Source organism: Vulpes vulpes, chromosome 5 (assembly GCF_048418805.1).
Source record: "Vulpes vulpes isolate BD-2025 chromosome 5, VulVul3, whole genome shotgun sequence".
Classification (NCBI taxonomy): Eukaryota; Metazoa; Chordata; class Mammalia; order Carnivora; family Canidae; genus Vulpes; species Vulpes vulpes.
This window is the reverse complement of record NC_132784.1, coordinates 134,198,135-134,333,980: the sequence shown is the minus strand read 5'-3', so window position 1 is coordinate 134,333,980 and position 135,846 is coordinate 134,198,135. Positions and strand designations below refer to the sequence as shown.

At 43.6% G+C, this 135,846-nt stretch overlaps 1 protein-coding gene across 1 annotated transcript; it reads right to left on the bottom strand.

Annotated features, from left to right (window-relative positions):
• Positions 1-30,048: 30,048 nt before the first annotated feature.
• On the bottom strand, positions 30,049-126,539 carry VOPP1 (VOPP1 WW domain binding protein). Its single transcript, XM_072760086.1, has 5 exons — positions 126,288-126,539; positions 78,016-78,074; positions 57,332-57,409; positions 52,173-52,309; positions 30,049-32,654 (listed from the first exon to the last, which is right to left on the bottom strand). The coding sequence occupies exons 1-5, from the start codon at positions 126,339-126,341 to the stop codon at positions 32,464-32,466; spliced, it is 519 nt and encodes a 172-aa protein (XP_072616187.1). The 5' UTR covers positions 126,342-126,539; the 3' UTR covers positions 30,049-32,463.
• Positions 126,540-135,846: the final 9,307 nt, after the last annotated feature.

The window sequence follows — 135,846 nt, the reverse complement described above, 5'->3', positions numbered from 1 at the left end:
TCAAATAACTGAACTTATTTATTTATTCATTTAAAGGTATGGCCTTCCCCCAAGATCTTTGCAGTATTGCTGATACCCCAAAATTTAGTGGGTTAAAAAGAACAAAAAATGTATTATATTTATGTCCATAGAACAGAAATTCAAGATTAACTTAGCTGAGCAATTCTGGCTTAGGTCTCTCGTGAGGTTGCAGTTAGATGTTGCCTGAAGCTGGAGGAGCATTTCCAAGATGGCTCGCCCACTTGACTGGCAATTTGGTGCTGTGCTGGCAGGAGGCCTCAGTTACTTTCTGTATTCATTTCCCTGAGCGTCCACAATCTGGGTGGCTTAAAACAATAGATTTGTTCTCTCACAGTTCCGGAGGCTAGAAATCTGAAGTACCAGTGTCTTCAGGGCCATGCTCCCTCTGGAGGATCTATAGGATCTGGTCCCTGCCTTTCTCCTGGCTTCTGCTGTTGCCAGCCATCCTTGGCACTCTTGGCCTTGCAGATTCATCACTCCAATCTCTGCCTCTGTCTTTACCTTTGTTCTACACTGTGTGTGTCTGTGCCTTTTTTTTTTTTTACACCTAGAGAGAGATAACATGTGTGTGCGTGCAAGCTGGGAGGGGGGGAGGGCAGAGGGAGAAAGAATCTTTCTTAAAAAGTTCTAATTTAAATTCAATTTAATTAACCTACACTATATTATTAGTTTCAGAGGTAGAACTCAGTGATTCATCAGTTGCATATAATACTCAGTGCTCTCCTTAATGCCCATCACCCAATTACCCCATCACCCTACCCACCTCCCCTCCAACAACACTTAGTTTGTTTCCTATACTTAAGGGTCTCTTAGGGTTTGCCTCCCTCTCTGTTTTCATCATATTTTATTTTGAGGGAGAGGATCTTAAGCAGGCTCCACAGTCTCAGCACAGAGCCTAAAGTGGGGCTCAGATCATGACCTGAGCCAAAATCAAGAATCGGATGCTTACCCAACTGAGCTACCCAGGCATCCTAGTCTGTGCTCCTTTTTTAACTCATATAAGGACACTAGTCATATTGGATCATGGGCCGATCCTGCTCCAGTATGACATCATTTTAACTGATTATATGACCTTATTTCCAAATAAAGTCATATCTGGGTCTAGAAAGAACATAAATTTGGAGGGAACAGTATCTAACAGAGTGCACTCTCCATTTGGGCCTCCTCATAGAGCTGCTTGACAGTCTAAATTACATGGCAAATGCTCTCCCAGAGCAAGGATCTAAGAGAGCCAAGGCCATTCATTTATAGCCAGACATCAGATGTCACATACCATCACATCCACTGTGTTGTATTCAGTGTGGGGGGATTGGACCAGGGCACAAATATCAGGAAACTGGGATCACCGAGGGCCAGTTTGGAGGCTGGCTACATGATACACATTTCTCCACTTGAAAAATATATTCATCCCTTCCCCAGGCCTCCTAAATGCTCATCCCGCTACAACACTGGCTTCTGTTAGGTTTTTAAACACAATGACCTTCAGGTTCTTAGCTTTTTTGTTTATCTGAACAACTGTCTGAGGTTTGACCCTAGAAGTTTCTTTTAACACAATTCTTAACAAAATATTTTATAGCTACACTCTGCCTTCCTTACACCATAGTTTTCTGAGATAAAGCTCTGCTCGGAAGCCATTTCTTAATTTTAACATTATTTGCCATATAGAGGTCTGAGAATTTTCAAAACCAGGAAGTCATGACCCCTTTATATTTAATAGTCCTTTCTTTAGCTTCTTTCTTAGCTCATATATATTTTGTAGACATACCTTGGAGATATTGCTGATCCAGCTCCAGACCCCTTCAATAAAGCAAATACCATAATAAAGTGAGTCAAATGAATGTTTTGATATCCCAGTGCATATAAAAATTATAATTACACTATGCTGAAGTCTATTAATTGTGCAATAGCTTTATGTTTGAAAAAATAATGTACCTTATCTTAATTAAAATACTTTATTGTTAAAAAATATTAGCCATCATTTCAGCTTTTAGCAGGTCAATTCCTGATCAGAAGCCACCAAAGCAAATATAATAATAATTTAAAAGTTTGAAACATTCTGAGAATTACCAAAATATGACACAGAGATATACACTGAGCAAATGCTGCTGGGAAAATCAAGCCAATAGACTAACTTGACATGACCTTCAGTTTGTAAAAAATAAAAAAATAAAATAAAATAAAACAATTTGTAAAGAATGCAATATCTGCAGAGTGCAATAAGGCAAAGTATAATAAAATGAAGTATGCCTGTACTTTAAAGAGTAAGAGGAAGCCAGACAGCATCTTGAAGATTCTGCATGGAAATCTTGTAAGTCAGTCAGTTTAATAGGTACATTTTCTACTCTTTTAGAAGAGATATCATGCATGCCCGGACTATTAAAAAAGATTGTTGTGTTTGCTTTAGGTTTCTCTAGCTCTCTTTATGCATACATACTCATATATCTCCTGCATCATTTAAGGTGAGTTGTAGACCATACGACCCTTTACTCATCATGCATCTTCTAAAAATAATACCCTGACACATAATTACAATTCAATATTATATCTGAGAAAACTAGCAATGATTTTATAATACTATGTTGCATCTGTCTTTTAAGATTGTATTGTTGGGGTTTTTTTTAAATCAAGATCCAACCCAGGTGAATGCTGTATGTTTTGTTCATCTCTTCATCCCTACCTGTGTTGTTTTTTTTTTTAATTTGTTTTTATGACATCGACTTTCTGAAGACTCCAGTGTCTTAGAAAACTTCCCCCTGCGGATTAGTCTAATTCCCCATGGTGTCATTTAACATGTTTTGCCATCTCCCACTTCCTGTAACTTGGAAGCCTAGAGCTACATTTCCAAAATGGTAGCCACTAGCCACATATAAATATTTGACATTAAATTGCTTTAATGTCAAGATTAACTTTAATTTAGAAATCTAGTTCCTGGGGATCCCTGGGTGGCTCAGTAGTTTAGAGCCTGCCTTCAGCCCAGGGTGTGATCCTGGAGTCCTGGGATCGAGTCCCACATCAGGCTCCCTGCATGGAGCCTGCTTCTCCCTCTGCCTGTGTCTCTGCCTCTCTCTCTATGTCTCTCATAAATAAATAAAATCTTTAAAAAAAATCCAGTTCCTCCATCTCACTGGCCTCATTTCAAGTGCCCAATAGCCACACGTGGCTAGTACCTACTGTATTGGACAGTGCAAATACAGTACATTTCCATCATCGTAGAATATTCTATTGGATAACACTACACTTGAGAGTTATATACAGAATAAACATTTTTGGCATGACTACTTCTTTTTTTAAGTTTCTGTTTTAATTCCAGTTAGTATAAAGTGTAATATTAGGTTTGGATGTATAATATAGTAACTCAAAAATTCCATAAATCATCCTGTGCTCATCACAATAAGTGAACTCCTTAATTCTCATCACCTATTTAACCCATCCACCCTCCACTCCCCTTTGGTAGCCATCAGTTCTACCCAATTAAGAATCTGTTTCTTTATTTTTTTTAAAGATTTAATTTATTTATTCATGAGAGACATACACAGAGAGAGGCAGAGACACAGGAGGAGAAAGAAGCAGGCTCCATGCAGGGAACCCGATACAGGACTTGATCCCAGGACTCTGGGATCATGCCCTAAGCTGAAGGCAGATGCTCAACTGCTGAGCCACCCAGGCGTCCCAAGAGTCTATTTCTACATCTGAAACTAAGTATGTACTTTACGTTGGCTAATTGAATTTAAATAAAAAATATGCCAAAAAAAGTATTTTTCTTAATTTGTGTTTTTTTTCTTCCTTTGCTATTTTTGTTTGTTTCTTAAACTACATGTGAGTGAAATCATATGGTATTTGTCTTTCCCAGAGTGACTTATTTCACTAGCATTATATGCTATAGTAGATCCATGTCATTACAATTGGCAATATTTCATTCTGTTTTATGGCTGAATAATATTCCATTATATATAGATAGAGAGATCTCACATCTTCTTTACCCATCCATCAGTGTATGGACAAATGAGCTGCCTTCATATCTCAGCCATTGTAAATAATGCTGCTATAATCATAGGGGTGCATGTATTGCTTTGAATTCATGTTTTCATATTCTTTGGGTAAATGCCTAGTAGTGCAATTGCTGGATCATAGGGTAGATCTATTTCTAACTTTTTTTAAAAATTCAATTAACTTATAGTGTATTAGTTTCAGAGATAGAATTTAGTGATTCATCAACTGCATATAACATCCATGCTCATTACATCAAGTGCCATCCTTAATGATCATCACCCATTATGCCATCCCCCCACCCTTCACCCCTCCAGCAACCATCAGTTTATTCCCTATAGTTCAGAGTCTCCTATGGTTTGCCTCTCTCTCTGTTTTTATCTTTATTTTTCCTTCCCTTCCCTGATGTTCATCTGTTTTGTTTCTTAAATTCCACATGTGAGTGAAATCATATGGTATTTGTCTTTCTCTGACTTATTTTGCTTAACATAATACCCATTTGTGGTATTATGTATACCATAATACCTCAATGCATCATTCAAATGGCAAGATTTCATTCCTTTTGTTGAGTAATATTCCATTGAATAAATATACCACATCTTCTCTATCCATTCATTTGTTGATGGACATCTGGGCTCTTTCCATAGTTTGGTTACTGTGGACATTGCTGCTACAAACAAGAGGGTGCATGTACACCTTCACATCACTAGTTTTGTATCCTTTGGATAAATACCTGGTAGTGCAATTGCTGGGTCTTAGAGTAGTTCTATTTTTAAAATTTGAGGAACCTCCACACTGTTTTCCAGAGTGGCTGCACCAGTTTGCATTCCCACCAACAGTGTAAGAATGTTCCACTTTCTCTGCATCCTTGCCAACATCTGTTGTTACTTGAGCTGTTAATGCTAGTCATTCTGACTGGTGTGAGGTGGTATCTCATTGTGGTTTTGATTTGTATTTCCCTGATGTTGAGTGATGTTGAGCATTTTTTCCATGTGTCTGTTGGCCATTTGTATGTTTTCTTTGGAGAAATGTCTATTCATGTCTTCTGCCCATTTCTTGACTTGATTTTTTATATTTTTTGGGTATTGAGTTCAAGTTCTTAGACTTTGGATATGAGCCCTTTAACTGATATGTCAGATATCCTTTCCCATTCCATTTTGTAAGTTGTCTTTTAGTTTTGTTGATTGTTTCGCTCACTGTGCAAAAGCTATTTATCCTGATGACGTGCAATAGTTCATCTGCTTTTGTTTCTCTTGTCTCTGGAGATGTGTCTAGGACGAAGTTACTGTGGCTGAGGCCAAAGAGGTTGCTGCCTGTGTTCTCCTCTAGGATTTTGATGGATTCCTGTCTCATATTTAGGTGTTTCATCCATTTTGAGTTTATCTTTGTGTGTGGTGTAAGAAAGTGGCCCAGTTTCATTCTTCTGCATGTAACTGAATTTTCCCAACACCATTTCCTGAAGACACTGTCTTCTTTCCATTGGATCTTCTTTCCTGCTTTGTCAAAGATTAGTTGACCATACAGTTGAGGGTCCACTTCTGGGCTCTCTGTTCTGTTCCATTGATCCCTGTCTTTGTGCCAGTACCATACTCTCTTGATGACTATAACTTTGTAATACAACTTGAAGTCTGGTGTTGTGATGACTCCAGCTATGGTTTTCTTTTACAACACTACTTTGGCTATTCAGGATCTCTCTGGTTCCATACAAATTTTAGAACTGTTTCACCTCTGTGAAAAATGCTGGTGTGGGACACCTGAGTTGCTCAGCATTTGAGCATCTGCCTTTGGTTCAGGGCATGGTACTGGGTCCTGGGATCAAGTCCCACATCAGGCTCCCCTTAAGGAGCCTGCTTCTCCCTCTGCCTATGTCTCTGCCTCTCTCTGTGTCTCTCACGAATAGATAAAATCTTTTAAAAGAAATGCTGCTGTTAGTTTGATAGGGATTGCACTGAATGTGTAAATTGCTTTGGGTAGCACAGACATTTTAGCAACATTTTTTCTTCTAATCCATGAGCATGAAATGTTTTTCAATTTCTTTGTGTCTTCTTCAATTTCTTTCATAAGTGTTCTAGAGTTTTCAGAGGACAGATCTCTTACCTCTTTGGTTAGTTCATTCCTAGGTCTCTTTTGTTTTTTTGGTGCAATTGTAAATGGGACTGATTCCTTGATTTTGCTGCTTCATTGTTAGTGTACAGAAATGCAACAGACTTCTGTGTACTGATTTTAATATCTTGCCACTTTGCTGAATACCTGTATCAGTTCTAGCAATTTTTTGGTAGAGTCTTTCGGATTTTCTACAGAAAGTATCATGTCATCTGTGAAGAGTGAAAGTTTGACTTATTTGCTGATTTGGATGCCTTTTTGTTGTTGTTGTTGTTGTTGTCTGATTGCTGAGGCTTGGACTTCCAACCATGGTGAGAGTGGGCATCCATGTTGTGCTCCTGACATTAGGGGTAAAGCTCTTAGTCATTGTAAGTCTTTTGTGTATGCCTTTTATGATAATGAGGTATATTATCTCTGTCCTTACACAGTGGAGAATTTTTATCAATAAAGGATGCTATATTTTTTCAAATGCTTTTTCTGCATCTACTGAGAAGATCATATGGCTCTTGTCCTTTCTTTTATTAATGTGATGTATCATGTTGATTAATTTGCAAATATTGACCCATCCTTGCAGCTCAAGAATAAATCCTACTTGGTCATGGTGATAATCCTTTTAAAGTACTGTAGGATCATATTCCCTAGTATTTTGTTGAGAATTTTGGCAACCATGTTAATCATGGATATTGATCTGTAATTCTCCTTTCTGATGGGGTCTTTGTCTTGTTTGGGGGAATCAAGGTAATGCTCATAGAATGAGTTTGGAGGTTTCTATTTCTATTTTTTGAAACAATTTCAGAAGAAAAGTATTGGTTCTTCTTTAAATGTTTGGTAGAATTCCGAGGGGAAGCCATCCAGCCCTGGGCTCTTGTTTGTTGGAAGATTTTTGATTTTTGATTACTGATTACTGATTCAATTTCTTTGCTGGTTATACATATGTTCAGGTTTTCTATTTCTTCTTCTTTCAGTTATGTTAATGTATATGTTTCTAGAATTTCTTCCAGATTGACTAATTTGTTGGCATATAATTGCTCATAATATTCTCATAATTATTTGTATTTCTTCATTGTTGGTTATGACCTCTCCTCTTTCATTCATGATTTTATTTACTTGGGTGCTTTGGGGTTTCTTTTTGATAAGTCTGGCTGGGGGTTTATCGATCTTATTAATTCTTTCAGAGAACCAGCTCCTAGTTTTGTTGATCTGTTTTTCTTTTCTTTTGATTGATTTCTGCTCTAATTTAATTATTTCCCTTTTTCTGCTGGCTTTAGGCTTCATTTGCTCTTTCCCCAGCTCTTTTAAGTGTAAGTGTAGGTTGTGTGTTTGAGACTTTTCTTGTTTCTTAAGTAAGGCCTGTATTTCTATAGACCTCCCTCTTAGGACTATCTTTGCTGCATCTCAAAGATTTTGGACTGTTGTGTTCTCATTTTCATTTGCTTCCATGTATTTTTTCAACTCTTTAATTTCTAGGTTGACCCATTCATTCTTTAGTTGGATGGTCTTTAATATCCATGTATTTGTGGTCTTTCCAAATTTCTTCTTATGATTGAGTTCAAGTTTCAAAGAATTGTTGTCTGAAAATATGCAGGGAATAATTCCAATTTTTTGGTACTAGTGGAGACTTGATTTTTTTAAAAGGTTTTATTTATTTATTTATTTATTTATTATTTTTATTTGAGACACACAGAAAGAGGCAGAGACATAGGCAGAGAGAGAAGCAGGCTCCCTGCGGGGAGCCCAATGTGGGACTCAATCCCAGGACCCCAGGATCACGACCTGAGCCAAAGGCAGACATGCAACCACTGAGCCACCCAGGTGCCCGAGACCTGATTTGTGACCCAGTATGTGGTCTATTCTGGAGAATAGACTTGAGAAGAATGTGTATTCTGTTGCTTTAGGATGAAATGCTCTGAATATATCTGTTAAATCCATCTAGGCCTGTGTGTCATTCAAAGCCCTTGTTTTCTTGTTAATCTTCTGCTTAGATTATCTGTCCATTGCTGTGAGTGGGGTGTTAAAGTCCCCTGCTATTACTGTATTATTAACAATGAGCTCTTTTAATTTTATTTTTAATTGGTTTATGTATTTGGCCTCCTCAATGTTAGGGACATAAATATTTACAATTGTTAGATCTTCTTGTTGAATAGACCCCATTATTATGATATAGTATCCTTCTTCATCTCTTCTCTCCCCTTCTCCCCACTTTTAATTAGGAGGTGTCTTTGGGTCTAAAATGAATCTCCTGTAAGCAGCATGTTGATGGGTCCATTTTCATATCCTGTGTCTTTTGACTGGAGCATTTAGTCCATTTACATTCAGAGTAACTATTGAAAGATATGCATTTAGTGCCATTGTATTTCCTGTATAGTCACAGTTCCTGTAGATTGTCTCTGTTCCTTTCTTTTCTTTGTTACTTTTGGGTACTCTCTCTGCTCAAAGGATCCCCATTAATATTTCTTGGCTTGGTGTTCACAAATTCCTTAGTTTTTGTTTGTCCTGCGAACTCTTTATCTCTCCTTCTATTCTGAATGACAGCCTTGCTGGATAAAGTATTCTTGGCTGCATATTTTTCCCATTTAGCACATTGAATATACCATGCCAGTCCTTTCTGGCCTGCCAGGTCTCTTCAGACAGGTCTGCTGCCAGGCCTTTGTGTCTATCCTTGTAAGTTAAGGACCTCTTGTCCTGAGCTGCTTTCAGGGTTTTCTCTTTATTTTTGAAATTCACAATCTTCATTGTTATATGTTGAGTTGCTGACCTATCTTTATTGACTTTGAGAAGAGTTCTCTGACCTTCTGGACCTGAATGCCTGTTTCTTTCCCCATATTAGAGAAGTTCTCAGCTATAATTTGTTCAAATAAACCTTTTGCCCCTCTCCCCTACTCCTCATCTTCTGGGACCTTTATAATCTAGATTGTATTTTGCTCTATGGAATCAGTGAGTTCTGTAAGTCTCCCTTTGTGATCTAGCAGTTTTTTTTCTCTCGTCTTTTAGCTACCTATTTCCATCATTTTATCTTCTATATCACTGATTCTTTCTTCTGCTTCATTCATCCTCATTTTTATGGCCTCCATTTGGGGCTGCATCTTGATAATAGCATTTTTAATTTCTGCCTGACTAGATTTACTTCTTTTATCGCTACAGTAAGGGATTCTCTAGTGTCTTCTATGCTTTTATTCAAGCCCAGCTAGTATCTTTAAAGTTGTTGTTTTAAATTTTAGTTCAGATATCTTTCTTATATCCGTATTGATTAAATCCCTGGCTATGAGTACTATTATTGCCTGCTCTTTGTTTTGGGGGTGAATTTCTCCATCTTGTCATTTTTCCAGAAAAGAAATAAAAAAAGAAAAAACAATAAAAACAACAACAATGACAACAAACTTCAGGAAGTGTTGTAGTGTAAGCTGTGTACACCGTGCTGTTGCATTCTGGCTGCTCTTTCCCACTGGTCCATCTTCTACAGAGTTCCTCCTTGCTTGGAGTTGGGAAGTGTTTGGACCTTTAACTAGGTGTGCTTTGATTTGTTTGTAAAGATAGGCCTGTAAAAGAAAAAAGAAAAGAAGGGGGGGAAAGCCTGATCCAAGATGAGGGAAATGGAAAAGGAACAAAAGTGCAAACAAACAGACAAAAACTATAAGCCTGATTCCAAAGAACAAGAAAGAAAGAAGGAAAAAAGAGTAAGGAAAGAAGAAAAGAGAAAAAAAAAAAAAAGAAGCCTGATCCAAAAAAATAAAAGAAGGAAATAGAAAAAACAACAAATGAACAAAAATTTATAAGCCTGATACCAAGAAAAAAGATGAAAAGAAAAAAAAGAACAAATATATATATATGATATATCATATATATATGATAAAAATACATATAAAAGATAAAACATGGAAAATATATTGTTTTAAAGATTTTATTTATTAATTCATGATAGACAGAGAGAGAGAGGCAGAGACACAGGAGGAGGGAGAAGCAGGCTCCACGCCAGAAGCCCAACACAGGACTCGATCCCGGGACTCCAGGAGCATGCCCTGGGCCGAAGGCAGGTGCCAAACCGCTGAGCCACCCAGGGATCCCCAAACATGGAAAATACAAAATAGAAATATTTAAAATTTAGAAGAGGGGGAAAATACAAAAAGAAAACACCATCTTCCCCTATTCCCACAGGAAGCTAGTGTCTTGGAGCATTCTTTAACAGGAGACTTGGTAGATGTGGGGGCCTGTGTTGGTCTTTTTTTTTTTAATTTTATTTATTCTTTTTTAAATTTATTTTTAATTTATTTTTTTTAATTCATGATAGACATAGAGAGAGAGGCAGAGACACAGGCAGGGGGAGAAGCAGGCTCCCTGAGGGGAGCCCAATGTAGGACTCAATCCCAGGACCCCGGGATCATGCCCTGAGTCAAAGGCAGATGCTCAACTGCTGAGGCACCCAGCTGCCCCTGAGTTTCTTCTGAGGGAGAAGCCTGCTGAGCTGGCTTACAAGGTTATTGACTCTTTTAAAGATGCCCCTGCCAGGTGCAGGGGGGCAGGATTTAGCATAGGGAACTCCAGACTCCACTGGACATGCTGTGTTTCTCTCTGAAGTCTGACTGTTCTGGGGTAGGAGGACAGGGAGGAGGAAAAATGTGTCATCACTCTGCCTTTTTGTCCCTGGGGAGGGAAACTCCTGGCCACCAATGTTTCGGAGGCCCTCAGAAAAGCAATCTCCTGTGCCCTGGGCTGTCATCAGTTCTTTGCCCTTAACCTGTCTATTCCTGGGCCGTCAGCACTCCTGGAGCCACAGATCTTTTGTACTTTATCTCAGGCTAGTGGCAGAGATTCAAAACTCCAAGTATTTTTGTTTTTTGTTTTTTTTTTTAATTTAAAAAAATTTTTAAAGATTTTATTTGAGAGAGAGGGTGAGTGAGAGAGAGAACATGAGCAGAAGGGGCTGCCGAGGGAGAATCATACTCCCCACTAAGCAGGGAGCCCAACGCAGGCCTCAGTCTCGGGACTGTGGGTTCATGATGCTTAACTAACTGAGCCACCTGGCATTCTCAAAACTCCAGATTTGAATGGACCTGGCAAAGTGTGGACCCACTCCCTTGCTCTGGAGGGGAGAGCCCCGGGGCCTGCACCGTCCCATCCAGTCCCCGAAAAAGCAGTTGCATAGTGTTGAGGAGGAGGCTAGAGATTATTGTGATGCTCGGCGAAAGCTGGAGCTGCGTTATAGGCTGTCGGGCCCTCCTCAGGCCCCTACTCCATTCTGTCCCAGAAAAGCAGTCTCAGAGGCTTGAGTTTATTGTGGGAAACCTTGAAACGCAGCAGCCAGGTGGTCTGCAATCTGCCCTTGTGTCTGCCCTCTGCTCAGTTCTGCTGCAGAAAAGCAGCCGCTTGGGGCACACACAGAAATTTAGGCCTAGTGCGGCTCACTGTCAAAAGTTGAGAGGTTTTCTCCCTTCTATGTGCATCTCTGATCCTACTGTTGAACACCACTCAATGGTTCCCAGCTGGCCTCTTGTCCTTGGAAAAGCAGAAGATGCTTTTCCAAATGTACTCTGGGAAGGGGAGTGATCTCTCCCAGTGTGACCCAGGGGATCTCCTCAGCGTGGCCCATTATGTGATCCCTACCCCCTGTGCTCTCCCCCACTTTCTCCTTCTCCCTGACTTTGCTCTGCCAAAAGGGTTTCCTCCCCTTTGCAGCCGCATGGCTTTCCTCTCCCTCAATTCACATCTTTGAACATTGCATCTGCCACATTCTCCAACTGTGCAGACTTTCTTAATCCTCAATCCTTAAGCTTTAATTCGTAGTTGTTCAAGGTGGTTGGATGTTGATCTCCCCGTGTTGGAAGGACGAGGCAAGCCCATGGTCCTGCTACTACTCTGTTGTCTTACTTCCACCCCATCTCCTATTACAATCTTCAAGTCTATCTTGTCCCATATAAGTATTGCTATTCTTGATTTCTTTTTTTTTATAAATTTATTTTTTATTGGTGTTAGATTTGCCAACATATAGAATAACATCAAGTGCTATTGCCCACCTCAGTGCCCGATTTCTTTTGATATCCGCCTGCATGATAGCTGTTTCTCCATCTCCTCACTTTAAATTTTCCAATTTCTTCTGATCTAAAATGATCCTCTTGTAGGCAGCATAAATATGGGTCTTGCTTTTATTTTTTTAATCTAATCTGTCATCTTATGTCTTTCGATTGGAGTGTTTAGTCCATCTACATTCAAAGTAATTATTGACAGATATATATTTATTGTCATTTTTTTATTTGTTTTGTGGTTGTTTCTGAAGATTTCCTCTGACCCTTTTTTGTCTTTCTCTCTTTCTTGGTTTGCTCATTTCTTTAGTGATATGTTTGGATTTCTTTATCTTTATTCTTTGCATATGTATTAGTCTTTTTTGATTTGTGGTTACCATTAGGTTTGTATATAACCCCATCTGCATGTAACAATCCACATAAAGTTTATGGTCATTTAAGTTCGAACCCATTCTTTACACCTCTCCTCCTCATGTTTTAGGTATATGCTATTATATTTTATATCCTTTCATTTTGTTAGGTTCTTGACTGACTTTTCTTTTTTTTAAGATTTTATTTATTTATTTATGAGACACAGAGAGAGAGGCAGAGACATAGGCAGAGGAATAAGCAGGCTCCCTGCGGGGAGCCTGATGTGGGACTCAATCCCAGGACCCCGGGTTCATACCCTGATCCAAAGGTAGACACCCCTGAGCCCACCAGGCATCCCTTGACTGACTTTTAATAGATATATTCATCTTTACTCCTTTTGTATTTCCTATCTCTATGCTGTCACTTTTGGTCTTTTCCTTCCACTCAAAGTGTCCCTTTAAATATTTCTTGCAAGGCTGGTTTAATGGTCATGAACTCCTTCAGTTTTTTTGGAAATTCTTTATCTCTCCTTCTATTCTAGTTGATAGCCTTGCTACATAGAGTATTCTAGGCTGCAGATTTTTCCCATTTAACACTTTGAATATATCATGTATCTCCCTTCTAGGTTGCAGTCTCTGTTGAAAAATCCCCTACTTGTTTTATGCATTTTCCCTTGTAAGTTACTCGTGTGTGTGTGTGTGTGTGTGTGTCTCACTGCTTTTACAATTTTTCTTTATCACTATCTTTTGCCAATTTAATTACAATAAGTCTTGGTGTGGGTCTGCTTTTGTTGATTTTGATGGGAGATCTCTGTTCCTCCTGGATCTGGATGTCTGTTTCTTTTTCCAGATTCTGGAAGTTTTCAGTTATTGTTTCTTCAAATAAATGTTCTGCTCTCATTTCTTTCTCTTCTGCACAATATGAATGTTATTAAATTTTAAGTCACTGAGTTCCCTAAGTCTATTTTCATTTTGCATAATTCTTTTCTCTCTTTTGATCATCTTGATTACTTCCATACTCATCTAGATATTAATTCATTCCTGTTTGTTTCAGCCTGCTGCTCCTTTCATCAAGCATGTTTCTGATTTCATTTATTGTGTCCTTTATCTCTGCTATGTTATTCTTTATCTCTGTATTAAGGGTCTGACTCATGTTTTCCCCTCTCTTCTCAAGTCCAGTGAGTAATCTTATGATCATTACTTTAAATTCTTTATCAGACATGTTTCTTTCATCTGTTTCACTTAGTTCTCTGGCTGCGGTCTTGTTTTTTTCCCTCATCTGGTCTGTCTTTTCATGTTATTTAAGTCTCTGTGTTTTAGGAAAATCAGTTACTTCTGTTCTTGAGGCTAAGAATCTTATGAAGAAGAGGTCCTGTAGTAACTTGCCATGTAGTTCCCCTGTTCTCCAGTGCCTGGCATTTCCAGGAGTGTCTCCAATGTGTGCTGCGTGCACTCTGCTGTTGTGTCCTGGGCACTTTATCCTTAGGCCAGACATTTGCAGAGGCTCTCTGACTGTCATGGGCAATGTCTGGTACCTGGCCTGAATGGGTCATGCTTTAACTAGGTGTGCTCTGGTGTGTTTATGAAATGAATTTTGTTGCCACTGCCACCAGAACTGAGGTTCTGCAAAGCTTATGAGTGGGGAGACACAGTGTGAGCATTGGTTTGGTGGTCTTCTGGGGCAGAGGGTCCTCTGGCCTGGGACTGAGGCAGATGCGACTGGGAGATGCAGCTCCACAGGAGTAGGGGTGACTCGGCTTGGTGTATGCTAGTGAGGTAGTGAGTATCCATGTTGTGTTGGTTCTGACAGGTGGCTCTGTACTTATGCTGAGGGTCTAGGGAGGGAAATGTCACCTGCCAATTTCTTTGTTCTCAGAGGGATCTCTCTGGGAATGCTATCTCTCTGAGATATACTTTGAGATGAGCAAATAACCTCCCTAGTATGTCATAGGTACTCTTTAGACAACTATTTTCACATTGTACATTCCTAGACTGTTTGCCTACCTTTTCTCCAAGAGCAGCTCCAATGCTTCTGACTTCTTCCAGAGCTAAGCATGCTAACTTTTAAACTCCAGGAAGGTACACATAAATTGTGTACATGTAATTAGAAATATCAGACTCTCCCCCACTCTATGCATCCTTCTCTGGTCCCATCAGCCTGGATCCTATATCCTGTGATGGAAAAGGTTTCTAAGGAAAATAAAAGAGAATAAAAGAATTTTAGATCTGAAAGGAAATTTCAATATCATTTTCACAAACGTCTGAGGAAACTGAGGCCCACAGAGGCTCAAAACTTGTCCTCAGTCAACAGATGCTAGTTTGAGGCAAAGAAATGGTCTTCGAAAAATGTCTTCTTACTACCAGCCAGATTCATACATCAGAGTTGAGAATATCATGTGGAAACTGAGATCAGTTGGTATTGCTAACCCTATAACTAATAATCATAAAAACACCTTTTAGTGTTACACACTGTATTTAAAAACATAAAAATACAGTGTTAGGCACTGTATTTTAGTCTTTTTTTAAAAATTACTTTCCATAATTCTCACACCCACCCATGAGATGCAGTATGAACAGAAAGTCTGAATAACAGGAATTTATTTTTTCAGGTAATAAAAAAATGGTTTACTGGTTCAGCAATTCAGTGATGTGAAAGCTGGTACCTCTGTGATTATCTTGGTGATTCTTTCCATCTTGGTCCTAGGGTAGCTGATGCAGCTTTAAAAATCACATCAATGATGAAAGCAGAATGAACTAGCATGTGGTAGTGCTGGTGACTTCAGTCTCATTCATGAGAAAAGTCCAGTCTATCCCAGAAGCCCCAGAGTAGACATCTACAGTATCTTTCATTGGCTGAAACTGTATCACATGATCACTCATATGAATATGATGGGAAAATGACTATGATGGGCAGCTCTTCCAGCTTTGATAGAACAGATAGGCAAGGGAATGGTAGTAGGAGGTGTTCCTTGCCTCATGGGTCAGATAAGAAAGCTGATGCTCAGAGTGGCAAAACACTTCTCGCAAGATCACCCAGTGAATAAGGCAGAAATGTTTTGACTACAAAGCTCATGATGAGTAAGGCATGCTCACTGAAGAATGGTGATGAAAACTGATGTTGATCTGAACACTTTGGGAAGAGATAGAATCTCTGTATCCTCAAGAACAGAGGAGAGCAAGATGTTGCTACTTGAATAATGAATTGAAGAGGGCCATTCAGAAGAAGAGATGCCTGCTGGTATTCACAGGTGTTTGGTAAGCAGATACCTTAAAAGATCTCTATGTATTCCACCCTTAATATATATTTAATGCTGTATGTCATGTATCTATACATTTAATGCTATACACGTCCAATGCTATATTTCACATATATTTCATAAATATTTAATGCTATTTCATATTCTTCCTAGCCTTCTCTTTTCTATGAGAGCTTAATCTTGCCACTCTTGGTCTTGCCAATCACACACCCCTCAAGAAAGTGTTCCCCACAGTTGGCGAGGAATGCATATGATAAAATAATGCAAACTGGAACAAAAAAAAATTACCCCTTCAAAGTGGTAATTTTATATGGACTAATGATTATATACAGTGTTGGCAAAGGCTGGTGGAATAAATCAGTAGTCTTTCTAAAGTTAATATGTATCAAAAGCCCTAAAAATCTATATATACTGTGACTTAGCAATTTAAAAAAATAAATGTCAATGCATATAAAAATTAGTAATAAGCATGCTCAGCGAAGTATTATTCACAATAGAGAAAAATGAACAACTTATGCAAAAAAACAAGTTGGAGAACTATATTAATATCATAAATTTAAAAAGGAAAAAAAATAAAAAGGAAACAAAACACCCATATGGAAAGATTATAAAGAAAAGTAGGGGATTTTAACATAAAATGCAGGATAATGGTAAGGGATCCAATGGGGTCAAGGTTCACGGGGACCTTAGTTTTCTTGAGTGGGAAGCCATTGTGGTGTGTTCATGTTATTATTGTATTTAGTCTGCATCATTCAGTTATGCTAACAAATTGTGAGCCTTTATCACAATAAAGACTGATTTTCACTGGAGCCACTTTACTGGCAGTTTGTAGATCTCAGCTCCACAGTCATCCTGGGACCCAGATTCTGCCGTTGTCCACAGTGTGAGACTCTGAATCCAGGCTCCAGAAAGGGAAGGAGAGCCTTTAGGCTAGGTTACCTGCGTCCTCACTCCACAATCAGCTTGGCCCCACCTGGCTGCCAAGGCCTGGGAGACGTGGGTGCAGCTGAAGAGGAACTGGCTGGCATCTAGCCAGCATCTACCACAACATCTCATGCTAAGTTACACTCATTCTTCTGAATGTAAACAATATTTTGTTATTTAAAAATGAAAAACAGAGGAGGAATGAAGGTGGCAGAGAAGTAGGGGGACCTCAAGCTTGTCTCATTCATCGAACACAGCAGGTTATCAAACCATGCTAAACACCCAAGAAATCACTTGGAGTTCTGAGAGAACAAAAACTACAAGTCTACAGGTAGGAAAATGACCACATTTTGGAGGTAGGAGGTGTGGAGAGGTGACTTGGGGGAGATATAGCTGTGGATACGGTGGCAGGGAGAGAGTCTGCTTACAAAGGCCACCTCAAAGTAGTATAGGCACAGAACACAAAATCTTAACTTTTAAAAGTCTGTTCCAATGGGGGTCATGCTTGGCCTCAAGGTGCTCAGGTGGTGAAGGTGGGAGGAATTCCAAGAGTCACAGTGTGGCCTGAGGATCCCCTGGGTCCCGAAAAGAATGGATGGCACCAACCTGTTACACTGTTCCCAGACATAAGAGTGGGAAGTCAGCTGAGAATCGAAAGTCTTAGTGCCAATTTTCTGTTCTGTTTTGCCATAAACTGCAAAGTGCTGTGTGGTTGTGCAATTGCTTTTCTGGGACTAGCTGGCAAGCAGCAAAAGTGTGGCAAGACTCTCCCCCTGAGGAGTAGAACAGGTCTGACCCACAGGGAGTCCCTAAAATTTGGAGTTTTGAAACGCAAATATGCTCCTGAGATTAAAAAAAAAAAAAAAAACTCAGACACAGGCAGGTGAATGCAGGGTTCAGGTGGAAACCAGGAACACAAGAAGGGTGATTGGTTGCTCTTCTGTGAGGGCTCACTGAAGAGTGGGGGGGAAACTTTCAACTCCCCAGCTGGAGAGCAACATATTCATCCTGCCCAGCAGTACTGAAAGCCTTTAGGGAGCTAAATAGCACCACCTAGTGAAGGCCAGAGCTGCTTACACCGAGCTCCACCCCTGTGTGCCCTGGAGGCACATTTATTTCCACGGAAACAAGTCAGCCTGAGAATCATCATAGCAGGCTCCTACCCCAGGAGATGAGCACAAACAGCTCCTTGACACAAAGTCAAGGATCATAGAGTGCTGCAAAGCTTCAGTTCTAGGGGAAATAGGACCTGGCTTTCTTTTTACTTTTATTCTTTATTTTTTATAATTATTTTTTCATTTACTTTCCTATTTTTTAAATCTTCTTTTAAACATTTTATTATTAATTTTAAATATATATATACTTTTTAATATATTTTAATATTTTTATTTTCAGGTTTTTTCCCCCTTTTTTTCCTTTTTTCTCTTTTTCTTTGGGATCTAGATATTTTTAACAAGCAGATCAAAAACACACCTAGGTTCTAGGTTTTGTTGGGTTTTTTTTTTTTTTCCTTGCTTTTTTGGCTTTTTTTTTTTCTTTCTTCTTTTCTGGACAAAATGATGAGACAGAGAAATCCACCTCAAAAGGAGAGCTGGAAGTAGAACTCGTGGCCAGGGATTTAATCAATACAGATATAAGTAAGATGTCTGAACTAGAATTTAAAATAATGATTATAAGGATACTAGCTGGGCTTCAAAAAAGTATACAAGACATTAGAGAATCTCTACTGCAGAGATAAAAGAACTAAAATCTAGTCAAATCTAGGCCAAAATTTAAAATGCTATAACTGAAATGCAAATGCTGTAACCGAGATGCAATCCCAAATGGAGGTCATAAAAATGAGGATAGATTAATCAGAGCAGTAAATCAGTGATATAGAAGATAAAATTAAGAAAAATAATGACGTTCGGATGCTTGAGTGGTTCAGGGGTTGAGCGTCTACCTTCAGCTAAGAGCATGATCTCAGGATTCTGGGATCGAGTCCCACATTGGGTTCCCTGCAAGGAGCCTGCTTCTCCCTCTGCCTATCTCTCTGCCTCTCTCTCTCTCTCTCCCTCTCTCTGTATCTCTCATGAATAAATAAATTTAAAAAAAAGAAACAATAATAAAGTTGAAAAAAAGAGGGAAAGAAAGGTAAAGGATAAATTAATAATAAAATGTTTAGGGAACTCAGTGACTTATTAAAACATAATAACATTAATATCATTGTTGTCCTAGAAAATGAAGAGAGAGATACAGGGGCAGAAGGTTAATTCAAACAACTTATAGCTGAAAACCTCCCTTAATCTAGGGAAGGGCACAGACATTAAAATTCAAGCACAGAGAATTCCCATTAAATTCAACAAAAGCCAGCCATTGCCAAGGTATATCATAGTCAAATTCACAAAATATAGACAAGAATTCTGAAACAGCAAGGGGAAAAAAAGTCCTTAACCTACAAGGGAAGACAAATCAGGTTCACAGCAGATCTGTCCACAGAAACGTAGCGAGCCATTAGAAAGTGGAAGGAAATATTCAACCTGCCAAATGGGAAAAAATATGCAGCCAGGAATTTTTTATCCAGCAAGGTTGTCATTCAGAATAGAAGGAGAGTTAGTTTCCCAGACGGGGTGCCTGGGTGGCTCAGTCAGTTGAGCATCTGACTCTTGATTTCTGCTCAGGTCTCAGGTCATGGGATGGAGCCCTGTGTCAGGCTCCACACTCAGCAGGGAGTCTGCTTGAAGTTCTCTCTCTTCCTCTCCCTCTGTCCCTCCCCTCACTCTCTCTCTCTGTCTCTCTCTTCAAATAAACAAATCTTAAAAAAAAAAAAAAAAAAAAAAAGTTTCCCAGACAAAAACTAAAGGAGTTTGTGACCACTAAATCAGCACTGCAAGAAATTTTAAGGAGCACTCTTTGGAGAAAAAAAGCAACAAGGACTAGCAAGGACCAGAGAACATCACCAGAAACACCAACGCTACAGGTAACACAATGACACAAAATTCATATCTTTCAGTGATCACTCTGAATGTAAATACAGTAATTGTGTCAATCAAAAGACAGAGTATCAGAATGGATAGAAAAACAAGATCCATCTCTATGCTCCCTATTGGATACTCATTTTAGACTTAAAGACACCTGCAGATTGAAAGTGAGAAATGGAGAACCATCTATCATGCTAAATGGACATCAAAAGAAAGCTAGAGTAGGGATCCCTGGGTGGCGCAGCGGTTTGGCGCTTGCCTTTGACCCAGGGCGCGATCCTGGAGACACGGGATCAAATCCCACGTCCGGCTCCCAGTGCATGGAGCCTGCTTCTCCCCCTCTTGTGTCTCTCTCTCTCTCACTGTGTGCCTATCATAAATAAATTAAAAAATTAAAAAAAAAAGAAAGCTAGAGTAGCCATACTTATATCAGATAAACTAGATTTTAAAGCAAAGACTATAACAAGAGATGAAGAAGGACCTTATATCATAATGTAGGGGCCTATGCATCAAGAAGATCTAACAATTCTAAAGATTTATTCCCCCATCTTGGGAGCACCAAAATATATAAATCAATTAATACTAAACATAAAGAAACCCCTTGATAATAATACAACAATACTAGGAGACTTTTATACCCCACTTATAGCAATGGACAGATCATCTAAGCAGAAAATCAACAAGGACACAATGGCTTTGAATGACACCCTGGACGAGAAGGACTTAACATATATTTAGAACATTTCATCCTAATGTAGTAGAACACACATTGTTTTTCCATGCACATGGAACATTCTTGAGAATAGATCACATACTGAGTCACAAATCAAAAGTCAACAAGTATGAAAAAAACCAGGATCACACCATGCATATTTTCAGACCACAATGCTATGAAACTGAAAGTCAACCACAAGAAAAAAAATGGAAAGACCTCAAATATGTGAAGGTTAAAGAACACCCTACTAAAGAATGAGTGGGTTAACCAGGAAATTAGAGAAGAAATTTAAAAAATACATGGAAACAAAATGAAAATGAGAAAATGACAGACATCTTTGGGATGCAGAAAAGGTAGTTCTATGAGGGAAGTATATTGCAATACAGGCCAACCTCAAGAAATAAGAAAAGTCTCAAATACCAAAACTAACCTTAACACCCAAAGGAGCTAGAAAAGGAATAACAAATTAAGCCTAAATCCAGCAGAAGGGAAATAATAAAGATTACACAGAAATAAATGATATAGAAACAAGCAAACAGAAACCTCAGTAGAACAATTTAAGAAAACTAAGAGCTAGTTCTTTGAAAGAGTTAATAAAATTGATAAGCCCCTAGGAGACTTATCAAAAAGAAAAGAGAAAGGATGTAAATACATAAAATCATGAATGAAAGAAGAGAGATCATAATCAACACCACAGAAATAAAAACAATTGTAACACTATGAAAAATTATATGTCAACACACTGGGCAACCTGGAAGAAATGGACAAAGCCCTAGAAACCTACAAACTACCAAATCTGGAACAGGAAGAAATAGAAAATTTGAACAGATCAAAACCAGCAAAGAAATTAAATCAGTCATCAAAAGTCTCCCAACACACAAAAGTCCTTGGCCAGATGGATTCCCAGGGGGCTTCTACCAGACATTAAAGAAGAGTTAATACCCATTCTTGTGAAACTGTTCCCAAAATAGAAATAGAATGAAAGCTCCCAAACTCATTCTGAGAAGCCAGAACTACCTTGATCCCAAAACTAGACAAAGACTCCACTAAAAAGGAGAATTACAGACTAATATCCCCGATGAACATGGTTGCAAAAATTCTCAGTAAAATACTAGCAAATTGAATTAGTACACTTAAAGAATTGTTTACCATGATCAAGTGGGATTTATTCCTTGGCTTTAGGGGTAAGTCAATATTCACAAATCAATCAATGTGACACATCACATTAGTACAAGAAAGGATAAGAACTATATGATCCTCTCAGTAGATGCAGAAAAAGCATTTGACAAAATACAATATCCTTTCTTGACAAACAAAAAAAAAAAAACCTCAATAGAGATAGATGAAACATACCTCAACATCATAAAGGTCATGCATGAAAGACCCACCACTAATATCATCCTCAGTGGGGAAAAACTGAGAGCCTTTACTCTATGGTCAGGAATAAGACAGGGATGTCCACTCTCACCATTAGTACTTAACATAGTACCAGCAATCCTAGCCTCAGCAATCAGACAACAAACAGAAATAAGAGGAATCCAAATTGGCAAGGAAGACATCAAACTTTCCCTATTTGCAGATGGCATGATAGACTATTGTAGAAAACCCAAAAGACTCCACCCAAAAATTTCTAGAATGAATACATGAATTCACCAAGGTTGTGGGATATAAAATTAATGTGCAGAAATCTGTTGCATTTCTATACACCAATAACAAAGAAGCAGAAAAAGAAATCAAGAAATCGATCCCATGTGCAATTGCACCAAAAAATAAGATACGTAGGCATAAACCTAACTAAAGTGGTAAAAGATCTGTACTCTGAAAACTATAGATCATTTATGAAAGAAATTGAAGAGGACACAAAGAAATGGAAAAGCATTCCATGCTCATGGATTGGAAGAACAAATATTGCTAAGATATTTGTGCTACCCAAAGCAATCTACACATTTAATGCAATCCCTATTAAATAAAATATCACCAGCATTCTTCACAGAGCTAGAACAAACCATCCTAAAATTTGTATATGGAATCACAAAAGACTCCAAATAGCCAAAGCAGTTCTGAAAAAGAAAAACAAAACTGGAGGCATTATGATTCCAGATTTCAGGCTCTATTACAAAGCTGTAGTCATCAAGACAGTATAGTACTGGCACAAAACTAGACACATTGATCAATGGAACATACTAGAAAACCTAAAATGGACCCACAACTACATGGTCAGCTAATCTTTGACAAAGTAGGGAAAAATCTCCAATGGAAAAAAGACAATCTCTCCCACAAATGATGTTGGGAAAACTGGACAGTGACGTGCAGAAGAATGAAACTGGATCATTCTCTTCCACCATACCCAAAAATAAACTTAAAAAAGATGAATGACCTAAATATGAGATAGGAATCCATCAAAATCCTAGAGGAGAACACAGGCAGAAACCTCTTTGACCTCAGCCACAGCAACTTCTTACTGGACATGTCTCCAGAAGCCAGGAAAACAGCAGCAAAGGTGAACTATCAGGACTTCATGCAGTTAAAATTTGCACGGAGAAGGAAACAATGAACAAAACTAAAAGGCAGCCCACATAATGGGAGAAAATACTTGCAAATGAGTTATCTTATAAAGGGTTAGTTTCCAAAATATATAAAGAACTTATCAAACTCAACTCCCAAAAACAAATAATCCAATCAAGACATGGGCAGAAGACACAAATAGACACTTTTCCAAAGAAGACATCGAATGGCTAACAGACATATGGAAAGATGCTCAACATCACTCATCACCAGGGCATATAAATCAAAACCATGAGAAGGTACCACCTCGTTCCCATCAGAATGGCTAAAATGAACAATCCAAGAGATAACAGGTGTTGCTGAGGATGTGGAGAAAGAAGAACCCTCTTCCTCTTATCGTGGGACTGTCAACCGGTGCAGCCACTCTGGAGAACACGGTGGAGGTTCCTCAGAATGTTAAAAAATAGGACTTCCCTATGAACCAGCAATTGTGCTACAAGGTATGAACCCAAAGGATACAAAAATACAGATTCGAAGGGGTACACGCACCCTGATGTTTGTCAGCATTGTCAACAACAGCCAAACTATGGAGAGAGCCCACATGTCCATCTACTGAGGAATGGATAAAGAAAAGGTGATCTGTATATATATATATTGTTCAGCCATCAATAAAATGACATCTTGGCATTTGCAGCAATGTGGATGGAGCAGCTAGGGTGTATTATGCTTAGTGCAATAAGTCAGAGAAAAACAAATACCATATGATTTCAATCATTTAAGAAACAAAAACAGGTAAACATAAGGGAAGCGGGAAAAGGAAAAAAGGAGAGAGGAAAACAAACCATGAGAGACCTTTTTTTTTTTTTTAAGATTTTTTTATTTATTCATGAGAGACACAGAGGCAGAGACAAAGGCAGAGGGAGAAGCAGGCTCCATGCAGGGAGCCCCACGTGGGACTCGATCCTGGGACTCCAAGATCACGCCCCGGGGTGAAGGCAGACGCTCAACCTCTGAGCCACCCAGGCGTCCCCATGAGAGACTCTTAATGATCGAAAACGAATTGAGGGTTGATGGAGGGAGGTGGGTGGGGGGGTGGGCTAGATGAGTGATGGGCATGAAAGAGGGCACTTGTGATGATGAGCACTGGGTGTTATATCTACGTGATAAATCACTGAATTCCACTCCAGAAACCAATATCGTGCTCTATGTTCACTCACTAAAATTTAAATTAAAAAAAAACAATTAACAACAAAATGGAACAACCTGAAAGTTAGATCACAGAGGATGGAGCAGAAGTAAACTGTGGCAGCCATATGGTAGGCTACGATTTAATCTTTACAGGGAAGAAGTAGGGAAATGTTTTAATGCCATGAAAAAAAAATGTTGCAGGAAAACAGGGTACAAAAGATTCCTATTTTATTCCCGTGTGTGTCCTTAAAGTAAGAGCTAGAAAGCCTGGAGACACACCCAACTGTTATCTTGGGACCGTTGCCTGTGAGGTTCCTTTCCTTTAGTGCTTTCTGTTCAGTCTACACTACATTTTCTGTTGTGAGCACATATTACTTTTATAATTAGGGTAAGAAAGAAATCCATGGGTTTGGCTTCTTTTGAAGGAAGGGTATCAGCAGGGGTCAAGTTGCGTGAAGCAGGGTTCCCTGTGGGTGCCTCTTTGGGCCCTTCCCTGCCCCCATGTGCTTCCACCCTCACCCCTGCTATGGCCTGGGGAGTGCGGGCCCTGAGCTCCGCCTGGGGCTGGGGGCAGCCTGCTGCCTATCCCCTTGTGTCTCCCCCCCGCCCCGAGTGGGCCTGGCAGGACCCCAAGTGCTCTGTTTGGTTCCCATCCCACCCGTGTGTCTCTGGAGCTCTATTTTCCAGAGGGAGAAATGTAGCCATTTGGTGCTCCAGGACCCCAGCGGTGGGGTGACAATACTGGGGTCGCAGTACTCAGGGACTGGCCTTGCCCTCTGCCCTGCAGCCATATTGCAGTTTTGCTGGGGCCCCAATGTCTCGAGGACAGGGTACACGCCAAGAACCTCTGACCCACTGGGTCCTGTCTCCAAGAGTGCAAGCCAGTGCCCTTGCCCTTGCCCTTGCTCCTGCCCCTGCCAGAGGTGGACGAGGCTGGGCTTTCTGAGGAGGATAACAGGAGCAAGAGCAGAAGGCAGGGAGAGGGAGATGATCTCCAAGGTCGCATGGCCAGTGGGTCCTTCGCGGGTTCTGGGGCTCAGCCAGCAGGGAGTGGCCTGGAGAAGGGGACAGAGACAGCCAGAGAGCTGTAAGGTGGACATGCCTTCCCCCAAGACTTCCCAGAGCTGAGATACGCTTTCAGGGCACGAGACCAGCAGATTTAGTATCCCCGCTACACCTCCAAGTGTCTGTGAAGGATACGAGTCACCTAGAAGAAGGGTCCCTGGTTTTGCCTCTTCTCAGGGAAGCACAGAGAAGGGGGTGGAGACACCCCCTTAGGCACTTAGGCAATAGCGAGCACAGAGGGCTTTTCCCCACCGGGCCTGCCTGTCTTGGCAGGTGGTCCCCCAAAGCATAGGGGCCAGCCAGCCTGGCCCCGGGAGACTAGAGCCCTCAGCACCCATAAGACTCTGTTGATCCTGTTCCCCTCACCACCAGCCCCCTCCGTAGCTGTATTCTAGGGCTTAGTCATAGAAGTCAGGTACAAGAGGGGCTAGAGAACTGTTAGGTCAACCTTGTTATATTTGAGAGGAGAAACTTGTTCAAGGGCACTCAAGTGGCCAGCAAATTTTTAGGGATGAGCACTCTGATTAGAGGACACAATTTCTGCAATCTGTATCTTAGATTTCTTTGTGCATCCACACCGTCACACTGGAAAGTTCTTCCAGACAATGACAAGCATGAAGTGCTGGAACCATTGGCTTTTCTCCCTTCCGTTGCTGATAAAAACCTGCAAGAGACATCCAAATTTCCTTGGGGAGCTTGGTGAGGACTAAAGGAGGGGTGGACTTGTGTCTGGGTACACATTTGGGCCAGGAGACCTCAGGGCTGGTCCTGGCACCACCTACCAGCCCAGGACACGTGACATTAGAAGCACTCTGGGGGCCCCGCTACACCTGTCTCTTCTTTTGGGTGTTCCTTAGCAGCACCTGGCTGCTGTTTCAGAACTGCCCATGGAATGAAACAGTGAGCTACAATGGAGGCCAACAGCCCTCAGGGGCGGCCTTCAGAGCGCCAAGAAGCAATTCAACCTCTTACCTCCCAAGACTGACTTGCAACCGTCTCGTTACGGTGATCTGCAATATCAGATACCTAGAGAATGTGTTGGTTCACTACAAGTTGCAAACTGTCTCAGGAGGTTGAATTTTTCCTTCAACCTTTTTATAATTAGCCTAATTTTTAACCTTTACTGGAATGTTGTAAATAACCAGCAAGAACATAAGAGCTAAAAAAAAAAAAAAAAAAAAAAACAAGCAAAAAAGAACATATGAGCTGACCATTTTGTAATGCAAACTCTTGCTCCCCAATGTCCAGGAAGTCAGCCACCAGTGCTGTGGAGTTATTGCACCCTGGAGATGTGGCCGCTCCAAGTGGAGACTGTGCTAGTGAGCATAAAATTCATACTGGATTTTGATGACAGTGTGAAAAAACAGAGTGTTAGTATTTCTTTTAAGATTTCCTATCGTTACATGTTGAAATGATGAAAATAAATTTCAATTTTTTAATGAGAAGTTGCTGAAATTTTAATATGACATACTTGGCTCACGGTATGTTTCTGATGGATGGCCCTGGTCTAGAATATCTATCTATCTAAGAGCATTTCTTCTTATAAACTTTAAAGCAAAATGCAAATTCCTCTCTTCCATAAAACGTGAGAAATTGTGTGTAAAGGCTGGTGTCCAGGCACTTCTCAAAGGTACATGCTTGATGTCCATCTCCTGTTCTTGTGCAGCGAGGACCAGGTCCGTGGCAAGTGGTTTCAGGACCACCTCAGGACTGTCTGTGATTTCCAGAGTCCAGAGAGAAAGACAGAAGCAGCTCCTCCAGCATTCCTGTTACTGCTGACAGGAGAGCAATGCTCCTCCTCCCTCATCACACTCTTGGGACCTGCACGAGAACTCCCTCCCGTCACCTCTCCACGGGTGATGGCAGGGAGGGAGGCGGGTTGATAATCATCCCTGCCCCCACCACACCATTTTTAAGAGGACTTCGTGCCCAGGAATGGAGCAGGATCCTTCTTGGATAGTGCAAGGCAGCCAAGCCAAAACAGGAACGTGACGATAAAAAGCTGTATTGGGGGATGGGAGACAGCAAAAGAAATTCCCAAGTATGAACATACAAAATATTGCTTAGACTCATGGCTCATTCTGGGTTGCTCATCAACCTCAAATACACGGTGAGGGAAATACATTGTTGCCCAAGATTTCTCCTTCCTAGATCGGATTGGCTCAACGCCCACTGCTGAGCAGCACCCGTTTGTCGTCTACCTTTAGGAAGGTCTGAAAGATGGGAAATACACGGAGGGTTTCCTCCCCTACACCCTGGGTCTCATCTGCTGACAGACGGGCAGAGTACTAGGTGCGAGTTCATTTTCCCTCCCACTGTGCTTCAATTTCTCTTGCTCGAGGAAATGTGGAGTGATGGGGGAACGGAGCATTTTCCACAGTTGTTGACTATCCACAACGTGCCTGGTACAGGCCTGATGTAAGCAGCACATTCTCGTTTTATACTTGAGGAAACAGACATGAGATCTTGGAATGATTGAAACTTAAGTCATTTCACAGCGAACAAACCGTAGACTCAGGACTACGAGCAAGGCTGTCCATCTTCAGAACCCACAGCCTTGCCAGGAGACTCTCCACCGTGGGTGGTCATGCCAGTGTGGTTTGCCCTCACGTCTACTCTGTGCTGTCATCTTTGGCATTCAAAGAATACTGTTGAGGACTCAAACTACTGAGGATCATTTCAGCTGAGAGATGCTTGGCCAGTTGGGTGGAAAGGCTGGTGTAGCGCCACGTCAGGAGAAAGCTCAGCTGAGCTTCTTTCCTCTGATGCCAGAGAAAACCTCCACATCTGTGGTGCTGGTGACTGGGTCATGGGTTCTCACATCCTTGAGTTTCCATTTTGCACAAGATCTCTCTACGACCTTGGATCAAGACCCAGGGGCTGTGGAAAAGGGATGCAGCCCAGCCTAGAAATGTTTTAATTGATTTGACACATTAGAAAATGCTCAACTCACTTTTAAAAATTAAATGAGACCAATCGCCCACTTCCCAACACCTTACAAGGCAGAGAGTCCCCTTTGTGAGAAAGCAGGCTTCACCATCACTGGTGGCTGCAGTTGGCTGCTCCCCTTACCTGGGAGCCAGGGGCAGAGGCCATGGCACCCTGGCACAGCTGTTCTCCAGAACACCCTCAGGTCAACACCCTAGCATATGCCCCTTGCCCATACCTGCCCTCTGCACCTGCCGGCCTCACCGCAGAGTTTTTGTAAAGCTCTCACCCACCTCCCCAGCCACCTTCTCTAAACATTTCAGCTTCAGTCTTTTCTACTAATGAAACCTACCTGCCATCTTCTATTTCAGAATTGCTCAGAATTTCTGTTCTTGTACTTTATTTTTTCCTTGACAGCCATTATGGAGTTTTTGAAGTTTGGTGAACTTTGGGAGGTACAGATAAACGTGAGCCCTCAGTCACTCAGTTTGCCATCTCAAGTTATGACCTTTCAAGTTACTGGGGGAAGTTGATAACCTGGTGGGGTGTCCAGGTAAAGTGTGTAAATTGGCCCTGACTTCACCACAAGCGAGCTTCTTGACCTCCTCTGGCTTATTTCCTGTCCTGCTTTAAGAAAGAATGCTTCTTTATAAATACGATCTCGATTAGTGACTCATGTAAAATGCTGCCGGACTGTGGCAGCTTTATCCTTCATTAGATCTGTGAGAGAGAAAGTTTCTGACCTGACAGAGTGGCATCTTTATTCTTACTTTATTTTTATTAAGTAGGCTCATGACCCTGAAATTATGACCTGAGCCAAGAGCAAGAGTCAAACAGATGCTTAACCGACTGAGCCACCCAAGTGCCCCAAGAGCTGCATTTTTAAATTCAAGACTGACTAATAAATAAATAAATACTCACTCCTCTACCTACAGAAAGCAGATCCAGGACCCCTGGATAACTGGTGTTGCCTGTGGGTTTATCTAAATAATTCTCTGTGTTTGTACTTGCTTCAGGTCATTTTTTCCTTTGCTAGATTTTTTTTTTTATTTGAGTTCAATTTACCAACATATCACCCAGTGCTCATCCCATCAAGTGCCCCCCTCAGTGCCCGACACCCAGTCATCCCCACCCCCCGCCCATCTCCCTACCACCCCTTGTTTCCCAGAGTTAGGTGTCTCTCATGTTCTGTCTCCCTCTCTGATATTTCCCACTCATTTTCTCTCCTTTCCCCTTTATTCCCTTTCACTTTTTTATTCCCTAAATGAATGAGACCATATAATGTTTGTCCTTCTCCGATTGACTTATTTCACTCAGCATAATACCCTCCAGGTCCATCCACATTGAAGCAAATGGTGGGTATTTGTCGTTTCTAATGGCTGAGGAATATTCCATTGTATACATAAGACTACAGCTTCTTTATCCATCATCTTTCGATGGACACCGAGGCTTCCACAGTTTGGCTATTGTGGACGTTGCTGCTATAAACGTCAGGGTGTAGGTGTCCTGGCGTTTCACTGCATCTGTATCTTTGGGGTAAATCCCCAGCAGTGCAATTGCTGGGTCGTAGGGCAGGTCTATTTTTAACTCTTTGAGGAACCTCCACACAGTTTTCCAGAGTGGCTGCACCAGGTCACATTTCCACCAACAGTCCTTTGCTAGATTTTAAAAATGTGTTGGGGAACCAAACGTTCCTTATATTCTTTAACAGTATCTAATTTCTGGTGCTCCTGAGGCTAAGTGCAGCATGCAGCCCGCTCAACCCCACCCCCACCTGGCTGAACTCACGACCTTCCTCGTTAGAAACCTCACTCCTAACTCTGGGAAACAAAGGGCAGTGGAAGGGGAGGCGGGTGGGTGGACGGGATGACTGGGTGACGGGCACTGAGGGGGGCACTGGACGGGATGAGCACTGGGTGTTATGCTATATGCCGGCACATCAAACTCCAATAAAAAAATACACACACAAAAAAGAAAAGAAACCTCACCTCCACCCTCTTTCCCACTTTCCAGAAAAACAATGAGAGCATGTGCCCAAATTTATTTTTTATTTATACATACATAGGAAATGGAACTCTATCAAAAGAGAACAAAAAGAAATGAGCCAAATGTTGCAGAGAAAAAACATGCACAGATCTGCTCCTGGTTTACTCCTAACCAATGACTCTCTAAGACTTCAACACACCAGGAGCTGGACTCACTCCAGGAGGGGGACACGGTCCACTGTCAGCACAGACAAAATGAGAATGGCCAGGAAATGTCACGAGTGGAGTTTCTACATATAGTATCCGTGTTCACTGTAGCAGGGTTCTCGCCCAGGTTCAAGGGAAAATTTTTCTTCACAAACATGGAATACAAAATTGTTGAGCTCTACCTAAATCATTCAGTCTCAGATCATTTGCTATCAAAAAAGATAAATAAAATTTAGTCATGGATATTTGGGTGCCTATTCAGTGGCACCCCGATCCAATTCCAGGGGCAGCTTTTACTGTGCTTATTTAAAAAAAAAAAAAAAAAGCGAAGGGAGAAATTGAAGTAAAAAATGCAAAACAAATGACCCGGAGGAAGAGGAACCTTCTGGACCCACGTAGTTGTTGTCCTTGGTTGTAAACAGCAAACGTTGTGCTTTTGTTGTCTCATTTGAATCAAGGACTCGAGGATGGGGAGGTACCGCAGTCAGGGGCAGGAGGTGGGAGGTCACACGAGGGTGGCCGAAGACCCCAGCAGCAGCAGCATCTGTGTTTGTAGACGATGTCTCCCCGGGTTTTTGTTTGGCTCCAAGCGTTTCCTGTGGAATTCCCTGGGAGGCTGCAGATTCGCCATCTTTCGAGGACAGTAAGTCTGAGCAGTTGCTGCGGCGCTGCCCTGCCTTCTGACCCTTACCCTACAGCGATACCCCAGTGGATGGCCTGGTCTGGGGGCATGAGAACACTCACTGTCCACTCCAGCCAGATGTTCTGATGCTCAGGTTCAATGAGTAAGCATTTCTCAAGAGGCTCCAATTAGTTCATTACAAAATAAGCCCCTGCCCTGCCCGCCCTGCCCGCCCTGCCCCACACTACACACAGGGACCTACCCACTGTGGCTACGTTGCTTTGCCTTCCTACACACAAGTGCTCAGATCTCGATCTGGACTTAAATGTACTATCAGCATTACTATCCACTGCAGAGGAACGGAACTTCTCTGCTGACCTGGCGACTACTTGTTAGACCCCAGGGTGAGAGATGTTTCTTTGCTAGGGTTTCCAACCACATCTTCTTTCTAATTTTGATTAAGTTGTCAGTGATATCTATTCAGTACTTTTTGAAGAGATCTTCCTGTAGTTCCTGGGATTTTGCATTCCCGTCTTTTTTTTTTTTTTTCCCCAGCAAGCTTTTCCTCTTCAGAGCCCAACACGCACAGCAGCTGAGATCAAACAAACCGCTGCCCTGGCTTGCCGCTGCCCCAGCCTCAAAACCGCTGGCTGGCCCCTGCTGGGACACTGCTCTCCCAAGGGGCTGATGTGACTTCCCAGCCTGGTGTGCCTCTCTGCTGCAAAGGGGTCCATCACAGCTCATTGCCAGGGCTGGCTCAGGGAAGGGGGCAGAGGCCTCTGGTCAGGAACCAAGGCCAGACAGCTGCTGACGTTCAGGGAAGACCCTCTGAATCTGACCTCAGAGGACACTCTACATGAGCTTCTACAAACTCGCTAAAAAAGAGGGAAACATTTTATTTTTGTCACATCTGACCAAGAGTTCATAAAATGCAATGTCCCAGTTTGATGCAGGGAGCAACTTCCCATAAATGTAAATAACTTTCCTTAGTGATTTTCGGGTAACTGTAGACATCCAACTTGACCTGATTCTGGGTCCTCATCTCCTTGATGTACACAGCACTCTCCCAGCCCTGGCTGTGCCACTCTCATCTTTAAGATGAGATAGGAAGTGGCAAGAGGCTTCTTCTACACCGAAGTCTAACAGCGTCTCAGAGAGAAAGACTAACAGGATGAGGGGCTCAAAGAGGGGAACCGTGGGGCCTCAATTCTGTGAGCTGCCTGTGGTGCCTGGGAGGAAGCTGCCTATGCCCACACCAGTCTCCTCCCGCTGCTCACCTGAGCTCACCTGTGCTCACCTGCACAAGCACAGCCCTGCCTTGCCTCCTCCTCCTCGGTCTCTCTCCCGAGGATCTAAGGTGTCAACCCATGGGCTGTCCACACTCTGCCAGAGCCCAGATTACATCAGAAACAGAAGCAACAGAGGAGACACAGAGTAAATTCAAATATTGGTCCTCCACAGAAAACTTGAAAGGGAGCTGTGCTTGCTTTGAAGATATCAAAGAGGAATCTGCCATTTGTGGCTCAGAAGACAATTCCTGGAAGCGAACATTGATGGGGGCAGAGAGGTGGCATAAGAGTGCCCTCCCTGCCCCCGTGAGGTCGCACAGGCAGCTGCTGGGCAGTGCCCCTGCTACTTGGCCTTCACCACCTGTTCATATGGGGGTGGGGGCGTATTGCAGTAAGAAGGGGGCGGCGGGTAGGCTGTGCTTCCCTGGGGTGAGTTGGGTTGGACCTGGAAAGCCATCGCCATGGGATTCCCGGCAGGATTCATCCCCGGTCCTCCAGGGTCGGTGTAATATGGCAGCCCCGGCTGCTGGGCTCCTGAAAAGACAGATGAGCACATGTGAGCACAGCAGAGGAAACCGACTGCCATCACACCCAGAGCACCGCCAGGCTGGAGGGTGTGTGGAGACCAGCACCCCAATCATTCACTCAGCTGACATGCACTGAGCGCCCAAAGCCCCGACACAGCAGGGCGTCTGGGATATGGTAACAAGCAAGAGCCACACGGGAGTCCGGGGCCTCACGGAGCCTGTGCTCTGCTTGGGTGCAGATGCCTGAAAGGGCAACTAAGTGATAGGACAGGACAGTAACAGGATCGAGAATGGCAGGGGTTGGGGCTCCGATGTCACTACCCCAACACCTGAATGATATACCAAGGAGGCTCTGGAAAGAAGAAACTACCAACACTGAGGGCCATGTCCACTTTCAAGCAAAGACAACCAGGGCCGTGGTAAGGTAAGCCAATGCTCGGCCACCTTCTGGGACAGTGGTTAGAGGACCCGAGTTTCCTGCCTCTTGGCCAGAACTATCACTGGCAGCCCTGCAAGCTCTTTGAGAACACAGTTTGTAAAGTAGATTGCTGAAGGATGGTCTCCATTCCCACCTACTGGGCTAACATTCTACCAGGGTGGTGACCACCCGTCTTCCAGATGCGCCCAAGCTCACAGACAGGGAGACGATGGGAGCAAACATGAGACGGGCGGGTCGACACGTCTATGGAATCTCTTTTTGCCTTTGGCGCTGCCGGAGGAGAGTTTTTCCAAGGGTGAGGCTATAAGATGCGGGCTGGCTCCCCAGCTTCAGGCCAGGGTGCAGGACATGGTGGGGGGTGTCCAGGGAGCAAAGAAGCTGATGGGAACAAGCTGGCTCCCTTGTCTCAGATCTAACTGTACCTTATTTTAATGGGTAAAAATATTTGAGCTTCTGTTTTAGAGTCTATTTTTTAGATTAGTTTACTCTGATCATGTTGATAACACTGGAAAATGCTGAATATATAAAGAATCAAGAAAAAACTAAACAAGACGGTGAGCTTTGGGTGTGTTCTAGGCTAGGCTAATTTTGTGGGTAGGCTCGGTTTATTTGGGTTAGGCCTCATTTAACCCGAAAGATACTGGGAGTGTCGGAGAAGTCACCCCTGTATATATATATATTAGTTAGGGCTGTTTTTCTTTTTTCAAATCTGTCTTGCCATAGTTTAACTGAATAAAGGTTGGATTCCTGGAGAGATGCCCACCAATCTGTGTAAGATGTCTCAAACCTAGCAAATACCAGATTTTGGAAACGTACAAATTTGCTAAAGGAGAGAATGTGTAACAGGAACATAAGGCCAGAAATGCAGTCCAAGGTGTCAGTAGGAGAGCAATCAGCCACAAATGCCACCTTTATCCACCACTGCCTCATCTCACACCTGTATGGCCCAGCAGACAGCATCTGCTTCTATCTATGCATCTTCCCACTGCCTTGGGATGTGTTTGTTTATAAGCCCCTGATATGGATCCCTGTATATTTTATATAAATGAAAAGTTAAAGATTTTTTTTAAAAGAGGAAGCCTGAGTGGCTCTGGTTGAGCGTCTGCCTCAGCTCAGGGCATGATCTGGGGGTCCTGGGATTGAATCTCACATCGGGCTCCCCACAGGGAGCCTGCTTCTCCCTTTGCCTGTGTCTCTGCCTTTCTCCATGTGTCTCTCATGAATAAACAAAACCTTTAAAAAAAAAAAGATTAAAAAAAACAGGCAATTGTAATAGTTCAGAAAATATGTGATCAAAGTCCTTGACTATGAGAGAAAGAGAGAATGAGAAGTATTCAAGAGGAGTAACCAAAAGGCCCTGGGGACCAGCTCAATGTGAAATACTTGAGGATGGAGAAAAGGTCTGAATAGAAAAGATCCTGGTTTATGGTCTTGATAAAAGGGCCCAACATACTAGAGAGAAAGAAAGGGTAAAAGGGAAAGAGGGGGTGCAGGGGAAGAGGGGTGCAGGGGAGAGGGTGCAGGTAAGGGTAAGACCAATGAAAGCTCCATGCTGTGTCTGTTGGAGCTAAGGCCTCTTTTGTAAAAGTGGGAACAGAAACATGGGTGTGGTTAAGGCCATGCAGGAAGGATGCAGGGAGAGAGAAAAGATGGCTGAGGAGGGAACTGCAGGAAAGACCAACATTCAAGACAGGAAAAGAACACAATACATGGAAGGTGGCGGAGAAGAATGCAAGGAGACTGGGGAGAAATAATGAAAGACAGTGAAGGAGGGGTTGCATCATGGTGGCAAAGGGAAAGGAGAACCTTTAAGGAAGAAGTGATTGGTTCTCTACAATGTCAAACAGGACAAACTAAGAACAGCAAATTTTCAATGGATATGGTGTTTGGGATTTCTTATCAACAGCTCTAAGACAGTGGTAGGCAGCAACAGCAGCGGGCAAAAATCTGTTCAGGGGAAGGAAGGAGATCACCAGATGAGGAGATAGGTGGTAGCTAAAGGGATACAGGAAGAGGTAAATGCATTTTTAAGGATGGGAAATGCTTGAGATTGTTTATAGGGTATAGGGACACATATATAGGCAAGAGAAAGGATTTCTAGGGAAGAATATAAGCTCAATGAGGGTAGAAACCTCGTAAGCCTGGTTCAACATTTGCACTTAGCTAAGAGCCTGGTGCACAAGAGGACAGCTATGCATTCTGCTGCATGTGCGGAGAGAACAGAGGCAGCAGCTATGAAAGGAGCACAGGGAACCCAGAGTTGTGTGGGGATGGGGACCGGGGCACTCACAGCAGACAATCTCTATATGGACTGAATCCAGGTGGTAGGTTATTTGAGCAGATAGATTCCAAATGTTCAAGAAGAGATGGCCACAGACGGTAGCAAAATAGTGACAAGGAGTGTCAGAGCCCACTGGGATTCAAGACTTCATGAGCAAGGGTGGGAGCCAGGCACCAAGAGGATGCCGGCACCACCTCTTTACCCTATGAGGGTAGAACGTGGGAGAAAAGAGCTAGCCCTTGGGGACCGAAGGTTCATGGCTGACAGTCCAGTTAGAGAAAGAAAACATAGAGAGGATTCTATGAAGAAGCTAGAGTCACAGGAAGACTTTCTACGCTATACAAAGAGGAAAGGATCTGGAGAAGCGAGTAGAACAGTGACAGCCACACACGGCTGTGCCTCCTGCTTCCTCAAGCATGGAGTGGGCATCCGTAATGCCAGTCTGCTCCACATCTGGACTGCACAGGTACACACACACGAGGAAATCCACACATTGCATGGCTGTGGTGTGGGGACAGGAAGGAGACAGGAACGGTATCAGGATTGTACACATATTCTTTTCTTAAGATTTATTTGAGAAAGAGAGTGAGGATGAGTGGGAGGGGCAGAAGGAGAGGAAGAGAGACTCTGAAGCAGACTCCACACTGAGCATGGAGCCCAACAGAGGGCTCAATCTCACAATCCTGAGGTCACAGCCTGAGCTGAAACTGAGAGTCAGATGCTTAACCAAGTGTGCCATCCAGGCGCCCCCAGAACTGTATACATATTCTCGAAGACACTGAGGCTCAGGAAGATGAAGTAACTTGCCAAGAGCACACAGCTGATATTTGGAAGCACCGGGATTTGAACACAGAAGTACAGTGGAAAGCCTGGGCTTTTTCCACTGTGACAGGTGTCCCTCATGATAAGGTGATCAACGGGGGACATTCAGGCTAGACAGGGATGGGAAAACAAGAGAAGACTGGTGACACGATGGGCCTACATTCTGAGCTCTATTTAAAAAATGAAGGGCTTGACTTAGAACTGTCATGACACAGACTTCCCACCTGGGCTGCACGCTTGTTCCTAGCACATGATCTTGTCTTCAGAAAACTGAAGCCATTTCGATCTTTAATGCCATCATCTCTCTTTTCATTGAGAGTCTTAGCATGATTCGAGAAAGAACTCTAGATTCAGCAACGGTGAGTATGAGTGTCTTAAAGATGTCAGTTGATAGACGATCCTCCTAAATAGAACTACCCCACCTACGCTAAAGAATGGTCTGGCTGCCGGGATCCCTGGGTGGCGCAGCGGTTTGGCGCCTGCCTTTGGCCCAGGGCGCGATCCTGGAGACCCGGGATCGAATCCCACATCGGGCTCCCGGTGCATGGAGCCTGCTTCTCCCTCCGCCTGTGTCTCTGCCTCTCTCTCTCTCTCTGTGACTATCATAAATAAATAAATAAATAAATAAATAAATAAATAAATAATTAAAAAAAAAAAAAAAAAAAAAGAATGGTCTGGCTGCCAAGCTTTCTTAACAGCGACCCTGCCACCACCCAACTACGTTGACTGGCCAGTAACTTGTGACTGGATGAGCTGGGCCAATCTTTTCTTGAAATGCAGAAGAATCTGGTTGGTAACAGCGAATGGAGTGGAAATGCAGAAAGAGGTGGAGACAGCCTGAGGAAGATCGTGTGGCCCGCAAGATGGAAAGGTTACCAGCCCCAGGCTGTCCCAATTCCCAACAGTCTCTCTGCGTCTTTATCATTAGCCCCCATTTGGAGTTAGCTCTTGAGTTTCAGTGCTCTTTTCACTCTACCTATGGCCTAGTTCTCAGTTTAACCAGACCCCATATCCTGATTCCCCACATCCAACTCCTCTAGCCACGCTGCTCCTCAAAGTGTAGGCAGGTCTCTTAAACACACTGCAGCAGACTCACAGCTCATCCTTTCCACTCATGAGTCAGACTTCCTGTATTTATTCCCATTCTTGGTTGGGGCACCCTACTCACCTCATGGGACTATAAGCTAAGTTCCCTTATGAGGGATAACAGACTGTCAATAATCAGGTTCTTAGTTCAGTCTTATTTCTTATTGCCCTGCCTTATCCTCTCCTCCCAACAAGAACCTCGTGCTTGTATCCTGCTCACCTCACCCCCCACCCTCACTAGAGAACATTTTCTGGGTGTTCCACATGCAGGCCACCCCTCCATCTCACCACCCTCCTCCCTGCCTCTTGTCTAGCTAATTCCCCTTTACCTTTCAAGTTTCAGATCAGAATCACCAACTCCAGGAAGTTACATCTCACTGCCTACCACTCCCTTCCTGGCTGGATTAGGTACCCTGTCTGCCTAGCATCCAAAACAGTGTAATTTTCCAAGTTGTCTGCACATGAAGATAGTATTATTCATCTTGGAACCCTCAGAGTCCGGTGGCGTGTGATATTCCATAAATATGTGAGGTGAATGACTGAAGAGGGATGAATGGTGATGTTGCTTTGAATTTTGCCTCTGCTATACTGTGCTGGGCATACTTGACAATTTCCTGAGACACATCCATTTCTGATACAACAGGAAGAACAGGCTGCCCCAGCCCACCAAGTCTGCACCAACTGCATCCATCACTCCTGAGGGCAGAGGCATTCAAAGATGACCTCAGGGGATCCCTGGGTAGCTCGGTGGTTTAGCACCTGCCTTTGGCACGGGGCGCAGTCCTGGAGCCCCGGGATCGAGTCCCACGTCAGGCTCCCGGCATGGAACCTGCCTCTCCCTCTGTGTCTCTGCCTCTCTCTCTCTGTCTATCATAAATAAATAAAATCTTTAAAAAAAAAAGAAAAGATGACCTCAACTCCCTGTCACAGATGACTGCAGGGTGGGCTGCGGTCTCTGTACCAGAGATGTGCCTTGGGCTGTGTCTGTAACATCAGTGCGTCATGGCCCCTCATACTGGAGAATAATGAGACATATGGGCAAGTGTGTCCAACTGAATTGGCATTTTTAATGTTAACAGTCACAACTCATGGATATTGCTGGGAATTAGGATAGGATTTAAATATTGGAGATGGAGAGGCCTTGGGAATATTAAACAGAACAGAAAGGAGGTGGATTATGTACTTCTGAACCCTTAGGTAGAAACACTTGGCAAATACAGGGATGAAACATGAAGGAAAATCTGTGGCACAGGTGGAAGGGCAGGAGGAAGAGGATGGACCCTCGCAGAGCACCTGGCCAGGTAGGTGGTGGCACCAGCTCACACAGACACATCTGCTAGATCTCTGCTCATCTGGCTAGAAGAGTAAGTCTTAACCCAACACTGACCTGGTTGACCATCTGGCCTCCCATGGAGAAGAGAAACTGAGGAGATGGACTCGTTTCTGACTCATTTAGGAAAGTAGCAGAAGGAACAGTTCATCCGACATGTGAAAACCAGAGAGAAGGCCGGGCAGAAACAGGCTGTGTCCACAGGCTTGAGAGAGATAATTTCAAAAACATTTCCCCAAAATCCTTTTTGATCAAACTTATAATGTTAATAGCTTGCCTAATATTGGATGATCCCTGCTCTCTTAGGAAGATCAATGCGTGCTAGTGGTGGTTTATTTCTTTGACACATTGTTAAATTCAGCTTTCCAGGACTTTTACATTTATGCCCATTAAACACAATTTGGTATAAGTTAACTGTTGTTGCTTCCAAGTTACACCAGCTTTATAAAAGAAATTATGTAGATTTCCATAATTCTTTTCCATAATTTTCTATATGTTGTGTAATTCATATATCGTTAAAATGAATTGGTTCTTAAAAGTTTCAAAGATACCATATGAATTTAGAGCCATTTTAGTAGTGAATCCTTTGAAAAGTTCTTCAAACTCTTGCCTGGTCTGCTGAAATTTTCAATATTCTGATGCATCTTTGGTAATGTACACTTTCCCCTCTTACCAAGACTTTCCATTTCATGAATACTTCTTTGTAATGTTTCATCTTCTTTGGACCTATAGTGTTTTAATTTATGATTTTATTTTTTCCCTGTTTTACTGATTAGATATATCAAGGGTGGGACCTGCAATGATATTTACTTTTATTGCTTTTGTACCAAATACTAACTTTTAAATTTGCAAATCTATTCTGCTTTGTGCAATTAATTTATATTTTTTATTATTTGCTTCTTATTGCTTTCTGTGAGTTTACTGATTTCTGAACCTCTTTTAAGGAGAGATCAGTTCATTTGCTTTCATATTTTAAACTTTTAACCAAGAATAAGGCTATGAACGTACCCTTAGAAGTCAACTTACATTCACTGCATATATTTTTGTATTAGCATTCACAGTGATTCCTACATTCATTTGAGTACTCAACAAATATTGAATCCCTACTATATGCCACACTGTTCCAGGCACTTAGGACACAGCAATGACAAAAACAAAATTTCAGTCCTGACAATGCTTGCAGCTAAGAGAGACAATAAGTAAAGTAAATAATAAAAAAAAAAATAGTATGTTCACTGATATTAAGTGTTAAAAATGAAAATAAAGCAAGGATGTTGGAAAAAAGCAAACAAGGGAGAAGGAAAGGGAATATAATTTTTCACTGTGAACACAGAGAGGGTCTCGGTCTCATGAGAAGGTAAAAGACCTAAAAGAAATGAAGAAATCTACTATGAGCATATGGGGAAGGGTGATGAAGGACATGCCATGGTTACCTGGGGCGGGGGGGGGAAGGTGATGGAGGAGCAGTCATGCACCTGGGGTGGGGAGAAGGTGATAGAGGAGCAGCCATGCACCTGGGGTGGGGGGGCAGGTGACAGAGGAGCAGCCATGCACCTGGGGGGGGGGGGGGCAGGTGACAGAGGAGCAGCCATGCACCTGGGGGGGGGGGCAGGTGACAGAGGAGCAGCCATGCACCTGGGGGGGGGGTGCAGGTGATAGAGGAGCAGCCATGCACCTGGGGGGGCAGGTGATGGAGGAGCAGCCGCGTGTACCTGGCAAAGAGGGTTTAGATGGAGAGAAAGCCTTTTAAGCAAAAGGAATCACAGTGCAAAAGATGCAAACAGAGTAGCCTGGAAGGTGTGAAGAAAGCAAGAGGCCAGTGTACAGGGGAGCGGAACGAGCCAGGAGGACGGCAGAAGTCCCTGGGAGCGGAAGAGCAGTATAAGGGGGAGACGTAAGATGGAGAGGGACCTTGCTGGTGCTATAAAGACCTCTGACTGGGATCAGAGAGCTCTAAGTCTTCCACTTAGGAAGCTCTGACCTGTTACTGCGTCTGCTTTGTTGGAAATAGACCAGAGCAAGGAAGTAGGAAGCAAGACTAGTTAGGAGGCCCCTGTGATAATCTAAATAAACGTGGCAGTTGGGAGAAAATGTCAAGATGGCTTCTGGTCTGAGCAAATGGAAGCAAAGAGTTGCCATTTAGGGAAACTGAGTCACATTCCCAAGATCTGCTAGAGAGGCATCAAGTTAGAAATGAAACTGAGCACACCCTGAGCTATGTGATTTCTGCTTTGGTAAACGTATTCAGACTTTGTTCGTAGTGTACATTTTGAAAAATTCTTTTAAATATGCCAGTAATTTTTAACCTTAATCAGATTCATAGTAATGCACGGGCACTCCTATAGTTCCCAGCGTTCTTTCCTCTCATTTATAGACTTGAATTTACTCAATACGTAACTTAAGTTTACCTTCACAATACAAAATTATTATTTTTTAAAGATTTTGTTTATTTATTCATAAGACACAGAGAGAAAGAGGCAGAGACACAGGCAGAGGGAGAAGCAAGCTCCCTGCGGGGAGCTCGATGGGGCACTTGATCCCAGGTCTGCAGGATCACGCCCTGAGCCAAAGGCAGACATTCAATCACTGAGCCAACCAGGTGTCCCCAAGATTATTTTTTATCAGCACAAAAAAGATTTCTTTTTTATATATGTATCTGTTCAGAAAATCATGAGTTATTTCTTGAAGGATAAACAAGAGACTGGTAATACTGGTAAGCTGAAAGAAGAGAACCAGGGAAGAAATGAATTTGTATACTTTCTCTTGCATTTATTATCCATTTAAAAAAAGGTGGGGGGGGGGGTTACTGCTTCTTTGGGAGAAGGAGGGGTTGAGTTAAAAGGAGTATCTGTATTAGTCCCTAATACTTTCATGCTGACCTGCCAGGGTTTACAGAGATTAAAGACTTGAAATACAGCTAAGACATGCACGAATACTGGAGCCCCAGTGTTCCAGAAGAAAAGGCAGCCGCAAGCTTTGTGAGCAAGGTCAGTAGGAAATAAAACCTTCTATCAAAAGTGTTCACTTTAGGATGCCTGGGGGGCTCAGCGGTTGGGCGTCTGCCTTCGGCTCAGGGTGTGATCCCAGGGTCCTGGGATCCAGTCCCACGTCGGGCTCCCTGCATGGAGCCTGCTTCTCCCTCTGCCCGTGTCTCTGCCTCTCTGTGTCTCTCATGAATAAATAAATAAAATATACATTTAAAAAATATATTCACTTTTTCTTTCCTGGCTGTATAAATCAGTATTTGAGAGAAGAAAAGTTTTGCCCACTACTGACAATTTTTTAAAAACAGAAGCTAGAATAGTTGTGCTAAGACTATAATGGTATTCCACAGAACAAATCGTAGACAAGGCAGAAAAAGAGCAACAGTGATCACATCCCAACAGATATAAGGACTAAATTCTACTTCAGTCCTGCAGATTTCAAAGGTTCTCATACAGGCTTTATTATTATTTTTTTAAAGATTTTCTTTATTTAGTCATGAGAGACACAGGCAGAGGAAGAAGCAGGCTCCATGCAGGGAGCCCGATGTGGGACTCCACCCTGGGACCCCGGGATCACGCCCTGAGCCAAAGGCAGATGCCCAAACAGAGCGCCCTGGGCACCCCTCCTCACACAGGCTTTAATGCTTAGCTTGGATGAGATTAGTTATTGCCACCACTGCTCACCGCCCTTTTTTTTTCTTATCAAACATCTAGACCCCTCTGTGTGGGTCCCATTCCAGGTCAGCTGGGAATCGTGTTAAAATGCAGATGCTGACAGAGCACCTCTGGGATGCCACAAGACAATCTGCACTTCTAACACGCTCCCAAAGATGCACGTACATCTCCAGGTCAAACTTCGAGTAGCAAGAACCAGACATGTTAGAAATGTCTATTGATCTTCATAACATATTATTCCCCCCTCTTAGAGATTAGGTCCCTCTGTTCACTCAAACTCTTCCCTAAGTCCCATCAACTCTAAGGCCAGGTGAATGCACACCTGTCTGTTGCCACCACCTCCCTGCCACCGCCCGGGCCCAGACCCCCACTGCCTCCTACTGAGATGGTGACAGCCAGCTCTGATTCCCCTTCCTCTACCTCTGATTCTCGCTCAAGGTTCTCCTGTGTGGCTATCAAATCACCTTTGATCGTTCTCTGCTAAATACCCCCTAATGCACCCCTATTATTTCTCTGTTATATTCTTCAGCTTTCCTTTCTCTGAAGCAGTATATATAATTGGATTTTTAACACAACTTGATGTTTTAACACATTTGGAGTCACTGTAATATGTATTGCAGGCAGTCCTCCACTGTTACCGAATTTTGTTTTTACATCTCATCAATGCTTCTTATCTAGTCTGTTTTTGTGCCTTAAAAAATGTTTATTACTATCTTCCATGTTGGTTTAGAATGGTGACACGTTAATTTGCTTTAGGCAGGGAGGGGCAAAGGGAGAGGGAGAAAGAGAATCTTAAGCAGGCTCCACACTCAGCACAGAGCCGGATGAGTGGCTTGAGCCCATAACCCTGAGATCATGACCTGAACCAAAATCAAGAGTTGGTTGCTTAACCAACTGGGCTACCCAGGCACACCAACATATTACTTTTAATTCCAAGAGTAGATACTACCCAGATGCATAATAAACTGTCAAACTCAATACTGGAGTTCCTTTTGTGGGAATTAGCAGTACAGACTTCTTAGCCAGCCTTTAGTAACTGAACGTGGGGACAAACATGCGCTTCTCCAGTTTGTAAAAGCCTCATGACAAAAATGCTGGTGAGAGGTGCCCAAAAGTGTCAAAAATAATGTTGGAGCTTGCTTTCTTTCACTGAAGCTTCTGGTGACAGATGGGAGGCCAATTTGGTGGTGTGGAGTAGAATAGAGAGTAATTATTCATCAGCTGGAAGGTGGGCTTGAACCTGATGACCAGTAGGAAACTGTGACTTTGTATGATTTTTCTCTCCTTCTTTTTGCCTATGATAAATCAAAGAGAACTAATAAAGTATCCCTGGTTGGCTACATACCCACTGCTAAGCTCACTTTGTAATTATTATTACCTTCATGGGTCTCAAATCTGGCTTGGCTTCCCACTAGATAGCTTTTCCCTCACAAAGATGTAAAAGTTAAAAATTTTTCCAGATTTTTATTTAAATTCTAGTTATTTAATATATAGTGTAGTAATGGTTTTGGGAGTGGAAATTAGTGATTCATCACTTAAATATAACAATCAGTGCTCACCATAGCAGGTGCCCTCCTTAATACCATCACTCACTGAGCTGATCCCCACCCACCTTCCTCCATAAACCCGTTTGTTCTCCTTCCTTAAGCGTCTTTTATGGTTTGTCCACCCCCACTCTCCTTTGTTTCCTTCCCATATATTCATCTGTTTTGTTTCTTAAATTACATGTATGAGTGAAATCATCTAGTATTTGCCTTTCTCTGACTTATTTCACTTAGCATAATATACTCTAGGTCCATTCACATTGCAAATGTCAAGATTTTATTCTTGTGATGGCTGAGTAATATTCCATTGTGGAGATATATATATACATATACACAGAGGCAGAGAGAGAGAAAGAAAGTGTGTGCATGCGTGCACATCTTCTCTATCCATTCTTCAGGTGGTGGACATTTGGGCTCTTTCCAATAGTTTGGCTGTTGTTAGTAATGATGCTATAAACACTGGGGCGCATGTATCCCTTCGAATCTGTATTTCTGCATCCTTTGGGTAAAGACCTAGCAGTACAAGGCTTGGTGATAGCGTAGTTCTATTTTTCACTTTTTGAGGATCCTCCATACTGTTTTCCAGAGTGGCTGGCTGCCCCAGGTTGCATTCCCACCAACAGTGCAAGAGGGTTCCCCTTCTCCAGACATCCTTGTCAACATCTGTTGTTTCCCGAGTTGTTCATTTTAGCCATTCTGACCGGTGTGAGGTGTTATCTCCTCATGGTTTTGATTTGTATTTTGTAAGTTAAAATATTATTAATACATCAAACAGCAGATAGAAACACATTTTAAAGTATCTCCCAACACTGTAAAAGTCTTCCAAAAAAAGATGAAATGTATTAGAGGACACTAAAAGTTTATAAAAGGTCAAAAGAAAAGGTAAACAGCAGAACCAATGAAAAATGCATGTTGTGTTTTTGTGAAGTTCTGCAGGCCACCTGAATGTGCAAGATAAGAAAATAAAACTTTCAAACTTCATAATTTAACTTCGGGGTCTATAGCCTCCACATGTTTCTACTGATCAGAGGTCAGGAGTTACCACTGCTGCCAGTCTGCTTTGCTGTCCTTTGGGAGCTCAGAGGCAGGGGCCATCTGTTTAAACTCCACTGTATGCACTGAGGCTACGCACGGCACTTAACACACGGTGCATGTGCTTAAAACATGTGACAAGTGACAGAAGGAGGTGTGTGTGCACAATACATCTTCCGGGGGCCTCTCTGCAACAAGGAGCTCTCTGTCTAGCTTGGCCCACGTCTGTCCTTACATCAGCTCTTAAAGAACAAATAACAGCCATTTCAAATACATTTAAGGAGAAAATGTCATGATGATGAGCTCAGGAGAAGTCTGGACAGACAAAAGCAGAAGTGAAAGGTAATCTAAGGATCTTAAATGCAAATGAAGTGAGTGGGGACAGTCTGACCAGCTTTGCACTTAGGAACCATGGAAGGTACACACTTCAGACTTGTGTCATCTGCCCTGAAGTATGAGAGGTTTCAAAAAACGTGGGCTGGGCAGCAAAGGGACTCTAACTCAGTCTTTGCTCCGTCATTGGCTGAGCCGAGAATCATAAGCAGAAGACTTAAATGAGCTAGAAGTTTCCGTCCCCAGTGATCAAAGATCATAGAAGGAAATGCTGTGGTTATTAAGGCAACAACATGAACTGCCTACCAGCAGGGCCGGCTATAGAAAATGCCTTTCCTTTTGAACTGTACTCTGTGTGGAGTGTGTCATCTGTTTGTAGTAGCTAAGGATATTAAATGTTTTTATGGGCAGGGGGAAACCCTCACATTTTCAAATGGTAGGAAAAAAAATTAAACTCCCATTTTTAGATGGCAGACTGTTCTAGACATATCTACTTTAGATAAACTGAGTAATGCAAATCATAAGAAATAACGATTGAGGTGTCCTAGAAAAGGAAAGGGGTGGCATCAAAGCTAGAGAGAATCACCAGAGTAAGAATGACAGAGAAAAAATCAGATGGATACACCGAACCTTCTGGAAAAATATTTTTGGTTGGCAAGGAGGAACTCCATGCCCTAAGGCAGGAATTCCTGGGCTTCCCTAGATGAAACAGCTCTCAGGACCACAGCTCCTCGCTCGCCCTAATTATCTGGCCAGCGAGTCACCTTATGCCCCCAGGGATGGACTGGCAGGGAGTATCCTGGTAGCTGTGAGAGTATATTAGGACACTGGCATTTATGACTTTTAAACGCATCACTTAAATATTGTCAGTTACCTTCCTTCTTTCACCAAAGCCATCGGTTCTAAAATAATTTCATCCTGAAGGGGGCGCCCCCGAGCAGCGCAGCGGAGGGCCAGGCACGCAGCCGGGCAGCAGGTGCAGCGCTCACCTGCGTCCCTTCAGCCGCGGTTTCTCCTGGAAATAAACGAACACCTCCGGGCCACAGAGGTTAGAGATGCGGGCAGAGGTGGCGGGACTGTCTCATCGCCACCTCCACGTCCCTGAAGCCCCCCCACCCCTGCCTCCCGTCACACTGAAAAAGAAATCTTTTTTTTCCACTGGCTCCAACAAACAGGTTGTCCCCAGACCGAACTGCAGCTCTGCCTGGGAGGGCAATTCAACTATCAAAACACACTCCCCATTATTTCCATTTTCCTGCCGTTGGTGTCATGCGGTCCGACCACTGGAGTTGCTGCAATCGGACAGATCTAGTCTAAGATCAAGACCTTAAACTGCCAGGAAACCGTCAACAAACTCGCCATAAATGCGCGGCTGTACAGGAGTAAGGATGCATCTCCCAGTGGAATACTGGACGGAATACTCCATCTCCGTTTTGTTTTGTTTTTTTTTTTAATCAGTGTTAGTCACGTTAATCACTATTAAAGGAAACCATTTTAAAAGGAAACCAATCACATGAACACCATAAATGTTCCGATTTCTCTGTTTGTTGGTGTGATGACACGGTCAGGATCCACACTCTAAACGTTGCCCCCCACCCTCTTCCCTAAACGCAGCTTTACACTTGTCCTGCCACAGTTACGTGGCCTTGACCCCACCCTTCACGCTGGTGGCCACATGAGACCCCAGAAAGAAGAGAGGCCATAGGGAATCACCCATTCCTCAGTGGCCGCCGTAACCCCCTTCCCTACCTTCATCTGGTGCACACCACGTTCAGCTGAGAACACCGCTCAGGTCTCCCTGAAATCCAGCCCAGCTCTCCTCCCACAGCTCCGCTTTAGCCAAGGCTTTTGATGGAACCTGTACCGTTTTCTGCCACGGTTTGAAAAGTTATTTTTTTCTTCCAGTTCTATCGAGGTATAATGACACAGGGCATTATAGAAATTTAAGATAGAAACATAACGATTTGCTACATATATTCATACCATAAAATGATCACTGCAATAAGTTATTTAACATCAACTGCCTTGCAGAGTTACGTATTTTTTTTCTTTTTGATGAGAACTTTGAAGATCTACCCTCTTAGCTTATATATGGTCAGCATGCTGTGCATTACGTCCTCAGAACTTATTTACCTTATCACTGGAAGTTTGTATCTTTTGACCCTCGTCCTCACCTGCACGCCCCCTCATTCTACAAGTTCTCAGAGGGCAGCCATGACCATATCTTAGCCACACCCATCCTCCTGTGTGAACACAGTGGCTGCTGCCCATGGGCTCATGTTTTCCGAATGAAGGAAGGGAGTCCATCTCTCCTCTCCACCCAGGAGGATGTACCCATGGCCCCTGCCAGCAACATGGCGTGGGAATATCTGGGGAGCTACAGCATTTATAGAACTCTGTATGTAAAGTTGCATTTTGGCCACCTCTGTATAGAAAGACTAACTAAAACGAGCAGTGCTTTGCTTCACATGATTCCATTTTGCATAGAAAGTGCCTAGGCTCAGAAGAACCAATGGACCACTCTGATCTCACAGACCTTGGGCTTTCCAGGTGCCTAAGAACCCTAAGGACCTGGACCTGCTCAGGTGCCTTGACTTTTTTTGTTCCCCAAAACACAGCTTCTGTGATACCCCCTCATCGAGCTTGAGCTAAATGCAGCCTTGGGCTTCAGCCTTTGTTTCTTTGGGAGTCCTGCCTCTGAACTTCAATTGCACGCATCGTGTGTCAGTCTCTTCCCCCAAGTCGTGCTCGAACCTGCATCAGCCCCCTAGAACCATGATGCTGCCACAATCCTCCAGTTAGGAGCATCTCTGCAGCGTACAGATCTGCCTCTCTTCACTCAGCCACACTGGCCTGGGCTGCTGGTCCCAGCTGGAACACCACCGTGTGCTCCTCTGCATGCCAGGCTATGAGCTGCTACCCTCTCCCTGTCCCCCAGTGCACGAGTATAGGTTCTCTAAAACCTTCTGCTGTTTCTTCTTCACGAATAAGCAAAGCTCAGCAGAATACACTTGCCCTCCCCCAGGTCAGCAGAAGAGACTTCCCCAGCAAATCCACAAACGCTATTCTGTGTTTCATGAAGATACTGTTTTCCTGAGCACTGGACATAAGAGTGACCCTGTGAATGTACTATGTCACGTTAGTGCACTGAGTTTCTCCATAGAATGCCAAGCTCTGCATGGCCTTCTTTTTACACTGCACATTTCCAAGGGCACGGTGCCCTGAGAGCTACAGGATCTCCACAAACAGCTGCAGAGAGGATGAATCCCACTGACAGGATGAGGTGGGTATCTATCTACACTGGAATCACTGAAAAGCCAACAGGCCCCCCCCCTTTTTTTTTTAACTAGTTCTAAAAAATCAAATCAAACCACTTGTGTTGCTCTCAAGCACAGTGCTGTGAACAAATGACACCGACTTTGATTTTGTAGTGAAATTATGGAAACTGCCGACTCCCGTGGAACAAAAAAGCAAACCTTATTCTCTCTCTCTCTTTTTTTTTTTTTTTGAATGATAGTGAAGCAAAGTTTATTGAGTGATGGGACAAAGCTCCCAGCAAGTCTTATTCTCATACGACACTCTGGTCTATCTCGAGACTGCCTGTCTCATGCTGCTACTGGCCTGTATGAAGTACACAAATGGGAGAGATGGTGATTCACCAGAGAGACAGGGGCACCAAAACCAATGCTCTCAACAAGTGGTGAATGGGCTCTTATGCTGCTCCAATGGTCAGTACATCATGAGAGGTCTTGGAGGGAATGAACGGCCCCTACTCCTGAGAATGCCTCCAACCACAGGTAGAATGGGGCCAAACCCCACTACCTGAGATGTCTGAGAGGCTGTGCTTCTCCCTCAATAGCTGCTGACTGGCATTTCTAGTCTTTCTCTGCTGTCTACAAAGAGACTCTTTTTTATTTGGAACTCCCCTGCCCTAGGCTCCTACGTTTATGCCACCTTCAGTGGTGTCCTGCAGTTGGTCCCGTGGTCACAGGACATCGACAACAGCTATTTGGAGCACTGGAGCTCCAGAGACGTGGTGGGCATGTTAAAGGCTGGTGCGAAAGGAAGACCACAGGGTCCTCCCTGCCCACTTCCTGGTCCTTCGTTCCTTCTCCGCTCACCCCCACTTAAACATTCAGTCCCACCTACCTGTACACCAGACAGCCTCCCACAAACATGGCTTCCCCACATCCCCAGTTTACCTCTGTAGCTCTCGCCACGTTTGATGACTATATGGTCATTTGTGCCATCATATAGGCTTTCACACCCAGTTGTGCATATGACTCAATGCTGCACAAGTGGGTGAGTGAGGGCTGGAACCCAGGCTGTGGGGTAGTGTGTCCCATGTACCTGCTGCACCTTAGCAGCTGTGCGGATACATGGGCTGAGCAAGCAATTCAAGCATGGCAGGGCTCCAGGCTCCGAGTGTGGCCCCTATAATCCTGACTCCAGGCTGGCCAGTTCACTCAGCCGGCAGACGTGAATCCGTTTGGTGCCGGAGATGTAATCCTACTGAATCATGGGCTCCGTAAGGGTCTGAAGTACATAAGAGGGATTAAAATTCACTACAATCAATGCTGTTAAAGAACCTGGCAAAGCACCCAGAAGGGAAAGGCAACAAAGATGTGGCTTGGGACAATTTCACTAAGGGGGCCTTTTCCAGGCAGACAGCAGAGGGCACATGCAGGGGTCCAGTGAGACAGCAGGGCTGTGAGAGACCAATTGGCTGACATAGGGCACTGAGCAGAAGCAAGTCCATGGGCGGAGGGATGAGGCTGTAAAGGATGTTGAGTCCTTGGCTGAGTGTGGACATGCTGGTAGCAAAGTGAGCAGAGAACCTTAAAGCAAAAGAATAATATGACCTATGTGCTTTTTAATTTTTTTTTTCATCGAGAACTTTCTGGTGGCATTGTGGGAGACAAAGAGCTCGAAGACATCAGTGACTGGGAAACTTCCAGCAGCCATAGCTCAGAGGTAAAATGAGAATCTGATACCTACTTATTGGGTGTGGTTGATAAGGGTGCTGAGGACCTCAGGAAGGGAGCACCAGCATGCAGAAAAGAGGCAGGACGGGGAAAGACAGCACATGGGGGACATGCTTCACTGTCATTTGGAAATACGAGACGCCATAGACATTCAAGGGGAATTATGTGGCACGCAGCCGGGGCTCCAGATGCCCCCCGCATGTTCACCCTGACAGTAAAGGGACCACAGACCTGACACCTGGCCAGTACTGTGGACAAAGGACACGTGGCATCTTGCATCTGTGGCCACATGGGACATGACTGCTTTTCCCCGCACTACAAATCAACATAGTGATTAAAGAAAAAAAGGAGGAAATTTATAAATCTTTGACTCATACGTCTGATCTACTGTTTCTTTCTTGGAAGAAAAAAAAAGTCAAAGGATGACTTAGGCTAATTCAGATGAAATCTAATTTTGCACCCTCCTCAATTTCAACCGAAAAATTTGCACTTCATCCTGTGCTAGAGTGTAAATTTGAAGCTATTCAAGTGTTTCCAAACATGAAAGAATAAAAATCCACTTACATGTGAAAAGTGGGACTACTCTGAAAGTTTAACATACAGCAACCTCTGAATGTTACAGAAAATACTAGTCAGATCTTTTAGTAACATTTGAAAAAAATAATAGAGATTTAAAAAAAAAAGAGACAACTGAGGAGTATCTGGTGTAAAAGAACTAATCAACAAATGTCCATCTCCACTCCCTTTGCATCTTGAGAACAGCAGGTCCTCACGTGAACAGGAGAGAGAAAACTTCTTACTCTCAATCCCCCTAATTTTTTTTTATTAAACCACCTTTTTGAGTTATGACTGACCTACACAAAGCTGAACATATTTAATGTATACAACTTGGTGAGTCTGGAGATAAATATATACAGTGACATCATCACAATATATGCCATAAATCTATTCATCACCCCCAAATTTATTATGATGATGATAAGAACACTTCATGTACGATCAACTCTCTTCACAAAATTTTAAGTTAACGGTGCTATTAACTATAAACCTTATACTGCATGTAGCACTTCTCTAGGACATACAGACCACGGCAGGAACTGCTCCTAGAACTGTCTACTTGAGGTGTGGTGTGCGATCCATAGAGAGAACCTCCGCCCTCAGCTCTCCAGGTGGAAACTGTGACAGGGAGCAGCAGGGCAGCGTGTGTAGGAGTGAGGCCTGCCACCGAGCCTCGGCACACGGTAGCCCAACGACAGGAGCTCTAACGAACAATGCCTAACCACCCCTCTATCCCTTCCTCCTCAGATGGTTCCCTCAAAGGGAAGGGAAACATCTCACAAGTAACCTCCCTAACAGGGAGCCAGCCTGTGTCCTGAAGGAAGCCTGAATTCACCTACCATAGAACCTGAGAGTTTTAGGTAAGTTAAAGCAATTTTGTAAGAATTAGGAAACCACTAAGTTTTCTTGACTCTGTGGCACCACTTTGGGTAACTAACATTCCCTAACTAGGCCAAATGTAACTTATACAAAAATGTCTCGAGCAGCACTATTTATAAGTACTCAGAACCCTAGTAAATTGCATAATAAATGCTTCTCGAATGAATGAATAAAAAGCAAAACAAGAGAAAACAAATGATCAGCAATGACATAATATCTAAGCAAATCACCATTTAGCAGCATCATTAATATTTAGCCCGGATACATTATGAATGACAGAGACACTGCTGTTTGTACATAGAAATTTATACATATTATGATTTTTTAAGGAAAAAGAACTATATGCATATATGAACTGCATAAAAGGTGCACCACTAATTAGGTAAACATATTAGAAATACAATCCACACTTTTCATCAGCACAAATGCACAGTAAGGTTGATCACCGGAAGTTAATTGAATAAATATGGCCTGAATTTATTCTTCTTAGCATATCCGATAGCAGGGACCTTTTTAAATGCTTGCAGAGACACAAAAACTGCAGAGAGGAGAGACAAGGACGGAGGGGTGGGCTGACCTGGAGCGGGGTTTGGGGGCTGCCTGGTGTAGGACACGTTGAACGCAGGCTCCTCAATCAGCGGCGGGGGGTACATGCGCCTCCGGATGAAGAAGCCGGCTCCGCAGCAGAAGAGCACACCCATCATCAGGAGGAACCTGAGCAAGAGCACAGTGGTGAGGCGGTGCTCAGGGCCGATGGGGGGGGGGGGGGGGCTGGGGGGCTCGGCAATCCCAAGGGCAGGGGGCCACAGGGCGGGGCTCAGCACCTGGCTCCTCAGGCTGGCCTTCCCCTCACATCTCCCCCTGGACGTTCCTGGGTAGACTTCTGGGATGCCCCCGAATGGAACTCACACCGAGAAGCTAAGGGAGAGTTCTCAGCTCCAAATGGTCAGTTGCCTTCGAAGGGTTGGTACAAGCACTTCCCGTCCATAGCTCTCACCTCAACTCGGTCATTTTAGTCAAAACAGGAGATGCCTTCTCAACCTCAATCTCAATGTTTGAACATAAGGCCACGGCCGATCCGGCTTTTGCCTCACTGTCCATGTCCTCCGTTTTCCATTCTTTGCCCAGGAAGCAACAAGGATAAGCACATTTATCCTTCCTAGCAGTTTTCTCTTCATTGTAACGTGAATATTCCCAAAGAAATTTTAAATGGTGACCTTCCTAGAGCACACTCTCATTATAGAAAAAACTACAGGACTAGAAAAAATACTCACAGTCAACAGAAAAGCTGCTTATGTAAAATCTCTAGGTATGGCTGACATTTCCCTACTGTGATCTTAAAATCTAACGAACAGTAGAGCTGACTGCTTTGATGACAGGACCTCTGTCCAGCTCATCTAGTTCTCAGAGATGGTCACACTGCTGGCATTCAATAAATGACTGCATGGCTTCTTCCCACCTCACATTTGCACCATACCTTTTCTTCCTGAAACAAGGGAAGTCGTTCTGACAAGAGCCAAGCTGTCTGTCCTGCACAGACATAGCTGGGAAGCTCTTGCATATCTCTGACCTGACATTACGATGGGACTCATGCAACCCTCCAGAACCTCAGCCAGTATAGCCATACTATGTGGGCAGCATACTGCCTTGTGAAAGATGGACATGCAGCAGAGCCGGCTGTACCATGGTTAAAGGCGTCTGGCCATACATACATGAAATTTAAGAAAAAAGGCAGATGATAAAGACTTTATTAGTATGATGTTAAGTGTAAGAAGACACTTATTCACTGATAAGTCAATCAGTATTTACTGGACAACCTTGGAACATGGAGTAGGAAGATAGTAGGAACGTGGAGTAGGAAGATAGTTCAGAGGCATAGGACAGGAAATGATTCAGGAAAGGGCAGAAATTGTGGCTCTCTGACCTGTCTTCTAATTCACTATTCACTGAACAATTTTAAGCATCTGCTCTGCTCCCAGCACCATGCTATGCATTACAGAGAATATGGTGAGGTCCCTCTCAACCCATTAAACCTGCGTTCTAGTAGAGGAGAACAGCAAACAACAAATTTACAAAATCAGTGATTTACAACTCTAGTAAGTGCTAAGAAAGAAAAATGATGGTGCAATCAAGGGGGGAGGGTGTATGGTAAAATATATATAAAATTGACCCTTGTCACCATTTTTAAGTGTACAATTCAGTGCAACAGGTTTTAAACAAGGGTAGGTATTATAGCGAGGCAATCAGAAAAACTTCTTTTCCTTCAACATCTGAGCTGAGTTCTGAAGAATGGAAAGAAAAGAGGCAAGTTGAAGAGGAGGGAAGGCACGTACTGGCTGGAAAGAACAGCATCTACGCTCCAGCAGGAAGCTAGGTGGGCGAGAGGCCCCAGAGCATGGCCGGGGAGCTAAAGGAGCTCCACGATGCAGGGGCCTGGCATCTCACCACTGAGATGCTGGAATCACGCAGGGAGCCGTTGGAGCTCTTAAAACTAATTTCCCTCTGGTGGACTCAATTATAATCGTACATTCAACAGTGGGTCCAACTCTAAGTATCTGAGCAGGAATATGAAGCATAGAGAGGCTGACTGTCCACAAAGGTTTACCTTTTCAAATAACCTTGCCACTTACTCCTAAGAGACCCGGCGCCTGGATTAGAAAATGCACAAGACCTCTGAGATATGGGTCCCTTCCACGAGATAAGCTGCCATGCGGATTACACTATCAAAAGGAATTATTCCTTTGCTGGCCAAGTAAGAACGATATCGCACCTCATACTTTAGACTGATATAAAGTAAGTACAAGGCAGGGACAGGGCAAAGTCACATGGCAGGGGACCAATGGCCAGCTTAGATATCAGTCATCATCAGAGTCATTCCTCATTGAAATATTACTCTGAAAGAACTTATTTTAAGAGAGAAACTGATAAGGGGGCAGCAAAATGAACTTATAATAATAGGGAAAGAGAGAAAGCAGGACCTCAGTTAGGGAACAGGAGTGGTAGAGGAAGAGAGGCAGTTCTTTGAAGTACTGAGGATGGTGTTCTACAAGTTCCTTCTCACTGCTGAGCAGGTTTGGGGAGCTTTCCAGGATTAAGACAGGAAGTTTCTGCCTTTTCTATTGTCGAAAGTAGTCTGATTTGTTCAGCTCAAGTTGTTTTTTCCAATTCCTTCCTGCCCTCCCCCCAACACTTGGTTCTCTCCTTGAATGCACTGGCCCTATGCAGACCCAGGTGCATCCAGCTCCCTGGAGTGGCGGTGCTCTGCAGCAGGCCTCATGCACCACACTAACCCTGCCAGGTGCACTCCTTCCCAGGCCTATGCAGACCCAGGTGCACCCAGGTACATCCAGCTCTCCGGAGTGGGGGGCACCCGCAGCAGGCCTCATGCACCTCGATAACCCGTCCCAGTATGCTTTCCAGCTCTACCAAAGGTGCTACTGGTCTAGTTTTTCTAATCCTCATGATTTCATTCACACCGTGTGAGTTAAATTTTTTAGAACTGGCAGGGACTTTTGAAAGCATTTTCATCTAAAACCTTTGTTCTACGGTAAGGAGACAGAAGTCTTCAGAAACAAGGTGGGACCCAGGAGAGCAGCCCTTCCTTCCCTCCATGTCCAGCTCCATATTCCCATCCCTGTGCCTCTCCCCCAAACGCCTGCCCCCCCACATGAGTTTCCGGCCACTCTCACCACTTTGGCTCTTCTTATCTCTGTCCCATCAACATGCGGGTCCTTTGCACAGAACACCCTCTCTGAGACCCGGTCAGAAGCTTTGCCAGCTCTTCCCAACTTCTCTGGCATCAGAGGCTCCATCTTGTGTCTCCAGGACACTGGTTTAAAACTCTCCACATACAATTACCTATTGAGACATCTGTGTCTTTTAGGAGCCTGACTACGGGAGGTGCCTCTCCACGGGACCCTGGTACACACCAGACACTTCATGTTTACTGAGAGGAGGAGGGCTTGGAGCAGAACCCAGGCATCCTTTGACTTTAGCTGGCACCCCTCAAAATTATACCTCGAGGGCAGCCGGGGTGGCTCAGCGGTTTAGCACCTGCCTTCCGCCCAGGGCGTGATCCTGGGGTCCTGGGATCGAGTCCCACGTTGGGCTCCCTGCATGGAGCCTGCTTCTCCCTCTGCCTGTGCCTCTGCCTCTCTCTCTCTCTCTCTGTGTATCTCTCATGAATAAATAAATAAAATCTTTAAAAAAAATTATACCTCGAGGAGTTCTCTGGCTATAAAGAACCTGTTGTCAGAATCTCAACACTTATAACTTGACCACGTCTTCCCGCATCTGGACCCTCTGATTTGATGGCCCTCACAAGATGTCTCTGTGTAGGGGTCCCACTGACTCCCTGCGTGCTATCTTACCAATGCGCCCCAACTCTGACAAGTGATCCTGATGAGTAGTTCAAAGGCACCTGACTGCTGGTTCAGGTAAAGCTTCCTGGGAAAGCTAACAAAAGGTGTTTTAGTTTCTAGGCCCTCAACTTTCGCCTGGACTCTCAATTTTTTTTTTTTTTTCGTGAGGGAGGGTAGGGGCAGAGGGAAAGAGAGGATCCTAAGCGGGTGCAGAGCCCAACATGGGGCTGGATCTCATGACCCCGAGGTCACGACCTGCATTGAAATCAAGAGTCAGATGCTTCACTGAATGAGCCACCAAGGCACTCCCTGGACTCCCAATTAAAAAAAGAACAAAAAATCACATAATACCTAAACCTTGACAAATTTTTTTGACTTTGAGGAGCGTTTCATTGTGAGGAACATCTGGTGCTTCAGGCCACGTGGCATAACTTCCTATTTCAGGATTCTTACCCCCAGACAGTCCTGCCTCCTCGTACTACAAGGCCCCTGGGGGAAAACTGGTGGGAAGGATCCAGGAGGCTTGGCAAAGCCTGAAGTGCCGCCCCTCCCGGTCCTCCCGTCCCAGTCCACTCCACCGTGAAGCGCACCCAGAGATGGAGACACCTAGAAAATCTTAGGCTTAAGTTTTTAAAAAGTAAAATAAAATTTACCTTCTCTTACAGAGTTTTAGGCAGCAGCACGGCACCTGGCTCCGGGGACTGGCCGGAAGTAGTGACACGGAGGCCGGAGAGGTCAACGCCAGCCCCAGGGGCGGCCAGGCCAGGGTGCGCCGTGACCCGAGGGCAGCCTCGGAGGCGCGGAGCCCGCTCACCGGTGTTTTCCGTAACCGCGGCCTGGGGCCGGCGGCCGGAGGGGAAACAGAAAACCTCACAGAACGTTCCACGCGGCCGCTGCGACGTGCTTACTAGTAACAGTCCTCGAGGCCTCGGAAGCCAGAAATGGCGGAGCCCGAGGTCAGCAGGGCGCCGCGGGGTCCCCCGGGGGGCGGGGCAGGGTGCTGCGCGCCGGAAGTGCCCGCCCACCCGCCTTCCGGCACATCCGGCCCCGCCCCCCGCCCCGCCCCGCCGGCGCTGACCCCGACCCCGCGGCGTCCTCGCGGCCGGTTCAGAGGCGCGGCGGGGGCGGCCCCGGTATCGAGGGGAGGTGCGCCCCGTCGGCCACGGCCCGGGCCCCGCTCCGCAGTCCGGGCGTCCGGCCGCTCTGCCGTCCCTCGCGCGGCTGGAAGGTGGCCGGCGGGCCGCCTGGCCTCGGGGCGGCGCTGGGTCACGGCTACGAGCCGGCCGGAGGACGCCGCAGGCCGCCATGCTCCCCGCCGTCTGAGGCGCCGCTCCGGGAGGCGGGGCCTGCGCTCCCCGGGAGGGGCGGGACCTACCAGAAGTACCACAGCCGCTGGATGGACAGCGCCCGCACGCAGCACCGGGAGCCACAGCAGTCCTCGTACGGGCGGCATCTGAGGAGACAGAGAGGGCGGAGGCTGCTCAGGGCCCGGGGCCGCCGGGACGCCCCCCCCCCCAGGGACCCTCCGTGCGGCCCCGCGGACCCGCCTCCACGGCTGGGACCCGGACCCCCTGACGAGGCTCGGCGGAGGGGTGCGGCCCCGCGGCCCGGGGAGCGGAACCGGACGACGTCCGTCCGGGTCTTGCCACCTGAGGGTGGGGGCTTCCGGCAAGTCACCCAGCCTCGGTGAGCCTCAGCTCCCCATAACTGCATTTTGCATTTTCCCCTGGAATACGGGTGGGAGGGCAGGACCCCTTTAAAGTGCTAAGTTTTAAGGCCATCACGCTTATGCGGACTTAAAAACAAACAAACAGGGCGTCACATCTAAGAACTGTTATCTCGTGTCTTCACATGGACCCCCATGCAGACGTCTGTGGACCAGGTCACAACCCAAGATGTCTCTCCAAGGCTTCTGAGGTGCGAGCTCCAAAGCGGACAAGCTCAAGTTTCTGGCGTGTCTGGATGAGCTGCTTTCATCCTCCCGTTGGGTCGGGGGCCGCTTTCAAGTTTCAAGTTTCCAACTAGGCGGTCACTTCCTGCTGCCAATGATGCCGGACTCCTGCCTGGGTCACTCTGGTCAAGCGGCTATTGCAGTTTTATTCCTGATTCTACCAGAAGATGCCCTGCAGTGATGAATTTCTAGAAGACGCAACTCTCACGAAGGCCTTCTCAAGTGGGAATGACCCTGCTCACCTGCCCACTCCTGAGCACCTCCTGAAGGAGGGCAGGAAGCGGCTGTGGAGGGGTGGACAATACAGATGGCAGGTATTTGCGCCTTCGGAGAAATGAGACTGTTAATCCCTCCATTGCTCTACGACCTTTGCCACCATGATGTTTCCCGTGTCCTTCCCTCTGGGTTTCGCCCCTAACTATAACTAAACCTGCCTCGAGGACAGCCAGAGCTAAGGGTACACTCAGGGAGTCCACCCAACTCTAGTAAGCATAAACTTGGTATAAAAAAGGAAGGCAGGTACAGGGATAAACATCTGGTGAACGGATCATCTTTCAAGACCTGAATTTGATTAAGTGCTTCCTTCACAGCTATACTTACAAGCAAGCATTTGCTACTTTGAAACCTAAGCCCCTGCGGCATCCTATATCCCAGATTAGAAAAAACACACAGGACAAGAACCCTTACAAGCCTCTTGTCTCAAATTCTACACACATACACACACACGTACACACACGTACACATGTGCACACACTGCCCTTGGCCGGAGAAGCAAGATAGAAGTATAATGACTTGGTGGTGTTTTTTTATTTTAAGGATTTTATTTATTTATTCATGAGAATACACAGAAAGGAGAGAGAGAAAGAGGGAGGCAGAAACACAGGCTGAAGAAGAAGCAGGCTCCATGCAGGGAGCCTGACATGGGACTTGATCCCAGGTCTCCAGGATCATGCCCTGGGCTGAAGGCAACGCTAAACCGCTGAGCCACCCGGGCTGCCCATGACTTGGAGTTCTAATTCAAATTACTCTCTGTTGGCAAGACTCAACATCTAAGTGCTCAGCTCTTACTTTTCAGGATCCAAATTTGGAACACTAACAGTAAATATGTGTTGTCAACTGATTATCTGCTTTCTTTTCTCCAAACAGAGCATCCTTTATGCTCCCTTGGTTAGCTGAAGACCCATTCACTCCAAGCATACTTGTTGCTCATCTGTACTCCTGGACCGGCTCCCAGGGTGGGTGCTGACGAGTGCCAACCTCTTGAAGGAACACGTAATTATCCATGGAGTGAAACTTGTGCCCCCTTTCTTTCTGCTTTTTTTTTTTCCCAGTGAACCTGCTGGCAAAAATTGGAGCCCTAAGAACATACCTACTGGCATTTCAAGCAGCTGTGATTATAAAAGGAATGTTAAGTGTACAGGGAGCTGAATCGAAAGCAGTAAACATTAGCAGGCAGGCCAGCATACTAAATAAGCCCTCATCTGACACATCAGGGCGCCTGGTGCCCAGCTCTGAAATGGCACAGGCGTTCCAGCTAAAGACAGCTCAAGACTAACCAGGCGTCTTACCTTCACTGTGTTGGAATCAGAATAAATGAGGACAGAGACAACAGAATGGAATTTCCCTCCCTGAGCTATACTATTCTGCGTGCCACCTCAGACTTGCCGTAGAAAGGAACAAACACCACTCTTTACTAAATCTACTCTTCAACGTATCTAAATTTTAAGTCTAGGATCCTGAAAGACACAAACAGCTTCAAAGATGTGAAAACAGCATGTACATCCAATGGGTCCCTGGAACTGTGCCCTGAGAGCCAGGTGTTCTTCACTGTACCCCATGATCCAAACATAGATTTCTGATGAGGTCAGAGTAGGCGGTGTGAATCTGTAATTAACTACATTACAGAGATAAAATGAGACTGCCCGGCCTCTCTCCTCCAGCAAACGATAGGTGGTGAGGTCCTGAGGATACATAATGTAAAAGGAAGCATATGTGTGGAAGCATATCTGCCACAAGTTAGAAATGTCAGAGCAGCAATGAGATGTAAATAGAACAGGACGGCTCCCTCAGCAGTTTCAGGCGGCTAAGAAGTAAGCATACGTCACACTTGGTGCTGTCCAGGAGGGAAGGGCGTCTAGCCACAGGACATGTGCTCTTAGCCGTCAAGTCTAAATCTCAAGAGCAGAAAAGGATAACACAGCAGAGCAGGGCACGTTCAATGTTAATGGAGTCACAGAATCTTTGTAGTGAAGAAGAATGGCCAGATGTTGATATATTAACTCTTTCACATGATGTAAAATGGTAATTTGTATTTAAACTGATTCATGGAAAATCATCTCAGCATCTGGTATATCAAGTAAAATATGAGTTAAGTATTCAGAGTGGAGGTCTAGAGATGGAGTCTGTGGAGTCTGGGTTTTTTGGGTTTTTTTTAGTATTCAATAAAGAACAGGGCATGGTTCACAAATGACAATGTTAGAGTTTTAAGTAAATTCCCATCAACATCGTGTTATTTAAATATGCTAATCTATTCCATTACCTGCTGGATTAAGTCTCCGAAAACCATTCCCTTCCTTCTAAGTTTCTGCCAGTACAACATTTTTTTTTTGTCCAATCCCAAGTTTCTTAGTTTGACAGATGGCCTGGTCTCCTGAATTTTATGCCTTGTGTATCTTGATATCTAGACTTGCTTCTGACACTACTTTTATTATCATGTTTGCTCCCAACAGAGCAAAGCACACAGCAGATGCCTGAAGAAGACTGAGTTAGAATCAGGAGGTAAATTCACATTATCAGAGACCCTCAATAATCTGAGAGAAACTGGACTTCTTGGAAAAACTAAACTCAGCCCCACAGGGTTTGGAGAAAACTCTAAAAGGTACATGAAACTCTGGGGGGACAGAACAGAGGTCAGCTTGATCCTCGGCCTGCCCAACACATTTGGGAAATCTCTGTGTAAGAGCTTGAAGAGCTCTAGGCCTTACTTGCATGAAGGACTCCAGCCTCTGACTATCATCGTGACGGAGTTTCCTTTCTGCCTCCTCACACAGAAGCTGTCCATTCCCTACTGCAGGGTCTCCTGAAGTGCACACCTTTGATGGTTACAGGGCATTCTTCCCCATGCAGAATCCATGTCTGGCCCTCACTCCTCCCCTTCCTGCCTTACACGGACCTTTGCAGAATAAGTAGCCCTATCACCATCTAAAAGAATTCCCTGGGCAGCCCTGGTGGCCCAGCGGTTTGGCACTGCCTTTGGCCCAGGGTGTGATCCTGGAGACCCGGGATCGAGTCCTGCGTCGGGCTCCCTGCATGGAGCCTGCTTCTCTCCCTCTGCCTGTGTCTCTGCCTCTCTCTCTGTCTGTCATGAATAAATAAATAAAATCTTTAAAAATAAAAGAATTACCATGATTAAATTTCATGTCTGAAATCTGGTCCATTATGTCAGTCAGTCCGGAGCTTGGAGAACCTCGTGCTGTCACTCCAGGCATTCATGATTCCTACTAGTTTTCTGTCATTTAAGTGAAGAATCCAAGTCAAGTTTTCTTGGGACCCAAGAATGTCCAACACTACCAAGCCCATCCTGCTCCTTCTGTCTGCCACGACCCCACAGCAGATGACATGCATAGCAGTGTCCAATAATGGCACAGTAAGACCTGGTAGAGAATGAGGCTTGGGCCTGAGCATGAAGCGGAATCTTTCCACACCTTAATGCCCAAATCTAGAACCAGAGATCTTCCCAAAGTCCAGCAAGCTGCCTGGAACAAGTAAATCAAAGGAAGAAAAAAAAAAAAAGTCCACCCTGCTAAGTGAGTCGTGGCCTAACTGCATGGAATGTTGGGAGGTGTGCAGGGGTGTACACTAAAATTGAGCAGTCTGAAGATGGAGGGGGAGCGTGAGCACCCTGGCAGGTGCAGTACCAACCCACCACTAAGTGGTCTTCTAATCAGCCATTCTTAGATGCTGACCAATCAGATAGGTTCACTGCCTGGATAAAAACAAAGCAATAATTGAATTATCTATTTACTTAGAAAGGAAAGAAAATAAAGGATTCAATACCTCTCCTTACAACCTTGAGTATGTTTGCTACGGCAATTCCATATTGTCATTCAAATCAGGGTATTGAGGATGGAGCTAAAGCTGAACTCCATTAGAGACCTTACTTCCATGTTAGCATTTTATTGATCATAATTGTATAGGTACAGCTTTCACACCAGTTACAAATCCACCTAACTGGCCTACTTATTTATATCAGAATTCCTTGTCTTTATCACTGAGCTATTGTGTGAGAGGCTATTAAAAGTCCCCATGAAACTCAGGCTCACTGTCAAGTCACAGATCTCCCAGTTTTATGGTCCCTTTAAAAAACTCAGCCCAATTTCACAGGACATTAGAGGGGCAAACCCTAATTAGTTGCAAACAATCACAAAATATCCCTTTAATCTCATCTAGATGATTCTCCTGAAGCCTCCACTGAGAAGCTGACCACTGGAGCAACTGCCCCAGGTCAGAAACCTACTTTTAGTCTTTCCCCATATGCCTTTTAAAATCTAAGCGGGCGGGGCTGCTTGCTTCCTACACATATTGACATCCTGAGTATTTCTGCTCCTTCCCTCCTAAAAAAGGTCATATGTGATCTTTGTGACATTTCAGGATTCCCACTAATTCCCTGAAGCATTACTTCCAGATGCATATCAATGAGTCACAACCATCTCTTGCCCAACATTGAGTCTATCATCCTAAACTCTATGACTCATCACTAATTCTACCTTCCTGTAACAAGCTTTTTTTTTCTAAAAGATTTTATTTATTTATTCACGAGAGACACAGAGAGACAGAGGCAGAGACACAGGCAGAGGGAGAAGCAGGCTCCATGCAGGGAGCCCAACGTGGAACTCGACCCTTGGTCTCCAGGATCACCCCCTGGGCTGAAGGCGGCACTAAAACTCTGAGCCACCCAGGGATCCAGAGACATAACTTTTAAGAGAAAACATCTCAAACTTGAATAAACCAGAACTGGTTGTACTTAGCATGGTATATGGGACTTACCCAGAGAATTTTTACCCTTACTTTTACCATGGGAGAAAATACTATAAATGCTTATCATAATGGGCAAAGGGCTCGTTCAATCTGGCCCTTGAATCACTCCTGCCACAGAGTAGGGACACCCAGAGTTGAGGTGAAGTTGAGATGAAGTAAAATGGACCAAGGCTTTAAACTGCTGCTGACCTTTGCTAACTCCAAGTTTAAAGACTCTAACCTTGTGTTTCTGGGATAGAGGTTTCTCCTCTTTTCTCCTTTCAGTAAACTGCTGATCCCTTAAAATCAGTTCTATTCAACTCTCTCCTGAAAAACAAAGGATTTATCCCTCTAGCACTGGGTTAACTTTCAGATTAAAAAACTAAATTCTGGCCAGAATAGTGAATTAATACAGAAAATGTAAAATAGAAGTCCTCCTTTGATCTTACAGAATTTAAATCTGATAATAAGCTTCATCTTATTGAAATAGCACTGGCATGGAAAATATAAATGGACTGGTATGAATGTGCCAATAAAATTGTGAAAGCAGACAGATTATAGTACCCATTAGCCCAAAGTCATGACAGTCTGAGTAAGGCTGACACCTGGCTTACTTTATCAGCTTTACTTTTACTTGAGTTGGTTAACTATTATTTACATGCTCAGAACTCTTAAATCTACACTCTGTCTCTGGATTTTCTACTGAGCTGTGAAAACAAAGCCTCCACTGTCCATACTTCTGGGATGTTCTGCAAGAACTTCAAACTCAACATGCATAGACCTGACATCCCCTCCTCCCTCTTCTGCTTAATTCCTCCCTAAATCTGCTTTTTTCATGGTCTCTATCATTGTCTGTCCAACTAGAGATCTCTGAGCAACTGGCTCCCTTTTTCCCCCACATTGATTCTTCTGTGAAATACTATTTAGCCCATCACTGCATTCTTTAGCTCTCTTTACACTACAGAGTCAGATCTTCCATATTTTGCCCTCACTACAGCAACAACCTCCTCACCTCTGTACCGTCCTGGCAGCTTTCTGAAAGACCAAGCTGATGCACTGTGCAGAAGGAAGTCTCAACCACTCAGACTCTTCTCAGTGAACCTCACCTTCATTTTTCCATCTTATCTCCTGCCACCTGCCAGGCACCCTATAAACTCTAGCCTTGTGGTTCCCCAAATATATGATGTATCTTCATACTTCCATGTCGTACACCTTCACTAAAGCCCCTAAAACTGCTCTTCACCTTTCCAAGGTCAGCTCTGTGGAGTCTTCCCTAACACCATCCCCTCATTCTCTCCCATACACCATGATCCTCCCTTTGCTCCCATTCATACAGCTCTCATCATGTACAATATTACCATTCAGAGCTAATAGCATCTGTCCTCCCCACCGGACCCCGAGCCTAAGAGCAACCCTATTTCATTCCTTTAGGTACTACCCATGTGCCATGGTTCCTGGTACATCGTAAGTGTTTTGCCTTAGGCAGAACTAACAATACAATAGACAGGAGACTCCCTAGATGGAACAGCACAGTAAGTAAAATGAACTCAGACTACAAAGGATACTTTGATTACAATATTACACCCAGTGCTAGCTAGGATAGTTGGAAATACTTAACTCTTCTATATGCTTGGCTGATTATATCATGACAACTTTTGGGATACTAGTCTGGCAATGTTTATTAAAATATAAAATAAGCATAGCCTTTGCTAACACAATTCTATTTTTGCAAAATTATCCCATGATAAAAATAAGTTCTACCACATTAAGATTCAATATGTAAAAGATGTTTATTGGGTAGTGGGGCATACTAAAATACTTTCTCCAAACTCCTGGGACAAGATATATGGAGAATATATATATATCTCCAGATATATGGAGAACTCATTTGGATTCATGGATGATAAGATAGGCAATACCATGTATTATATAATGCAACCAAGCAGAACCTGTATTGAAATATATAAGACATCTGTTAAAATAATCAAATAAGGAGGCCATTAGACTGAGGTGGAATTAGGGCCTATGTAAGCCAGAGTCGATTCCTATAAATGCCTGAAGGTTAAGAACAATCACAAACAGTCAGCTGTTTGTGCAACCACTTAAATCACAGCCAATTAAATAATTTCGTTGCTTGGCTTCTCTATAAAATCCTTGCCCCAACCTCCTGTTGGTGGAGTGCTCCTAACTACTTTGAGACTGCCCAATTTGAATCAATGTTTACTCAAATAAACTCTTAAGAATTCTAATATGCCTCAGTTTATCTTTTAATATATCATATTAATGGAATATTAAAAAGAATAGCCTTATGTCTATTCAAATCCATTTTTGCTACCTGATGAATTATTTAAAAGTTTATTTACATGGAACATTCTCTAGGATAGCTCACATGTTAGGCCACAAATCTCCATAAATTGAAGAATACTGAAATCATATGGTGCATTTCTTTTGACCACAGCAGTATGAAATAGAAATCAATTATAAGAAAAAATAATGGAAAAAGCATAAATATGTGGAGAATAAAAAGCTAAGGGGTCAATGAAGAAATCAAAGAGGAAAGAAAAAATACATGGAGACAAAAAAGAAAACACAATGGTCCACAGTCTTTGGGATGCAGTGAAGGCAGTTCTAGGAGAGGAATTTATAGTGATACAGGTCTCCTTCAAGACATAAGGAAAATCTCAAACAATCTAACTTTACATCTAAAGACAGTAGGAAAAAAAAAATGAATAAAGCCCCAAATCAATAAGAGGGGGAAATAATAAAGATCAGAGTATAAATAAATAAACTAGAAATTAAAAAGAAGGAAAAGATCAATAAAACAAAAAACTGGTTCTTAGAAAAGATAAAATCAACAAACCTTTAGCAAGACCCATCAAGAAAAAAAGTAATAAAATCAGAAAGAAAAGAGAAGTAACAACTGACATCACAGAAATGCAAAGGTTTATTAAAGACTACTATGAAAAATTATATGCTAACAAACTGGACAACCTAGAAGATATGGATAAATTCCTAGAAACATACAATCTTCCATAACTGAAATTACAAAGAAATAGAAAATCTGAACAGACCAATTCTGGTAATGAAATTGAATCAATAATCAAAAACTTCCAACAAATAAAAATTCAGTGCTAGATGGATTCACAGGTAAAGTCCATGAAACATTTTATTCTCCTCAAACTAGTCCAAAAAAATAGGAGGAAGGAAAGCTTCCAAATATATTCTACGAGGTCAGCCAAAATCAGACAAGGGCACTGTAAAATAAGAAAACTACAGGCCAATATTTCTGATGAACATAGATGTAAAAACTCTCAACAAAATATTAGCAAACCACACTCAAGAATACATTAAAAGGCTCATTGACCATGATCAAGTGGGATTTATTCCAGGGATGCTAGGATGACTCAACATTCACACATGAATCTATGTGATGTACCACATTAACAAAATGAAGGATAAAAACCACACAATCATCTCAATACATGTAGAAAAAAGCATTTGACAAAATTCAAGATCTGTTCATGATAAAAACTCTCAACAAAGTGGATTTAGAGGAAACCTATCTCAACACAATAAAGGCCATATATGAAAAATCTGCAGCTAACATCATACTCCATGGTGAAAAACTGAGAGCCTTTCCTCTAAGATGAGCAAGAAGATGTCCACTCTTACCACTTTTATTCAACATAGTACTGAAAGTCCTTGCCACAGCAATCAGACAGGAAAAAAAAAAAAAAGATATTCCAAATTGGTAAGGAATAAGTAAAGAAGTTATATATAGAAAACCTTAATGACTCTACAAAGAAAAAAACTATTAGAAGTAATAAATTCATTAAAGGTGAAGGATACAAAATTAATACACAGATATGTTGCATTTCTGTATGCTAATAATGAAGTAGCAGAAAGAGAAATGAAGAAAAAATTCCATTTACAATTGCACCAAAAAGAATAAAATATTTAGGAATAAACTTAACAAAGAAAGTGAAAGACCTCTACTCTGAAAACTATAAAACACTGATGAAATAAAGACAACATGCAAAAAAAATGAAAAGTACATATAATACTCATGAATTGGAAGAATTAATAGTGTAAGAATGTCCATACTACACAAAGCAATCTACAAATTCAATGTAATTCCTATCAAAATACCAATATGTTTCACAGAGGGTTGTCCTAGGTCATTTGGGTTGCTATAACTAAATACCATGGACTGGGTGGGTAATAAACAACATAAATTTATTTCTCACAGCTTTGGAGACTGGGAAGTCCAAGATCAATGATAATGATCATGTTCTCATGAGGGCCCTCTTTCTGATTCATAACTGGTACTTTCTTCCTGTGTCCTCCCTCACATGGTGGAAGGAGCAAGGGTTCTCTTTAGAGCCTTATAAAAGCATTCACAAAGGCTCAGCTCTCATGACCTAACCACTTTCCAAAGTCCTCACTTCCTAATACCAACACCTCGGAGGGTTAGGATTCAACATAGGAATTTGGGGGGAGGGACAGAAACATTCAGATCACAGCAGGAGTCTAGAGATCTTAAGGCTGGGTAACCAGGGAAGTATTTCTCCCTGCTCTGAGGGCAAGAAAATACCTCTATCTTATACCAAGATTCTTCCATGATAAGACCAACAATAAGAACAGAGAAAGGAGAAAAATTGTTCCTTAGAATATCTGTCCCCAGACTAGACCGGACACACCCCTCCCAAGGCTGCTATGCAAAGGCTATGCTCAGCTGCCTCATCATGGCACAACTAAAGGGTTAGGTAAAGGGCCATGCAGATGAAGCACAGTGAGGGAAGCACACCTGCTCCCTATCCCCACCATTCCTTTCCACTCTGCACATCCCTGAAACTCCCAGTGCTTCTGGGAGGACAGCGGGGCACATGGAGTCCAGCTGACCTGGCAGAGATGGAAACTCTCCAATAGGCTTAGGGTCTGACAACAGAAAAGGGAGGGACGGTGCACACCAGCACCTCCTAATCATCAGAAGTGGCCTTGTGTCCCAGTGCCCCCCCCGGAACTAATCTTGGCACCTCCAACTCTGGCAGGCAGGTAAGATGGCCCAGGCTGGCCTGGCTGTGGCTCTGCAAGGCCTCTTTCTGGGATGCTGATCTGACATCTGCAAGTAATACTTCATCCACTTGCACAATTATTCACAACAGAAAAATGAACCTAAAGAGATGCAATAAACCAGGTTAATGTGACTGCTTTAAAAGAAGCTTCAACACTCCAATGGGAGTAGGGCCTGAAGACGGCCTGGTCAAAACCAATAGCAAGGAAAGGGCAGTACTGGAAAGAATGGCCTCTGCCCCAGAGCTTGGCACATGTTGCTGCCAGATAAGCCATGGACCATGAACTCCTTCCTGGATGGCAGGTCCTGGCTCCCTCATCTTTGCTTCCCATGGTCCCTTCCCAGGTACTCAATAAATGTTAGAGAGGTTAACATATGGCCCTGGTGATGTAATCATTCATTATATTTCATGTATCCCATCTTCCTTTTATATTTGACCAAAACACTTTCCATCCATGTGTTCCCTTCCATTGTCTTCTTTGAGCTGGTCATGGTGTGGATTCCCTTGAGTCTCAGGGGGGTTGACTTCCGAGAGATTTCCCCACATTCTCTCCTTCAATGGTACTTAGATCTAAAGCCAAAGCTAAAATAAGTGAGTAGATGGAACATCTAGAATTCAAATCCTCTGCACCTCTGTTCTAGTCATGTGGCAGACACAGATATGACCCGTTATGCAAAAGACCATCAAAGAAGCTACAGGCCCAGGTAAATGGCTTAACCTCACCTGTTGCCAGTTATTTCATTTGTAAAACTAGGTAAGAATGGTTTTAAGGTTTTCTGAGTATTCTAAGAAAATATAGATAAATCAAGGATGACCTTTGGGGTCAAACCTTTCCCACTGGCCAACTCTCCATAGAGCCAGTAGTTTATCTCACTTCAAAATCATTGGTGTCTAGTTAAGAAGACTCGACTCACTACTAACCTACCCTCAACTTCCTGGAACAAAATGACTAGATTCATTTTTTCTCATAAGGAACAGGAAATATGCACATCTACATCACAAGCTTTCTCTGGCTTGTTTAAAATCACATGAAAAAAGACACTGTCTGAATTAACATCCATGTACCTAACTTTCACAAAGCTTCAGCTCAGCACCTAGCCAGATGTCTTAGGAACCTCAAAATCTGAAACACTGAGTGGTCACAGGCTCCTAGATCCATCCCACTGGCTGACTGTGCGATTAACATCTTTCTCCTACTGTCGTGTCAATGCTAAGACCTACAGAAGAGAGATGACTCATTCCTTTGAAAGAAAATATTAGGTGGTTGCTTTGTATTTGGCAAGATGGGTGGACCCTTAATGAGCTAAAATCCACCCCACATCTGCATGCTTGTTTCTGCTACAATTCATCGGCCTACTTGGTCATTCATCTTTTATTCCCTATGCTCGATAGTATTTTGCAGACAGCTGGAGGATGTCACAGAATAAGCATGACGAGACCTTGGAGTACTCAGCATAGGAAACTGAGGCCCAGAAATGTCAGATTTCCCCATGATCACATGTCAACCTAATGGCAGAGTAGGAATAGAGAAGGTCTTGACTTCCAGTCCCTAAAACATCTTCCATCACCAAGGATCAACGGTGACTCACTCTTGCCTTCCCCAGGGGTGAGGCCACCATTTGTTTCAGTTACTAAATGTGCACCAAATGCTTTCTCTCAGGCCCTGTGTTAGCAAAGAGAGAAGAAAGCAAGACAGAACTCGTGTCCTCAATGGACTCCTAGTCTAGGAAGGAGACAATGGATGTTTTACTTTGGCAACAGGAAATAAGTCTGTTGGTGGAACATGGTACCAAAGATAATTTAGCGTGAAGAAATCCAAACAGGTGATGGTAATTTTGTACATCTAGGTAGCTACAATGGAAACCTAATTATCTTTAAAAATTAGCCTCTACTAACTTGGTAACTTTATTTTTTTTTTAAGACTTTAATTATTTATTCACGAAAGACACACAGAGAGAGAGAGGGGCAGAGACACAGGCAGAAGCAGGCTCCACACAGGGAGCCTGATGTGGGACTCGATCCTGGGACCCCAGGATCATGCCCCGGGTGGAAGGCAGGCACTAAACCGCTGAGCCACGCAGGGATCCCTAGCTTGGTGACTTTAATGCTGGAATAAAATTCAGGAACATGAAGGGAATCAGGATACATGCACCTCAGCTGAAACAGATAAAGGAAGAGAGGCCACTATTAAGAGCTTTCTGGAGGAGACCATATAACAAGCTTAGAAAGGGCCTGCACAGAATGCAAGTCAGCTGTTGTCATTTTAGGTCTTGTATTATAAGCAATTCCCTCATAATTCCCCTGAATTGTGGAGGGCCCTATCTCAGCTGCAGTCTGGAAAACTGAAGGAACCCTCTGCTCTGCCTTGGTCTGAGGGAGACGTGGAAGCATGGGTGGATCTTGGGGGCCACTGCAGAGTGAGCCAATGCTCTGAGATCCTGCCAGCCCTCCATGTGAGGTTCTTCTACCACTGTCAACTTTGGAGAAGGCCCTAAGGTCCCTGGCCTCACACTTGGAAACTCCATCCATGTGTCCATCACAGACTCAGCCCTGGAACATCTTCCATTTGCTTCTGCCTCCCAAGCCATCTCCCACCTCTGCTCTTGAAGACATAGGTCCATCCATAGATGGTGGCTGTGGGCAAGAGAGGCTCTGGGACAAGCCTCAGGCTGCAAATCTCAGCAGAAAGGGTGACATTTCTTCTAGAGAGGAGAGACACTGCTCCTGATCTGCGGGCCCCCATCCCCCCTCACCCACAAAGGGGTCAGTTGTGGCCATCGCACCATCCACTCAGGCACCAAGGGCAACCCATGCCAACCTCTGGATTCCGGAGCCAGGCTGAGAAGGGCCCTTCTGAGAATCACCAAGGGCATGCCCCGCAGTGAGCCAAACTCATCCAGTCCTCCTGTCCCTCTGCGGGGGGTGGGGGTGGGGGGGCAGGTGGCAATCCCTGTATGTGAAGTCAGGGATGCCAACTGGTCATCTATGGATGCAGGACCCTGACCTGTGTCCTTCTATAATGCAACTACGTATTAGTGATGATACGTTCATTGTGACCATGCACAGGAGTATCCACCCTCACCACAACCGAATATGGTAGTTACCACATTACCACACCTACTTCCTAGCAGGAGAACGAAGGCCTGCAAGCCAAGTGATCTGCCGAGTTGCTCAGCAGGTGAGAGCAGGCGAGCCCAAAACTACCTCTCCTGTGCTGCATGGCTGCCCTCTGCACACGCAGGAGTAATGGGTGCACTGTGACAGGACAGCAGCTCCCAGTCACCTGACAAGGCACAAGGGCCTCAGTGCTTCCTGCAGCTACCTGAACATCAAAGTGAGCACCAGGATGTGAGGCTGCATTTAGACAAATGCCACCTTTGATTGCAGTACTTTCTGGACTCTAAACAAAGAAGGAGGAAAGAGCACTCCTTCAGATCCGTTTGGCCCTGAGCCTGCCAGTGTCTCAGGACGTGCTCCTTGGCAAGGTCTTTCTCTTATCTTCTTATCTAGTGCCTCCTGCTCACATGGTGTTCTAAGCTGTGTAGACAGAGGGGGCTGAGTGAGCAAGTCCTTGATAGAAGAACAATTCAAGCAGAGAATGAAAGTGAAGGAACTACATTTGGTGAGGCCACATGACCATCCAGCTATTTTTAAATCATACTGTTGCTAGGAGGAGATACTAGGAAGCTCTGAACCAACGTACAAAAAAGGCACGTTTTAATTAAAGGCTTTTGAAAGGGCAGCCTGTAGATAAGAAAGAAAGGTAGTAGAGTGAAGGGTAGGGGAAAAGAAAAAAAAAAAAAACATTTGAAACGTGTTGTTCTTCTGTTTGGATTTCAAAGAGATTTTTTTTCTTCAAAAATAAGGAGAATATTTTGTTTGTACATACATTGTATGCAGGCTTCCAGCTCAACAGAGGTTAAAAAAAATGAAAAGAAGTTTTTAAAAAATTGAAGGGAGACAGATGATGGTAATCTTGTATATCTAGGTAGCTACAATGGAAAACTAATTATCTTTAAAAATTAGCCTCTTAGAGCTTGGTAACTTTAATGTGGGAATAAAATCCAGGAACATGAAGGGAAGCAGGAGAAGTAGGAATACCATATGGGACTTCGGCTGAGACAAATGAAATTAGATTTCAAATAGAAGAGTTAAGTCTCCAAAACAAGTTTGCAAACTAGATGTTCTCTCCCTAATGCATTCTTTCCATGGTAAGTTATAGGCACAGAACAGAGGTATCATTTGGAATATGTTTCCTGCAGGGGAAAAAAATCCTGTCACAGAATTAAGAGGACACCATCTCAGGTAAACACATCTTTAAGGAATTACCTTTTTGGAGAATTTCATATAAAGCACTTTACCCAGAAGAAATGAAAGGCAGAATGAACCAGAAATGTATTTTTGAAGTGAGATCTGTTATAACTCATGGGTTTTACGTTTCATGTCAAAGGTGCTTCAAAAATAACTGCTCAGTCACACATTATTATACTGCAGCTCCCCGGAGCATAAGCACCTTCCATGTCTTGCGCCACCGTCTCCCAGCAACAGACACGTCGGCAGACGCTCTACAAGTGTCTGTGGACTGAATGAGTGAAGCACAGCACCCCCTCCCCCGAGCGGTACCCTGCGCAGTGAACATGAGTGGTGAGGCCAGTCTGGTCCTCCAGTGTAGAGACCATACGGCTCTAGCCTGGAAGCTAGATCTCGACCTCCAGGCTCCCAGTGAGGGTGACTCAAGCTGGATACAAGTCACCTGTTCCTGCACCACCATCTGTGCCACCTTGACAGAAATCACGACAAGGTTTCAAAGAGGTGAATAGGGAACAACGGAGCTGCTCCTCACGTCTTCTGCAGACCCAAGTGCTTCTGGTTGGGTTTGTGATCTTTCTGTGCTACCATTTGGCCTGCAGCATATCTGTCCTTGAGCAGCATGAGCTTGGGTGAAGGAGACTCTATCAAAGCCACTTCTCCTCACTCCTCTTCATTTCCCCAATGTGCTGGAAAGCAGGGAGGAGAGCCTTCACGTACGAAACACCTTGCACGTACAGTCAAAGGGCAAGATCAGTTTGTAGAAGGAGCAACCCTGTGTACACACAGAGGAGATGCAAGCTGGCCTTGGGTACGTGTATGTATTTACGTCTGATTTCAGGGCTGACCACACACAGGCCCCATATTACCAACCAGGTCAACATTCACGTTCACATTTCATGAAGAAGCTAAGTGAGAAGGTCAAAGGCTAGTAAAGAAAGGATGGGGTGGAGCAGACATGTGGAACTAGATAGTGACTTCATGATGCTTAGTGAATATACTATATGACGCTGAAATATTCACTTCAAAATGGTGAATTTTGTTATGTGACTTTCACCTCAATTAAAAAGAAAGTCATAGAGCAAATATTTGAACCCTGATCTTCTGGATCCTAGAGCACTTCAAGTCTATGATTAAGGAAAGGGAGCCAGAGGGGCCCCTGGGTGGCTCAGTCAGTTGAGCATCTGCCTTCAGCTCAGGTCATGATCCTGTGGCCCTGGGATCGAGCCCCACGTCATCCCTCTCCCTCTGCTCTTCCCCCTCTCTCTCTAATAAATAAATAAAATCTTTTAAAAAGCCATCTATATATTTAATGCAATCTCTATCAAAATTCCAATGGCATTTTTCACAGAAATAGGAAAAAAAAAAAAGTCCTAAAATTTGCATGAAACAAGAGACCAGGAATAGCCAAAGCAATCCTGAGAAAGAACAAAGCTGGATGTACCACACTTCCTGATTTCAAGTGTACCATAAAGCTACAGTAATGAAAACAGTTGATACTAGCATAAAAAGACACAGTGACCAAAAGAACAGAACAGAGAGCCCAGACATAACCCCTCCCATATACAGTCAATTAATACTTGACAAAGGAGCCAAGACTGTGAGGAAAGAATGGTCGCTTCAACAAATGGTGCTGGGAAAGCTGAAGAAATGCGTGCAGGATAATAAAATTGGGCCTCTATCACACATCACTCACAAAAATTAACTTGGAATGGATCAAGGACTTGTAACACCTCATAAACTAAAAATCATAGAAGAAAATATAGGGAAGAAGCTCCTCAATATCTGTCCTGGCAACAAGTTTTTGGATCTGATAGCAAAAGCACAAACATCAATAGAAAGGGCTACACTACATTAAACTAAAAAGCTACTAGGGATGCCTGGGGGGCTCTGTGGTTGAGCCTTCGACTCAAGTCGTGATCCTGGGGTCCTGGGATAGAGGCCCTCACCGGGTGCTCAAGGTTCCTCATTATGAAGGAAATGCAAATCAAGACCACACAGGGGTATCACTTCACACCTCTTAAAGTGGCGATCATCAAAAAGATAAGAGATAACAAGTGTCCAGATATAGAGACAGGGGAACCCCATGCACTGCTGGAATTGTAAACTGTGTCAGCCACTCTGGAAAGCAGTAAGCAGAGTCCTCAAGGGACGCCTGGGGGGCTCAGCAGTTGAGTGGCTGCCTTTGGCTCAGGGCGTGATCCCGGGGTCTAGGATCCAGTCCCGCATTAGGCTCCCTGCATGGATCCTGCTTCTCCCTCTGCCTGTGTCTCTGCCTCTCTCTCCCTGTGTCTCTCATGAATAAATAAAATCTTTAAAAAAAAGGAGAGTCCTCAAAAAGTTAAAAATAAAATCACAATATATGATCTAGCAATCCCACCTTTAGGTAAACATGGAAAGGAAAGGAAAATAGGATCTTGAAGAGATACCTGCACTCCTGTGTTCACTGCAGCATCATCCACAATAGCTATGATACGGAAGCAACCTAAATAAGATGTACACACAAAATGAAATATTATTTACCCACAAGAAAGAGGGAAGTTCTTGCATTTGCAACAACACAGATGTACCTTGCGGGCATTATGGTAAGTGAAATAAGTCGGAGGAAGACAACACTGTACGCTCTCTCTTACGTGTGGAATCCAAGAAAGCCAAAGTCAGAGACAGTAAAATAGTGGCTGCCAGAGCCTGAGGAGACATGGGTCAAAGAGCAAAAGTTCCCAGTAGTAAGATGAGTAAGTTCTGGAGATGTGAAGTATAGCCTGGTTTTTATAGCTAACAGTACTGCATTATATACTTTCAAGTTGCTAAGACGGTAAATCTAAGTGTTCTCACCACAAAAGAAGCAGCAGCAATTATGGGATCCAATGGAGGTGTCAGCTAAAGCTTATGGTGGTAGTTTATAATATATCTCAGATCAACACTTTAAATTTACACAATGTTATACATCAATTAGATCTCAAGAAAGCTGGGTAAAACAGAAAGAATGTGCAATGGTTCAGAAGAGCATTAACACAGGTGTGGACTCAGGTGAAGGGGACAGAGAGACCAGAGGTCAGACCACGAAGACTAGTGTGTATGGCTCGGGTTTTCAAGTGGCTGTGGAGTTAAATGGCATTAATTCATGAAGGGGTATAGGACAATGCCTAGGCTATAGTAAAATTCTCAATATTACTATTATCACTTTTTATATTAGCTTCAGCACCCTAATAATAGAGTGATTTTACTTTCTAATTTTCAGGGGATCCCTGGGTGGCTCAGCGGTTTAGCCCCTGCCTTTGGCCCAGGGCATGATCCTGGAGACCCGGGATCGAGTCCCACATCGGGCTCCCTGCATGGAGCCTGCTTCTCTCTCTGCCTGTGTCTCTGCCTCTCTCTCTTTCTCTCTGCCTCTCATGAATAAACAAGTAAAATTAAAAATACATACGTACATACTTTCTAATTTTTAGAACCCTCCTCACCACTGGTAAAGAGAGCTGAGAGGAATCCAAACCAGCAGACCAACCACACTAAAGACAAGAACAGGGCTTGTCTCTGCTCTCTGTCATACAAAAACCCCTTTCCAAATACAGGGAATAAGTAAGTGAATAAAGGATTAAACAAACAAGTAAACACAAGAATGGCAATGACTTCCAACTCCCAACCTTAAAAAAAAACAGGAAATAGGAGCAACCGGGTGGTGGCTCAGTGGGTTAGGAGACCAACTCTTGACTTTGGCTCAGGTCACGATCTTAGGGTTGTGAGACTGAACCCGACTTGGGCCTTCAGGCTCAGCAGAGAATCTGCTTGGGATTCTCTCTCCCTCTTCCCCTGCCCCACCTCCTGCTCACACACTCACCTGCATGCATGCATGCACCTGCTCTCTCTCTAAAATAAATAAATATTTTTTAAAAACAGGAAATGGCTCATCAGCTGATCTACAAAACAACTTGAGAAAGATCTATTTTCAGGGGCGCCCGGGTGGCTCAGTTGGTTAACTGCTTAACCAACTTTTCCAAGTGGGTTTTGTCTTTTTGCAGCTGCAGAGGCCTTCAGCCAGAACTCTGCACTGTGGGGCACTGGGAACCCCTGCTTGTCAGCGTGTCCCCATTCACAGGCAGGTGACCACCCTCCTCCTATTCTGGTCTCTTTCAGATCAGAAATTCCTCAAGAGGGACATCTCGGTGGCTCAGCGATGGAGTGTCTGCCTTTAGCTCAGGGCATGATCCCAGAGTCCCGGAATTGAGTCTCACATCAGGCTCCCCGCATGGAGCCTGCTTCTCCCTCTGCCTGTGTCTCTGCCTCTCTCTGTGTGTCTCTCATAAATAAATAAATAAAAATCTTTTAAAAAAATAAAGAAGGATCCCTGGGTGGCGCAGCGGTTTGGCGCCTGCCTTTGGCCCAGGGCGCGATCCTGGAGACCCTGGATCGAGTCCCACGTCGGGCTCCCGGTGCATGGAGCCTGCTTCTTCCTCCGCCTGTGTCTCTGCCTCTCTCTCTCTCTCTCTCTGTGACTATCATAAATAAATAAAAAATTTAAAAAAAAATTTAAAAAAAATAAAAAATAAAAAAAATAAAGAAAAAGGAATGCCTGGATGACTCAGCAGTTGAGCATCTGCCTTTGGCTCAGGACGGGAAACCGGTCAGGGGGTCAAGTCCCACATTGGGCTCCCTATGAGGAGCCTGCTTCTCTCTCTGCCTATGTCTCTGCCTCTCTCTGTGTGTCTCTCATGAGTAAATAAATAAAATCTAGAAAAAAAAGAAAAAGAAATTCTCCAAGAATGGCAGGAAATAAAAATGTACATGTTGGCCAATTAAGAAATAACATTCCTTGCTACTATTATGTATCTCCTGTCCAATCTCCCTATAGCTAAAATATACAGTGTTTCTGCCATAATGCAATTATATACATTACTGAATGATCTCATGTTTTACAGAATGTACTGTCAAAAATAATACTTTCTAGAAAAAATTGGTGTGGGGCATTCCTCTCAAAGCCTACAGAACTTCAAAACACAATAAAAAGAATAACTGATAACCCAGAGAGTTAATCTGACTACTTAGGCAGGTGTTCAGCATAGCCAGGGGCTAACTCAGCAGACATTAAAAAAAAAAAAAAAAAAACAGAAAACGACAGGAGTAAAATACAATAATGCTTTAATCAGAGTAACACCAGCAGGCACCCAGGGCACTGGAAGAAGCATAACCTGCTCTAAGCCAAGGGCCATGAAAGGCTGACTGTCCCCTGTCTAGGGAGGGTCCCAGGCCCAGGTGATCTTTTTGACAACTGTCAACACACACACACACACACACACACACACACACACTCATAGCAACTGATGTAAGGGTTTTTTCCTATCCTGCTCAAGTTCAAAATTCTACTCTTACTACATTTTCTCCCTTTGCCTAGGAAAATGTGTATAAACCAACATCACCCTGGCCCTCCTAAGACATCTTGCTCCTTTTGACCAATTATGGATGAGTGGATATGTATCCCAGAACAAAGCACCTGGTATTTCATGCTGTCCTCAAAGGAGGTGGTCCGCACAGGCTGTGTCCTTAGAGAGGTCACCTGCACGTTCATGAGCAGAGGCCAGTGAAACCAAGGGTGAAGGCCTCCCTGGACTGAGTTTTCCCCATCCTAAAAAAGTCCTATTGCCTCTGAAAGAAATAATTCCCAGAGAAAGATGTGACCACAAATCAAACCAATAGAAAAATGCAAATACTTACATATAATATGTTGGATAGAGTCCTTCAAAATACCAGCAATGTTTTTTGGCCTCTGTGCACTGAAAATAGAAGAAATAAAAACTTTGTCAATGGAAAGTCATCTGTGTATTGTTAAGAACATCTGACAAAAAGGCACAAAGATGGGTGAGTTGATAGACCTTGAAGTGTGAAAAGCAGAGGGTTAGGAGAGACAAAGAATCAGAGGGAGATTCACCCCCACGATGACCTGTTAATTTCTTTAATTTTTTAAAAGGGAAGAAAACATAGGAAAACATCTACTTCCTGATCATTTTTCTAGCCTTTTATATCCCTAAATACATGGGCATGACCAATTCATTAAAAAGGTAAACCAAAGACAATCCATTTTTAAAAACTCATATGGTACCATACTTCAAATATCTAAAATACACTAAAAATAAAATACTACAAATATCTCCATTTTCCACCTTCCATTTTTGAAAGCTATTCCCCTCTCCCAGTTTTAATATTTCCAGATCTTCATATTTCAGAATATTCCAAAGTCCATATTCAAATCCGGTCACCCAGTGGGGATCTGCATCTGCCCGACTTTGTAAATCAGGTTTCACTGGCCAGCATCAATGCCCTCATTCCCGGGTAGGAGAAACAGGGAGGAAGCGGGCAAGGAAAGACAACAGAAGCCTCCCCAGAGCTTCCCGAGGAAGTCTGACACTTGACATCCTGGAGGGCAGAACAGGTGTAATGAGACCCTGGGGCACTAACTACCTCCCACATCAACAGCTGAGACTAAGTGCCCTGGTCTCTGGGTTTCTGCTCCAAGCAGAAACACTCTATGCACCTGAACAAGATTTTTCTAAAATTCTTTAGCTTGTGCTATCATTTTTTTAAATTCACAATTTCCTACATTTGTGATCCAGTTCACTGGACCCTATGTACAAACAATACTTTCAAAGTATTATAGTGCTTTGCAAAGCAACCAGCGGGAAAACAGAGAAAGGCATAGTGAAAACAAAGCTTTCAAAAAAAAAAAAGAAGAAAAGAAAAGGAAAAAAAGAAAAGAAAAAAGGAAAGGAAAGGAAAGGAAAGGAAAGGAAAGGAAAGGAAAGGAAAGGAAAGGAAAGGAAAGGAAAGGAAAGGAAAGGAAAGGAAAGCAAACAAAGCTTTCTTTGGGCAAGGCAGGGGCTAAGTGTCTCACCAATCCCCCATCACCACCCCGACCCCCAGACCCGGGCATCCTTCCTCTGCCTTTCCCAGCCCTAGCAGGTGTATGGCAATACCCTCCTGCAACAGTCTTCCCGACGGCTATAAGGAAGTTTCAGAAGCAGACGCCAACTTAGAGCAGAGTGCCAAGGGAAAGGTGAATGCAGATACTATGTGTTACACTAGCTAAATCAGATGGGTTATGAAAAGAGTGTGAAACACTGTTTGTTTGTTTTTAATGTGCTTTAGACACTCAGAAGCACACTCAGGTGGCCTGAATTGACACAGTTTTATTAATGGAAAATGAGTTTAATTTAGACGTTAGTGCCTGCCCCGTTCAAGAAATGAAGTTCAGACAGCTGAAGAAATCAATTTATTTTGGCAAGGAAGAGCAATTTCAGGTCTCTGCCCTAAATTACAATTCAGTTCGCTAGAGTCCCCTATTATAAGCTGAGAAACCAGGTCGTTCTTCCAGGTGGCATGTTAGATATGTTTCTACTGGAGACGGGCACACTTTCTTAGAACTTGACACTCGACTCTCCCCAAACTGTCCTACGACTACAGGACGGCAGAAAGGGAACCAGACCAAGACACAGGATCCTGCTTCCAGATTTGCCACTAACAGGGAGACAGACCCTGGGAAAGGTAGGCTTCCGTGACCTCCTTGACACCCAGCTGCCCGTGTTGTGGGGGTACGTGACGTATACGGACGGATGTGTGCATGGGCTCTATGGGAGTGTGTATGAGCTTCAGAACTACAACAGGGTATATAAAAGCCCTGAATTGCTACAGACAGCACAACTCCCAGACACTCTCACACATGGCTCTTGGGGAGGAAATTTGGCGGTATCTGGAAAACCATCAATGTTATTTCGCTTTAGCCACTGATTATCAGAACACCTGGGTGGCTCAGTGGTTGAGCATCTGCCTTTGACTCAGGTCATGATCCCAGGGTCCTGGGATCAAGTCCCGCATCAGGCTCCCTCCAAGGAGCCTGCTTCTCCCTCTGCCTATGTCTCTGTGTGTGTCTCTCTCTCTCTCTGTCTCTCATCAATAAATAAATAAAATCTTAAAAAATTAATTAAAAACACTGATTATCTCTCCACAAACATGAAACATCATATGCACAAGCTTATCTATCATGGCATTATTTCTAACAGCAAAATCCTGGAAATGACACAAATACCCACTCACAGCAGGCTGATTATATAAGCCATGGGAAATCCACATGACGTGGCCAACAAGAATGACGTCCTTCAGAAACAGCATGACATAATTTCTAAGATGCAGTGTTAACCAAAAGAATAATATGCAAAAGTGTGTGTCTGTATGCTACTTTTTATGGAAAAGGAAAATTGCACATTTGTTTAATTTCTTACAAACAGAATCATAGGAAAGGTACAGTAAAAACTAGTGAAAATGTTTACCCTCTGGGAGAGAGCAGAGATTTCTCTGTGTGTACTTTTTCATATAGTGTGACTTTTGAATCAGGCTTTTCATGTTGAAAATATTAAGTTAAAAAGGATTTTTTTTTTTAATTTCCTCTTCTCAGACCAAAAAGACTTACTAAAGACTATACATGCACATGCCACTGGCTTTGCCAGAAGCAAGCAAACAGAGTAGATAGCTGGGAAATTCGAAGAGCCTCTCAAGAAATGTGGGGAGAACACTCTCTCTTCACACCCCTCCCAGTCCCCTCAGATGTCACAGACACCACCTCCATCCTATTCTCCCTCTGACCTCACAGCTCTATTTCTGGAACTGTTGCCAGGATATTCACGGAAAGCACTGGCACCTCCTTGTCCGTCACTTTTGTTCACAGATAGTTAACAATCACCTTTTACCATTTTCCACTAAGCTCCTCGGGTAAGACCTTATTTTGAAAAACATCAACCTCTGTTCCTTCACAAAGGATTCTCTTAAAAAAATTTTATGGTCACATTTCCTGAAACAGAAAACACCTTTAGAACTGAGCTGCCTACCACTAAAACACAGTTTCATTTTATCATTACTTGAAATTAGTTTATGCTTTTGAAATTCGCAAATATCCAAGTAACTTCTTCATTATTTTTGGTAGCTGGACGTTTACAACAGCTTTCTTGTAAGGAATGTTCACACTGAATAACACGTACTATACTTCACTGAAGTTAAGATGGGGTATTATTCCATCTCACAGCTGGGTAGTAGGAAGAACACAGTGTCACATATTTCAGTATCAACTGAAAACACTGAATGAGGACTAAGAAGTCCTGGTAATTTTCACTGTTGAGCCTTTCCTTCACTAAATGCCTGTTCACTGAGCCCTAGGTGTCAAAGTCAGCTTGCACATAAATCCAAGAGCCTGACGGGAGGACTGAAGATTAGGCTCCACAGGGCAGGAGATGGAAAGGAAGATCCTTGCTACAAACCACCCATGGGCGAGAGCCAGGTTCTGCCAAGTGGAAGCCTCCCAACAAACCCTAGCAATTCCAATCCCCAAATCTAGCATAAGCATAAGGAATCAGGGAAGAGCCAGAGAGCTGGGGCTTTGGACATGTGGTCCAAATTGGAGTTTGTGAGGGATGAGTAAGGGGAGGGGGCTTCCAGAGCATTCCCAGACAATGGTGGGCTCTCAGAAGTGACCTCATGAGCAAGCAGAGGGGTGGTATGAGGACAGCACTGTGCTAGGGTCCATTGGAAAGAGCACCCAAAGCAAGGGGAATGGATGGATCCATCTCACAGAAGAAAAATGAATCAAAACCTAGAAAGCTGGGTTCTCATTCTGAGAACTTATCGGCCATGGTGCTAGCAGTCTGGACCTCAGCCTTCTCATTTGTAAAACAGGACAGATTCCCTTCCCTGCTGAATTTATAAGATGGCTTTACAAAGTAACTGAGATTGAAAGCAGCAAATGTCTGGCCAGATCAGGGTACAGTTCACTGAATCTCACACCCAGCCAGCAATTCTATCTCTAAGTGTGTGCCCTGAGTCAAGCTTTCTTAATTCTCTGCAACAAATGACTTCTAAGACCCATTTTACTGTGATTACCTATCATGTACGAAGAAGCACTAGTTCCAAACCTCTTGAGGACAAAGATTCTAAGTATTTAGTTTTCCAAAACCTCCCTAAAATAAATAAGCCCCCTCTCTAAAAAATAAAAATTAAAAAAAAATTCTAACAATATAAACTAAGGGAAAAAAAAACACTTTCAGGGTTATGTCCAACCTAAAAGTAGGCCAACCCACTCTACCACCATTACTACCATGACACTACCATAGTTTTCTCAAGCACTGACCATCTACTGAAACAAAATATATTTTTTAGGAAAAATCAGGTCCACTGCTCTCTGTTCCTGACGGGGCACCCTCTACAGCCAGGGTGCTCTATGGTTCTGGGCAAACAGGAGGTCCTCAAGGCACTTATAAGGTAATACTCCTTCTGTGTGTATAATGAAAGTAATAATAATAAGCATGACCATCTATTTCTCAAGGAGATCATAAAGAACAGCAACATGAAATTTATAGATTATTAACAAAGCACAATATGCAGGATTGTGAGAAAACACCTACTGTAAAGAGCAATTCATTCGAGGGTAATCTAAGATTTAGACGGAAAAGGCTTGTAAGACGTCTGTAGTCAGGGAAAAATCCCAGTGATCTATTATTCAAGGACTAGGATATCTACAAATTTGGCTGAGCTCTCCTAAATATAGTCATCCATATTTAGCCAGGATCTAAATAAGCCCAAAGAACAAATCCTTGCTAATCCCCAACAGTAATCCTCACACTGACATAAATTATTCTATATCTATCTGTGCTACATATAGGAGGTCCCACATGCCAGAGTTTAATAAATGGCACATCCTATTCCTAATCCAAGGTAAAAGAAGGTTGCACCACATAACACACAGTCAGCTCTAAGAGAACTGAAGCTGCCTATGATTTTGGGACACACGAGTGAAGGATTCAAAACACTATGGATTTCATCAAAATTCCACCCTTTCTCCTCCTGTTCAGAGGGAGGTGGAGTAGGATCTTTAAATGAATAGCAAACTGGCAACCTAGCATTTCACTAACAGAACTAATCCCACAGACACCTGGAAAGCAAGGGTTCTTTTTCTTTTTTTTTTTTTTTAACCTATTTCACTAGTATGTCCTGGACGAGTAAGTCCACAACTTGCTTCAAAATGGTGGGAAGGCCCTAGGAGGATCAGTTTGACGACTCTCTTTGTCAAAGGGGAAAGATGCCCTGCTGCGCCGCGGTGCTGCTTTCACATCATCAAAACTGAACTTGACACACACGCCCTAGGATCTAGGCCGCATTCAGTGCCAGCCAAATTATGGTGGGCAGTTAGACTCAGCTCAGACTCTGAACAAAGAGGCAGCCTCCTGGATGCTGGCAGGGCTGGTGCTCAGGACCAGGGACAGAGGCAGAGTGCAGCCAGTCCTTCCTGAAGACCGAGCAAGAATTTATGGAGGGAGTAGCAGGTAATTACATCAAGGTTCTGAATTTCAAAGAATAAATAGGAGTAAACATTCTGGAGTAAAACAGGAATAAAAATTCCTGTATTGGAATTTTAATCAATTTCCTAAGTGCTAATTACTTAATCCTTGGGCATATGGACATTCTCTTTTTCAGGAACATCTATCTCCAAGGAACCTTGATTTTTTTAGAAATAAGTATGAGGCTTCTCACAAGCATCGTTTATTAAAGGAAAGAAAGCTGAGAAACTCTTTAAACAACAGAAATAAAAGATCCCCTAGTGTCTTACAGAAGAAACTAATCAGCCATTCTTCTTTGCCAGCAAATAACCATTAGAGATGTAGCACTATTAACATCTTAAAGATTCTGGGGGCATGTAGACTACAAGACACAAATCTGGCCCAGTTACATATCCCTAGGAAAAAAATCTGTGCATTCTTATAACTTATCCTGAATAAAGTTTCCCTGTTAGCTTTATCTGCCTTAGTTTTTAACAGAAGAATGGCAGGGGAGCTTAGTCAAGGTCCTTAATGCATGTGGGTAAAAATCCTTATCTCTAGGAAATGAAAATAAATCAATAACCAAAATTAAAAGGCATAAAATAGAGGAAACTATTCAAATATGGTAAAGTTAATATCTTTAAGCAATAAATAGCTTATATAATCCAATATGAAAAAGATTTAAAAATCCCAACAAGAAAAAAATAAAAAAAAGATATGACAATTCTTCAAAGAAACACAAAAGGTCAATAAAACTATTTCAAAAGGTAAAATTCATGAGTAATCAAATAAATGTAAAGTATAATTGTATGGTTTTAGCTATCAAATTGTTTAAAAAATACTAGTATCAACTGTTGATGAGGGCATGAGGGAAAAGACATTATCACATAATAGTGTTGAGAATATTATGTCTCAGGAAGACAATTTTCAATATATATCAAAAAACCTTTGAAATGCACCTAACTTAAGATTTGATCAACAAAATTATAATACATCCAAAAGATCTACTAGTTGGCATATACCATTAGATTCTAGAAAAATATACAATTGTATGGCAGCATTTTGCTAAGAAAAATAAAGCCAATAAAATAGCAAAACCAGGATAGCATATAGTTGTTATACATCACAGTACAAAGGAAATAATATATAAAGATATATGCCAAAGTAATGACAATAAATTATGGTTTTGGTGGCATTAGAGAGGGCTTTTTTCATTACTCATTTTGGCAACCAAGTTTCCAAGTTTTGTCTATGTAACTTCTGTATGGAACATTTTGTTTCTAATTTCTGTCAAATTTTACTTTAAAATGCAGATCACTTATCACCCAATAAAGAAGTGGAGAGTAGGCATAAAGAAACATTTAGAATGAGGAAATGTAATTGGTTAACAAAAGTGAACATTATCCTACTACAAATTAAATAAAAAGTAACGGATGGGGGGGGCAAAAAAAAAGGGGGGGGCAAAAAAAAAGGGGGGGCAAAAAAAAAAAAAAGTAACGGATGAACAAAGTTTGTGAAAAAAGATACACAAGGCTAGAAAGGGTGTACTGGAACAATTCTCATACAGCCAGCGATGAAAACTGTATTTATAAAATGTCTAACATCATGAAAAAAATGTTCATTTTATGCGGTCATTTTAAAACACATCACATACATTTACTTTTAACAATGTAAAAACAAATATGTATTTATAGGAAAAATGGAACAATACAAGCCTAAATTTATAGTGTTATTTTGGGACAGTGTCATTTCTTTTGGGTTACTCTGCAAAAAATCTCTTTACCTCTGCAAAAATCTCTTTACCTCACCCTTAAATTCTTCTAACAGTAATCAAGCATTATACCACGATGCAAAGGGCATATGAGTCCTAAATTAGTGTAAAAGATGGGATCCACTGACAGACTCCAAACACTTAGGCACACAGGCATTCCTAGTCATGTCACTAGAACACAAGAGTTCTGAGAACTATGCTATTCTTTAAAACAATTATCAACATAATACATAATTTCTAGGACAGCCATGTGATCCAAGTTCTTGCTCAATACAAGGTTTAATTTATATACCATTATGTTGGAAAACTTACACTCCTATATTTCTCCATTACTCTCACAGGACAACCATACTCACGACACTTTTGACACCAGGTGTGTGGGGATTTTCCCCACACCACCAAGTAACTCTGTGACACCAGCTGGGTATCCTACAATTTAACTCAGTTCAGACACTATGTACCAGGAGACTGCAGTGGATCTCATAGTCCTACAAGAGTGCCCCTTCCCCACTTCAGACACCAGTTGTCACTTGGGCTTCTGATCTACTGGCTATGGATAAGAGGTTCCCACAACCCCCTCCTTAGGTTCCATTAATTTTCTAAAGTGGCCCACAGAACTCAGAAAAACATCCTACTCACTAGATCACTGGTTTATTATAAAAAGATATAACTCAGGAACAGCCAGATGGAAAAGATGCACAGGGCAAGATAAAAGGAAGGGGCATGAAGCTTCCATACCCTCTGAACACACTACTCTCCCTAAATCTCTATGTGTTCACCAACCTGGAAGTTCCCTGAACTCAGTCCTTTTGTGTTTTTATGGAGTCTTCACCGCATAGGCATTATTGATTAAATCATCGACCACTGGTAAATCACTCAACCTCCAGCCCCTCTCCCCTCCCAAGGAATCAGGAGTAGGCCTGAAAATTCCAACCCTCTCATCATATGGTTGGTTCTCCAGGCAACCAGCCTCCCCATCCTTAGGTGCTTTCCAAAAGTCAAGTCATTAATATAACAACAGATGCCTTTACTGGGACGAAAACCAAATATGTATTTCTTAGTATAAATCACGGTATCAAAACCATAAAAGTCACCCATTTTCAATGCACGGTTTGGCAAGTTTTTAGAATTTTATATGCCTTGTGCATTCAACACCACAATCCCATTTTAGAACATTTCCATTACCCCAAAATGTTCTCTCTTGTCCTTCTGCAGTCAATTTTAGGTCCTACCCCAGCCCCAGGCAAACTGATCAGTCCTTTAGCTTTGTCTTGCCTTTTCCACAAGGTTCAATTAAATGAAATCATATGACTTATAGCCTTTTATGTCTAAATTCTGTCCATCTATGCTGTTGACTGTATCAGCAGTTCACTCATTGTTAGTGCTGAATGCTATTCCATTGAATGGATACTCCACATTTTGCTTATCCATTCATCTGGGTTGTTTCCTTGTTTGGGCTATTGTGAACAAGGCTGGTATGAATATTTGCATGCAGATCTTTCGGTGAACATATGTCTTTATTTCTTGGGTACGTACCCAGGGGTGGAAGTGCTAAGCATATGGTGGTGACTCAATGTTTAGCTTCTTGAGGAGTCTCCACTCTGTCTTCCTAGGCAGCTATCTTACATTCCCACCTGCAGTGCGTTGAGGGGTCTAGTTCCTCTACATCTCACCAACAGTTGCTATTATCTGTCTTTTTTATGTCAACCCTCTGATACTGTTCTGGTATCCCACTGTGGTCTTAACTGACATCTCCCTCATGACTAATGAAGGAGAGCATCTTTTCACTCTGGCTACCATTCACGCAATGGCTATTATCCCCCTGGTACTCTTCATACATCTCACTAAACAGCAGAACAACCCGAGAGTTAGGCAGTATATGTATTCACAAGAGAGTAAATGAAGGTCTCAGAGAAGTGAACTAACCTGGCAAGGTAACACAGGAAACAAGCAGAAGTTGGGATCTGAATAAAGTCTGTGGGTTTCTAATATCTACATATTGTTTTCTGGAAATGTACAGATGTCGCAATTTTCCATGTCACAATAATTCACAATCCCATTCTTTGTTATGCCTGTCACATCTCTCACAGGGAGCCAGAATGAGATTTATTTTAGGCATTTCATTGCCTAGAAGAAAACTAAAATGATGATTGAAAACACACGAAAGACCCCCTTCCATCCTTCCAAAATAAACTTTCTGAGTTATTAGAAATTATACCTTAGAGCACCATTCAACTCTCAGCACTATCATTTACTGCATCTTCAAGAGCAAAACAAACGACACGAGTGCTTAGCAGCTTTGCCAAGACTTGGCCAACCCGCCATGAACAATCACAAACCAAAGGAGCCCAAAGCCCACCCAGGGGGCAAACCAACCTCTTTCACACCCAGAAACTGTTCTTAGCTGCTAAAAATACTGAGAGGTGCAACTTTTTAGCACGGAACAGCACAAAGCGAATGTATCAGCTGCAGCCAAAAAGTTTATGTGACAGATTTTCCAAATGCCACAAAACATCATTCATTCAAAAACCGATGACTGGAAGATTTAATTAGAATGGTCTAAAAGCAGTGATAACAGATGGAAATAGTAGAGCTACTGTTATTTGCTGGCAACAAATGAATACAATCAACCTTAGTTATGGGCCCAATTCTAAAAAAAAACATTGGACAAAAACATGGAAACTTTGGATACCCTCCCTCAGGGCCTAAGCCAGGAAGGTCACTCCTTTCAATGTGACTACAGAAGACAAGAGCCACGTTATGAGAAAGTCAACAGATCAGCTTGGCAACCACCTGATCTATAACTTGCTCACCCTGCTTGGATGCTATCTACCACAGGAAGTGACTGAGAATACTGAAAAGTCAGTTTTTTCCAACCACATCGTGCAGTGCTCCCCAAATGGATAATAGACATAGACTAAAAAGACCCCTCTTCTCCAGTCGGGTCAAAGTCTGCCAGCAGACCCAAAACAACCACTAGAGGGGCAGTCTGGGTGGCTCAGCAGGTTAGCACTTGCCTTCAGCCCAGGGCGTGATCCTGGAGACCCGGGCTCCCTGCATGGAGCCTGCTTCTCCCTCTGCCTGTGTCTCTGCCTCTCTCTCTCTGTGTCTCTCTCATGAATAAATAAATAAATCTTAAAAAAAAAAAAAACTTAACCACTAGACTAATGAGAAAATGCCAATTTCTTATCTTTTGTTGACAGAAATGCCTAGAAGGATTAATAAGCACAGCAGCTTGAGAGCAAAATGCCAAAAAGAAAAAAAGGGTTTCCTAACTTAGGCTTATTTGACTTATACCTTGACTTACACTTTAGAAGGAAACTGTGTTGGATTCTTTGATAACATACAAATTGCTAAAAGTCTGGATCCTACCTGTAAGGAGCACAAGAGTCTAAAAAGAGCTGAGATTCGGCGAAACACAATGGGAGGCTGAACGCTGGTGGGATCGCCCACATCCAAAAGGCAGTACAACAGATGCCTCCTGTCGTGCCAAGTACCTCCAGCCCATTCTTTGTCCCCAGAAAGGTCACACTGTCGTTCCCTGGGTCTTCAATTTACCAGGGGAGCCCCACATCAATCCCCCAGCACCCCCTGCAGTTTCACCTAACAGCTACTCATCCTTCAGGTCTCAACTTACATAGGAATTTCTTCCTAAGACTGAATGTAGAAGGAGGACTCGGTGGACCACCTCCAATACCGTCTGACCCTACCATTTACACATCTGGGCTTCAGTAGCTGGGTGTTAACGGGACCTCACCACCCCTTATTCTCCCAAACACAAAGGCAGGCACGTATCAGCGTAACTCATGTTCAATTCTTTCGAGCTACCACATTGCCAAGCATGTAAAGGTGCTTAATACGTGAGGTTAAAGAAGGAAAGGCAATATGCTCCCAACACAGTCCCTGGGTATGTGGTTGAGGGACCTGCCTTACGCACCTCTAACTTGCAGCTACACTCAATTCACATGTTGAGCATTTTCACATCACCCGCTTGATGCTCTGTCTTGGGTACCCGTGACCCTCCCAGATTTTTCTTCCTTACTGTTTCTCCTGTTGGGGATGTGGGCTGGGGTGGGAGTGCGGGTTGAATGAAAATAGGAAGGAGGAAGACAGAACTCTGGTCTAAAGGGAAGACAATTCCTTGTTGTAAGTGTCGCAGACAGCAATGGCACTCCATCCCAAACAACACATTTCTGGAAGAATATCAGCAAATTGTTCATAGCTCTGTCTCCTAGCGCTGTCAGCTATCCTTCCTAATAGCTGTCACTGTGTCCTGCTTTTTAAAATCTATGACGGGAATCGTTCTGTGTGGGTTGTGTGGGGCAGTGGGGGATGGGGAAAGAAAAGGAACACGATGCAGGAGCAAAAGAGCAGATGACAAAAAACATTCTACAAACGTGTAACAGACAGACATTCTCTGGGTCTCCTAGTTCAGATATCTAAACCCCACTGGTTTATCGTGGCTTCATTTCTCGTGCATGATTTTCTAAACCCTTGTCTTGGCAGGTGCATGCTCCTGTGATGGTTGTCGGCTGCAGCATGTGCCAATTCTCACTTACATGGTGAGCAGCTGTGTTTGGGAAGCTGGGGCTGCCTACAGCTTTACCCTGATGGGAGGCATCTCTGTCTCCATCACTCCGAGCCCGATGTTCAGTATTTCCACCAACTGGGTTTTTGCTTTTTAGCTCACTCTATGGCTGCCCCAGTACTGACCTAATGCCCCTCACATTTCTCCATGGTGGCTCTCTTGCAGGTGTCTTGACCACAACAAGACGCTAGAACACTGTGTTGTGCAGGACTCTGACACAGACCAGGGACCTTTTTCCAGCTGCCACCTGGCATCTTGACCATGTGCCTCCAGGACTGTGAGACTCCGACATCTAGAATAGAGAGCCTCTGGCTATCCCCTACCCCTGGGTTCCTTACTTCCAAGAACAGCACCGCTGCCCACCATGGCACATCAGCCAAATGCTATGCCCACTCCTCCTCTTCTTTCCACTCCACCCTATGTGGTCCTCAAGCTCTGTCCCTCTCCAGCACCCCACTCCTTGGTGGCAACTGAGGCCACGAGGCAAGTGGAAAGAGTGTGTAAGCTTGCCTGTGGGGGAGGAAGGGAAGGAGGATGCAGGTGGAGACAGGAGAGCAGAGCTTGGGGCTGAGCACATCCCCAAGAGCCCGCACGACCTTCACGCCTCTGAAGCCCTGGCTGAGTGGCTGCTAACACTGTACACGCCTCCCTCACTTCTCAAGAGACTTTATAATGCTCAGGCGGCTATGATGCACTCTGGAAAGGACAACCCAAGAGAACCTAGCACAATGCATCAAGTCTTTGATATCTCCAGGGCTCCCCATTCATTATAGTTTCTTTCATTTTTTCTTGAGGTCACAAATTCCTTTCTTCTGAATACAATTCTATCCTATATAGGGCTCCATCATACAAACACACAAAAGTTGTGGAGCTCAGAGAAAACAAGCTTCTCTTAGAACTCTCAAAATGCCTCATTGGCAGATTAAGCTCTAGACTCACAGGAAAGCTCCTGCCTTGGCATGGCCATGCCCCCTAATTCATGTCTCTGCTCCCTCCTTAGCCACCTTCCATCGACCTGCCTCTAGAGTGCAAGCTCCCCATGACAAGTCTAGATCTTCTTTACCTCCACCTGGAATGTTCTTCCTTGGAGTTTGTGTCATTTGGGGCTTTGATGAAAACTTCCTGAACTTACCAAAAATAAGATGTTAGTTTTCTCTGTGGGGACAATGGCTGATGAAATTTAATAAAACTATAGGTACTTCAGTGTTCAAGAATTTCTACGTGTATTGTCTTCTTATTTGGTCCTAAAATGCTGTATGAATGGACAGCCAGCTGAGCCAGGAGGCATGGTTTACCCTGTGCATGCTGTCCCCTGGTCTGATCAGAAAGGGGCTGTCCCTTTGTGGCCACCAAACTGCAGCCCATGTGAGGCTGTCTCCAAGGGCAGATTTTCTCTCCCTGGTGCACTGTTTCATGCTGTCACCCACCCACTCTTTTATTTGAGAGAGAGAGAGAGAGAATGCATGCACACACAAGCAGGGAGAGGGACAGAAGGAGAGAAATCCTCAAGGAGGCTCACGACTGAGCACAAACCCCAATGTAGAACACTAGACTCAAACCCAACACACTGAGATCATGACCTGAGCCAAAATCAGGAGTCAGGTGCTTAACCAACTGAGCTACCCAGGCGCCCCAACAGCTATCAGGCTTTTGAGCAAGTCAAGCACATAAATCAGACAAAGTAACACCACATTTGAGTTTTTTGGAAGATAACATACAACACTCCCTACAAGGTTATCCTTTCTGAAGCCCAAACTTTGAGCCAGGCTTTGGAAAATTCAACTGTCAGCTAACCAACCACCTGAACACGTGAGAACATCCAGTGTTCAGCTCAGCCCTGCACTGGCTTCCAGGACAGGCACAGGGCAAACAGCACAGCCAGTGGTTGGGCCACACTCACTTGCCATTGATTAGGTCACATGAATGAAACCAATTACAGAATGATCACAAATAAAACACTGATAATATCCTCATCCATTAAAATACAGACAATAATATCTATCTCACTGAGAGTATTATAAGGAGGATACGTCTTATAAAAGCACAAAAAATGGGGCTGCCCCTGCTTTCCCAAGACATGAAGAAACAATAATCTCCCAAGAGCTCCCATTTCTTCCCACTTCAAAGTATTCCAAAGCATTTAAGGCAAAAATCCAATTCTCAAACCACCTGCAAAAGTTCACTCTCCCCAAATCCACTTAGTAAGAACTAGTAGATGCTGAAGGCTACAGCAGGTGTTGGGTGGAGTCCTGCTTCCGGGCAGGGATCTCTCATGTCCTTCACTGCTCTCCCCAGCTCCTCCCCACAAGCCAGTGAGGAGGCCCAGAGGGCCCCACTTGGGAAGCTGCAGCTCAGAGTAAAGCATGGAAGCTCACAGAACTGGACCCAAACATCAGTCCTAGCCTAGCTCAGTCACATCCCGCTGCCTTCTGCCTCCCCTCGCCCCTCAGCTGCCCTCAGACCTCCTGGGCTTAAAGACACCATCCTCTTCGGCTGATATGCTGGAGACTCTTACTGCTAACCTAGAGATCCTGTCTCCAGGACCCGCTTACTGTAAAAGTATTTCTAGAACATGAGCCATTGAAAAGTCTATCACTTCAGACCAGAATGGGTGGCTGCTACTCACAAATGCCATCTCTTATGCAGTCTGCATTTTGGACAGCTAGCTACCTGCTTCCTACTTGGAAGTATTTTCTCTAATCAAGCTACACTGGTCCTCCCATCTATCTCCAAGCCCAAACAAAACTCAGTCCTGATCTATCCAGCCTTCAAAGTAATACAAAGATGCGAAGAATAAATTCAACACCCTGAAATGGCCAATATATTTGGGTCCTTTTCTTTTTTTTTTTTTTTTTAAGAGAGAAAGAGAGCATGTATGGACCTTGGCGGGGGGCGGCGGGGGGTGGGGGCAGAGGAAAGGGGAGGGGCAGGAGGAAGGAGAGAATCTGATGCAGGGCTCAATTTCATCACCCTAATATCATGACCTGGGCTGAAATCAAGAGCTGGACACTCAACCAGATGCCCCTATTTCAGTCCTTTTCTAACCAATGCTCAAGTATTTTTTCAAAATCTGAGTATGAGCCTTTCCGATCAGACTACACCCAAATCACATTACCATCTAAATCCTCACAATTCCACGGCCCAGCTGAGAATCACCATAAACTGTGTCCTTTCATGGTTTAATGGCAAACCTAAGAATCCATTAATGCAAACCCGCAAAAGAGCATGAGACAGACACTTGCCCAAGAGTTTCACAGGTTGGTGTGTGTAACAGCAAGAAGCTAGAAACTACCTAACTGTCCATCAAAAGAGAGCTGATTAAATGAGTCGGCATCATTCACATAAAGGAGTATTCTGTAATGCTAAAGGGAATGCAGTGGGTTTACACACACTGATAAATATCTCTAAGATGTATCTCTTAAGAAAGAAAGAAGAAACAAGATGCAGAACACTGTGTATAATATAATCTGTGTACTTCCAACAAAGTATCTGAGTATATAAATTAGAAAATAAAAATTCAGAGGGCTGCAAAGTAGACTAAGGAGCCTCCTGTGCAGAGAAGACCTAGGGTGGGGGAGGTAATAGGGAGAAGAGAAGCCCTCACATTCTGCCTAAAACCTTTTTTAACCATATGCATGCATTCATTTTGTTTAAAAAATTAAAACCAGCAAATCAATTATCTATAAAAATAAAGAGCAAAATCCACACAGATGAAATCCCCAGATAATTTAAGAATGCCATTTCAATCGGTAGTCACCCCTTTACAAGAAAGCTTCAAACAAACTGAATTGAGTTTCTCCCTATGCCTCTCTCTCCACCCAGCCTTAAAACAAAACTAATGAGCTGTGAAATGACCAAAAGGAAGAGACACAAAGGCTCTGAGTGATTCACAACTGGATAATCAGCTCCTTCATGGGTGAGAGCCAGGCTTACAGCAGGCCCCGCCATGGGTAGAGTTCATGTTCCGCCCCAACAGACTGTGAGGCCTCGAAGGACAGATGTCTCGGTATGCTGCCTTCTGGCCACTGTCCTGGGCAACAACAGCCATGGGCAGGCTCAATAAATGGTTGCTGACCCAAGGTATGGCCAGGTATCACACAGATATCACACAAAACTGCACATGCGCGCACACACACAGAGCCATGTGATGGAAAAGCTACTGAAAAGGACACTAATGTATCAACGCAGGTACATCCCAATTTAGAAACAGACTGCATTTCAAAAGTCTATTTCCAAATTGGTGATTTAAAATTTAGGATCCATTCGCTTACAGAAATAATGATATATAGGTTGGCTACATTCCCTGGCTAGCTGACAAACTTCTACTGAGCTCATAAAATAAATGAACTCTCATTCTGTCCCTATGTTTGGCCCAGAACTGTTTGCTGAGTAGATCTTGTGTCTTTAGTCTCACTCAGCCCACCTAGGAGCAGAAGTGAAATGACCGTGCGTCCTGGATGAGGCTGGCTAGATGGTGCTCAGGAGCAACCATCAACTTCATGTTGGTTCCATCATTCATCGGCCTCAAGGATTAGCTTTGTTCTCCATTCAACCTGCTGCCCAGCCTATCAAAAGCAGAGGTTAAACACACACACACACACACACACAAGGAAGAATGAAGACTCAGAAAAGGTTGCTTTGTAGCAGCACCTGACCTTTGCCTTCATTAAGGCATCAAAATCAACAAATTTACCCCTGGATGCCCCACCGACCAGTGCTTGGAGAGACAGAAGCCATCATTACACAGCTTTGTGTTATTTATTTTTATGTCTGACTTAGGTCTCAAAAAGGGTCTGAGGAGGCTTAGAGAAATAAATGCCAATCAAAAATACAAGGGAAAAAACATAACTCCAAAAATAAAGTACCAAATAAATAAATAATAAATTGGACTACATCAAGATTTAAAACTGTTATGCTGCAAAGAGAATACCAAGAAATAAAAAGGCAGCCCACAAAATGGGAGATGTTTGCCAATCATATAACTGATAAGGAACTTGTATAAAGAAGTCTTAAAACTCAATAATAAAAAGAAAACCCATTAAAAATGAACAAAGGAATGACTCCTAATGGCTATGGGGCTTTTGGTGGGGGGAGTGGTAAAAATGTTCTTTAAGTGACTGTAGTAGCAGTTCTTGCACGATTCTGTGATTATATTAAAGACCACTGAATTGTACACTTCAAAAAGGTGAATTTTATGTATATGAACGTCAGTAAAGACATTACGTTTTAAGTAGGCAAAGGATATGAATAGACATCGTTTCTAAGGAAGATATACGAATGGCCAATAAACACACAAAAAGATGCTCAGCATCCTTAGACCTTAGGGAAAAGCAAGTCGAAGTCACAGGGAGATAGCACTCCACGCTCACTAGGAGGGCTGTGATAGAGAAGACAGACAATAACAAGTGTTGGCAAGGATGTGAGAAATTAGAACCCTCATACACTGCTGGAGAGAATATGAAGGAGTATAGCTCCTTTAAAAAAAAATGTCTGGGGACACCTGGGTGGCTCAGCTGTTGAGCATCTGCCTTCAGCTCAGGGCATAATCCTGGAGGTTCCGGGATCGAGTCCCACATCGGGCTCCCTGCATAGAGCCTGCTTCTCCCTCTGCCTGTGTCTCTGCTTCTCTCTGTGTGTCTCTCATGAATAAATAAATTAAATCTTTAAAAAATAATAAAAATAAAAAATTTTTTAAAATGTCTGGCTGGTCCTCAAAGGCTAAACAGTTACCACGTGACTCAACAATTTCACTCCTACGTATATACTCAAGAGAAATGATAACATACCCAAATGTTCATAGCAGCATTATTTATAACAACCAAAAGTGGAATCAACTCAAACGTATTGGGATGAAGTAGGATACATGCTGTAACAGGGAAGAAGCCAATCACAAAAGACCACGTATTACATGATACAATTTATACAAATTGTCGAGAATGCATAATTGTAGAGACAGAAAACGGAATGATGGTTGCTTAGGGTTGGGTGAGGGGTACAGCAGAACGGGGAGTGACTGCTAATGGGTATGGGGTTTCTTTCAGGACATGAACAGTATCCTAAATTTAGATCATGGGGATGATTGCAAAAAACCCTATGAATACTAAAATATATTGAACTGTACATTTTAAATGTGCAAAATGTATGGTCTGTGAATTACATCATGATAAAGCTGTTTTTAAAAATACAAGAAAAATTTTCATGTATGAATTTGTCTCGACTTGTAAAATAAATTTTTAGGAAGATGAGTGAAAGGGAACAAAGGGAGGAAATATGATGAAACTGGAATAAGATTAATACACAAAATGGCATGGTGTTGCCGGTGTAGAGTGGTACAGGGGGAGGAGACGGCCACCCTCTGCTCTCGGAGGCCAACACACACAGGTGGAAGCATGATCAGTCACCACATGGCAGGAACCATCAGATGAAAAACAAAAATCAGAGAAGAAACAGTCTTTCTCAAGAGAATAGTCTTTCTGATATTGGAATGTGATGAATATCTGCCTTTTGGTCTTCCCAAGGAAAATGGTCACGATCGCCACGGGGGCATGGCGGGTTCCAGGAGTGTCTCCCCAGAAGGGAACTGAGACTGACAGATATAATCTGATATTTAACTCTGGACATTTTTGTTAAATTCTGTAGAGCTGGTGGAGACCTTGGGAAGTCCACCAAATGTTCAAGATAAACTAAGCTAATGAAAACCTGGGGCCAGTTTGAACTCAAGGAAAATTTAAAAAGTTGTATATAAAAGAAGTGAAATATTAGTATCCTACATGACAACAGTCAGCAACATTTAAACAGTCATATCAAGGAGGATACCGAGTAGGGACTTAATTGAATATTATATATGTATTATATATATGTAGTGTTGTACGTGTATTGACATATGTATTGTACGTGTGTTGATATAACCAGACACTCTGAGTGGAGAGAGGAAGAGAAATGGAACAAATAATGTCTAACACCACTGAATCAAGAGTGAGATATATGTATATTGTTTTAAAATTTGAAGGCAAATACTGGGCAGCCCCGGTGGCGCAGCGGTTTGGTGCCACCTGCAGCCCAGGGTGTGACCCTGGAGACCCTGGATCGAGTCCCACGTCGGGCTCCCTGCATGGAGCCTGCTTCTCCCCCTGCCTGTGTCTCTGCCTCTCTCTCTCTCTCTCTCTCTCTCTCTCTCTCTCTGAATAAATAAAATCTTAAAAAAAATTGAAGGCAAATACTAAAAGAACCAGCTAAGAAGGTTAAAAACAGTTGCCTTTGAGAAGCAGACCGTCATAGCAGAATTATAAAGGAGTTGTTATTTTTTAGTTTTAAACCATGGCCCTATTAACCATTCCAACTTATATTAACATATGACTTTCTTAAAAAATAAAAATAATAATTTAGAAAAATCAAATCAACGTGTTGCTTGCAGCAAAAGCCACTTATAGTCGATATTACCCATGATCACCTTCTTCTATCGGAGCAGAAGGTATCAGCTGAGACCAGGTTAGGAGAGAGATACTCTCATCAGGAGGGGTATCCTTCTGGACCGTTCCAGGCCCTGATGCTGCTATGTGGAAGGCACAGCGGTTCCTGGACAGCACCTGTCTGTCCCTGGACGCTCTCCTGGTATCCCACCACCCCCAACACAAAGCAGGCATACAAGCAACACATGTGTGGCCTGCACACAAAGGCACACCAGCTGGGGAGGGAGGAGTGTATTCTCTCCTGCCCCATCCCACCCCTTCTGGCCAGCGTGCATAATTGAATTCACCCAGAGATAAACACAGGTACCGTTAAACTCTGGTGTGACCGAAAAACTACAACAGACATGACTGCAGTGGGAGTCCCAGCTTGTGAGTCACACTGATTCCATATCCCACAGAGCTCAGGGATGGGTAAACTGTGCCCAGGCACCACCTGCTCCTATTCTGCTCCAAAGGCTCCTGAGAAGCCACCATTCACATTTGCTTTGGGTGCTGTGCCTTCTAAGCCAACAGATTTATTATTTGGCAGGGGGGCTTAAGACTCTTGTGTTTAAAAATCACCCCACAAATGAATATGTAATTATCCCCCAGGGTGTTCAATAAGCTGAGAATAGTTGTACAAAATGAAAAGCTAATGAAAAGGGAAAGGTGATGGCAGGAAGCAGGAAGTCTTGGCAAAACTAAATTATGCTTCAATTCAGTATGGGGTCCTGGATTGGATCCTAGAACAGAAGTGGGAAAACAGTGAAATTCAAATAAAGCTTGAAGCTCAATTAATTGTAATATATCAATGTATCTCTCTCTCTCTCTCTCTCTCTCTCCTTCTCTCTCTTTTTAAATTTTTTTTTTTTTGCAAATATAGCATGGCAGTGCCAGATGCTAAATTAGCAGACTGGGTAAGAGAACACACGGGAACCCTCTATTAGCTTTGCATGTTTCCCATGAATCCAGAATTATGCCAAAATTAAAACCGGACTTAAAAATATGTTTCTTTTGGGATACACATACAACAAAAACCTGAATCAGGACCCGTGGCATTGAAATACAGAGAACAAAGGTAGGAGCGGGGGAAAAGAGGCTGCAGCAGGGGCGAAGGGCCAGGTCAGGCAGGGCCTTGCAGGCCACCTTGGGGGGGGATTACGGTCTTTTCCCGAGGCTGAAGAAAGCCTCTAATACCTGGAAGCTACTGTTGGGCACTCTCCTCAGTCTGCCTCCAGGACGTGGGGAGCCGGGCACGGCTGAATGAACAGCAGGAGCAGAGGTGACTCAGCAGGTGAGCAGAGCAATGAGGCAAGGGTCAGCTCTGCACCCACACTATGCCCACTGCCCAGCGTGGCACAAGGCCAGACAATCCGTAATCCCCCAGGTCAGCTGCAGGGGCACACGAGGGGCCAGCACAGCCCCAGGAATTACCAGCGGGTTGGGCAGGATTCCGCGGCACTCACCTAACGCCGAGTAACGTCCAGGTCAGACCTGGGCTGGAGACTAGCAGCAAGGTGACCGCCGAGGCTCTCCGGGTGCCCTATGAGACGTGATGCGAGGCGGGGCGTTTGGCTAACGTCAGACAGAAATCCTGTCCTCTTCTGCCATTTAGGAATCCTTTAGTACTGGAATCTATAGTTTATCCCAATAAATCTTATCAGCTTCTTGGGAGAACCATGAAGCTTACAGAATCATGCAAATTGGAGAAATGCCAGGGAAATACCTTTTACAGAGACTCCTGTGCACGGAAAACCAAATGTGCCGATCATTCGAGCCCTTACTAGAAACTGGGTTGGGAATGGTCTTCTCCACTAGTTCAGTTGGCGGGCCAAACAAAACACAACCATGGTTTTGTTTTAAGATGACAATAGTTTTAAGATAAGGAAACTTAACAGAAAAATCTAGATCTCCAACTTGTGAAAAATCCAAAAATCTGTTAACGATCAGTTGGCCCTGAGTGGTGCCTACCACCCCTCACTTGGGGCTCATCTGGACAAAAGCTGAGGAAGAAAATGACCCTCAAACATCACTTTTGCAACTGAGACCGAAAGAGGATGCCATGTTCTTAGAGACCTTTCCCCTTTTCCCATCCTCGGGAAGTGTCCGTGCGACTCTCCACATTCCCTAGGGCGACTAGGAGGAGGAGGGCCACCCCGGGTCACCCTCTGTGCCCTGAGTGTGAACTTACCTGGGAGCAAAAGCAAATTACGGAAGCACCTGCTGCTGAGTGCTGTTTTATCTACTTCCTTTACCCCAAATACTACACTCTAAACAGACATATAACCAACTCTATGAAGAACATTTCACCTTTCCAGACAAGACAGTGTGGAAGTTTTCTATAAGAAATGCCTGTTTTGGGGATCCCTGGGTGGCACAGCGGTTTGGCGCCTGCCTTTGGCCCAGGGCGCGATCCTGGAGACCCAGGATCGAATCCCACGTCGGGCTCCTGGTGCATGGAGCCTGCTTCTCCCTCTGCCTGTGTCTGTGCCTCTCTCTCTCACTCTGTCTCTCACGAATAAATAAATAAAATATTTTTTAAAAATCCTATGTATTAAAAAGCCTGCACTCCCCTCCTTTCTGGAAAAAAAAAAAAAAAAACCTGCTTCCAAATGAGGAAAAGGCTCATTCCTGAGCTATTCTTGTCATGGTCACTGCAAGGACTGACTGCCCTGACCAGGAATATAGTCCCTGGACCTTCCGTATCAAGACCGGGCAACTCCCAAGAGCACAGGTGCCTGAGAGCCACATGGCCAGGGTCAAGGGGCCTGAACAACTGAGTAGCAGAAATTGCCCTTGCCCGGGAAAGGACACGGCATTTCATTTGCTACAGTAACCGAGAATTCCTGTCAGAATTCCATTTCCTAACATTGTGTAAGTCCGTCCTCAGACCCAAAGATCCAACATCAGCTGAGACAGCCAATCTTCGAGGCATAGGAACCTGGGCAAGGGGAGGGCGGTGTGTACACCTGTCAGCCTCTCTGTGAGGCAGAAAATCTGCCAACGTCCAGTGAATGCAAGGAAGTGTGAAGATTTTAAACCTTTATATCTCATTACATTAGGGAAAACATATTTTTTGTCCGAATAAGCAAAGATAATATTTGACCCTCTGGTCCCATACACTGCTAGAAGCATAAATCTGGTTAAAAACAAACAAACAAACAAACAAAAAAAAAAAAACCCTAACTTTTTGGAAGCCAGTCTAGCAAGACAAATCAGATGTCTTTAAATCCATCAATAGACTCTGGTCTGGTTATTCCATTTCTAGAAATCTCTCCTTTAAACAAATGCCAAATGCACACAGATGTTTATCTTAGGATTCTTAAAATATAGAAAGATAGGCAGCAAGCTAAATATTCAACATCAGAAGTGATGAGTCAATCAATAGCTGTATCATAAAAGATTACATGGCCACTAAAATGTTTATGAGTGTTTGTTAACGGAACGGCAGTGCTCATGAGAGAAGAATGCAAAACGGCACACTGGCCACAACTACTGGGAGAAAAATGCGAAGGAAATGGCCAGAGAGAAAACATTATGCAACGTTAATAGCTGCGCTCTAAGAATGGTGAATTCTGAGTACCCTGTTCTTGTTTGTGTCTTTCTCTCTCTCCCAATTATTTCACAATTAGAAGGCATCGTTCTGACTTTCATAATGAATAAAGCAATGTTTCAATCATGAATTTTGAAAACCAGAGTCTGCACTGGCTTGAGGGATCCGGACAAGCTTCCAGGAGAAGGTCGTACTTGAAATGGGAACTGAAAGACAGAGGAGGGAATAGCACAAATGCAAGCGAGTGGGTAGGTTCTAGTATGAAAATAGCACTCTTGGCGCGGCTGGCAAATGACCAACAGAAAACCCACATGCCCCGCTCCTCCCCCAGAGCTGACTCCACTCCTCAATCAGAGCCACACGGGCTGTGGCCACCCCCGAGACTGCAGGGTTTACAGGCACAGGCCCACTGCCACGCTTGCTGCAGTCCGACCACTTCTAGAGTCAACATGGGTGTTAGTTAGACCCAAGTAATGCCCTAGAATATTAGGATATGGAACATCAGAAGCCACTGTTTCCAGTAAGCGCACCCTCCTGAATACCTGTACTGGTGAGAATTTCCTATTGTGTGGTGCCAACTCAGATTCGGAGCACTCCTCATGCCATATCCCAAAAGTCAGTTTCCCCATTCAAGTGAACGTCTAAGTGCACAAAGGCAGAGACAGAAAGGAGGTCTTATTCCTTTCTCCTAAGGGAAACACTCGGTGGTGAGGGAGTCCATTAGGCAGAGGTAGAGGGTCTGTGTTTCTCTTTGCACACAGTAGGAAGGCAAACAGGAAAACGCTGAAGAAGAAAAGGGGAGTGAAAGCAGAAGAACAATAAAATATGGGTGTCGAAAGGACAGTGGGTGGGGAGGTGGAGGGACAGTGTTAGGAGCCAGGTTAGGCCCACTGTTGTCAAGGTCTGTGCCCTCTGCTGGTACTAATATGCTCTGTAGGAGGAAGGCAGTCCTTTAAAGAACCAGATAAGATGGACCCATACAAGCCCCTTTTGGACTTAGAAACACCAATAAGAGAAGGAACACACGACAGCTGATGCCGCCTCCCGAACAGCATAAACTGACTTAAAAGCTGTTCTCTTCACACTGACCCTGGGACTGGGGTCAGCAAAGATCTTCTCATTCCCACCTGAGATTCAATGGCTAGCCCCATCAAAACGCAAATGACACATATTAAGGAGAGCAACCATTTGTTGGGTATCTATTATTTGGCAGACCTGTCCACCTACACAGGATCTCCAAGTCATACACCCTGCAACACAAGCGTGACTTCCCGCCGCAGCATTACAAGTGACGTCCAAGAGAGCTGCGACGTGCTCAAGAAGAAACGGCTGGAATCAGCTTAAAACAGATCTGCCTGCCTCCAGAGGTGCCCTTTTCCTACCACATTACGCCCAAGAGAGGGAGATCTCAGGTCATGGAGACCAACACCCCTCCTAGAGCAGGAGTTGGATCTACTAGATCAATGACACAAGACAGTCACTTGCTGGAGAAAGTGGGAGTGGAGCCAACGAAGCCCTGTTCTCCCAGGAGACCTCCCAGTGCCCCAGCAGCTTAACTGCCAAATCCAGAAAGGTGACAGGACACCATGGAGACAAGACAAAGGATTTCCCAGGCTTTACCCTTGAATCCAAAGGAGATACTATGCACGCTGCGAGCTGGAAACTTCAGCAACTGCTCTCACACCATAGGAAAGACATGCAACCAAGATCCGTGCCTTGCACTGTTCTAATCCAAGTCAGGGTGGAGCATTTTTGTCTGGGTTTCGATATTGTTACTACAGCAAAATGACAAATGCTTGACAACATAATTACAGCTGCCAATCTTCCTAAAATAAACTTGGAAGCACTCAGGGAGCAACAGTATAGGTACAGAAGTTAATTATATCTCATAACCTCATTCCTAATATTTGGGTTACTGCGAGGCACTGTTAGAAAGGACCTGCAGCTCATCTGTCATACTGCCTATTTTTAAATTCTAGATTCAAGAATCTGTTATTCAAAAAGGAGAAGTCTGGGGGACAGTTTTAAATGGAATTCCTCACAATTAGTTCCACCACTTTGCGGAATTTAATGGGGATGTATTTTCATTTCTATTTTTGCACCACTTGGGAGGAGTCAGGGTACGCTAATGGAATTTTCACAAATACAAATCTCTGTATGGGGCCTGCTTCCAAAACGAAGAAAATAAAAGACCAACCAGGGACACACAGGATGTTTACCTATGATACAGACCCTAAAATGGGCTTACTAGGTTTGGTTGTAAGCTCCAGTTCATCTACTACAAAACGATGTTTAGATTGTAGGCCTAATGATTTTGGTTTTGGTTTATAGATTTCTCTTAAAGAAACCAATGAAACACACTCGGGGCAGAAGTAGATTACTTCTCTCAATCCTACAAAGTCTCTACCCCCATGTTCTCAATCCTACAACCCATCCCCCCCACACACACACATACTCCTGCATACACATATGGGCATCTGTGTACCCAAACCTTCACTCCTATTTTTCCTAGGCCTGACAGCCAGACCCTGGAGCTTCAGAGCACGGTTGTTCCCAGGTCGATCCTGTTCAGCATCACAGGCTGCACATTGTACAACCCAGGGAATGCCATTCAGAAAGACTATACTGTGACAGGCACATCCTAGAGGGATGCATCTTGGCAACCCTGGCTGCTACTCACTCTGTTCAAAATGTACAATCTTGGGTCTCTTTCCCTCCCAACTTTTGCCATTTCCAAAATGCAAAAGCTTGTCCAGAAATGTGATCAATGGTAAAAAGGAGAGGCAGAGAGAACCACCCATACAAAGGTACTTCTCTCATCTATTTAATGCTAAGATAGGGTCCAAAATTTGTTAAGTGATCAGTTAATCAGTTAATTCTCAAAAGATAAAACATACACAAATGTGCAATGCCTGTTACCCCAGTATTGGACACAGCACCTGGCTAGGGCAAGAGCATGGGGTCACAAAGGCTTAGGACAGGACAGCTCAACCACATACACTCTAAGGAACTAACAGGGCACTGAAGGGTACTGCGAATTAAGATTGGTTGGAATCTTAGGTCCATTAATGGATTTTAGTTAGGAAGTGACAGACTGCATTAGAGTTTCACAAGATCACATAAGTAGAAGGAGAAGGATTGTACACAGGCAGAAGAGGCTGGACTGATGCGTATACAGACAAAACAGAGGCCTGAGAGAGGAGCATTTTAGAAATTGGAAGAATCGATAGGACTTGGAGACTGGAGAAGATGCAACAAGGATGGGGCTGGGATGGCCCCAGGTTACTGGAATAGCGCCCTGGATGAGTGGTATGGCCACTGAAACAGAAACAAGGGACATTTTGGGGAAAGGATGAGCTTTCAGATACAGGATCTGAGAGACCTCAGCTACCCTGGCAGAGATTTCTATTAGACAACTAGATCAACAGAGGTTCAGCAGGAGATTCGTGGGTTACAGATCTAGATTTTGGAGACATTAGCATAAATACAGTCACTGAAGATTTAGCCATGGATGAGATTCCCAAGGATCTTTCAGAGAACAAGGAGAGTAGAAAGTTCTCAACCAAATCTAGGAGACACCAACATCTAAGGTACAAAGGAATGGTCTGGGAAAGCAACGGAGAAGGAAGAGCCACTAGGGAAGGGATGCTCTGCTGTGTGCTGGAGAAGAGAAGAGCAGGTGCATGGCTATCTTCCTAAAGACATGCTGCTTGCCAGTTAAACCATGGCATTAAAACACACTTCTAAGCCGGAAGACAAATCCATCTGAAACTTAAGTTTCACAGAGAAATATGTCTTTCAAAAGTCTTAAAAAAAACCATCCAGCTGTCTGCAGATTTGGAGAAGTATTAGAAAAGAAAAAGAAGGAAAGCAGTAAAATATGGGAGCTGGAAAGGGGAGGCAGGAGTGAGGGAAGTCAGGGGGCTGTGTTGACACACCCCGCTGCTGCAATGCCTCCACATCCCACCCATCCCTTCTCCCAACCCGAGCACCAGCCCTTGAAGGCTAACACTGCATAGACGTTACGATGCTGACTCGTAACAAGCACTAATCTTTAGTGCCTCAGTTTCCTCACACATAAAAACTGGAAAAAGCAACTCCTACTACCTCCTTTTGCTGTACGCATTATCTCTGATAAATCACTCAACTTCTCAACTTTGGTTTATGCATCTACAAAGTGCAGTGACAATACTCATGGGGTTAGGGTGGCAAACACAGGTAAGCTACAATACCCAGCACATTTTTGGTTCCAGGAAAGATCCAGCTCTAACGGGTGATGGTCCAGTTTGTTTCAGTATATCATTCTAGATGGCCCTTTTTCTAAGCTTCAAAGTACCAAAAGCTCTTTAGGTACTGGCTTCTCCTAGTTTCCCTGCCCTTCACCTCATTATTAATTATAGTAGCAGTGGTCAATTATTTTTATCTGAGTAGCATGCCCTTGGCTATGAATATAATTCTTTATGATAAGTTAAAAAGAAAACCAAACTTCATTCACATAATTTCTTACAAAGGCCTTTCAAGAACTATAATCCTAAGGAAATAAAGAATATTCACATTAGAATTCTTTCAATGAGGTCTGCTAATGAAAATAAAATAGAGCAAGTAAATATAAGTTTTAAAATATTCAAAGTAGTCAATGAACCAAAAGTGACTTTTTTTTCTTTTTTATGTGTATTCTAAAATGTTTCCAAGTAGATTTTCCCTTCCTTGTAATTTGCACATGGCAATGAGATACTGGATTTGCGCACCAGGAGCCTCTCAGTTTACCAATACAGGGACCGCACATCCACACTTAGAAGCAGAATGCCACTGCACTCACCAGGCACCTCTGTGGGCTGTGTCTGGAGTCGTCAGCTGCCGGACAGTGGCACAGAGCATCAGGTGAACAGGCTGGGCCCCAAACTGCAACCCAGGGGAAGATGATAATTTGCACAGAACTCAAAGGCCACAAAGACAACACAATGAGGCATGCTGCTTTTTGAGCCACCTTTCAGTTCTTAAGTTTATTTACCTGCTTCTGGATACCATGAACCAAAATTACCATCTTCTACATTTCCATTTCCTATTTACAATAAAGACACATCACATAGGAAACAAGAATGAATTTCAGGGGATCCCTGGGTGGCTCAGCGGTTTGGCGCCTGCCTTTGGCCCAAGGCACAATCCTGGAGTCCCGGGATCGAGTCCCACATCACGCTCCCGGCATGGAGCCTGCTTCTCCCTCCGCCTGTGTCTCTGCCTCTCTCTCTCTCTCTCTCTCTATGTCTATCATAAAATAAATAAATAAACAAATCTTTTTAAAAAAATTTTAAAAGAAGAATGAATTTCAGTCTCTAACAACCAAAAGGTAAGCCATCCAGCAGGAACCTTTTCCAGGCCACGCCACAATGAATCTGCATAAAAGACAATTCTATCACGATATAAATGTATAAACTTGGGGCAGAGGTACTGCACAGTATATAAGAACAAAGACTGTAGTCTAATGGGGTTAAAATACTGGCTTTAGCTAGAAAATCTTGGTCAACCTTCTTAACTTCTTGTGCTTTTTTGGCTCATCTGAAAAATGGAATTAATGAAGATTGCAGAGATTAAATGTCAAGGGCTTAAAACAATGCTTACAGGACGTCAGCAAGATGGTAGAACAGGAAGTGCCCCCCCCAAAAAAAGAATAGGAGGTGCCCAGCTCACATTCCCCAACACAACAACCACTTGGCAGCCATCCATGGACAAAAGAATTTGGGGATCCAAGTAGGAAGTCAAAAAACCCCACTGAAGCCTAAGACCAGGAAGCATCACTTGGAAAAGGCAGTATTCACCAACAGCGACCCCAGCTACAAACTGAAAGCAGCCCTGTCCTATGGTCTTGGCTCCAGCCCAGCTTGACCATGGTCCAAAACCAGCCCCAACCACCAAAGGACCCCAGAAGAGCCACATCTACTCATGACCCTCTTACCACACCTGTCGACCTTAGACCTGACTACACCTGAAGTGGTCCTGTGACCTGACACTGACCCCACTATAAGGAGGTCTAGAGTCGCTCCTGCTGGCCCACGGACACAGAAACACCCATCTTTTCCCCTGATAGCAGGTCTATTGAACTCACTCCTAGCTGTGGATCCTGTGTTAGCCCTCTGACTCAGTTCCAGGGCTGAACTATGCAGTCTGAGGGCAACATTGTGTACTCAAGGAACTAGAGGAGACATGCCTGTATGAATCTTCAGTGACCGGTCTGCCAACCTCAGTCCCAACTGTAGATCCTGAAGAACCCTGTGACCCTATTCCAACCCTCGTCTACCCTCGTCCAAAAGGAAGTGCTGCTCACCCACAGACTTGGTAGACATATACTCAGGGATATAGCTGTAGCCACACCCATCCACATCCTCCCTGGTGAGAGGCTCCCCAACTGCAGATCTGAAAATGGCCCTTTGAACAGGCTCTAGACCTCCTCAACCATGGTCCCAGAATCAATCCTATCCACCCAGGGTACAGGCAGGATCCATACCCACCCGTGTACCTGGTAATAGGTCTGCCAATGTTGGACCCAACCACAGACCCAGTAGCAGCCAGGTTACTCTGCTCAACTGCAATCCTGAAGGCAGTCCCATCAGTCTGGGGACATAGCAGGAGAAGGCCTTTACCTATTAAAACCAGCCTGTAAAGATAGAAGAAGTCCTTACTGCTTAAAATGCACAGACATCCGTGCAAGATTACGTGGATTATGAAAAATCAGACTAGGAAACTAATAAAGCCTCAGGAACCAACACAAAAGAAATGGAAATATGTAAAATCCCCAACAAAGAATTCAAAATAATTGTCTTAAGCTCAGTGACATAGAAGAAAATACAAATAGCTCAACAAAATCAGGGGGGAAAATGCATGAACAAAATGAAAATTTCAACAAAAAGAAAAAAAAAAGTCAAACAAATTCTCAAACTGAAGAACAAAATGAATGAAAAGAGAAATAGAGACCTCAACACTACTCCATCAAGTAGACAAGTAGAAGAAAGAATCTGTGAAATTAGGTCATTCAAAATGATTCAGTCAGAGAGAAAAAAGGAGTGAAAAAGAGTGAAGAAAACCTATAGATGTACAGGATGCCATCAAGTGAATCAATATATACATTATGGGACCTGGAGAAGGAAATAGTAAAAATGAAAGAAGAGAGTTTGTTTAAAGGAATAATGGCTGAAAATTTCTCAGATCTTCCCAGGTCCCTCAAGCTCAAAAGTTCCCAAATAGGATCAACCCAAAGATTACATGAAGACATACTATAATTATCAAAAGCAAAGAGACAATTTTTAAGGCAGCAAGAGAAAAAAAGACTTGTCACATACAAAGGAATCCCCATAAGGCTATAAGCAAATTTCTCAGCAGAAACTGTGCAAGCTATGAAAGAGTGGGGTGATATATTCAAAGTGCTAAGGAAAAAGCCTGCCAATTAAGACTAACATTCCCAGCAAAATCTGTCCTTCAGAAATGAAGGTGAGATAAAGACTTTCTCAGACAAACAAAAGCTAAAGGAGATTACCACCACCAGGCAATTCTTGCCTGTCTTGCAAGAATTGCAAAATGAAACTCCTCAAGTTAAAATGAAAGAATACTAATTAGTAACACAAAACACACAAAATATAAAACTCACTGGTAAAGGTAAATATATAGTCAAGCTCAGAATACTTCAATACCATAATGCTAATTAAGTAAATAAGTTTTAACTAGTGTAAAAAGTTAAACACAAAAATATTAAAAAATAACTATAGTTACAAAGTGTGTTAATGGATAAACAACATAAAAAGAAGTGTGACATCAATAACACAAAGGGGGGGGTAGAAATGTACAGTTTTTGTAGCAATTGCAGGTAAGCTTCTGGCTTAAAATAGACTATAAAGTGTTTCATGTGAGTCTCCTGACAACCACAGTGCAAAGTCCTACACTAGATACATAAAAGATTAAGAGAAATTATTCAGATTCAGAGCATACCCCAAAAATCATCAAATCACAAAAGACTGCAAGAAAGGAGGAAAAGAACAAAGAAACTACAAAAAAAATCAGAAAACAATGAACTAAATGGCAAGAAAAAGTTCTTACCTATCAATAACAACTTTAAATATAATTGATTAAATTCTCCAATCAAAAAACATAGTGGCTGAATAGATTTTGAGAAAGAAAGAAAGAAGGAAAGAAAGAAAGAAAGAGAGACACCCAACTATATGCTGCATACAAGAGACTCAAGCTTTGAAGGCACACATACGCTCAACATAAAGGAATGTAGAATAAAAAGATATTCCATGCAAATGGTAACCAATAGAGCAGGGGTGGCTATACTTACATCAGACAAAATATATTTTAAATTACAAACTGTCCAAAGAAACAAAGAAGGTTGATCATATAAAGATAAAAGGGTCAATTTAACATGAAGCTATAACAGTTATAAATAAACATGCACCCAACATCAAAGCATGTAAATAGATAAAGCTAACACTGACGGATCTGAAGGAAAAAAATAGCAATACAATAATACTAGAAGATTCTACTCTCCCTAATAGATAGATCACAGAGACAGTATCACTGAAGAAACAACAGAACTGAACATTATAAAACACATGGACCTAACAGGCATATACAGACTTCCCACCAACAGCAGAACAAACATTCTTCTCAAGTGCACAAGGAACACTCTGCAAAACAGATTCATTTGATTTCACAAAACAAGTCTCAACAAATTCAAGCAGATAAAAATCATTTCAAGGTTAGACTTAAAGGTAAGATCTGAAATTGTAAAACTCCTAGAAAATAGGGGGAAAGTTCCTTGATATTGGTCTTGGTGTTGATTTTTTTTTTAATATGACCGTAAAAACACAGGCAACAAAAGCAAAAATAAACAAATGGGACTACATCTAAAAAATTGTCTGCACAGCACAGGAAATAATAAAATGAAAAGGAAACCTATAGAATGGCAGAAAATATTTGCAAACCATATTATCTAATAAGGGGTTAATATATAAAATATACAAGGAGCTCATATAATTCAATAGTGAAGAAAAAAATAACACAATTTAAAAATAGGCAAAGCACCTGAATCAACATTTTTCAAAGAAGACATACTAATGGCTAATAGGTACATGAAAAAATGCTCAACATCACTAAAAAAGACAGGCAAATCAAAACCACAATGAGATGTCACCTCACACCAGTTAGGATGGCTATTGTCAAAAACACAAGAGATGACAACTGTTGGCGAGGGTGTGAAGAAAAGGGAAATGTACATTGTCGGTGGCCCGCACCCACCTCCCCTCTAGCAACCCTTGGTTTGTTCCCTTCAGTAAAGAGTCTGTTTTTTTATTTGCCTCCCTCTTTTTCCCATGTTCATCTATTTCGTTTCTAAAATTCCACATGAGTGAAATCACGTGGTATTTGTCTTTCTCTGACTGACCTAGTTTGCTTAGCATAATACACTCTAGCTCCAACCGTGTCATTGGAAATGGCAAGATTTCATTCTTTTTGATGGCTGAGTAATATTCCATTGTATATATATTCCATTTCTCCCTTATCCATTCATCAGTTGATGGACATTTGGGCTCTTTCCATAGTTTAGCTATTGTTGATAATGCTGCTACAAATATTGGAGTGCATGTACCTCTTCAAATCAGATTTTTGTATCCTTTAGATAAATGCCTAGTAGTACAACTACTGGATCACAGAGTAGTTATAATTTTTACTTTTTTGAGGAGGACCACCTGAGTGGCTCAGTGGTTGACCAGCTGCCTCTGGCTCAGGTCATGATTCTCGGGTCCTGGGATCAAGTCCCACAGTCCCCTGTGGGAAGCCTGCTTCTCCCTCTGCCTATTACTCTGCCTCTGTGCCTCTCATGAATAAATAAATAAAATCTCTAAAAAAAACCCACAAACTTTTTGAGGACCCTCCATAGTGTTTTCCAGAGTGGCTGCACCAGTTTGCATTCCCACCAACAATGTAAGAGGGCTCCTCTTTCCCCACATCCTCGCCAACATCTGTTCTTTCCTGTGTTAATTTTAGCCATTCTGACAGGTGTGAAGTGATATCTCATTGTAGTTTTGATCTGCATTTCCCTGATGATGAGTGATATGCATCTTTTCATGTATCTGTTAGCCATCTGTATGTCTTCTTTGGAAAAATGTCTATTCCTATCGTTTGCCCATTTCTTAACTAGATTCTTTGTTTTTTGGGTATCACCGGCATCTTCCATAAATCAGAGAGGTTAGAAAAATGAAATAATGGAAAGTCTAAAAAAATACTCAAATACAAGATGTTTCCAAAAAGTACTTTAAACAGTTCAACATACTAGCAAGGGGGTTTCTACGTCTATTTATATCTGAATCATTGCATTGATTTTCAATGTGAAAATGCTGATCTTAAGGATCCTTATAACATCACCCCCAACCAAAGACAAATTTCCCACTGAGAAATATTGGGAAGTGGGGAAGAGATAGGGATCAAGTAAGAAATACTGCTAGGTCATAAGACAGCAAAATACATACATAACCCGAGATGCTCTGGAGGATTGATTTATTTGCATATTGTGAGGAAGAGCTGAAACCCACCACGCAACAAGGACAGGACCAACCCTCAAAAAATGGCAGAATGGAAAAGTGGAAAGAACCTAAGGATGGCTTTGGAACCACTGAATAATTCAACCCTGGGAACCCCCAGCATCCAGACATTCAGAGATGTCACTTCAATTGAGTTTCCTATAACTTCAATTGAGTTTCCTATAACTCAGGGCCAAATGCATTCGGATCAATACACTGTCTCATAAGTAAGTAGAAACACCTAAGAAAATGTTTCCATTTTTTTATGTTTTTATGTTTACTTTAAAATTCCCCCAGAGAAATAAATGTAAACTCATGCAAATAATGTGAATGTTCTACACCTGCATGGAAGATAAATAATTTCAATTAGCCCGTAGACTCTGGTACCCCCAAAATACTATGCTAATGTTGATAGACAACCATCCCTGGTCAGCTCCCAAGACCCATGATCTCCATGCACAGAGACACCAAGATTGTGCCACATGCTGTGCGGTCCTCCCACCTCCTACATTCACACACCCACCCACACTGCCACCTCAGCTTCCTTGCAACCAAGGACCCCAGGACTTCAGACTGGCTTAAAACATAGTAAAAGGCTAAAGGGACTACACCAAACCCTGACAGCACTAGTAAAGCTTAATGACAAAGAAATGGCTATTTTAGTGCTCTGAGACTTTTTCAGCAATAACACACTCATTGAAAACCAAAGGGGAGAGCAAAGGAAAGGTCAGTGTTCAAGGTCAGAGAGGAGCTAATTTCATTGCAGAGGGTTGCACTACCATAAGTTTCCTTCTGATGACCTAACTCTATTAATTATATCTGTGTTCAAACCATATCCACCACTTAGCCAGGTGAGGTGGATGTTAGGTGTTAGACATTAGGTGGATAGTAAAGGTTCCCTTTATTCTGAGTCCCTCACCTCCTTGGGATAATGATTTATCAATTTAATCTTTACAGTGAAGAGTTCCTGGTTTTATTGATCTGCTCTATTGTTTTGTTTTGCATTATTTCATTTATCTCTTATCTCTTATTTCCTTCCTTCTACTAACTTTGGGCTTTGTTTTTTCCAGCTCTTTCAGGGGTGAGGCTAGGTTTATTTGACGTTTTGTTTTTTTTTTTTTTTTGCTCCTTGAGGTAGGCCTGTATTGCTATAACCTTCTTAGAATAGCTTTTGCTGCATCCTCAAGGTTTTAGATCATTGTGTTTTCATTTTGTTTCGATCTAGTTTTTGATTACCTCTTTTATTTCTTGGCTGACATATTCATTCTTAAATGGCATGTTATTTAACCTCCATGTATTTGTTTTTTCCACATATTTTCTTGTGGTTGATTTTTAGTTTCATAGCCTTGTGGTTGCAAAAGATACATGGTATGGCTTCAACCTTTTTGAATTTGTGGAGATTTCCTTTGTGGCCTAACATGTGATCTATTCCAGAGAAAGTTCCATGGGCACCTGAAAAGAATGTGTATTCTGCTGTTTTAGGATGGAATGTTCTGAATATATATAATATATATATATATATTATTATAGGGGGCTCAGTGCCAGGAGAGCCCCCTACTGTCAGGGCACCCTCAGCTCACAAAGCACCTTCCAGCTAGGACCAGGACTGAAGAGCATCCAAGAGCTTCTGGGATGGTGGAGTGACTCCTGCATCCCTGCTCCACCCCGTGGCAGAGCCCCAGGCAACCCCCCCTCCCCCGCTCCTCTGGACCCAGGTTTGAATGGGTTCTGCAAAGACCTTTCCCCATGCCATGGCTCGTGGATCTTTCCTCCCTCCCTGCCCAGCACCGAGTCCTAAATGGGCCTGGGCCAAATCTTTGTGCCTTTCCAGATGCTGTTCTCCCTAGAACACTTTCTCCCTTGGATGGATAAAACCTTACTGTCCTTAAAGGCCCAGCTAAAGGGGCACTTTTTCTGGGATATGTTCCCTCCTCCCCTGGGGAGAATTCATCACAACCCCCTCCACAACACTTCAAAAAAAAATAAAAAATAAAAAATAAAATAAAATAAATTGGAGGCCGCTGCTGGGCGGCCTCCTGGATATATATATATATATATATATATATATATATATATATATATCCATCTATATGCTGTATGTGTGTGTGTGTGTGTATCCATCTGGTCCAATGTGTTATTCAAAGCCACTTTTTTGTTTAGATGATATATCTATATAAGTGGGGTATTAAAGCCCCCCTACTATTATTGTATTACTAATATTTTATTATTGTATCAATTACTTCCTGTATGCTGTTAATAGCTGCTTTATGTATTTGGGTACCCCCATGTTGGTGCATAAATACTTACAATTATTATATTTTCTTGTAGACTACTCCCTTTATGATTATAGTGTTCTTCTTTGTCTATTACAGTTTTTAAGTCTGTTTTGTCCAGTGTAAGTATTGCATTGCTACCTTCACTTCCATTTGCATGATAAATGTTTTCATATCCCTTCACTTTGAATCTGCAGATGTCTTTAGGTCTGAAATGAATCTCTTGTAGGCAGTATACAAATGTTTTGCTTTCTATCCATTTGGTATCCTATGTCTTTTGATTGTAGCATTTAGTCCATTTACATAATTATATATATAAAATATAAGCATATATATAAAACATGTTATAAAATATATTAACATATGTATTTGTATATAGTCTATATACAAAATAATTATTGATAGGTATGTACTTAACTGCCATTTTATTATGTTTTATGGCTGCTTTGTAGTTTTTTATCCCTTTCTTCTCTTGCACTCTTCCCTTGGGTTTGAGGACTTTCTTTAGTGATATATTTGGGTTCCTTTCTCCTTATTTTCTGTATATCTATTACAGGTTTTTGATTTGTGGTTATTGTTAGGTTGATATTTAACATTATATATATATATATATATATATAAAACCAGTTTTTATTAGATTGGTGGTGGTCAATTAAGTTTGATCCCATTCTAAAACCACTAAATCTTTGCCCCCACTCACATTTTATGTATATGATATTTCACACACAAAAATATGTGAACTTTATGAATCCTTGACTGATTTTTATAGATATAGTTGATTTTAATGCTTTTGTGCTTTAACCTATATAATGGTTTTACATGTAATTAATCTACTTTTTATTATGTTTTTATGCACCTGTGAAATTTTTTCCTTTTGTAAACTTCTTTCTCAAGATCATGGCCTTTCCTTTCCACTCAAAGGATTCCTTTTAACATTTCTTACAGAGCTGGTTTAGTGGTAATAAACTTTTTAAATTTTTGTTTGGGAAACTCTCTCTCCTATTCTGAATAACAGTCTTGCTAGACAGAATATTTAGGGTTACTGGGGGTTTGTTTTTTTTTTTTTTTTTCTTTTAGCACTCTAAATATAGCAGGCCACTCCTTTTAGGCTTGCAAAGTTTCTGCTGAAAAACCAGCTGATAGCTTTATAAGGTTTCCCTTGTATGTCTTTTTTCTTGATGTTTTTAAAATTCTTTATCACTACTTTTTGCCATTTTAATTACTGTGTCTTGGTGTGAACTTCCTTGAGTTGATTTTGTTAGGGGCTCTCTGTGCCTCCTGAATCTGGATGTCTTGTTTCCTATTCTAGATGAGGGCAGTTTTCCGCTATTATTTCTTCATAAAAAGTTTCTGCTCCCTTTTCTCTCTTCTCTTTCTGGGGTCCCTATAATGCCAATGTTACTAGGTTTGATGATGATGCTGAGTTCCCTTAACCTAGCTTCATTTTTTATTCTTTTCTTTTTGCTGTTCAGCTAGATTGCTTTCTATTACTCTATTCTTCTGCTTCCTGTAGTCTAGGATTTATTCCCTCCAGTGTATTTTTAATTTCAGTTACTAAGTTCTTTATCTCTGATTAGTTCCTTATAAATAGTGTTAGAAAATGTAAAAAAGAACCAAGCAGAGATAAAATCTCTATGAAGAATATTGCTTTATCTCCATTTCATTTAGCCCATTTGCTGTGATTTTGTCCTGTTCTTTCATTTGGGATATATTCCTCATTCCTCTCTCCTTATTTTGTCTAACTCTCTGTGTTTGTTTCTACATATCAGGCAGGAAAGTAATTTATGTCTCTTGATCTGAAAAGTACTGGCCTTATGAAGAGGTCCTGTAGTGCCTTGTAGTGCAATGCTCCTTCTTCACTAGAGCCTGGCACGTCAGGAGTGTCTCCTATGTGTGCTACATGCACCCTACATGTGGTTGAGTCATGTTTGCCTTTGGTTCACTGAGTTAGTGGCTCTCTTTGCCTGTTGTGGCCAGGGTTTGGCCACTGCACTGTTAGAGAGACAGTGTGGGGCCATACTGGGCTTGTAGTTCCATCAGACCACATGCCTGCTATCAGTCCATCTGCCAGGACTGTGGTCACACTTAACTGCAAGGTGCTCTCTGAGTCGTTCCCTGAAAGGCTTTCATTGGTAGGCAGGGCCTGCAGTCAGACCAGATGTTTGCTCCCCAACAGTGTCTTGGGGTTGCAGTGACTACAGGGCTCTTTGTGCTGCCTCCTGTGAAGTTTTTGTTGGTGGGTGGGGCTGGCAGTCAGATCAAATGTCTGCACCCAGTCCACTGCTGGGGCTGCAGTGGAACTGGTGTGCATGGTTATCTTCCTCTTTCCCCCTGACAGGAGTTACTTTGGAGTGGTGTTGGCCACTGTTGGGCCTGCTTGAAGAATGAGAAGCTTCTGAAGCTGCTTTGGATGGATTTCTGCCTCATGGGGCTGGTTGGAGAGGAAAGCCTGCAAGAGAACGTGAAGCAGAGCACATGGTGTTAGTTAGCAAGATATATGCTTGTCCACTTGCAGGATAGACCTGGAGCTACTTTGGACAGACTCCTGCCAGGTGAGCTTAGTTGGATGGGGCAAGTCCATAGAAGAACATGGGAGCAGGGCATGTTGTATTAGCAAGGTCTATGCAGACGCTTGCTGGGACTGCTTGAAGGATGAGAGCTGATCAGGCTCCTTCGGTGGGATCCCTGTTAGTTAGGGTGGGTTGGATGGGTCAAACCCAAAGGAGAACACAGGGTAGGACACACGGTATTAATAAGCTATATGGAGAATGTTCAAGCTGGCTCTTGCAGGTGTCTGGGTGTTTAGCCCGGGCAGGGGGCCGGTGTGAGAAATGGGTCTGCCATCTTTTATTCTTGAAAAAGTCTCCTAAAGATCCCTGCCCCTCCAGTGCAAGTTCTGTTATTAGTAAATAATCTCCTTCCTGTATACCCCAGGTACTTTTCAAACTGCTGCTCTGTCTTGTATCTTGGAAGGATTGTTTCCCATTCCCCTCTGGCTCTCCTAGAGTAGATCCCACTGATTTTTAAAGCTCCCAGTGTTAAGTCCCACTGACTGTAAAAACTCACAAAGTTAAGCCCCTCTGGTTTTTAAAGCCAAATGTTACGGGGGTTCATCTTCCCAGTGCAGGTCCCCTGTGTTGAGGGTATCTGGTATTGGGTGTGTTCCTCTCCCTTCTCTGTGCTGGTGGTATTCCTCCTCCCATTTAGTCTAAGTTAGTTAATTTGGCTCACTGGTTAGTTTGGCTCCTGACTGTTAGTTTGACTCCTGACTGGTTAGTTTGACTGCTGATTGACCAGGACCCTGCCCTTTCTACCATTTTTCAACATGACCTGTCTATGATTAATCATGGAGTCTGTTCTTCCAATCTTTGGTTCATTTTCTGGGTTAGTTACACCAATGTGGCCGTCATCCAGGTGTATCTGTTGTATGGGTTGAACTTAGGATCCTCCCACTCTGTCATCTTCTCAGAGTCCCTGCCAACCCTGTTAGTCTCATAGGTGTCGTTTAACTCCTATTCAGAAGGAAGTCTTCAAGGGCAGCCACTGCCCACAGGTATGGTCATATGGCAGCCTGACCAGCCACCACAGTGATGGCCCCTAACACCCAGCTCAGGTGACCAGTGTGCCCAGATATCATAATTTTGAAGACCCGTTCCTTTCCTGCAAGGAAACAGAAAAAGTATCAAGTAACCTGTGGTCTCAATTCTACTAGGAGAAACCTTTTCCCTATCTGTGATTTGTTGTCTTCTTGTGCAATTCATAAAAGTTGTAAGTGAACCTCAGCTTCTGCAGGGGTAACCACCACATATTTTTACTCTTTCCACCAATAACACAAAGCATGAAACAGACATATTCATAGATCCTCACTTCAGCACAGGATAAAATGCAGTGAACTGCGGCACAAATTCACTCATTCACTCACTCCACTGCCCATCTCAGCAAGGCTTTGGACTGCACCAAGTTAGTTTCCCACAGAATAATCTTGTAATGGGGTAATGGACTATAAAAACTTTCATTAATAGTGATTTAGCTACAATATCTATTTTAAACAGTATTTTTTTCAATTATGTTTTAGGCAAAATAATGCCTCTTCCTCCCCTCAAAAATATCCACAAACAAATGCCTGAACCTATCTGTCACTTTACATGGCAAAAAGACTTTGCAGGTGTGATTAGGTTAAGCATCCTGAGATGGGGAGATTATCCTGGCTAATTTGGAAAGCACCATGTATTCACTAGAGCCTTGATAAGTGACAGAGGGAAGCAGAAGTGAGAGAATTTGAAGGTATTATTCTTTGAAAATGGAAGAAGGGACCAGCAGTCAAGAAATGGAGGTAGACTTTAGAAACTGAAAAGGCAAGGAAACAGACTGTCCACCAGAACCTCCAGTAGGAATGCAGCCCAGCCGACACCCTAATTTTGGTGAGTCCAATTTGACTTCTAACCTCCAGAACTTTAATACGTTTGTTTTAAGCCATTAAGTTTAAGCTAACTTGTTACAGCTGTAATAAAAACTAATACAGACCTCATAGCAAGTTCTTTTTTCTTAGCACAGTATCATCACTCACTTCTCCCAAAGGCTCACATTTATGGGGATTTGCCCTACACCATCATCTCAATTCAATGTGACCAGTTTTCTTCATTTTCCAATCCATGAACGCCCTTCTAATTTTACATCTGCCAGACTAACCCTAAATCAGCCATCTTAACAATAACCCCCTAGAACTCTCTTACTACTGACACACTGCCATGGTCCTAGCACCAATCCTAACTCTAGCAGCTACTTTCTCATTTCTTTGCTCCCTTGTCATTCAGAGGCAAGCCAGGACACTTGGCTGTATCCATAGGACTATTCAAAATGTTCATTCTAAATCTTAATCATCAATGCTCTTCAATGCATAGGTATATGGCATCTAAGTGGCCCGTCCTCAGCTTTCTGACTTCTGCCATTACTTAAATTCAGATTCTTTCCAACTCACCTTCACAGATTACCTTAACAACAACAAAAATAACATATCACAGTTGTCCCAACCTCTTCCCACTAAACCTAAAATATATCTGCACCTTCCCTCCTGCTCATCTCATTTCCTAACTCAAACCACATTCTCTTTCCTCAAGGCAACCTCTATATCCAAGCTCCTGATCCCATTCCCCACCCCCTGCATCTACTAAACTTTTCTGAACTAAGTTCCCCTAGGAGCTTAAGATCTAAAAGGTTCACAGACCACAAACAGGCAATTTGAGTCCTGAAATACCTGAGGTCCTGAAAGTGGCTTGCCCAGATCTGGCACTTAACTCATACCTGAAGGGACAATCAGCACAGTCTTCCTAGACATCACCTGAGCATCTTCAACTATGGTGGGAGCTCAAATAGCAAAGTAAGAGGGGAGGGAAACAAGCAGAGATCATGTGTCTTCAGGGACCTGCAGCAAACAGTTCTGTCTGGCTGGGCTGACTAAAGACTGTCGTCTCCTCCTCTTATCAGAAGCACTGTGCATCTGTTAAAAAAAAAAAAATAAAGATGTCTGGGGGTTGCCTAGAGACAATGCTCATAATCTGTTGATCCAGCTTACACAAAGAGCTAAATTACAAGCAGGAAATTTTCCTATGGCCTCTCTCAACACTAAAGTGCTTCCCTTTCTATAGGTGAACCAATCAAGTTAATGAAAGCTTAAGTAATTTACTCAAAGCCTTCCAGCCAATATACAAAAGAGTTGAGATTCTATAACACATGGTCATGCCATCATCTACTATGGTCTGAATGTTCACATCCCCTCAAAATTCATATGTGGAAACCCTAATGACTGATGTGATGGTATTAGGAGGTGGAGCCTCTGAGAGGTGATTAGGTCACAAGGCCTTCATGAATGGGATTAGTGCTCCTATAAAAGAGATCCCAGAGACCTCTTGCGCCTTCCACCAAGTGAGGACACAGCCAGAAGGTGCTTGACTATGAATCAGGAAGAGGGCCCTTACTAGGGGCTCCAGCCTTGATCTTGGACTTCCCAGCCTCTGGAGCCATAAGAAATAAATTTCTGTTGTTTGTACCAGCAGGTAGTATTTTGTTATAGCAGCCCAAATGGACTGAGACACCAACCAAACACTAACAAGTTTAGGGACTCCTGGGTGGCTCAGTGGTTTAGCATCTGCCTTTGGCTCAGTGCGTGATCCTGGAGTCCCAGGATCGAGTCCCACATGGGGCTCCCCTCATGGAGCCTGCTTCTCCCTCTGCCTGTGTCTCTGCCTTTCTCTCTCTGTCTCTCATGAATAAATAAATAAAATCTTTAAAGAAAATTGACAAGTTTAACAAGATGAGATGAAGAACGTAATGTGAAATATAATTAGAATAAGTATATAGTCCTCAATTTCAGTTTTTAAAATTATAATAAATTATAATAAACATATCCACAACTGTTGTGAGGACTTGTGGCTTACCAGAACATATTAAAAAGATTGAAGTGTCACAGAATAGTCAGTGTGAATCTCTGGGCCTATCTTATCTGCATATGACAAGGTCCACACTAGGGTTTTGACAGAGCCAGTCAGCCGTACCTATAGAACAGAGTGTCCTAACTGTTCAAATAAGTCACAATGGGGAAGAGATAGGAAGCAAGCCAAAGGCTGCATGACAAAATATACTCACCACTGAACTCATTTCTTCTAAAGTAGTGCACCAACAACCCAGCCCACTTAACTCAAGCAGCATCTTTGATGACAGATCACAGAAGAGTACAACACAAATACGACGTAAATGGACAGCAAAATGACCTTGCAGATCTCACCCCAAAAAATGCAGTATCTCATGAAAGTTACAGAAGGGACAAAAGAATCTGGCAGTTAAGACCTTAATAATGACCCACAGATGCCCAAAGGAGAATGATATGAATAAAAAAAGACCAAGAGAAGCTAGAGGTGGGCGTAGAGGGTTGATTACTAGAGCAAATAATGATGGAGGAAAAACTTTTTTAAATTTCATTAGGATCATGCCTCTCACTTCCAATGCCAAGTGAAGACTATCCTATTATTCATCATAGATTTTTGTCAGAAAAATTAATCTCGGGCAGCCCCAGTGGCACAGCAGTTTAGCGCCGCCTGCAGCCTGGGGCGTGATCCTGGAAACCTGGGATCGAGTCCCACATCAGGCTCCCTGCATGGAGCCTGCTTCTCCCTCTGCCTGTGTCTCTGCCTCTCTCTCTCTCTCTCTCTCTCTCTCTGTCTGTCTCTCATGAATAAATAAATAAAATCTTTTAAAAAAATAATCTCTCCTTCACCCCCAAAATTGATTCATAATTATAAAAATACTTAGATCAAAGTAATTTATTTCTATAGTCTGGGCTTTATTTTCTCACCATTATTAACTACAAAATTTTGGTCCTTGTTTTAAGTAGATTCACTCTGACTGTTTCCAGGACCAACCATTTTCAAACAGTAAGAATTTCTTGAGTTTGACAGAGTTTTCTCAAAAGGCAGCTGTGAGGATGGTGAGATGTTTCAAAACCACATCTTTGGAGAAATGACAGAGGGAACGAACCTCGAGGGGAACACAGTGGGGACTACCATAGCTGTGTTCAGATACTGAAGGGTTGACACTGTGATCCTATTTCTTCTGAAAAGCCCAAGAATGCAGAACTAAAACTATGTAAAAACAGTGCAGACACTTCTCCTCAAATAACAGAAAACTTTAACAACTGAAGTTCTCCAAAAAGTTGATGCACTGCTTTGAGAGACAGTAAGTTTCCATCACTACAGGTGTTAAACAGATTAGAGTTAAGTCCTAGTACAGGTGCTGCATTCTTCAGAGTCCATGGCTAGCCAATGACCTTCCCCTCTCCTACCAGGGACCTACTCAGCTCCTTCCCCCATGATCATTATCCAAAGATCTGTTTTACTCATTCAAATATTTACTGAGTCCTGTTCTGTGGCAAGTACTGTTCTAGGAGCTGGGGATATTTCAGTGAACAAAATAGAGCAAACCTTTAATGTAATATTCCATATAATGTAAATTCCATCATATTTTAGAGGTAATGGATACAGAGAGGAAATTGGTTTGAGCAAGGAGGCTGGGAGGGGAATTGGGCTAGAATGTTACATCGGGTGTTCAAGATAGGGCTCATTGAGGGTGACATGAGAGATGATAAACATGAGTTCTAGGAAAATCACTTGTCATCCTATGGCTAGATAATCAAGCGACCACTAGCCTAACCCATGTTTCTTCTAGAGTCGCTTCCCCGCAGTTGGCCTTTATAGCTGTGCACAAGACAGAAGAGAGCAGGGGCTAGAGCCCCAAGTCTGGCCCTCCTCACATACCTGGAGCCAGGTTTCCCTACTTCAGAGCAAGTGCTTGCCACTGGATTCATTTATCACTGCCAACTCTTATCCATCAGCACCCAGCCTCCCATGGAGCCTCTAAGGATAACACACTCCCTATAGTCTTCTTTTTCATTCAAATTGCATGTCACTCAGATTCTAAAAGCTCTATTAAGAGTGAGAGGGTTGAAAAAGTTTATTTCGGAGGACTGGCACCCAAGGGCTGCCACAATTGTCGGCATTCCAGGGCACAGGAGATATCTGGCAAGAAACAACAACAAAACAAACTCTTAAACATGACTTGGTTCTAATTTCAAGATTCTCAGGCATCAAAATACATAGGACTTTAGGAAAACAGTAAGCCCCTTATTTTTCTTAGTTTCAAAAGACCATGTTCATTCACTTTCCAACCTTTTCTTTCTAGGAGAAGACCTCTCCTTTTTCTAGCCTCTGTTCTTTTGTAGGAACAACTTTGAAATACATGGAACAACCTCACTTAAAGGTTTCCAGTTTGAGGTTCCAGGGGAGAATAAAAATGATACCCATGCCAGTCCCTTCAATAAAGTAACCCAGTAGAGTTCAGTCCCCGCTGTGAATAGATGCAAAAAGAGCTCCCAGCACTTGCACTGGGAAACCTTATATTAAATAGTACACTACATATTTCTAGGCTCATTTCAGAGTCCTTAGAACAAAAACTACTAAATATATTATAAAAGCATCAACAGGGGGATCCCTGGGTGGCTCAGCGGTTTGGCGCCTGCCTTCAGCCCAGAGTGTGATCCTGGGGTCCCAGGATCGAGTCCCACATTGGGCTCCCTGCGTGGAGCCTGCTTCTCCCTCTGCCTGTGTCTCTGCCTGTCTCTCTCTCTCTCTCTGTCTCTCATGAATAAATGAATAAAATCTTTAAAAAAAAAAAAAAAGAAGCATCAACAACCTGACCTCTAGAAAGAGACTGCAATGACATTATCTAGAAAATGAGGCACTCTGATAAAAAGCCCCTGGGAGGCACATACTCTTAGGGCCTAATTACTCCCCAGGTTCAACTAAAGCACGATCAGATCTGAGACTTTCTTTTTCTTTTGGTTTCTAAGGTGCTGCTGCAGCTCAGGGAAGGCCACGGGGAATTCCTTTACCAGGGCTACTAGGAGACAGCTTAGCACATTCAGGCATCCTGAGGCCCTGTTCTCAGGGCCTCGCAGGAGCCAGTGTGCAGAAGAGAAGCATGGAACTTTAGAATTTTATTACCTGGTTCTGGGACCACATTCATGACCTGGGTGCCTGGGACCTAAGCAGCTGGCACAGAGTGACAGGGGAGTGGGGGAGATGAGATAAGGGCCCTCATCAGCTTCTCATGCATTTCATAGGAAACATGGAGTGAACAGAAAGGAAAGGTCATTCAGTAATGAGCTCCCAAGAAGCCTCTATGGCAAAAGGATGGTGCTATCCACAGGCTAGGTTTCAGGGTGAGCACACAACCAAGTCTCCTAGGACAGTCCTGTTGATGGGTGCCTGCCATGCAGGCAGTTATTAGGAGCCCCCCATTTCATTTTCCTAAGTGTCACAGTTTGGATAGTAAAGTATATGGTTCACCTAAGGAAGTGTGACGGAGTTCCTAGAGCATATTTTGCTAGTTTACCTGTTTCATGGAACACATCTCTCTCCAAGCCCACCTCTGGTTTCAGGACATACTATGTGCAAATTCTTCCCATGTGTAAACCCAGCAGTGGGAGACCCAGCAGTGCAGCATGGTGAGGTGGAGCCCGACTACCTGGGTTTATGTCCCAAGTCCTTCACATTTAACAGCAGTGAGACTGTGGACAAGTTCTTTAAAACATCTTCCATTTGAAATAAAAATGAGAATAAAAGTAATGGCTGAGCTACTATTTGTAATCAGTTAATATTTGTAAAGTGCTTAGAACAGTGCTTGACACAGGGTAAGCACTCTATAAATGTCTGATAAGTAAAAAACAAATATGCAGTCTTTGTGTCTCCTAGGTAAGTGAATTTCTATAAAGAGATGGTGAGACAGGGGAGGAAAGCCCTTCTCAGAACAGTTTCTAGTTTCCCTCCCTATTCAGGGGCTTCTTTCGGGAATAAATAAAACCCCTCTACCCGGTCCTGGGTGGTGCTGGCTGGAAAGAGAGTGCTGCGGGGCTGGAACAGAATACCCGCCGCCAGCTAGTATATAATCAACCACACTACAACTACAATTGAACCGGGGCAAGCAGAACAAAGAAACAGAGGCAACTATCCCGGGTTGCAGGTGGCTGTCAGAGGCCACCGAAGGGCCCCATCAATAGTTTTATGTGCTTAACGTAAAGAGAACCCTTTGCCTCCTCACATACTTGGCCACTGTGATTGCCCACTTATGTATGTGATTCAGGACTTCAATAGCATCAAAGAAGCTCTGACAACAGCCAATTTTAGATGAAAACATCTCAGCATGTATTTCACCGATAAAATTCCATGTGATGAAATACGAAAAAAAATCTCCTTAATTCCACCAGAAACAAAATAGGTGCTTAGGACAATCTTGTAAAAGTGGGCCACACCACACGATCCCATTAAAGACAAAAATTACCAGTTATCTAGCTATTTGACTTGTGAAAGCACCAGCCCTGTCACAGTTCCGCCTTTGAGATCGTGTCAACTTTCCAGACATGATCTGAACACCCTATTAAGATGATAAATTCCTATGCAACAAAACAGCTTCGTTGGAAAGAACTGGGTCCCTGAATCAGTCTTGACTACGTAACAGGGCACAGCACCATATACACTGAAGACCTAGAGGAAGCCAGGCAGTGGGATACTAAATTTTATCAAGAGCTGATTTTAAAAGGGGATTGGGAGGGGGCCTTGCATTCCTAAGTACAGATGCATTGGGTTTTAGGTAAACAGTTGTCTCAGACTCACTTCTCCATAGCTCTGTCTGGTGCGTCACGGCCGAGATGTGATTTCTAAGGTCTTAAAATTCTGACCAAATGCAAAGAATGCAAGCGAAGAGGCACCCCACAAAAAAAAAAAAAAAATCAAGCCAGAGGGATATTAAGAACAAAATAAACAAAAATAAAAAGTCAGCCTGGCGCAAGCAGCGTCTCCATCAGCCTCCCTTCCGAGTGCCAAGAACACGCTCCCTCCCAACATTCCCTGATAATTATTTTTTAATCAGCTAAGAAAGCCAAGTCACTTCCAGCACAGACACCCAATATTAAAGAGTTCTCCAACCCTCTGGAATGGGAAAGACAGAAAGGGGCGTCAGCGTTCACCCCCCATTTAACTCCGATGTCATCGATTTAAGGCAAATTTCCTCCAAAACAATGCAGCTGAGCAGGGAGTTGCGTGAACCCTAATCCAGACTCCACACCCCAGAGGATCCTATTAGCTCACATTGCAAAGAACCTGCTTGAGCAAAGACGGGGAGCCCCCCCCCACCTCGGGGGCGCGACCTTCCAGGCCCGGGGCGCGCGGGGTGGGCGGGGGCGAGGGCACGAGGGGCGCTGCCACCCTCCCCCGCGGCGAGTCGCCCCAGGCTCCAGCGAATCGCGCCCAGCACCGTCTCCGCGGGATTTCTCCCCGGGACCTGAAGCCCGCGCTCCACCGGACCCCACGTCCCGGGGCGGCGGCGGCCCAGGGCCCGCGGGGTCGCACCTGCACCGCCGGCCGCTGGCCGAGCCGCCCCACCCTGCAGCCTCCAGGCTCCAGCCCCCAGCCCCCAGCCCCGCCCGCGCCTGCGCCGCCCCCGGCCCGGGCCCCGCGCACCACCCCGCGGGCACCACCCCGCGCTCCTCGGCGGCGCTCGGGGTGCGAGGCTCTAAGGCCACACCTGGGTCTCCCCGGCCGCCGCGAGCAGCCCCGCAGCGCGGGAGAAGGGCCGTGGGGGAGGCGGGCAGGGGCGCGGGCGGGGAGGCCCGGGAGCGGGGCAGGCCGGAGGGGCCGTCGGGCGCCGCACACGCAGGTCCGAGGCCGCCCGCCGCCGCCCGCCTCTCGGGTCCGCACAGGTGGTCCTCGGGGCGTCCGCGCCCCGCACCCCGCGCCCCGCACCCCGCGCCCGCGCCGCCCGGCATTGTTCGCGCTCGGCGGGCGCAGCGGCGAGGCGCCCGGGGCGGCGCGGCCCGGCCTCGGCCCCTACCTCCACGAGCAGCCCGAGCAGCAGCGCCGCCACCCTCCGGGGCAGGCGGCCCATGGCTCCGGGTCCTCTCCGGGCTGCGCTGCTGTCGGGGCGCGGGCGCAGGTCAGCAGCGCGGGCCCGAGCGGTGCGCGCCACAGCGGAGCAGCGGCGGGGCTCAGGCCGCGGACGGCGGGGCTGCGGGGCGCGGGGCGGCGGGCGGCGGGCGGGTGGGCGCCGAGCCTGGCTGGCGGCGCCGTGCAGCCCTCGCCGCGCAGCCCCGGCCGCGCCCCGCCCCCGGCCGCGCCCCGCCCCCGGCCCCCCCCGGGCCCGCCCCGCCCCCCGCGCTCCCGGCTCCGCCCCCGCGCGCTCCCGGCCCCGGCCCCGCCCCGCGCGCGCTTCTGGCCCCGCCCCGCGCTCCGCCCCCAGCCCCAGCCCCGGCCCGCGCGCGCTCCCGGCCCCTCTCCCCGACCCCAGGCCCGCGCCCTGACCCCGCCCCGCGCGCGCTCCCGCGCCCCGACCCCGCCCCGCGCTCCGCCCCCGGCCCCGCCCCGCGCGCTCCCGCGCCCCGACCCCGCCCCGCGCTCCGCCCCCGGCCCCGCCCCGCGCGCTCCCGCGCCCCGACCCCGCCCCGCGCGCTCCCGGCCCCGCCCCGCGCCCCCCAACCCGGCCCCGCCCATCGCTCCGCCCCGGCCCCGCCCCCGCGCGCTCCCGGCCCCGCCCCTCGCGCCCCCGGCCCGCCCTCCGGGGCACGCGCCCGCGGGCACCCGCGCCCGCGGGCACCCGCGCCCAGCCCGCGCCGCCCTCCGGAGCCGAGCTGGGGGCCCCGAGGCCCGGCGAGCGGGGGACGAGCTGGCGGTGGCTCGGCCCCGGCGGAGCCCGCCCTGTCTCCCTCGAGTAGACCCGGCAGATCGCTGAAGGAGGCGAAGTCTTGGCGTGGGGGAGCCCGCCTGGGGGGCGCTGTCGGTGGACCCGCGGCAGCCCCGGCCTCCGTGCGCCGCTCTCCCGCCGATGCCCACCAACGCGGGCGCCGCGGCGACGGCCTAGGGCGAGGGCGCAGGCCGTGGCTAAAGGGCTCCCTGCACCGCGCCCGCGTGTGGGTGCTTTGAGCCCTGCGCTCTCTTCCCGCCCGGCCTCCACCCGCCACAGGTGGCCCCGCGGTGGCCGGGTCTGGGATGTCCTCGGGCTCTGCCGCAGCCCGTCTCCACCTCCACCACCTCCCACCGCCGTATTGTTCTCGCAGCGGGAGTCGGATCCCAAGTCCTGGGGCAGTTATTCAGGAAGCGTTCGTGTGAGCTTGTGAGGTGGGCAGACCCCGAGCTGGAGGGCCAGTGTGCCGAGGTGGGCAAGAAAACTTGACTCACGACGTTCAAAGGGATCGTCGCTTGCAGGGTGCTGAGCGGCGGGACCCAGGCTCAAGGGTGACCGAGGAGCACAAAGGACGGGAGCCTCCCCGTGACTGGCCGTGGAGGAGGGAGTCATGGACACACAGCACCTAAGACTAGTCCCAGACGCTTTCTGGCCTTCGTCACGTGTCCTCATCTGAGCACTTCAAAATATGCAGCACTGGACTGGCCCCGTTAGAACCAAAACTTGCAAGACGAGCAGGAAAGAGGACTGTGGGCTTTATCGTCGCGGTAAGGGCACCCATCAGACAGGCCCACCCAAGAGTCTTTGGACTCTCCTCACTATGACCTACTGTTTACAATTAGGGCATTTTACTGCTCTTTTAAGTGCAGAAGTCAAACTTGCAGAAAATGAAGCGGCAAGCCTGGTTATATAACGAAGATGCAAAAAATTGTTTTCTCCAATGACAATGTAAATGATCTCATCCTATAAAAATACAAACGACCTCTGCTAGGGTCAGAACCTTAGTCAGTGTTCTAATTTATCAGTCTCATCCCAAGAGTCGGCCCCCACGTCCCCCTGCTTCGTTGGCTATATCCACACCAGTTGCCTTCATTGTGCTCAGCAGCTGGGTATCCGAGCAGTCCCTCATTAGTAGACGCCTGATGTGTGTACCATGTAATGGCATGTATTGCTCTGTATGTGAATTACATTTTCGTTCCGTTTTGAACATTATGCTAATACCTCCCTCCTGGATCTCTATCTCCACTGAGAAGATTGTTTTGCTGAGTTTCACTCCCTGTAACTCATATCAATTTATTTCAAAATGCGAAGATTTTTACAAAGCCTGCGCTTTCAAAATACAAAATACAAACTTTGTGATGCTTTCTTCCCAATCTGATATCTCTCCTATTTGCCCTCTTCGTGGTCCCAGATGGTGGGTGGCCGCTTGGCATGAGTGGGTAATGGGGTGAGGGCTGGCCAGCCAGGCTATTTCCCTGAATACAAATCATATAAGAGCCCACAAAGGCTCTGAAGGAGTATCAAGATGAAGAAAACTCTACTACAACAACTCTCAGGTAGGATGTGATTTGGGGTTGGGAGAAATTCTCTGATCTGTTGTTTGGGACAGGACTAGACCTGCCACAGGCCTGCTTACCTGCTCCTGATGAGGGAAGACCCCAGGACCTGGGCTTTTGTGTGTCAAAGGAAGCAAATGCAGGAGCCACTGGGCTTGAGCTGTAGTCCCCTTGCAGAGTTCAACTCTCCTCACATGGAGTGTGCAAGAATGATGGGCATGTATTTCATTTATTCCATCAATTGTTCATCCACACCTTCTTTCAGCCAGGCCCTCTTGTGGGCATTTGGGATAATAGCAGTAAACAAAATAGACCTAGTAGCTGTCCTCTAGATTGAAGTGTGGAGGCAAGGGATAATGGATAATTAGAAATGAATGAATGAATCAATCAACCAATCAATGTATGTCAGATTATAAGTGCCAGGAAGAAAAAGTAACTATGTGAAACATTTAGGAGGTATGGCAGGTATCTCTGACAATAGGAGTGTCAGGCCAGGCCTCTACAGCAAATTGCCAGGAGCAGAGACCTACAGAGAGGAAGGAGAACTGAATATGACTATTAATCAAAGGTCCTAAGGCAGGAACAGCTGGGGCCTGGGGAACTTTCCAACAGAATCAGTGGAGTGAGGCCCTACGCTCCTCTAGAGGTGGTAGGTGGGACTCGAATTCAAAGACAAAATGGGGCTCAGATTAGTGGTCAATTGTAAGAATTTGGGGTTTAGTTCCAAGAGAAATGTGATGTTTGAGGATTTTGAGTTGGAAAGTAACATGATCTGGCCTGTGCTTTAAAAGGATAACCCCCTTTCCGTGTAGAAAACAGACCACTCCAGGGTGGAGAAAGACTAAGGGAAAGGCAAAGACTGGAAGAACAGTGAGGAAACTGACACAATAGTCCAGGCAAGAGATGGGATGACTATAATGGGAGTGGAGGTGGAGAGAAGTGCTTGGATCTGGCTGTAGCTTGACCCTGATGATGGGTATAGCTGTTCTAATTTTTAAAAAAAGATGACAAAAACCCCATCACCTATTTCACCCATCCTCCTACTCACCTCTCCTCTGATAACCAATTTGTTCTCTATAGTTAAGAGCCTGTTTCATGGTTTTTCTTTTTTTTTCCTTTGCTCATTTGTTTTGTTTCCTAAATTTCACTTATGAGTAAGATCATATGGTATTTGTCTTTCTATGACTTATTTTGCTCAGCATTATATTCTTAGCTTCATCTATGTTGTTGCAAATAGTAAAATTTCATTCTTTTTATGGCTGAGTAATATTCCATATATGTGTATGGAATATTCCATATAATATTCCATATATATATATATGTATGTTAGAGAGGTTAAAGGAAGAAAGGTGGTTAGGAGTATCAAATATGTATTATAAATGTGAGGTTTAAGTCCTGCTAAATCCCCTCCTGGAGTTATCTCTTTGCTAAATTTTGCAATCTTAGCGAAATGTCTGCATTATTATTCTGAATCAAAGTTTAAAGTTTGGGAAAGTTTTATCTGTCAAACCTTTGAAACAATTTAGCAAATAAAATCCACCTCAATAATCCATTAAAAATTGTGCTAAGCATAACCTAAATTTAAGATTGAGCATAGCCTTGCTTATTCCATCGTCCTCTAGAAATCCCCTTGACCACTTTTCAAAGCCCAGGTCTACGCAAAGGGTTGCTGGATGAGCTGTGCCAAGTGATATTTGGCTGCTTGCCTTGATTTGATCATTCCTGATTTATATCTGCTCTGTCCTGTCAGTTCCTTAAAGCTATGTTCCACCTTTCTGTCTCCCCAAAATAATTGAAAAGTCACCATGTTGAGGGGCCACTGATACTTCCTTTTTTGCTTAAGCAAACTCTCCTGATTAAGATCATATAAGTTCAGGATGCCTGGGTGGCTCAGCAGTTGAGCATCTGCCTTTGGCTCAGGGTGTGCTCCTGAAGTCCTAGGATCGAGTCCCACATCAGGCTTCCTGCATGGAACCTGCTTCTCCCTCTGCCTATGTCGTCTCTCTCTGTCTCTCTCTGTGTGTCTCTCATGAATAAATAAATAAAATCTTTTTTTAAAAAAGACCATATAGGGCAGCCCTGGTGGCGCAGCGGTTTAGCGCCGCCTACAGCCCAGGGAGTGATCGTGGAGACCCTGGAACCCCTCCCACGTCAGGCTCTCTGTATGGTGCCTGCTTCTCCCTCTGCCTGTGTCTCTGCCTCTCTCTCTCTGTCTCTATGAATAAATAAGTAAAATCTTAAAAAAAAAAAAGACCATATAAATTCAGGACAGTGTCAATCTCTTATGGCATAGAGAAGAGACAAATGGTAGACAATAGCTCTGGGATGATTCAGACAGTCCTTAACCTTGTATATTTTGTTCTCATGTTATATAGTGCCCACTAGGAAGAGCTAATGCAAATGCCTTCATGCTTGAGGCATGAGTCAGTGTCCAAGCAGAAAGCAGCTCAGTACAAAGCAATAGGGAGAGTGGGGGACTATGGCCAAATTAAAAAGTAGGTGTCTAGCTAAAGGTTCATTCAAATATTTTTAGAATATTGAGCCAGCTATATAGACCATATTTACAATTGCCATGATCTATGTTCAGTTTGTGAACTGTATGTTCAGTCTGTAATTAAAGCTCACCTAAATGAAGTCTAACTATAAAGGAAAAGTTGGAATGTCTTCTTATCAAATTCCCACCATACATCCCAATTCTTGACTCCTTTAAGGCACAGTTCAAGTCTTACCTTTATCCCATTTGCTTTACACCTAACCTCTCTGGCACACTTTGCGCTCAACCATTACTAATTAAACAATTAAAAGAATTCCAAGTTCTCATTCTTAGGTTACTAAAGCACTTAACCAAGTAAGTACAAAATAAGATAGTCCCTAACCACAGATATTACTCTACTTCAGTGTTTCTCAACCTTAAGTATTACATGAACCTTGTTAAAAAGAAAAAGTTCTCAGGATGCCTGGGTGGCTCAGCAGTTGAGCTTCTGCCTTCAGCTTAGGGTGTGATCCTGGGGTCGGGGGTCAAGTCCCACATCATGCTCCTTGTGGGGAGCCTGCTTCTCCCTCTGCCTGTGTCTGTGCCTCTCTCTGTGTGTCTCTCGTGAATAAATAAAATATTTTAAAAAGAAAAAGGAAAAATTCTTAGCATCCAGAATCTCTGCAGGGGTTATGATACAGTCCAAGAGATAATTCCACCAAATCAGTTCTCCTCTGCTGCCATAAAAATAAATCCCCACTTTTTAGAAGAATGAAGATTATACTTTTTAGTCCCTTGCACTAGGTATTTGCAGGTAACCCACTGTACGATATTTTTTCAGGTTGCTATAAAAAAAATACCACAGACTAGGTGGCTTTAACTATAGAAATACATTTCCTCATAGTTTTAAGGCCTAGAAATTCAAGATCAAGGTGTCAGCAGAGTTGGTTTTCTCTGAGGCTTCTCCCCTAAGTTTTCAGATAGCTGCCTTCTTATTGCCTCTTCAAATGATCAACCTTTGTGCATGTGGTCCTGGTGTCCCTCTCTGTGTAAAAATTTCCTTTTAGGAGATCACTAGCCAGTTTGAATTCTAATGGCTCACACTAGTGGCCACATTTAAATTTAATCAAATCTTTAAATGCCCTATTTCCAAATACAATCACACTCTAAGGCATAGGTGGTAAGAACTTCAACATATGAATCAGGAGGAGCCCAACTCAGCTCATTATATTCCACCCATTGGCCTCCCCAAATTCATATCCCTCTCACAAGCAAAATACATTCATTTCCATCCCAACAGCCGCCCAAATCTTAACCCATTCCTGGATAAACACTAAGACCCAAATCTCATCTAAACAGCATCTAACTCAGGTGTAGGTAAGAGTGAAGGCGTAGGAGATTCATCATCAGGCAAAATTTCTCTCTAGCTGTGGGCCTGGGAAACCAGACACCTTATCTGTTTCCAAAATACAGTGGTGGGACAGGCTTAGGGAAGATATTCCCATTCCAAAAGGGAGAAATCGAGGAAATGGGTGATAGGTTCCAAGCAAGTTCAAATCCTACCAGGGAAAATTCTTTACATTTTAAGGCCTGAGAGTAATTCTCAATAATCAGCCATCTCAGCAGTAGCTGGGGATAGAAATGGGGTTATACCAGCAAAAACATTGCCATATTGAATGAAAGGGACAGAAATGGGATAAAATAAAGGAAGGATATTGGACTTCTGGAATTCTTCAAGATGGAACAATAGAGCTATCTGGCTATGAGCATGTAACTATACATACAAGTTTGTCATTTATGATTTCTCCTTTCCACAGAACACTAGAACACAATTCAGCCAAGTTCTTTGCCACACTTTATGACAAGGATCACCTTTCCTCCAGTGTCTAATTTCATGTTCTTCCTTTCACTAGAGGGATCTTAAATGTCCATATTTATACCAATAATCTTTTCAAGGCAATCTAGGGCTTATCTAATGTAAAAATCCTTCCAGCCTTTACCCATTATTCAGTTCCAAAGCCAGTTCCACATTTTTAGGTATGTATTACAATAGCAGCAGAATTTGCATAATACTAGGGCTGCTATAACAAAGTATCACAGACTATGTGGTTTAAACAACAGAAATTTATTATCTAACAATTCTGGAGACTAGAAGTCAGTCTAAGATCAACGTGCTGGCAGGGTTGGTTTTATCGAGGCCTCTTTCTTTGGCTTACATATAGTCACCATGTTGCTGCTTTTCCACATAGTTATCTCTCTGTGCGTATTTAGCCCTGATGTATCTACGTGTGTCCAAATTCTCTCTTCTTTGGAGACACCAGTCAGATTGGATTCTAATGGCCTCATTTTAATTTAGCCATGTCTTTAAGGGCTTTATTTCCAAATACAGTTTTATTCTGAGGTACTGAAAGTTAGGGCTTCAACATATGAATTTCCACATGGGTAAACGCAAAGCTATAACACACACCAGTGGAATGTAAGCAGGCATCTTTTTTAATACATAGTATCTTCCAGGAATCTTCCTTAAGAGGCAACTGGCAGCAGCTAATAAATGTATAAGGAATGATAGAATTAAAAATTTTGCTTTAGGGACACTTGGGTGGCTCAGCAGTTGAGCATCTGCCTTTGACTCAGCGTGATCCCAGCCTAGGATGGAGTCCCGCAAAGGCTTCCTGCATGGAGCCTGCTTGTCTCTGCCTATGTCTCTGCCTCTCTCTCTCTCTCTCTCTCATGAGTAAATAAATAAAATCTTTAGAAAAAATAAAAATAAACTTCCAACAGAGTACAAGGATTCCAGGCTCATTTCTTCCCATGGGTACACCTAGAAAACACCCACATCAGTGTAAATATCCCAGAAAATAACCTGAAGACTGGCATAACAGACTCTTCATAGCTAAATATAGAGAAGAGGCTACATTGAAGAGGGTAGGAAAAGTGGAGACATTGTCAGGAACTAGGATGACATATGAAACTGTCTGTGGGAGGGAGGGACCCCATAGATACAAAGAAGGGAGAAGAGCAGATCCCCACACCAACACCTGAGACACAGGGGACACACAAATGAATCCCCATAACATTTGTCTATGAAAACCAGGGCCCTTAACTTCAAGAGTTGCTTACAATCAGTGAGGCCTAACACCTGAAACTTTAAAAATCAATGAACTCAGCTCTGGGAGAACTGAAGGGTGACAGGAAAGCATCTTTGTATAACAAACAACACCACTAAGATACAGCATAGAAGCAGCAGTTTGAAAAATGCCTGGAGTATATGGGAAAGAGATTTATTTAGTAATCTCAGAACAATGCTGGAGGGCCAGAAAATGTTAGGAGACTTATCTAAGAATGGAAGAGCTGAAGAGCTGGTGGATGCCATTTCCTTCTTCTTGTCGACCCCATATCTCCAACTAAATACATGGACACCTGTGGGAACCAGTGACACTCAAAACATTCTCGACCTAGCTTGCTAAGAGAGTGCCCCACAACAGCGTTCCCTATGGACCCACCCCTGATAGTTCTTCAAAGCAGCTAGAGATCCCCTCCCACAGCAGATTTGTGAAAACTGTGCTAACAACACACAGCAAACCCTGTATTCTCCAGCAGGCTTGCCCCATCCAACACACCCTCAGCAGAAGTCCACCCAATGTGGTGCCACAAGCATGACAATGTGCAAGAAGCCTGGACGAAGTCCAGCACAACTCCAAAATGACTCATGCCTGGGGGAAAGGGGATGATAACCATACACTTTGGAATTCACTGTGACTGTGGAATTCACAGTCTAGCAAATGCCTGGTCTGACTCGACACAAGCTCAACAGCACAGGATTCAAACTCTGTCCATAATAGGCAAAGAGATCCATTGCAGATGATTGGACTGAAGGCAAACACAGCTCAGCCTCAACAGTAGGGTTCATGCAACACACATAGGAGCACCACGTTCTGATGAAGAGGGAACATTGCACTGCAGAGCACCACAGGACTTCCTCTTCACAAGGCCACTACTTTCAAGAGCAGGAGATGTAGCTGACTTTCCTAATACACAGAAATAGACACAGAGAGTTAGACAAGATGAAGAGACAGAGGGATATGTCTGAAATGAAAGACCAAGGCAAAAATCACAGCAAGAAGCTAAATCAAATGGAGATAAATAATAAGCCTGATAGAGAATTTAAAGTAATAGTCATAAGTATACTCACAGGACCTGAGAAAAAAGTGGAGGATCTCAGTGAGAGCCTCGACAAAGAGATAGAAAACATAAAAAGAACCAATTAGAAATGAAGAACTCAGTAACTGAAATTAAAAATACATGAGATGGAACAAAGAATAAAGAAAGCAGAAAAAAAATTAGCAAGCTGGAGGATAGAGTAATGGAAAGCAAACTAGGAGAAAAGAGAGTAATTAAAAATTAAAATAAATTAATAGAACTCATGTAATAACATTTGCATTATAGGGCTCCCAGAAGGAAAAGAGAGAGAAAGGGGAGCAGATAATTTATTTAAAGATATAATAGCTGCAAACTTCCCAAATTTAGGGAAGGAAACAGAAATCCAGGTCTAAGACAAGAAGAGGCTTCAACACCAAGAAACATAGTAATTAAAATGGCAAAAAGTAGTGATAAAGAGAGAACGTTAAAAGCAACAAAAGAAAACAGTTACATACAAGGAAAACCCATAAAGTATCAGCTGATT

What these genes read in the sequence shown, in the direction of transcription:
- VOPP1 (XM_072760086.1), bottom strand. Translation starts at nt 126,341, where the DNA reads ATGGGCCGCCTGCCCCGGAGGGTGGCGGCGCTGCTGCTCGGGCTGCTC. An exon ending in TGCTCGGGCTGCTCGTGGAG is followed by an intron (nt 78,075 to 126,287) that starts GTAGGGGCCGAG and finishes TTCTATTTTCAG; the next exon opens with TGCACAGAGGCCAAAAAACA. An exon ending in GCCCCCAAACCCCGCTCCAG is followed by an intron (nt 32,655 to 52,172) that starts GTCAGCCCACCC and finishes CTGTCTTTTCAG; the next exon opens with GAGCCCAGCAGCCGGGGCTG.